A 141,778-nucleotide genomic window follows, 5' to 3' on the forward strand; every position below is an offset into this window, starting at 1 on the left:
AATATCCTGCCACAGGCATGGGACTTCATCTCAAACCAACCTCACTTAAGCAGTGGGAGGAAAAAGACAGGAGAACTTACAGAAAACATGAAAACTTAAACTTAGAGAAAAAAGAACTCAGACTGCAAGTGTATGGCAGATTTGAGTTAAGCAATTTTAACAGCTTTGCTTGTTAAAGAAATAATGAGGAAAAAAGATCTGTTTTAGTTCAAGCAGCTCCTGAGAAAAACATTGTTAAATGCCAGTTTCTGTAACACAAGCACTCTCAGTCCTGTCACTAGTACTCTCTTTTACAGCTGTTTGATGTGATGTGGCTTTGAGCATGAATCTGTAATTTACATGTTCTCATTTCTAGCAAGATTCTTTACTGATCTGCCACCCAGTCCTACAGATATAAAAAAAAAAGCTATACAAAACATTCCTATTAAAAAAATCCAGCTCCTTAAAGATCAAATGTTTGAAAACATAGTATTTTATTTGAAGTAAAATACAAGACACATATGAACAAGGACAGAGGAACAAGTAGAATGCACTATTAGGCAACTGACAAACAAATGCAAGGCAGAGAATTACTAGTAGAAGACTCAAGAGAAGTAAGCTGTTTTCTGGTGAGGTTACATTAAGAAAGGTGATGAAAACATCTAAAATAGCTTTTCTACCAAAAATGTTCCTCCACTAACTTTCCTATGCATATTTAGATTATCATCTCAATATTAAGAATACTGGCAGAATCAGAATCTGTCTTCTGATGTTCAAATTTGCTTTAAATCAATTACAGTGAAAAAGCACAACTTTATTTGAAAGGGTCCAGAACTCTGGCTATAAAGCATATTTATCTCATTATGTAATGAACACCTTCTAGAAAAATGCTACTGACCACACTTTGCTGAGCTATGACATGTCCAGTGTGAAGTAACATTACAGAATCAGCGTTTCTTTTTTGTTCCTCCTACTCTTTCACTGATGGAATTTTTACATATAATGCTACTTCATAACTACATTAACTATACAAAAGTAACAACTGGAGTTTCCCCCTTGAAGACATCAAAAACTCTAATGCATATATTTTTGGTCTTTTTCCCCCCTTTTTTAACAAAAATAAACTCATTTTCTTGTAGGGAATGTTCTCAGTTCTTCAACAAGGTCCTGTTTGCTATTTCTCAAGGAATGTCAATGGTTAACCATTAAAAACATGACTGCAGAAACTAATACCCATAAATTGTAGGTTTACAAGGAAGTAAGGTAAGAGTTTAAGTGTGAAATTAATATTAATAAAGAGTTATTTTAAACACTAGAAGCAAAGAATACCCCATTCAAAACAAAAATTATTGAAAAATAATACAAGCCTACATTTTCTTTCCATGACAACTTCTGATAGATCAGATGCTTTTTGGTATTTATTTCAGTCCTCTGACTCATATCTGAGGATTAAAAAAGAATAAATAGAAAAATAATTAAAACATACTAGAAAATTCTCCAAAGACATTTTGTCTCTAAAGAGACCAAAGCAATAAATTACACCCAAGAGTGACACATTTCTGTCAACGTTTACTGTATGACTTAAGCCACAGACAAATGCACAGACTATTTTCTCCTTTTAAAACTGGCCAGTTTACCAAATAGTAAAATGAAGGAATGACCTACCCACAAACCCAAACAATTACCACCTGGAGCAACTCCCATCTGCATCTCTCTGTGTGTAGCACCTGAGGCCTTATCTACCATAGCCATGAACATCCTGTATGCTCTCCGCACTAAATTCTCTCATTACTTGCTATATGGCAGCTGCTGTTGCACACACCAGCCCTAACCACACCAAACATCCATTCAAAGGACTGGTTTGTCAAAAATCAAAGCATAGCCTATTAGAAGTTCTTTTTAAGGGAAAATGTATAGACTGTTTTAGAGACAAAATGGAGCAGAACATGGATCCAGAACAAGGACCCTGTTGAGACAGACAAGGCAGCACCACTTACTTGGAAAGTCTTCTACGGAGATCCTTTATCTGCTCATTCTTCTTGGTGAGAATTTCTTTCATGTTGCGATAGGCAGCTGTTTGCTGAAATTTCTTCTCCAGTTCCTACATAATAACATCAACAAATTTTTTACATATTATGAAGACTAGACAAAAATATTTTAAAAAACCAAACAATTTGCTTTTCCTCCTCAAGTTTGACAATACTAGTTTTCTGTTACTTACTCAAATTTAGATAAAGTCAGCTGGTAGATTCAAAGGAGATTACTGGGGCAGCCATAGATACCCCAACTTCATTTTCTAACCAAATCAAGCTAGAAGTCTTCAGAAGACTGGGAATATGCTTTTCATTTAAAAATTTCTATTGAGACCAATAGTCAATTTTTAAATATTCTTCTATTATAACCATGCAGTTTGTTGTGGGTTTGCTATTTTATGCTTAATGTGTTTTGCCACTGAAATAACAAAAATACAAGGGCAAAAGTGTAGGCTGGTAAACTCTGCATCCTGTAGCTTATGCTTGTTAAATCACTAATCAGTTAAAATGTGAGTAAGGAATGCATTTTCACATTACAATAAAATGGTAACCTTTTCAGCTGTGGATAGCTGATCCTGAACCTTCAGTAAGTCATGTTTTGTTGTCACCAAGTCTTCTTCCAAGAATTTTTGGTTTGCAGTAGTGTCATTCAAAGTCTTCTCAAACTGGGATTTCAAAGCTGCCACTTTATTCTCCAGTTCAGTGATATCCTGGTTTGCATTATTCTTCAACAGAAGAAATATTGAAAATATTCAAATTCAAGAGAAGAAATAATTAAAATTTTAAGTGCAAAATTCCACACAAAGTAGGTATGTCTTCACTTTTAATAATGATGTATAAGTTACTCCTGTAAAGCCTAAATGAGAAGTCCTGCAACTAAAAGAGGAGCTAGAGTAGGGACTGATTTATAAATTAGGAACTTATTAATAAATGCTTTTTAAAGATGGCTGGCATGTCTTCTCAGCCAAGATGAGATTTTAAGTTTCTGTACTTCTTTAGGAATTGGTTAGAGCCAGAGGATGAATCATATTACAAGAAGTTGTTTACCATACAGAAACAGTAAATTACCATTTAAGATCTGAATGTGTACGCTACAATGTGTTTTTGAAACATTTCCAAAGCTGTTAGTGCGGGACAGGTAGGAGAGGCTGAAAGTGTTAAGGCTCACGCTCTCAGCCAGGTACCAACATTGCGCTGTTCTCAGGAGTCTTACACAAAGAGGCTACAAGTTGTAAAGCAACTTTCTTGTTTCCTTATGAGAAGAATCAACTGAAACTTTTCTGAACATAAGTTCTGAGTCATAAAACAAAATAATTGTGTAACTGTTCCATGAATTTTCATTTAAATAAAAGCAAAAAAAAACCCACAAAACATTCTCAGGTTTTAAAGCTTGATTTCAAACTCAAAAGTGTCATGACTCAGGATGAGGCTGAACTAGAAGCACCTTAAAACAACAAAATCTAAAACCTAAGAAAGCCTTGTTCCTTTTTCTATCTGGAACATAAGACTTGAGAATAGGATAGTAGTACCTGTACAGATGAAAAGCTTATTTTGAATTTTGAGACAGAGTCCAAGGCTGCAGTGTTGAAAAGCACTACATCCATTTTGTACATTTGAACTGTTATTTTCTAACCATGACATAAGTCAATTATGCAAAAATTCTAAATCTTCAAATTAAACTGAACCAACAGAGCAGTTACTCCCAGTTACTGCTGGGAGTTATTCCCAGTTACTGTAACTCACACTATCTATGTGAAGCCATCTATTAACTATTAATTTAAAAAAAAAAATCAATCTGATGAGTTGATCCTTAAGAACCAGTTGTGGTTTGACAGTCATTTATTTGTTCAAAGAGTTTGAAATCTACTGCTTTATGAACAACTGAGAGAAAGTGACAGATTACAGAGGGCAAATTAGGACATGAAAGCTGAAGATACTCAGCAGCCCTGACACTGAGGCCAATTCATATTTAACCAGAAAAGCAGGATGAAATTTGATTCCAATCTTTTAACACTACAAACAGTATTATCCAGGATTTAATACACCCCTTTAATATTTTAAACCTTTAATAATTTAAAGTTTAACAAAACAGAGAAAGAAAATATTTGCCATGACTGATTAATCAAGTTCCCTATTAAAAATATTATTGGATACAATTTTGTAAACTAAAAGGTAAACTTTTGACATATTAAGAAAACCAATACATACCATAAACCAGGTAGAAAGCAAAATAAAAAGAAATCAGGATTAAAATATGAAAATTAAAATAGAAATGTTCTATTATCTTGAACCTTACTTCCTAATCCGTAAATATTGCAGGAATTTTAAAGTCAATTACTCAAAATAATGGGATTAAAGTCTTCTAATTTTGTTGAAAGCCTGAACTGAGATGTTTTAAATTTAAGACACAATTACATATGAACAAACTTTGTAAAATTCTAATTATTGACAAATAAAGGCAGAAACTTAGAAAAATACTCAGGTGACCTGAAGAGATTTATTTGTGTCAACATGACTTGAGGCTTCTTACATTTTTTTGCCATCAGCAACTCACCATGCTGGAGTCCCCATTTACAAAACAGATTAGGAACCTCAAGTAATAAAAATAAAAAATGAAACATTTTTAACAGTATGCTGATATAGGGAGAACTACAAAAACATCAAAGAAGCATTAAGTCTGGCTTGTTCGTGTCAACAACAAGCGACAAATGTGAAAGAATTAGTGTTTTATTGTTGCTCGAAAAACCAGGTTAGGTATCTGTGGAAGGGGATAACAGCGGGCTTGTAAGCTAAAGGAGCAAGAAGAAGCTGAGAAGCAAGAAGAAGCTGATAAGGAGTTTTCTCCAAGGCTGTAACTAAGGAGACCAAGAGAAGTGAGGAATTGAAAAAAGATAAGAGAACTTTGTAGCTGGACAAAGTATTTTTAGAAAGTTAGCTGAAGTCACTGTAACTTTTTACTAATAGTGTTATGTTGATTTATTGTAGCCGATAGTTAGGATAGAAGAAGTATAAACAATTAGAAAGTATCTAAAAGGTCAGCCATGTTCAATAACAAAGAGTTGCCATCTGTGACTGCTTGTGGTCTCTGCTTTGTGTCGTGACCACCTCGACAACGACAGGTATCACTCTTAAACATGAAGAAACAGACAAACACAGATATGCGTCTGTTAATACAAATATCAGCCCTGGGAATATGACTTCTGGAATACTACTTCCTGATAGTTCCTGAATACATGTCATAACATCAACTAATGTTATGGATTACCTGCTGACTGACAGACCAGCAAGAACAGACAATGTCAGCCGGAACAACACTAACTTAAACTCCTGCATTTGCCAGAAAAGGAACACACCATACAGACCAACGTTTTGGATGTGCTGGCAACAGTTGTGTTAAATGGGAGCAGAGGGATATAATTATGTATACCTTCTGATCTCCTTGGATCATCTGTAAATCCCTCAGTGACTTCTCCAGCTTGGACTTCTCATCTAGGGCAGCAGTAGCCTGCAATACATTGAAAATTTAAAACCTCAGAAATGCAATTTAACTGAAAACATAATAACCATGCCATTCTTATTTAAAATATGTAACCAACATTAAGCATCCAAGATTACAGGGAGTTTACCTGTGTTTCTATGGTCCTGAGTCTGGTCTTCAATTTTTCATTTTCTTCTTGGAGATGAGCAACTGTCTTTGGGTTAAAGAACAAGAAAATGTTTGTGAACACCCTGGCACCATTTCAGATTTTGCAAATATTTCAGGGAAGAAAATGCACTTCATAACTTAGGAAAGCAAAATAGATTCTAAATGCTTATATAAATGGCCTTCATAAGAAATCAATAATTCATTAATTTATTGTGTTTTTTTGCCTCAGTGAGAAAGTAATTTAAGTCTCCAATTCTACTGTAACATATAGGGCTGTTCACTTAAACACACGCTTTACTGCATTTACTGCAAAAGAGGTAAGTATCTTGTTAGTAACAAGATTCATTATTAAAAATTGCACGTTCAGGGATGCAAACCTCATTGTTGTTTATAATTCATATTTTCAATCAACAGGCAAGGAAGAATTAATCTGCAGTTCCTTTTCAAAAGAGACAAATACCAGGTTACTGCATCTCCTGCTCTGTGTCACAGGAAATACCCATGTTTTATCAGTCAGAGTAAATTCAGCACATGAACTTTGAATGATTTGGGGGGAAAAAAAAAGACAACAGATCTACATAGTCAAGAAAAACTGTTATGATTTTGAAATTATTTTTGAAAGAGAACTATATTAACCTATAAGCAAAACACAAGTCTGAATTCTTTGAATGCTTTAATTATTGCAGTGAATAACAACAATTTGAGACAAACATTGTACTCAACACATCATTTGGAAATACAGGACAGAAAATATAACTCCTTTCTAATTATCTTGATTATCAAAAACTTAAAAGGGTACTGTAAGAAGTGTGACATTTTAGAAAAGTGCAGGTGAATGAAATGAGTATAATACCCAATAAAAACTATTGATATTATTAAGTACTAGAAAGTGTTTTGTAATTCTGAAAATGTTTAGCAAGTGAGAAATCAAATGTTTTCAAAATCAGTAAATTCCAAATTCTTTAAGTGCCTGTTTCTTCAGGAGGGATTTAACCAATTTACAAAACAAAAAAGAATGGATGTAATAAGATTGACTTCAAGTAATACAGAAAATGTTCAATAACCTGGTTATTTCAGCCAGCTGCATATTTTAATTTACTTCTTTGTTGAAGCACCAGCTAGCTGTATGGAACTAATTTACTATTTTACTCCATTAAATGGAAAAATAAATTACTACAAAGACCAAAATGTTTTTGCAAAAGAAGGGTTGATACTGCGATACATGTGGAGATAACAAGTGCACAATAAATTTCTGATGCTTTATAATTTTTATTAATTTACTAGTATTTTACTTAACATTTTGGGATATATTACCATGATGTCTGTATAATGACAGACACATTACACAAATATTAGAGTACAGTTATTCAGTTCATTTGCATAAGCAGAATGATCATTGACCACAACTGCCTGAACAGTCAAGTTCTTACCTTGTTTAGCAGCTCTGATCCACCTTCATTTAATGGAGCAAGTTTTGGTTTAATGGGATCTGCAGTGGACTAAAGAAATAATAATGGTGAAAAAATTAAATTATACATCTTTCTAGGGGGAAGAAAAGCCCCTAGCCTGTAAATCAACTACTGATAGTCAATTCAGCTTTCTTTTAAAAAGCAAATGAACAACCTTTGATTTAAAGTTCATTTTTTACTGCTTCCTTGGCTCCTAAGTTATGGACTTCACTTTGAGCTTAAGTTAAACAAAGATACTGCACAGAGACATAAAAGTATTGCAAACACAGTTCTGCAGAAGACTGACAATCCTGCAGCAACTAAAATAAAAAAGGAGTAAGGAGAACATAATATTTGAATGATTGTAAGAGTAAAAAGTATTTACAAAGCTCCAAATAATTTTCTCATTTAAGGTATTAAAAATAACATATTTTATATATACATTAAAACAATACAATATATATAAATACATCTTTATGCTATGAACCAAATAAGGTTCAACCATATTCATGCAAGACAAGGTAGAGTGACAACTGTACTGTGCAATCTTCTCAGCTCTTGGGTCCATGCTGGGACAAGCAAATGTCTCAGTCTCAGCCCAGGTACCAGGAGCAGACACTGCCACATATCCCTGGTCTGGCTGACCTTGGGATGAGGTGTGTGAGGCACACCCCAGAAGTGCAGAACAGGCACTCTGGAAACAGCCAAGGTACATCAGAGGGAGCCTTGGTGCCAAAATGCAAAATGTGACTGTTTTTTTGTTTTTTTTTTTTTGAGAGTTTCAAAGACTTTTGAAAAAAAAAAAAAAAAAGGGTGGGTTTTGGTTCTGGTTTTCTCCTAAGCACAGAGAGTCAATACTAAGCATTTTAAACATCTGTCATGACTCCACATGACATTTGATTATGATTTGATTAAAATAAAATTCTACCTTTTTGTTTGAAGATGTATATTCTGACTTTTCAAACTCAGCAACCTGGTCCAATAATTCTCTTGGAAAAAAAATAAAGAGACATTTATTTATGAAAGAAAAATATAAGGAGGTACTAAGAGCAACACTATGAAACACATTTTACCAGGCTGCTGCTATGCTTTTTCTTCCATGCAAAATTCTTGTTAGAAGTACAGAATGAAGTCCTACACAAATAACACAAATGCAACGGATCATGTCACGTAACGGCATGATACATGCATTACAATAGATTTAGCATCCTTAATTAAAATATAATCTAACCAGACAAGAAAAGTTTTTAATTGAGTCCAGTCACCCACTCCTCAAAGATTAATTAAAGTAAGAACATTAATAATAAAACATCTTGCTCACAATTTGGAAATTATTTTGTATCTTGCTGTTTCGCAGATGGAAACATTGAAGCTAACCTATCACTGATACAATAGTAAAAGAATAGATTTCTATGGTTAGGAAAAGAATGCAAATAGTCAACACTTTGATGTTTTCTTATTGTTGCAAGTATAATCCAACAGCTGTTACCGATTCTCCAAGTCAGAGACATCTGTCTGTAACTTCAGGTACCATTTCTCAGCCTGTGAGAAGAGCTGCCTCAGAAGTAAAACGTTGGTGTAAGTTGTGTTTATGAGCTCTGACTCCACTTCACTGTGTACAACACTCTGCAGTCCATCCAGCATGTCTATCACTTCGTCAACTGTGAAAGTCTCTTCAACAAGTCTAAACAGAGAGGTCAAGATGAGTCAGATGTGATAAAGGTAACAATTCTGCCTTGTTATGAGATCTCACTATGCAGGCACCACTCATATAATGCAATGTTTCCTAAAAACATCCACTGTCAGTCATTATTAGATGACCACAGCATTACTAATTGGTTATTTTATTTGAATTTTCTCTTTAAATCATTAAAATCACAAATATTAATTCAGCTACAGCCTTGCATTGAATTTGCATATCAGAAGCAAGATATGAAGCAATGTCATGCTGTCAATATCTCTATTAATTCCTAAGAATTTGACAAGCTTGGGTTTAAAAGCATTTGACTTGTAACTTCTGGAAAATACAAGAACATAAAAACCTAAATGGAGAAAAGTCACCTCATAAAGTATTCAAACCTGCCACTGCTGCTTGGATATTTTGCTTTATTCTTGCTTAGCACCACCCCACACAGCACCTGCTGTCCTTGAGGTCCTGGAAACAAGAATCCACTGTTTTGAGACACATGCCACGCTTGAAACGAGCGAAGCGCATGTAGCTGACCACTTCATTCTGGTGGTGCTCATTAACACCCAGCTCTGCCTGCAGGGGAAGATACAAGCACAAACATAAGGAAAATTGAGCATAACTACTGTAAATACTTGCCTTCTGACTAGTTTTTGTAACTGGTTTCACAGGGTTAGCATGCAAACTAGCATGGTAAAAACAACCACATTTTAGTATATTGAGTCCCTATGCAGCTCTCTAAGTGGGTGAGAAAGCTCCAGTACTTGGAAGCAAGGGCTCAAGTAACCTCCAAAAAGTCATACAAAATCAGAGAGACAAAGGCAATCAGAGAATCAGAACCAGAAGGACTGTACAGGAGATGAAGGTCTTGGATAAATATATCTTGGTATTACACTACACATGCATAATGCAGCTGAATGATGTATCTTTCATAGATGTACTAACAAAAGCCCAGAGGAAAGTATATTATCTTTGTTACTTTTTATGTAAACTCTTGAGACTTCTCACAGAATCATAGAATGCTTGTGTTGGAAGGGACCTTAAAGACTATCTAGTTCCAACTCCCTGCCACAGGCAGGGACACCTCCCACTAGACCAGGTTACTCAGAGCTCCATCCAACACCTGGCTTTGAACACTGCTAGGGATGGGGCATTCATAATTTCTCTGGGCAACCTGTTGCAGCACCTCACCACCCTCACAATACAGATTTTTTTCGGTATATCTAATCTAAACCTACTCTCTTTCAATTAGTGCCCATTACTCCCTGTCCTATCGCTGCAGTTCCTACAAAGAGTCCCTCTCTGGCTTCCCTTTAGGCCTCCTCCAGTTACTGGAAGGTTGCTATGAGGTCTCTCCACAACCTTCTCTTCTCCAGGCTAAAAACCTCCAACTTGTCTATTTTCACAGGGGAAATGCTCCAGTGCTCTTGTCAGCTTCTTCTGGACTTGCTCCAACACCTCCATGTCCTTCCTAAGCTGGAAACACCAGACCTGTATGCAGATGGGGTCTCATGAGAGCAGAGGGGGAATCACTTCCCTCCACCTGCTGGCCATGCTGGTTTTGATGAAGAAGGAGATCTTAAGTGATAATCTGAATTTGTTTCTCAACAGCCCTAAACCAGGACACCCAGAACAAATATTGCCAGGGCAAATTAAGAAGGAAGTAATTTTAGACATGGCTAGGTAGCCCTTTTATGCGTGCCTCTATTTCAAAGAATTATTGGCATGGGCAATCACATCACAGCTCATGTAGGTAGCATGAGTGACAAGGAGGCACAACAGGGCACAAGTGGGAGTTTGTTACCACAGCCCCTGGAGAGCTGATGCAAAGGCAGGTCCATTTCATTTACTCCAATGAACTTTGTTAGCCTGGCTGATGTTGGGGAGAGGCAGCAATGTAGTAACTCAGACAAAACAGTTCATCTGATCACCTTGTCCTTAGGGAAGCTCCAGTGACAATGCTATCCTGGGATACCTGGATGAACAATCATTACTCTGGAAACTAAATGCAGCCGAGGAAGCAGCACCAGCACTAAATAAAACCAGCTCTTATAGTGTGGCTGCAAGACCGATTTTGCCCACAAAGTCCCACATATTGCAGATGAGAGATCATAAGGAAAGCTAAATTAATGTCGTCTTTGCTGTTGCTGGAGGGTTTTTTTAGTTGAGAGCTTCTATTCATTACAGAGACAGAAACGAAATTATACTAGTAAATAAACACATAAGCACAGGACACTCGAGATCACCGAGTCAGCCACGCTGATACGCAGATAAGCCACCTGGCCACCGGATCCCGCAAAAACCCCAAGCCCTGGGAGTCTCCTCACGGATGGCAGGGATGCCCAGGAGGGAAGGTGGCGGCCGCAGCTGCCCCGATCGACTCCCGCATGACAACAAGCCGCACCCTTTGCCCCTCCTGCGGGCCGGCCGCCCGGGGCGGAGCGCCTCCGCGCCGGGATGAAGCGGGAATGCCGGACGGGCCCCCTCCCGCTACTCACCATGGCGGCCGCTCCGCCGGCGCTCGGACGGCTGCGGGCCCCGCGTTGCCATGGAGACCGAAGCCTCGCGAGCGGCTGCGGCGCGCTCCGATTGGCGGCGGCGCGCCCACGTGACCTGCGCGCCGCGGAACCACCTAAAGCTGATGTTTTATTTTATTTTTTAACTTTACCTTCGTATTTCCTACCTTCTCAGGTGCAGTTTTGAAAACTGTACTGTGTAGCAGTGAGCTGCTGAAGCGGTAGGGGCAGTTAGGCACGATGGGAATATCCCACGTTTATTTACACCACCTAAGATTTTTTTCCTAAAGGCTTTTTCACTAAACTCGGATTTTTGCAAAGCATTAGCATGTCAGCAGGACAGCTCAGAACCATAGAATGGTTTGGGTTGACAGGGACCTTAAAGATCATCTACTTCCACCCCCGTGGCATGGGCAGGGACACCTTTCACTAGACCAGGTTACTCAAAGCCCAGCTTTGAACACTCCCTGGATTTGGGAGTCTATTCTCTCTTCCACAACTTCTCTCTTCCACAGCTTCGTGGGGCAACCCGTTCCAGTGCCTCACCACCCTCACAGTGAAGAATTATCTCTCTAATAACTAATCTAAACATACTCTATCTTACTTTGAACTTGTGTTCTTCGAAAAAAACAGGGCAAGAAATATTCTCCCTTTTTAATGCCTTTATTAAAAGTGATCAGCTCAAACGTGGCAGTAGGCAGGTCCACAGGTTCCTGCTGCCGCTCCCAGCAGCGACTCTGAAAACAAGGATTTACAGCTCTGTCCGCTAAGGGCAGAGCCAGGATTGATTCCCAACCTTGCAAGGTCAGTGGGGATATATCCGAAGTACAGCGCAGCTTGTTGGTCCAGGGGGTCCTGGGTCCAAATGACTTTCTTTGTAGTCGGGGCGAGGAGTGACCGATGTTTTCAGCGTCTCTGCCAGCTTTAGACCTCGCTCCTGCTGTCCAAACACCACCCTGACCCCTCAATTCTGCTTTGGCTCGTCTCTTTTGGGGTGTTTTCCAGGATTTGGTGGGGTTCTTGTCCCAGTGCAGTCTGGGTTTTGAGATAAATTTGCACGTCTCCTGAGATGCAAATTCTCCCTCTCTTCCCCACCGTCGGGGGCAAGGGGTGGTGGTGGGGGGGGGGGTGTCATCTTCTTGGCAGCAGGCAAGGGTGGTACTGAAAAAGAAGAATTCTCCACAATAGAGAGTTAAACGACGATACTCAACAGGTGGTTACAACATTTAACTAACAAAAGAACTCTTGGCCAGCGATCAGTTCCCAGCTTAACTTTAAACTCTGCAGGTCCTTCTCTTAAAAAAATGGGTAACTTTTTTTACTCATAACAGTCCCCCCTCTTTTTCTTTGATCGAGCTTAAACCTAAGCTTGCATCAACTTTAATTTTTTGTATTGATTATAAATTTATTGAGCACTCTGGTAATCATAGTTACTTAACTTTGTTACTTTCCTTGGTTTCTCCAGGTTAAATGTTTTTGAGATCTTTAGGTTGGTCTGCACGGCATGTACCACTATTCTAATGAAGCAGGGACATAAGCACAGTAAAAAAAGCAATCCCTCAAGTATACACACAGTGGGGAAAGTCACTTTTTCCCATAAATCCTTTTTGAAAGTCCATAGGTTATCCCACCAACTGGAATCAAGTGTAGGAGTCTGTTCTTGGTCGTTTACATGTGCTAGTTTTTTTATCTCGTTTGAGATGTTTCTAATGATTGCATTCTTTATCTCTAATATTGCCTGGAGCCTGATGATTCTATTTAGCATAGATATCGGGGTCTGAACTTGGCCCTTACAATCTTGGCTTCTCTTAATTTCTATTGTACTTCGCTTCTTCTGTTTGATTTCTCTTAAATCTTTGTATATAGGAACTCCTAAACTTGATTCAGATTCTTTGGACAATAAAGAGAAATCTGGTCTTATTATTCCAGTAGTGCAACTACCAGACCAGTCTCCTGACAATTTAGTGTATGCTGTAGTACCAGAGATCAAAACCAGGGGTTTAGGGCTCTCCCAACATTTACACAGTTCATTCATTTTCCAAAAGGGGTTTACGTCTTTTTCAGTACACTCATAAAGTTCATATGCTTCATGGTAGATACACTTGTCCCTTTCTTTTTTCTTAACAGACTTAACTGCTAAATACCTTTTACAAACCATTTTTCGTACCACTTTTACCATGTCTTGTCTTTTTCCAGATTTACCAAGCTTGCTTCAGTAACATCACGTTCAAAGCCCAAAACGGCTTCTCCTACAGGGCACTCTCCCGGGAGTTGCTGCATAAAAGTGGCAGTATTATGGGCCATTCCATCCTTTCTCATCCTTTTCACAAAAGACCAATTCGGAGAGGTTAACACAATTAGGGTTAAAACCTGTATGGACTCTCGACAAGGAGCTTATTTCTCACTCCTCGAGGGGTTGGTAGCACTCACAGCACGGCTCTCCTGGGCTCCCCAGAGCACCAGCAATGAAAGCCATCATTACTACCCTTCCCAAGAGTCCGGTATGGGTCATCTTACACAGCCTGCCCACCCGGTCTTGCCTCTTGGTGATTTCAGTTAGACGAAGTTTTTAAGCCCTTTTAGAGTCCTTTTATTTTTACCCGCTTCTCTGGTTACCTCTCTTGGTCTGTCCTTATTAATTTTTGTTTCTCCTAGGGAGGGTACTCTGTAGAAGATTAACTAGGAGTATTTGATTTTAAGTTGGGGGAGCTTACCCAGAATTTTTACCAGAATTACTTATTAACAGTTTTTTTAACGTTTTACAAACCTCATTTAAACACAGAACTGTCTTACAACACTTTTGGATATGTTGTGATTCTGATACCAAACTCTTTCTATACAGTTCAGTCTTTTTAACTCTTCCTTCTGAGAGTCAATTTTAAGTCATTTGGTCCTTTTGTAACAGTATACTCAGGTGAATCAACTCATGATGTAGTTGAATCGCGTGCAGTGCCCGGAGGTGGGAGTGGTGTGTAATCTGATCCCGTGCCCAGGGGTGAGACTGGCCCTTTTATTCTCGTAATGTGAGTCCAACCTTTTTCTCTGGTCCGCACAGCTGAATTAGTGATGAGGAGTACCTGGAAGGGGCCTTCAAATTTAGGCATTAATGGTCCAGCATTCCATGATTTTATCAGAACCCAATCTCCTGGATTAATGTTATGAACCTTTGCATCAAAAGGGGAAATTTGGGTTCGGTATCCTCTTTTTCTAAGACCTTCAAGTGTCCTTCCAATGATTTCTAAATACTTTCTAGTAGCCTCTTCTCCTTCCAGATAGTCTCCTGTGCTATAGGGTGTTAACAAGAATGGCAGTCCAAACATCATTTCATAGGGTGAAATCCCTATGTCAGACCACAGTCTTGTTCTGATGCGCAAAAGCACTAGTGGCAAACACTTCAGCCAGTTAATTTTTGTCTCTTCTATCAATTTAGTTAGTATATTTTTGAGTGTTTTGTTCATCCGCTCCACCCTCCCAGAACTCTGGGGGTGCCATGGAGTATATAATCTCCATTCTATTCCTAAGGCTCTGATTATATTTTGCAATGTTTGGGCTACAAAGTGTGAACCTCGGTCTGAGTCTATGGTGTTCACTATTCCATATCTGGGGATAAAGTTTTCCAAAATTAAACTTGCCACAACTTGGGCTGTTTCCCTTCTAGCCGGGAAAGCTTCCACCCAATGGGTGAGATGATCTAATATAACCAGTAAATATTTGTACCCCTGCACTGGGGGCATCTCAGTGAAATCTATCTGTATGCTTTGGAAAGGTCTAAGAGCTAATTCCCTCCCTACAGGGACTACCTGTCGCAAGACTTTCTGGTTCACTTTTTGACAAATGAAACAGCCTTTTGTAATTGCTTTTGCTAGGCTATATACACCTATGCACAGGTTGTTTCTTAAGAAATGATCACATAGCCCCGGAACTCCCCAGTGGGTTAGTTTATGTAGTTCTGTTAGCACTGTCCGAGCCAGTGCTTTGTTCAAAAACACCCGTCCATCTGAAGTTAACCACTCCCCTAGTTGCCCCTGGTGTAACTTTAAATCCTTTATAACCTCTAATTCTTTTTCACTAAATATTGGTTCTTCTCTTCTTTCTCTCTCTTCAGGTGTGGTTTCTGCTTTAAGAACTTTCACTGGATCCCCTGGTTCTAAAGCTGCTTCCTTTGCTATCCAATCAGCCAATTGGTTTCCCCTAACTTCCGGACTGTCTCTTCTTTGGTGCCCCTTTTATATGGACCACCTCTATTTCTATTGGTTTCTGTAGAGATTCTAATACAGACCTGACCAGGTTCTCATGGGCTAAGCTTTTTCCTTTTGAGCTTAGATATCCACGCTCCTCCCATATTTTCCCTTCAAGTTTTCTTAACTGCCAGTATAGGGGTATTGTGTGGTGACATACAGGGTTCTAAAATTCCCTCTTGCAACAGTTGTTCAATAACTATGGCAAGCCCCTTCTTTGCTTCTGGATTGGATACTGTTTAACCCGTATGGGTGAAGTATCATCTTGCATTTTTATTGTTATCGGTAGAAGGTCCAATAGGCCCCGCTTTCCCCCTTCAGCCCATACCTCGGGGTTTATCTCTGCAACATCCCCTTGGGATAACTTCATTATTTGTACCACCATCCTCCCTTCTCTTGAGACAATCCCAGCCCCCAAATGAACTTGCAGATATCTTCCTAACAAACTTTTTTCTAACTTAGGCAGATAAATAAAATTAGCTTCATACTGTTTTGAGTTTCCCATTATTTTTACATCTTCAATCACTGATCCTCTAAATGGTTTCCCTTCAGCCCCAACACTTCACAAAATTTTTTCCCAATTGCCATACCTTCTGGTACTTTGTTGAGACAGAACTTATCTGCTCCTGTATCAACCAAAAATTCAAATTCCTCATTTAGGGGTCCCACTTCAAAGTTTACCAAGGGCTCATCTAGATGTTGCATCGGGTCCCCTAAAGTATAGAGCCCTTGACACACCTAATCGTCACCCCTAAGAATCCTCCCTAAATTGTCTTGTTCTCTGGCTATTGCCTCATCAATACTGAGCTTCCTACATAACTTCCTAATGTGTCCAGTTTCCCCACAGTAATAGCAACGCCTTTCACTCAAAGGGACTTGAGGTCTCTCCATTCCTCTAGTCCCTGACTGAACTGGCCTATCCTTGCCTTCTCCTGGTGGTGGACCCGGCCACTCTTTTGTTACCTTGTATCGTGGGATAGAATTGTTTGCCCCTACACTTTCTCTAACTACTGCAACCATGATCCTAGCCTTGGCCTTTGCTCTTTCTTCCTCCCTCCTTAAATACACCTTTAATGCTTCTCTCAGTAACTCGTTAATGTCCTTCTCTTGCCAATCTTCAATCTTTTCCAGTTTTCTCCGTATATCAGGCCAAGATTTGGTAACAAATTGGACCTTTAGTAACACTTGGCCTTCCGTGGTGTCTGGGTCTATTTTGGAATACAGCTGGAAATTCCGCTTTAGGCGATTAAGCCAAGTAGCAGGAGTTTCATCTTTCTCTTGTGCACCCTCAAATGCCATTTTGGTATTAGTTCCTTTGGGAACTGACTCTTTGATTCCCCGAATTATCAAAGACCTATATTCCATCATGGCCTTCCTCCCCTCCTCCTGATTAGGGTTCCAGTTGGGATCTGTTAGTGGCAATTTCTGTTCACCTGCTAGCACTTGGGGTCCCAGATGGTTATCTTTCTCCCAAATTCTTATGCCAGCCGGCCTAATCATCTGGACCTCTTCTGGGGAGGATAATATATTCAGAATGGAATTCATCTTCCCCCAAGTGTAGATATTTGGACCTAAGAATTGATCCACTTGGTTAGCTATGCCCACTGGGTCCTCAACTAAATGCCCTAACTCCTTGAATCCTCTCACCTCAGAAGCGGTTAGAGGAGCAGTCACAAAACCAACACCTCCTGCTACTCCTCCCATAGGAACTTCTCTGAGGGGAAAAAGTCTCTCTACTTTGGAGGTCTCAGATCGGGTATTGCAGTATGGCCCATCTTCAGACATCAAACTACCAGTATGAGAGATATCAGGATTCCCCTGAACTCTCTGCAGGTCACCAGGTGTATTCGGTGATAATGATTTATCAGGCAAGGAGGCATTTGTGTCCCAGCTAGGAGGAGGTAAAGGGACAGCAATAGGAGGGGGAGAAGAGCCTGTGTGCATATTAAGTGGAGCTGGAGAAGGGGTGGAGAATGCAGCCTGTGGAGTAGACGCTTGTGGTGGTGCAGAAGGAACTGGAGGAGCTGAAGGGGGTGGTGAGGGAGTGGTTACTAGGGGAGATACTGGGTCTGCCGTAGGGGAAGCCAAAGGGGTAGAAGAAGGAATTACAGGAGGTGATAATGAGATAGCAGCCGGGGGAATGGCCGGATCTGCCCTTTGAGGTGCCCGAGGAAGAGGATTGTAAGGTAAAGGGGCACCCGGAGGCAAATAATCCAGGGGATCCCATCTTTTACTAGTTCCAGCATCCCCTCCTTCATTCCCCTCCTTCTTCCTCTGCACCCTACAAATTCTCACACCTTCATCCTCGATAGCACTCTTTAACCAGCAAGCTGCATACAATAATTGCTCGGGATCGGTATCCTCCCAAGCTGACAGATATTGACTCAGTTGCTGACACATCCACTTGTCCTTTGTCCCACACCAAGGCCATCCTCCTTGCACTTCTAATTCTGGCCAGACTTCTACACAGTAATGGATCATCTTAACCTTATCTAATCCCTCAGTAGCCTCTATAGAATCCCATCTCTCTAACAATTCTCCTAAGGGACTATGGGGAGGTATATTCCTCAGCTTCTTGCCAGTCTTCTTGCTGTTACATCCTCCCATTTTTCAGGTCTCAACAGAAAAAACTCCCAAAGGTGCCTCTACTGACAGGTAATGTCAATAAAAATTGCCTGAAGCTCAGGACTTTATATTTATACAACTGCCTGATCTCTTGACTGCCAAACCTTACCAATGTCAGGTCTTATGTCTATCAGGACTTTAAACACGAAACCCCGGCGTAAGAGCCCAATTCGTGCCTGACCTCCTTCGTCAGGAAAAAACTGCCTGATCTCTTGACTGCCCAACTTTCCTAGTGTCAGGTCTTATGTCTATCAGGACTTGAACCCACATAACCCCGGCGTAAGAGAAGGAGCCATGCCTGCCTCCTTCGCCGAGATCTGTGCCTGACTCCCTTTGTCAGGACTTTATTTGCCTGCAGGGCTTTGAGCTTGCTCGAATCCTTCTCAAGACTTACAATTTGCCTGACTTCCAGGACTTTTGGATTGCGTGCCACTCACACCCAAAATTCCTCCGCACACCCGGAGTCGGGGGGCCCTCTCTCCCCCTTCGGAGGCACTCACTCACACTAATTCCACACGCTTCCTCCCGTTCCCGGCCGGCCCCCTCGCAGGAGTCCGGAAACTCGGTACAAGGGAGTCCCACTCGCTTCGAGAATCTGAGCTGCCAGTCCTCGTCTCATTCACACTACACTCACTCGCCCCCACTCCCGCCGCTGGATATTTCTCACCAATCCAACGCTCCTCGGTGTCACTGGTCCCGAGCTGATCTCCTCAGGTCCTGATAGCCAGCTGTCCCAGAGATCCTAAGGTGGGCAGCCGTCCCAGTCCTGGTGTCCTCTTCAGGCGTGGCTCTCCTGGACGATTCCCCCAGCTGAAATAAACAGGGCAGGAGATAGTTCTCCTTTTTAATGCCTTTATTAAAAGTGATCAGCTCAAAACGGGGCAGTAGGCAGGTCCACGGGTTCCGGCCGCCGCTCCCAACAGTGACTCTGAAAACAAGGATTTGCAGCTCTGTCCGCTAAGGGCAGAGCCAGGATTCCCGTCCTCGCAAGGGCAGTAGGGATATGCCCCAGATTCAGTTCAGCTTGTTCGGTCCAGGGGGTCCTGGGTCCAAATGACTTTCTTTGTAGTCGGGGCGAGGAGTGACCGATGTTTTCAGCGTCTCTGTCAGCTTTAGACCTCGCTCCTGCTGTCCAAACACCACCCTGACCTCTCAATTCTGCTTTGGCTCGTCTCTTTTGGGGTGTTTTCCAGGATTTGGTGGGGTTCTTGTCCCAGTGCAGTCTGGGTTTTGAGATAAATTTGCACGTCTCCTGAGATGCAAATTCTCCCTCTCTTTCCCACCGTCGGGGGCAAGGAGTGGTGGTGGTGGGGGGGGGGTGTCATCTTCTTGGCAGCAGGCAAGGGTGGTACTGAAAAAGAAGAATTCTCCACAACAGAGAGTTAAACGACGATACTCAACAGGTGGTTACAACATTTAACTAATAAAAGAACTCTTGGCCAGCGATCAGTTCCCAGCTTAACTTTAAACTCTGCAGGTCCTTCTCTTAAAAAAACGGGTAACTCTTTTTTTACTCATAACATTCTTCCTTGTTCTGTCACTACAAGAACTTGAAGGCTCCCTTCATGTACTGGAAGGTCATAATTAGGGCAGCCCAAAGCCTTCTCCAGGCTGAGTAACCCAAATTCTCTCTGTCTTTCCTCATAGGAGAGGTGCCCCCATCCCTCTGATCATCTTGGTGGTCCTCCTCTGAAATCACTCCAACAGGTCCATGTCCTTCCTGTGCTGGAGTCGGCAGAGCTGGATCCAGTACTCCAGGAGAGGTAACTGTCAGCAGAGTCTTTCACCTGGGTCACCCAAAAAGAAAAATAACCTGGCATCCATCAGCCGAGTGTATGGAAAAAGTCTAACCCATTGAGGTGGCCCAGCTGTATTGAACCCTGATTGCACCTAAGGAGATGACAAAAGTATAGTTGACAGAGCTTGGGATTTTCCAGTGTAAGTAAAAGGAGTAAAAGTAAGTAAACATTCAAATTATGGATTTTGTCCATTAATTGTCCTCAAGGCGTGCAGAAGGAACTGTCACAGCAGAGATGCAGTATTAGTGAGCCAGAGACAGAGGAAATGTTGATCATTGAATCTGTCCCATTACAAACAGGAAGAAGGGATGTAATGGCCTTCTCCCATGACACCAGTGGACACTTCAAAAGCCAGTATCACCTTCCATATCTGGACAAGTGGTGAAAGCAGAGCACTGGAATGACACAGCTAAATGAAGAACAGACCAGGAAGCAGCAAGCTGGGAAAAGGCTGTTTGGAACACACACAAGCAGGAGGGCTGCTCCATCCAGACACTTTCTGAAACAGAGTAGCCCCAAGGGAAAACTGCCCTTCTTCCATAGTTTGAGAGGGAAAAATGGGATCCATGGCAATTTCCATTCCTCAACATTGTCTTTGTCTTACTGACTACAGCCTGCATATTAACTAATGGCCCTAAAAGCAGCAGTGACTAATTTAGGATTAATGGGCCATTTTGAGTAGGCAGCTGAATTGGTGGCAAATATTACCTGATTTTTATTTACTTCACACACAATCAGGAATAAGTGACAAAATTCCATCAAAATTGTTTGGATCAACTCTTGAGACAGATAAGGCCTGACTCCTTCCAAATCTCTTTCAGTAAACACAAGGCAAAGGTGGAATCTACATTCAAGACAGGAGACTCAGGACATGTTTACAGGAGGCCCTGGAGCATGCCCTCAGGGAAGGGCATCCAGGTCAGTCCTCATAACTGAAAACAACATCCATGTGGCAATCAAGGGAGTACAGAAAGACAGACCATATGCACAGAGGCTGTTCCTGAGCATAAGCAGCTCTACAGTAGTTGAAACTGGCCTAAAAGACCTGGCAGGAGCTGTGCTATGCCTTGTGAGCTTGCACCTCTCTGTCCTCTGCTCCACCACTCAGTCCACACTGGCAGCATCACTTCTTCAGGTTCCTCAGCAAGCTGTGCAGAAAAAGGTGTTACCAACACATTGCCACCAGTCATGTTGACTGGCAACTTTTATGGGGATTTTATATAGCCCATCTAAGAGACGGTGTTGGCATTTGGTTGGGCCAAATGGTTTGGGTTTCTCTCATTCCTCTTCTTCAGCAGTTCCTTGCTACAGAGCTTAGAATGACTGTGCATGAATGAAAGGATTGAATTTTCAAGAAGGCTTGAGCTGCAGTAACAGCCTCAGCTTCTGCTGATCTGGATTCATCTGCCAGCTCTGTACTGCAAAGATCCCTGCACCTGGAAGTGCTTACCTTGGCTGCTTCTGCACACTTATTAGCAAAGAGACCCCAGTGAAATGAAGCACAAAAGAACAGAAATGCATGTTTTCAAGAACCAGCCACAAAGAGAGCAACCCCTGAATGGCCAAGGTGTAACAAGAGAACAGCACAAAACACTGAACAGAGGAACCTCCCTTTCACTGATACCTTTGCCCCTACGCTTCTGCCAATGCAGGGACCAAGGGCAAATGAGATGCTGGGAAAAGATGAAACTAATAACAGGTGCCAAAAAGCTGTCACACAGGATCAGGCTAAAAAGCATTTTGTTTCCTTTTCTGGCTGTGGCAATAACCAGAAGTAAGAAAAGGAACAGAACAAGATACATGTGTATCCTGGGCAGTTTGAGCCTTCACTACCATTTACTCTCCCCACTGAATGGACCAGCAACTTTCTGAGCTGCCAGCCAAATCCAAACTGTAGTGGTTGATCATCATTCTGGAATCTGTCTGCTTTCAATTTCTCTAGCCCACCTTCACAGATATTTGTTGTCTGTCTTGACAACCACTGTGGGAATGTACCATATGCTCATTATTTCTTTTTGTTTAAACCTTCAATCCATTCCTGTCAGTGTTGTCTGGCTTTAGCTGTCTCCTGCACTCAGTGCTATGTCAGTCTTCAAAAGGAGAAAAGGAGATAACAGACCATCCATGTCACACCTGCAGTGTGCATTAGGTTGTGATAAGGGTTTTTGTGCTTGCTGTTGCTAACCTCCGGAGCTTCCACAAAGGACTCCAGGGTAGAAATGAGGTTCTGAGGAAAACAGCACAGAATTGCAAACAAAATGATCACTTTTCATGGCTAATATTTGGAGGGGGATCATTTGGATCAGGGGCCCCAAAAAGCAGTGTCTACTTCACAAATAATTAACAGCTGCACCTGGGGTCTCAAGCTTCCCTCTGCTCCCCTCACAACCCACTGGAACAGATCTCTGCTTTACTACTCACAACCAGTATTTTCTAAGGAAACAATTCTGACCAAACAAATTGTTTCTAAGGAAACAAATCTTCTTCAAACATGTCTCATCCAACCTGAAGAAGCAGGAGCTAGAGCAAGCCCCTCCAGCCGAAGTGAGCGGGGACTCTGGGGCAGTGAAAATGTCAACAGCGGTAAGGACAAGATACTATTTTGTCCTGTGTGGGGAGAGCAGTCAGGGTTTGAGAGAAATGTTTCTGCCATCCAAATCTAAGCCTCTTTAAAAGTGCAGGAGAAGACACATTGCATTTCTGTCTGCAAACCTCCCTAACAATCCTAGCTCCCCTCTTTTGCTTGCATGCTTGAGAGTCCTTTCAGTCTCATGAGAATAACACCATCATTCCCACAGGATCAAATACAGTATTTTCCATGAGGAAGCCTGTTTGGAAGCCTCCTACATCATGCTGCCCTTATGCAACTAAATGTACAATTGAAATTACATTTGGTCTTGTTGATGGCACAAAAAAAAAAAAGGAGATTATTTTAACTTTCTAGGGGAATTACTGCATTCTTTTTGGATAAGAGCTTCAAAGAAAACATACTGCCAACATGAAGTGAGCTTGCCATCCAGAAGAAATTAGGTACAAACCTCAGATCCATGCCAGGATTTCATCTATGCTTTTCTTCAACAGAAACCAAAGGACATTTATTTTTTATTCACGTGCTTGTCTCCACAAATTCAGAGCTTTGTTCTTTAGGAAGCTGGGCTATACCTAACAAATAGAGGGGAGCCATCAGTTGCCATGGGCACTGCTTAGCTCTGGTGTTACTTGCAGACACAAGCTATTGTACTGCCCAGGGAAAGGTTATCCATCTCTAGAAGTCTCACTGCACATAAGCTGAGAACTCTGCCTTATTGCTATGACTGGAAGAATGACTAAAAAGTTACTATTACTATGGTAATGATATTATAGCTGGTGATTCTTTAGCAAAGTCTCTGACTAATAGAAGAACTGTAGGCTTGAGTTTTCATTGCTACTTGTTAGCTGTGCATGGAGAAAGAAAATTCCCTCAGGAAAATTCTGAGACTTTTCTGAGAGCTGTTTCATAGCAGCTCTCACTTGCGTTTCTTTCTCATAAATGCACACAGTGTGAACTGTGAAAATAACATATATTATGTCAACTAGTTTGTTTTCCTAGCCTAGACTGACACTGAAAGTTCAACATTTTTATTGCTTTATCAGGAAAGAGAATTTCAAGCAGAAAAAAATAAATCAAATAATCTATTCAGAGAAGCCATAAGCTACCATTATCCAGTAGTATCACTGAGATGCCTCTATAATGCATAATCCATAACACTAAGAGTGATGCCAGACTGCACTCTCCTAAATGAAATAAGAATGAACCATAAACACTCACATGAATCTTTGGGGGGATATCTCATTACTGCAGGAGATAATGGCCAATATTGCATGCAATTTTCTAGTTTTAAATGATAGTAAACTGTCAGTTAGAGACTAATACTAATAAGAAACCATTCCTTTGCCAGAAGGATTGCTTCTTGTAGTTTTTCCTGTGTTCCCTGCAGTATATGTTTTCTATAACACTTCTGTTGAAGCTGAAAAACAGTATGTGATTACATGCTGTATTGTTATAATTTGAGCCCCTGGGTACTATGTTAGTGATGAGATTTTCTTTAAGCACTACTCTTTTATAGTTCTTTTAAAAAGATTATCTTCCTCCAATTTCCCCAGAGAATTTTAATTATTAAGAGTACAGCCTCTACCAAATGTTGTTGATTCAAGCAGTCAGAATTGAATCACAACAAAGGTGTTAAAGAGGTGGCATGGTGTATCTTACTGCACTGTGCAGTAAGATACAGTTTTAATTTTTTTTTTTTTTTCTCTCACACTAAATTTGCCCGTGGTCTTGGACAAGTCTTTGAACTGCCTTCTTTCTCGGGTATGCTAAGACATGTTTATAGAATCTCAAAATGATCACCAAGGTTGAAAGAAACATTCAGGATCATCCAGTCCATGTGTCCATCCAGCACTGCCACTGGAACACCTAACCCACATCACCCAGAGCCAGAGGCCTCACAAACACCCCAGGGATGGTGACCCCACCATCTCCCTCGGCAGCCTGTTTCAATGCCTGACCACACTAACACTGATTTTTTTTTTTTTTTCTAATATGTAATCTGAATCTCCCCTGTCTGATCTTAAGGCCATTCTGTCTCGCCCTCTCACTGCAGGCCCGGTAGAAGAGATCGGCCCCCACCTGGCCACAGCCTCCTTTCAAGTGCTCCTAGAGAGCGATGAGGTGCCCCCAGAGCCTTCTCTTCCTGGAGATTTAGCCCCTTGAGGGAAGAAGCCTTACCTTGATTTTTTCCTCAGTTTTAACCTTCAGCAACCTGACTAAACTGTACTGAGACAACCCCCAGCCTTCTCTCTGGGCTGCCACTAATCTGTAGGACCTGCACCAGCCGATCGAAGAAATCTTTCCCACTCCAACTAAGCCGTAGCTCCGCGATCCGCGCCAGGAGGGGCGGGCGGAGGGCGGCGCTGAGGGCCGTGCCCGCCCTCCCGGGCCGGGCGGTGCGGAAGCGCAGGCGGCCGGGGCTGCGTCCCCGCCAGACCCCGGGAGGCGGAGCGAGAGCCCGGGAACGGCGGCATCCTCCGGCGCGGCCATCGCCGGGCTGCTCCATGGAGAAGCGCGGCCCGGTGCTGCACATCGTGGTGGTGGGCTTCCACCACAAGAAGGGCTGCCAGGTGAGGGGGTGCGGGTGTCCCTCGCCTCTCCGCTCCGCTCTTGCTTCCTCCCGGCCCTCCCTCTGTCCCCTCCCCCGCGCCGAGCGGCGCCTGCCCGGCTGGCCGGAGGGGCGCGTCCCGCGGGGCCGGGGCGCTTCGCGCTGCTCAGGGGGCGGTGAAGGACGGACTGGGAGCGGGCGAGGCCTCGCTTGGCCGCGGCCTCCCCTGGCTGGGGGATGCCTGGCTGGGCTGTGACTCGGCTCGCCCCGGGCAGTTCGTGGTCACGGAGCTGCCTCCATTCCCGCCCCGCCTCGGTGCTCCGCCGGGAGCGAGGCGGAGCGAGGGCCGGCGGGGTGAGCTCCCGGGAGTGAGGGGCCACGGCGCACACCGTGGCACCGTATCTGTTTCGAATCGTGCGTGCTTGATGCGTTCAGACAGAGAATCCGGAGGAGAAAACTCCAAATGGTGTTTTAATCTACCTTCCTCTATTCCTGCCGGCCCATCACTGGGCGCTCAGGTATATCTTCTACCAAACAGCCCCAGGGTAATAAGCTATCCTAGATTTAAGTTTTCTTTGCCTGTTTCTTCCCCGCTTTCATAAATGCTTGACTGCTTCATGTGGTCTGTAAGGTAGAAGGATTTTATGTCATGTATTTCATAGCCGGCTTATGTTGTGATTGTTTTAATTTTTTTTTAACTGTTGAAGCAGGAGATGCGGTTGCCCAGCTGGGCTGCCCACACAGTTGTTTTGCTATGATAAGAGCAGATAGACATAATGTTGGATTTCCAGTGTGTCTTCTTCCATAGCGAGTTCGTGGCATTTATAAAAATTGCCAAGACATAATCAACGTGATGGCTATTGTTGTACAAGGGTTGATCTGACGTAAACACATTCCATACAAGGTAGCTGAGAATTAAATTATCGCTTTAGCAAAAAATCCGAGCACAGTTCCTCAGAGACTAAGGTGCAATAACTCAATTTCTGAAAGATGCGCATGGTTTTCAAGTGCATCCTTTCTCCTCGGGGTGTCTGGGTGCTGTTCACATATGGATGTTCACAGGATCAGTTCCTGTGAAGTAATTAGATCATCTGGATTGTGAGGTTTGTGATATTTATCAGGCACTTTCTTGTCAAACACTGTTACAAGATGAGCCTTAGTTGGATAGCTGTAGGAGGAAGAGCATATTTTTGCCCTCTCCTTGTTGTTGGTCTCTTGGAAAAGACCTAGGCTTTTGTTTCTTCTGTTCTTCTGGAGTGCGTATTAATTTTCTTGCACATTAAGTGGTGTTGATGCAACGGAAAAAAAAGAACAAAAAACCCAAACCTCCAAAGTATAAATTAGTAGCATTGAATTTTATTTTGTTGCCTTTAAAATGTTTATAGAAGTACATTTTGAGGTGTTGTCAAAAATTAGGTCAGAATACCTCTGAACTGAAGTTTTTTTATCTCAAGAAATGACCTGGAGAAGCTGGAGAGGAAGGCAGTTTGGGAAGGGGACAAGGTAGCTGAGTCACAGGGAGGAGAACTGCAGGAATAAAGTGACAGTCAGTAGAACCACAACCAGGCTTCCTAAGGGAAAGCTAAACAGAAATCTAATTTTAAATGTATCCTACTTCTGACTTGGCAGATTTTTTCCTGAACTATGGGGAACGTTTCCTAAAAGAGCTGGAGGTGAGGAGTGGCACAGCTATAGCCTAATGAGTTTGACATCAGTAGTGTGCAAGACTCTAGAGAATTTGTGAAGGAAAGAATTAATTAACAATGTGAAACTAAGTAGATTCTGTCCTATGTGCATTTGCTAAAGATAGATTATGCCTGACTGACCTGCATCTTTTTTAAGAATAAGTGATTGAATTCCTTTCTCTGTGAAAGAAATGGAGTACCTCTAATCTGCTGGGAACTTGATAAGAGATCATGCTTATTCTTAAGGCAGGGATACAGGAGAATTAGTCCAAGGGCTGGTACTTGGGTAAAGAGTAGCATGAAAGAGAGGAAGCAGAAACAGATTTCAGTCAGAAGAGGAACTATTGGTTTGAAAGGTACTTGCAAGAAGTGTTTCTCAAGATTGAAAGTGGTGCTGGTATTGTTTACACCATAAAATTGAACTATGATAAGCAAACTTGAGGAATCGGTATTTCAAAGGAAAACTGGAAAGTTGTGCAAGAGCTGGACAATAAGGAATACTGGATTGATAAAAATGGGGTGCCTTATGATGTTGTGCAATGGGAATAAATAATAACAGTATAAGCTTGGGAATTGACACAAGGAAATGTCTGGAAGAGAAATGAGACCACGTGTGATCAAGGCTAAGTCACCAAAGTAGTGTGATTTGAGGGCAAGAATGGCAATATACATAATCCTATTGTGTGATAATATGTTTATCGATACTTGTAAATTCTGATCCACTTTTCAGAGAAAGGATTTGAATTCTCTCTTCCAGAACTGGATGAGATAGTCCCTGGGCAGTCTGTGTTAAAGGAGAATGTAGAAGAGCTTCCCTAGCTAGGCTAACAGAGTAGATTTGGAGGTTGTTCCCATACCTACAGAGGTGAATGCATTCTTCCCTTTTCCTCTCCTGCCCTTCACAACTGGTAAGCAGAGGCAGTTGTGGTAAGCTGAAATGGGGAACTGAGGTGACCAAAATAGCAAGCCTTGTTTTGGTGGGTTGCTTTTGAGGTAGTTGTTTCACAGGTTCTGTTTGCCAGGTGGACAGCTGCAGAGGACAGACACACAGGCACAAGAGGACCAGTGAGGGTGAATCACGTCTTTTGAAGTGCTGGCCACATTCCCTAGGATGCAGCCCAGGATGTGGTTGGCTTTCTGGGCTACAATATGTAAAGTGCTCATTGTCGGCTCACGTTGAGTTTTTGGTCAACCGTCATCCCCAAATCCTTTTCCACAGGGCTGCTCTTAATGACCTTTAAAGTATTGATAATAGCCTTTGAAGTATTCATTGAAACCCTGCATTACATGTAGTTGCATTACAAGAAACTGTTGGAAAGTTAACAATGAGGAGGAAAAACCACATGTTTAATCTAAATGATTGTTGGCGCAAGAACCAGTGGATAGGAAGCGTCTGAGCATGTGCTGCAGACTGTGTATCTGAAACTGTGACATGCAGAAAAGCAAAGGTCTACAGCAGTGCTCAAATGGACACCACTCAGAGTGAGTTTGGAAAGCTTAAGATTGCAAGTTCATAGAGCTAGGTTGCCTAACAGGAATCCACCTGGTTTGCCTGAGAGGGCTTCTTTCAGTTTATGTTCCCACCTCTTTTCTTTATAGTCTTACTAGTAAATGCATGTGGATCTAGGATTTTCTATGGATTTCTTAATGCTAGGTTCTTTCATTAGCTGTCTTTGCTTCTGAAGCTTCATCACTTGAAATGTACAGCTCTTCCTCTTGGTTAACTTATAGGATAAGAAATGTGTAACATGCAAAGGCTTTGATGTGCAGTTTGGAAATGTATAGGATTTTCTTTTTCTTTCACAGACTCGAAAAACAGTCCATATGCATTTGTTTTTGGAATAGAAGGAGAGTCAGAGAATCTCTGTGTGCCTTTGGATTGGGAGTATGAGTGCCACAATTGTTCCTCATGCTCTCTTCAAAGGGTAACTGGTTAACTGTGGGTTATTTTGCTGGAATATAAGAGACAAAGTGAGTTTTTCCATACGTACATTGTTAAGTCTGGGGATCCAGTTACCAGACAGTTATTAAAAGCTTGGGAGTTGCCACTCACTGTCCGAAGGCTTTTTGTTATCTGAAACCTAAAGCAGTAAAAATTGTGAACACACTGGGAGGAGTTTTCTCTAGCAAGTATGGAGTAAATATTTGGAGAACCTGCAGGTTTTTGTTTGTCTGCATAAGCAGATTGCCATGCTGTTTCTTTGGACCCCTCAGTTACTGAGTTGAACTGTGAATGCAAGGAGATATGCAAACAGTGCTGGTTGCTGTCTCTTTTTGCTAAGGATGAGAGGTAGTCATGGCAGTGTCCTGAGAATGGGAGGAGAATCTTGGCTGCAAACTTCTAGGTCCACCTAGTATTTGACACACTTTCAACAGGCCCATTAAGGAAGGGAATGGCAATTGGCAGGATGCAGGAATGGTGACAGGTTTCTTGGCTTTGTACGTGCTGGCTGACTTATGGGAACCTTCCTTAGTGAGTCATTAAATAGTAAATGTCCCACAGTGGGCAGAACTCATGGGCAGTATGCATTCAATCATGGGTTTTATGCATCTGAAATTAAATGACAAACATTAAAAATTCCTTTTGTGATCCCTCTTTGCTATGGATAAGAGGAATGGCCTCAGGAAAATGTAACAGCAAAAGCAGTGCTTCATTGTATGTAGTTGCTCAAACTCTTCCACATAAATGTAAAACACACAGTTTTGGTGCAGTAGGAGTTCTACACACTTCTCAGGCTCTGAAGGACTCAAGGCACAAAAGCATTGGGGCACAAAGTGACAATAAGGGAAGTCTGCCACAGAAATGGTCTGATGTGTTCTGGAGTGTCTGTAGCTGCCCTGCTCATTACCTACTGCAGCAGGTTCTATTCATCTGCTTCAGTGTAGGGTGGTAAGACTTGGACTTCAGGACTATTTGTACCTTTCTACTGGAGTGGCTGAAAACAAATTCCTCAGTAGTTTTGAGGAACTGTAGTAGTGAGTGACTAGTGATTTCAGAGCAAAAAAGGGGAAAGATTTTTTTTTTGGAATCATGAAAGACTTTCTCTCATTACAAGCGAGTGATAAAGCACCTAATTTGCCTTACAACACTTCAGTTTTTGAAAGCATTATCTAGTGTGGAAGGTCCTTACCTACCTTGTAATAAAAGTCTTTAGCAAAAATGCAACCTGAACAGACCTTAACTAGAAGATGCAAGCTGTGTTGAAAATACAACAATGGAAAGACCTTTGATTTATAGTCATAGTAGAAGACTGAAAGTCCTGTGGTGCAGTTGTGATCATGTGTGCTGTGACCGTCACTTGAGCTCTGTCTCCAAGCTTTATTTACATGGAGAAGCAGAGAGATAATAGTGTCTGAGGGTGTAGGAAGGCCTAAAATATCACAAGTACCCTAGAAATAATTCATTTTGAAGGCAGAGTTAAAATGAGAACTGATGTCTTAGTAAAGAAGAGGATGGAAACATTTCAGCAAAGCTGGAAAAACTTGTGGGTAGGAGAGCTAGGCACAAGTCCCTGTAAATGCCCTGGCTTGTTGCTGAGGAAGTGCATGGTCCTTTTGCTGCTGAAGTGCCTGACCTACCACAACAATCCCTGCCTTCTCCTGATGCTGCAAGGCTTCTGAGCTAATCACATCTGAGTGAACTCGGGCACTGTGTCACCAGCAGTGAGGCCACACAGAATCTCACTTTATTTGGGGCAAGACCCAGCTTTTCTGGGTTGCACTTGCTCAACTGAGCAGTCGAACACATCACTGCTGACCTTGTGCATCAGGTGAGCATTGTCTTATGTACCCTCTTAAAAGCTTAAAATTATTCCACTTTACTCTTGGCTCACTTTAATATATGCATTTCTTACTGTGTTGTGGGAAAAAAATTGAATTGTGAGTGGTAGGGTAGGTGAGGAAGTGCCCTGTGTGTCCTGGAATGCTCGTGCTCCCGGTTGGTTTTGTTTGCCTGAGATCTTTGATCTGTGAAATAACGGCAGTGTATCTTGACCCACTTCTCTGTACTTCTGTGGAGGATGACATTTCAAACTCCCACAGACATGGGAATGGATTACTGTAAATACCAAAAGGCAAATTTCCATGGAATCCTAAAGTTTGCTGTAAGGATCTTCAAGGTATTGAACTTTATCATGTAAATGTGATGCCCGCTTTCTCCAAAGTAGTGTCTGAGTGCTCGTCTGTGTGAGACTGTTTTTGTGTGGACTGTGCTTGAAGACCAATCCCCCCTTTTGCCTGACCAGAGGTTTTCTTCCTGTCATGCAAAGGAAACCTAAGATCAGGAATGAAATAGCTGATTCCCAGTTTAAGAGAAGAACCTGAATATAATACTTGAGAGGGAAGAATGTGCTTTAATTCTTCCTGAATTGTGTATGTGATCTTCATCATTTGAGAGCTTCAAATACTTGAGCTCTGGAAGATGGTGCTTGTTGTGATCTGCAGAAATGGGCACCTGACATGGCCTTTTTCCCTGGTGCCTAGGAAGCAGGTATTTTTAAGCAGAAATGTTGGCAACTTAGGCTTGACTTTGGAGGATTAGGAGATGTCTAAATAATGAGCAAGGTCAGTCTGCACTTCTTATCAACTCTTGCAACTGCTTACGTTTCCAGGTCTGCTGCACTCTTGATTTTGGCACTTTTTTTTTTTTTTAAGAGGGAAATATTGAAGTTGTTCTCTTCTATAGATTCCATGGGTGGGAAGTTTCAGGGGAAAACTTTTCCAGCCTGTCTTAGTCCCTGTTTTGTTTGCTGCCTTTCTTCTAAAACTCTGCTTTACTGGAGAATTATTTTTTTCCCTTCTTGATCTTTGTCACTCCAGTAGTTGCTGTGATTCTCTTAGATGTGCTTGATGCTCTTAAACATGCAAGTGAAGTGTGTGCTTTGTTGTCTTTAAATTCCCTGTGTCTTTGTTTCAGGGGAGCACAGTGTGCAGGTATTATGCAATAGGTAATCTTGTCTAGTGATTAAACAAGATCTTGTTAATGGAACAACAGAAAAAAAATAAGTTGAAAAGGAACTAGGCTAGAATCAAGCTGAAGTGCTTTGTTCCTATTTCTATTGATGATAACCTATAAACATTAGCACAATTCCTTTGGTTTTGTTCCCTGCTTTAATGATATTAAAGCACTTTAAAGGACCATTATGAGCATGAAATCTTCTAATAAAGTTAATCGTAGCATACATCAAGTATCAAAGATTAGTCTTTTGTCTAAAATATGTGGATTTTATACTCAACAGTTTGTAACTTTTAAAGAGGCTTTTAGCTTTTATTTGTAAGGCTACTGTAATTGGCATGGGGTGCTAATAATTTTAAGTACACAATGAATTGCTAGTACACATGTACTTCTGTAAACAATACTGCAGATTCTGATCTCTTGTGTAGAGTTAATGATGAGTTCCATTTTTTGCATAGCTGTTGAATCCACTTATATAATACTTAGTGTTCAGTGTTCAAGAAAAACTTGGTGGTATGGTTGATTAGTTTGTGTTTTTCTTTTGTTTCTTTGTCTAGTTTTTCAAAGAACCTTTTACTTTGATAATACTGCAGTCACTTCTGGAAAGTGCTGCCCAGGAAGTGAAGTATTCTATACTGAAGGAAGGATTCCATACTGGATGTTTTTTCCTTATTTCCCCTGATATGCAAGTTGAGAGAAGGTTCCTTAATACTCATTTGCAGTTATGTAATGGTTCCCATAGTCATCATACTTAACTTTCATCTTGTGATTTGTCTGTTCTTTGTATGTGTCATAACATCTGACTAGTTATTTAAATATCCTGTGCCAGGAATCTCGGCCTTTCTCTTGAATAAGTGAATGAATGCCAAGTCAATAAAGCATGTATTTCTGTACTTCTGCTGCACCTTTCATTTCCCTATTCAGAATGTTTTCAAACAGTGGCTTGGGCTCTTAGCCACTAGAGGTGGCAATGTAATTTACATGCATGTAGAATAGAGGGAAGTTCAAAGCTGTAAAATCACTGAACAGAGGTCACTCCAGCAGGAGTGAATTGCAACTTGCAGGTCTCACCTTTGTGTTCCCTGTCCTAATATCACCTGAATTGATGATCTGTGCCTAATGTTGGTAATCCATCCTATAGCTTGTATGAGGTGCTGATTTAATACACCTAGGCAGCCTGCTGTTTCTAAAAGCAAAGAAAGTTGTGGGTACAAGATGTGAAAGCAAGTTCCTTGCTGCCCCAGCATGCTGAGGGGCAGGATACGGGGCTGGCTGCCTGCTTCCTTGGGGTCACTGAGAGGAGAGTGTGTTCTGTGCTTCACTATGTTACTGTGTTTGTGCACCTTCTCAGCCTCATGCTGGGTAGTGAACCAGATTTGCTGCCTCTCAGGAGTAATTCTGATGTTGAAATTTGTGAGGAAGGAGCAAATTCACTAAAAGTAATTCTGGGCCTATCAAATGTCCTGTGGCAAAGAGCCTGAATGCTTGTTGGCTCCTAAGTCCAAGTGATGTCTCGTTTGGACTGCATTGGTTCATTGAGTGTCACTGACCCAGCACCCAGTAGGTGCTGGGTCAGTGACACTCAATGGCTATTTGTAAATCCACGAGTCCAAGTGCTTAGAAGTGTGCCTGCTGTCCTGGTCCACACGTTTTCCCAGGGGATGGTGGATTCAGTGTAGCATTTGTCAGCTTGTTGCCAGCTCCTTGCTATTTGGAGCCACGGCAGAGCAGAGCTCAGGAAAGGCTGCCCGCCTAAGTCTCATGTGAGGTGGGAGTGCTGTCCCTGGAGAGGGGAAATGCCACAGTCCTTGTGGCTGGGTGTGCTCATCAAGAGCCAGTGGGCACCAAGATGGGCATTAAGAAGCTGATCTGTGGGTGAACAATTGGCTGCTGCTGATTCCAATCTGCACTGGCTGCTGTGTTGGACAGACATCTTTGTTAGGGGTAGAGATTGGGGTGCCCTCACTTGTTCAATCAGGGAAGCTGGTCTCTCTTGCCGGAGTTCATCCTGTATGAATTCTTGCTTTCTGTAGTGGTATAAATCTTGCCTTGATGGCATGGAATTCCCTAGCAAGTCCCCTTGGCTGGAATGGTTTCAGTAGTATTAAGTTCCTTTTCTGGGAAGTGTGTGTGTGTTTTGGTTTTTGGTTTTTTTTTTTAGTTTCTTTCTTCTCTCTTTGAAGAGACTAACAAGAGCCAAACTTCCAAAGCACAGTATTGGTATAGGGCTTGAACTCTATGACTCTATGTAGAAATAAAGTGTTAAATAATTGGAAAGAGTGTTTAGAATGCATGCTAGCATGGCCTTTAAAACAAAGGTTTTGGTGCTTCAGTTTATATTATCTTTTAAGGGCCTTAGTAAGAGTCAGAGCTTTGCTAACCTAGTCAGAGTTTTTGAAGCAAACTTGAATGGTGATATTGTGCCTACAAATGGTGCCTTAGAACTTGTCTAAGTGGCCATTCTATAGCTTTAACAATATAGAAATATATGGAAGTACCAGTTTCAGGAGCTGAAAGGATAGAAACAACTGTGCCCTGCCTCCTTGTAATACGGGGATTTCTTCTGCTGTTGCTACTTTTGTATATAATGTATTTTAAAATATATTTATATATGTATGTATTATATGTATTCTTCATATATATTTTTCATATGCATATATGCATGTATTATACATAGATGTTAGAAATATTCATATTTATATAAATGTATAACATATTTAATATACTCTGGTCATTATATTACTGCATAGGCATTATTGTTATGTGCATGGACTCTTCAGCTTGCAGATCCTGGTCTGTTGGTTCTGCCGTGCAAAAGTGGGGAAAGTTTGTAGTTTAAATTCAGTTGTTATTTAAGTAATAAATTGTTCTTAGTGCTGAAAGACAGACAATGCTCTTAGATTTTAATTTGGCTGCATGCTGCAGTTGTTATTGTGATTTAGATAAGGTCATTGCTGTGCTGGTCTTCTCTGGGCCTGGCTATGCTAGGACTAATAAATTGCAAAAACTGATTTTAGAAATCCCTACTTTGAGTGAATAACAAATACTGACTTATTTATAAAGAGGTATCAAATTTTAGATGTAATTTTTTTACTGTTGGGGTTTTTTGATTACTGCTGCGTCGTTATACTCTATTTAGCATACTTCTGCCTTTCTTTTTTAGAAAGGAAGGACTGGTATCCTTGAAATTAAATGTGTTGTAAGGATTTATGAAAGAAAAAAAAAAATTAAATAGAAATGTTGTTAGTGGGTTTTGCTGATCTCCTTTGCTTCATTTCAAGCAATTATCCTACCTGTTTGTTGCAGTTGAAGCAACGGAAGAAATCAAAGCATTTGTTTAGAGGATGGAATGGGTTTGCTTCCTGTAAATGAGATTCTGTAACTTACTGAAAGCATCCTGGGTCTGTAATATAACACTGTCATTCTAAAGATTTTAGATTTTTTTGAGATTAAATAATCTCTCCATTGTACCAATGCAAAAACTTACTTGGGTATAGATGTTTTTTCATAACTTATCTGAAGAGAAATCTACCAAAATACCTGTTATACTAAAGAGGAGAACTTACATTGTGATTGTAATTCAAATGTGATAGCAGAGAAGTGGGCAGGATGGGAAGGTTATACTGACTTGCTAGAACATTTAAATTTTCAGTGTTTAGTGCTCGCTGATGATTCTACTTTGATTAACAATTAAGCACTTTTCACAGATAAGGAGAACAACCTTACCTAAATGTAAAATTAATGCCAACTGCCTGTCAAATATTTGAGTGCAATAGTTTAGCTGGACATGCCCATATATTTGGAAATTCCTCTTTTATCAGTGTCCTTTTTAAACCTCTCTTCTGATTGTGTACTTGCAATTTAGTAGAAGACACTATCAATGCGTCTTTCTTAAAGAACTATCATGTTAATTCCTAGATGTAGAAACTTAAATGCATTTTTCCTTGTCCACTGTCATGTTTTCTTATTGTGACTTAATGAATGTGTAGTAAATTTATTCTGGCTAGGAAGTACCTTTAAAGACAAGGAACAAAACCAAATTGCTTTAATTCCCCCCCCCCCCCCCCCCCACTAGAATTTTGTGTTCATTGGTGCTTTGCATCCAAACTGTTAGATTCAATACAAACTGCATTTTAAAGGTTAGTTAATACTGCAGCATTCCAGAAAAATAAAAAATGTTAGTTCCAGAAATTCAGTTGTACTTCCGTTTAAGGAGTTTTTATAAATTAGATTTTATTTAAATAATAAATCTTGATAATTTACAAGAGTTGAAGTGTTCTGTGTAGTGAAGAGCACAGTTATTTATTTCTTCCTTAAACCTCAAGACAATATTCTGTATTGTTTTTAGTTCTGAAATCCATCAGGACCCATCTGCTTAGAGAACATGACAGTTTGAACAGGCAAAAAGCATTGCCATCATAACCCCTTGACAGGCGTGACCAATATTTCCAGCTGGAACGAAGATCCCTGACACTTGGAAGAGTAAAAAATGCATGGATGTACTAGTTCATGTTTTATGTAGTTTATTTTGAAGTCTCTCAGGAGTTCAGCTTTGAATTTGAATTTCATCTTGTTGAGGAGTCTTCTTTAATTCACTTGAGGAGACAAAAACCTGTAAAATTTTCTCTGGCAGTCAGCTCTAAAAGCTTTTGTGTATATCTTTGCTCACTATTGGGCTTTATGAAAACATTTTATTTCTCATATTTGCAGGCATCTTTGTAGGGATACATACATTAATGATGTACAGGGACATTTAAGTGCATGGTAATGCATGCACATGCATACGTGGATGGATTTACATAACAAGACGTTATATTTAAATAAAAAATGAGCTCCTCTTTCTTCATTCCGTGAAGAGGGTGAAAAAGAGGTATGAGGCAGGTCTCTTCAGTAGTCCCATCTCTTCCCCCTGTCATGGTTTGTCTTGGGTTTAAGGTGGAAAATGATAAGAAAATAACTTTTTAAGTTGTCTTCTATAGGAGAACTGCTCTATAATTTGCACACACAGGCTGGGAAAGGTTTTTACTGAGACTCTAGTTGTTTGATAACTCAGAACTGGTATAACTGAAATTCTGTTTACCCAATTATTACCACCTCTATACATGTGCACTGCTCAGTTTCATAATTTTCAAGACCTGTGAGATTTTAGCAATTTTTTAAGGCTGCTCAATATTCTTATAACACTTTGGTTTTGAAATAATGATTTCTTTCTGTGCAAAGGATTCCTAACTGCAAGTGATGCAAGTCTGCAAAATGAACTGTAGAAATCAAGCAGAACATCTAGAGGATGGGTGAATTTCATCTGCATTAAGTCAGTCATCTGCAAGTAAGACTTAGAGCTAGCTCTCTTCAGAGATGGTCAAAAGAAACAGATCAGATAAATCACTCACTGCAGGTGTCTTATTTTCTCTGACTTTGCAAAATGCTTAGGAAAACTGCCTTGGAGATCTTGCTTTTTGACATATACTCAGCTGACATAGTCCCACCTGCAGTGACTGCTTATTTAATATCAAAAAGTCAAACTTTCTCATCGCCAGGAACTGTTAAGTTGGAGGAAGGCTGGAAAGAAGTCCTCCAGGGCATTGCATGTTCTTCTTGCTGTTGGATTGTCCCTTTTCCTGTTTCTTTGTTACTTCCATGCTTTTGTACTTTGGCCAGCAGCAATTCTATTAAACTACATGAATGTGATTCCTCCTTAGAAACCAGGATATGTCCTATATGGATCCCCTTGGGGAAGAGGAGAAATAATAGTATGTCATAATGTAAATCAGGACTATCATAAAGTGTATCTGTAAAATAGAATATTTAAGGCCACTTAAGCAGTTTTAGTTTTGATTTGCCTGAGTTTTGTGATCTTCTCTCTTATACACACACATGCATACAGAAAATTAAAATAAAACTAGTTTTTGAAAGAAGGCAACTAATAGAAAACAAGATTGTCATCAGTGTCATTAATGCCTGTACAGTTTATTGAATTTGGAACTGACTGAACCTGGAGAAATCCCTGTTACTGGGATTATCTGATAGCAACTGAGGGTTTGATAGCATATTGTGAGCTAGAACAAAGTAGTTCTTCATCAAATTTCACACTGTAAAAAGAACACAGGAGCCAGATTTCTCAGCTTTATTCTGGACTTTGAAAAGGAGTGTTCCTAGGTGAATATGTGTTTTTCATGGAGCTTGACTCACCTTACCCATCTTTCCTTTAAATTTGTCTCCTAATTCATTATTTGGCTGCGGTGAAAAATACAGTGGTAATTCTGAAGGTGCTTGGAAGCAATGATGTCTTAAATCCTTACTTAAAGTATTTCCCTTTCAGAAATGATGAATTGAAGGTATTTGCTGGAATCTAAGGAACTCAGGGTTTTTTCTGTATTTATTAGAAAGAAACTCCTCCAGAGGTGAATTTGAATCCCTCTCTGTTGGCCATGCAGTGAAATAAAATACCTGAGTCAGGACCTAAGTGTAGATTCTTCTTGACTATCTATGTTTTAAACTTAGTAACTGCTATATTTATTGCTAAAGTTACTCTTGCAAGATTCTAATAATAATTTTGTAAACAGTGTTTTCAGCCAGCCAGTTTGATTCTGAACATCAGCAAAAGTTAGGATACTGCAGACATTTATATGAAGTTTCTACCATTTTAATTTTCTTACCTACCATTTTAGTTTTCTTATTTGTGACTTGAAAAGTATAGCAGGGAATTCTCAGGGTGTATGTGCATACTAAATGGCAGACAGTTTCTCTGCTCCTTATATGGTTGCTAATTCCAGTGTTTGTCTCTCATTTAGAAGTCAGATGCTTTTTTTTTTATTTCTTAGAGACATATTTTGTTTAAAAGACTCTATGGATTCCTCATAGTTAGAGGGGGTTACAGGGATGGCTTCTCTGAGAGGCTGCCAGAAGCTTCCTCCATGTCTGACAGAGCCAAGGAGAGACTCAGGGCAGGTCAGTGCCCATCAGGGGTGGTGGTAGCACCTCTGGCTTCCTGTGTTTGAGAAAGAAAGTTACTGCAGAGAAGCAAATTGCAGCCAGAGAAGAGAGGAGTGAGTATGTGAGAGAAACAGCCCTGCAGACTCGAAGGCTAGCGAAGCAGGAAGGGCTGGAGATGCTCCAAGCCCTGGAGCAGAGATTCCACTGTGGCCTGTCATGAAGACCACAGTAGGCCAAGGCTGTCCTCCTGCAGCCCAGGGAAGTCCATGGAGGAGCAGGGACCCACTTGTAGACACCCCCATGGCAGAGCAGGCAGAAGCCTGAGGGAGGCTGTGGCCCGGTGGGAAGCCTGTGCTGGAACAGGCTCCTGGCAGGACTTGTGACCCCACAGGGCACCTGCACTGGAATCTGTTCCTGAAGGACTGCACTCTGAGGAAGGGACCCACACTGGTGAGCAGTTCATGAAGAACTGCAGCCTGTAGCAAGAACTCACTTGGGAGAAGTTCATGGAGCAGTCTGCTGGGGGAGGGCCCCCATGCTGGAGCAGGGGAAGGATTCCTCCCTCTGAGGAGGAGACAGCAGCAGAGACAACGTGTGATGAGCTGACCCTGAACCGTTCCCATCCCCCTGCACTGCTGGAAGAGGAGGTAGAGAATCAGGAATAAAGTTAAGTCCAGGAAGGAATTAACCCACCTCAGGGTGGGGAGAAAGTATTTTCAAGATTTGGTTTTACTTTCTACTATGTTACTTTGTTTTATTGGTATACAGTTAATTTCCCCAAGCCAAGTCTGTTTTGCCCTTGACAGTGACTGGTGAGTGAGCCCTCCCTGCCCTTAGCTCAACTCATGAGCCTTTCATTATATTTTCTCTCCCTTACCTAGGTGAGGAGGGAAGTGATAGAGCAGCCTTGGTTGGCTCCTGGTGTCCAGCCAGGGTCTACCCACCATAACATGGAATAAGAAAACTTGACATTGATACAGCAAATAGCAAGGCTGATTTCTCCTGGTGTTTTCCTGTCCTTTGTACCTTTTTCTCAAGTTGGCAACAGTTGTAGACAGTGACCTCGTGTGTTAAGGTGAAGAATGTCACTTTTCCTTGGTACTCTCATCTTTCACAGGTTTTTTCTTTTGATGTTATTTTTATTATTATTATTATTATTTTATTATCCATCAAATGCTAAGATTATTTATATGCTTGCTGTGTCGTGATTTTTCTTTTCTATGTGTACATACATTTTACAGCTCACTAGTTATGTTCACTAACTAAATATCTTTGGAGAGAAGTTGCAGTATCAATAAACAGTTTATTTTACTGAGAAATCTTTGTTTAGATTTTGTTCACTGAATTAAGAAATGCCATCTAGAAAAGAGTTGGTGGAAGTGGCTGGAAACCCAGAGGGGCCTCCATAGGAAAAGAAGATTGCACTGTAAAGATGCTGATTGTGGGGATCTGTGGTGGATGTGTTGTGTAGTGCAAGAAACGGAAAGGTTGTCCCTATTTCTAGGAAAAAGAGGAAAATGGCAATTAAATGAAAGGCAAAATTGAAAAGGAGGATTTCTTAGTGAAAGCGAAAGGAGATACTTTTGGGCGTTGTGTAGAGCACGTTGCAGTCAGAGACATAAAAATATATAAAGCAGTGTTTTGCTGTTAGTATGGTTTCTGGGATGATTGAATGTGTTGCAGGGTAAAAGAGAGGCCTGCATGTGTTAGCATTACCCAGTCATGAGCACCTGAAGGGCTCAGAAATCAAATCTGCTTTCAGGATATGTGTGCCCCAGCAATGACCCCTGCTGATGCTGCAGGTGTGGCAATGTGCTGCTGGCTCTGTGCACACAGGAAAGAAGACATTCAGCTCTTGGGTGCTGTTTTCTGCTTGAAGATCTTTTTTCATTTCTCTTGAGGGAAAGGAATTAGGCCCTAAAAGCCAAATCTGCCCAAGGCCTGTTAGTTAAACCACACAAGTCAGTCTGTGGGTTCATTAAAGGAAGAGACAAGCAATGCTAATTGGAGAAAAACCATTTATTTCCCATAATATTGGTAGGAAAAAAGTGCTAGGCTGAATCATAGAGACCTGCTTGTATGGTAACTGTAATGTATTCTCTCTTTTTCTCCCCTTTGTTTTCATTTGTTTGTTTAGGTTGAATTTTCCTATCCTCCCCTAAAACCTGGAGAAGGACATGACAGCCACAGTTTACCAGAGGAATGGAAGTACTTGCCATTTCTTGCCTTACCAGATGGCGCCCACAACTATCAGGAAGGTGAGAAATGAGAGAGAAAAGCTGTGTGTACTTCTACTGCAGCCGAGGGAGAAAACCTAATGTCTGAACAGCTGACCAGTGATTCTTTTTACTATTATACTTCCTGCACTTTTTGTTGAAGTTGCAAAACACATTGGCTATGATATGTTCCTTTAGGTGAAAGTAAAGGTGTGCCTCCTGCATCCAGATGTAAAACTTCAGGGTTACATATCAATTTTGCATAGTTCTAGCACAAAGCAAGGGTGCTGGCTTTCTCAGGAGTTCTTCGAAGGGTGAATAAACTCACCTCCACTAATTTAGAGATGCTTAAAAATGAACTACAAGTCGTGGAAATCCATGTCAGTATAATGGTGTGAGCTTTAAAAGGGTTTTTGTTGGCAGAATAAAAATAGAAATATCCATTTGCCATATAGTCACTGCCAAGTTTGTGACACTTTTAATTTTTTTAGTATTGCATTTATTCCTTTATTGGCAGTTCTATTAACCCCTGACATTTATATTTGTGTCCAGTTGTTTCATCTTTCTTTTTGTGCAGAGCAGATAAGGAAGTCACTTTAAACAGCAAAATCATAGAAACCCTTTAATTTGTTTAGTTTTTTAACTTGATATACGTAGCTTCCTTACTGTCCAGCTTTTTTGAGATCTTTTGGAGATTTGGAAACAAAGGAAGTTTATCAAAATAGTCGCTTTCCTAGCAGCAATAAGAGTGTCTCTGACTGCTCTGGGCCACGATTTTTGCTGAATTTCTGCATTGTTAAATACAAGAAGTAGACTACATTCAAATCTAGGAAAATCACATGCAGCTGCATTTACCTGCTCTCTTTTGTCTCAGTACCATTCCAGTTAATACTCAACTTTGAGCATATTTATTGCTCTGCTAGAAGAATATAAATGTCTATTTTTTGGTAAGGAAAAAAAAGAGTTGGCAGCAAAGGGGAAATATATATCCTTGTGTTTTGTAGGCAAGAATACACATGAACTTGAACCAGGCAAATAGATTTTCTGATAATAATTGTATTTCATTTACTGTAACTTTATTAGATATCTGTTTTTTGAGTTTTGAACTAATTCCTATGGATAGTTGCATTTGTGCAAAGAGGATGACTTGGTACAGGAAATCACCATACAGGCTTTCTAAAACCCTAGGTGATCTCCAGAATATAACCTTGATCAAGGTAGTAAGCTTTGTTATAAGAAGTCCCCCTCTCTGTTGGTCATAATGCATGTGGGATTGTCTCTCTTGATTTTCTTACTATGAAGTGAACAAAAAATTAATAGTTGGTTTCAAAAAAGATTTCACTTATGTTTTGAAAGGAGAGGACAACTGTCTTTGCTTAGGATTTAACAACTTTTTTGCAGTAGCAGCAGCTGTGTGTGTATATGTGTGTGTGTGTATATCTCAAGCCATAAATGTCTTTCTCTTGTCATATTTTATAGATACTTGTCTTTTTCGTTTTGCACTTGCACAGAGACACTAATTATTTTCTGTAAGACCAGGTTTCATAAATTCTTTTTGGTAGTATAGTGCTGATGGTGGTGCAGATATCTACCTTGGCAGAGGTAGGAGCTGCTCTGACGTTTCAACTGTGTGTATCCTCCTTGCTGTTTGAGATTTTTTTTCCTATCTTGACTCTGTTTGCCTTCTTAATGGCATCACACTCTGAACTGTACACTCTGACTCACAGTGCCTTGCCTTTGCTCCTTTGTTCTGAACTGGGTAAACAGCATGCCTGTAGCTTTCAGTGGTGCTTCTCTGCTGTCAGTAGCTGCTTCTGAAAAGCAGTGTTGGCTTGGTCTAGCTAAACATGAAGCTGTCCTGCACACCTGGAGATTCTTCCAGAAATTGAAATTATCTTGCAATGTGAAAACTAATATGGGTCCAGACACAACTTTATAGGTAACTTGGTAACTTGTTCCTTTTTTTTTTTTTTTTTTTTTTTTTTTTTAGAAATAAGTGTCTGTCAGTACTTTCTGGAGTAAACCTTTAAGGGATGCTGAAAATAAATATACTGAACTCTTGTTAGTGAATGACTAAATAGTTGTGTCTTTTTTTCTAGATACTGTATTTTTCCACCTGCCTCCGAGGTGCGGGGATCGAACCACGGTGTATGGTGTCTCTTGCTATCGGCAGATTGAAGCAAAGGTAACCTTCCAAGTTGGGAATTAATTATATTAATGAATAATAGGCTTGATGCATTAACAAACCTACAGTTTGGTGGCTTGCATTACACCAACAGGCAAAAACTGCATGATTGTGTTACATTAAGGGTCTGTGAAAAGTGCTCACAGTTTGTAGCTCCAGAACTTGAGAAGTATTCTTTCCCATACATCAGCAGATGTATTGTGATCTTCTGAAATATTTGATGCAATTGAAAAATACATTTGATTTCTTGAGAGCCAGTCTAGCCATCAGCACCAAGACTTGACAGTCTGTCAAGTGGCAAAGTTAAGTTTTCAGGCAGTAGGCCTTTTGGGTGGAAAAACTTTAAATTTCTCCCCATAGATAATTCAAGTACTTCCTGGGATCTGGCCATGCAAGTGTAGGGATGTTTCTCTTCACCTGCTCCCATTGCCAAATGTACACTTGCAGAGTAGACTGGAATATTCCCATTCATGGTAGCTGCTTAGTGATACCAATCTTTAGCAGTAAAACTGAAAAATTGAGGAGAGCGTGAGCACATGATCACACTGAGGAAATTAGGTATTTGATCCACTCAAATCGTTCCATATTTTCAAAAATAGTAATGGCAGTATGATCTCTGCACTTAGAATTGAGATTTATCACAATTCTTATCACAAATTTCTTTTCAAATTACTTATTTTTTTCAGTGAATTGCCAATAATCTGGAATGTCACGTGGATTTGATTCACACTCTGAATATATGACTTGTTTATGTACTCTATTTCTGTGTTATTTACATCTTGATTATATTTCAGGTTCCTGTTCTTGCTCTAGGAGAAATTTTACTCACGCAGTTTTTAATTTCATTTCTTTTGAACTAAATTCTATGTTGATTTTTGTTCATTATTTTTGCACCAGCCTTTGCTGTATTCTGTGATTTAGAGTCTTGCTGTATTTAACTATGCAATAACTTGGCTTCATTGTGCTCTTGATTCCAGTTTATGCTTTTTAGTAACCAATTAGGAAGATAAATAGATGTTTAAAATGAACTCTTTGGAGCAACTAGAATAAAACCCAATGTGTTTCATATGACAGCTCTAGCACTCTCTCCATATGTCCTTTTTGATGTGTGGGCTGCAGTCCATACATTTTCTGTTTTGTACAGTTAGGTGAATCATTTGTGTGTGTTTTGCCCTCACCATTTCTAGATTTGCTGTTAAGTGCTGGGACCATTTGTTCTGGCTGAGAATGTAGTTTATTTTGTGGATAAGCTTTTATTTTATGAGTGGCTCAAAAAAGATGCTTGAATATGAAACAAGAAATTTCTAAGCAGAGACTTTGTAATCTGGTCCATTTTCACAGATGATGTTAGAGAAGAGCAAGTGATGTGTTGTGGTTTGTCTCCCATACATTCGCCTAAGTTAAAATGCCCTTTCCTTTTCCTATTGCCTTTTTCTCACACTAGTGTCTTTTAAATAGTGCTTTGCCCATCATCACAGCTGGACATAATGAGATGAGAATACAGCTCTGACATGTCAGTGTTATGACCGTTTTTACTAGGTAGAATCATAGAATCAACATACAATAGTTTGGGCTGGAAGGAGCCTTAAAGATCGTCTGGTTCCAGCTCCTTGTCATGGGCAGAGATGATGCCTGCTGGACCAGGTTTCTCAAAGCCCCATCCAGCTTAGCCTTGAAAGCTGCCAGGGATGGGGCATCCGCAGACTCATTGCTTTACTAGCCAAAATCCAAGTGGTTGAATTCCCCCATTAGGATGAGAGCTTGTGAGCACAATACTTCCCATTCTTGAAGCAAGGCCTTGTTGACAGGCTCCCCCTGATCAGGCAGCTTTTGGTAGACCCCAGCCAGGTGTCCTTTGTAGGTGCTGTCCTTGATTTCTACCCACAAATTCTTGACCTGTTTGTGGCTGTTTCTTAGAGGCAGCTCTTCACAGTCTAGCCATTCCTTAACATAGGGGATGACACCTGTGCCCCTCCTTCCCAGCCTATTTCTTGTGAAAACATAAGAGCATACTGTTGCATGGTTTGGATGTTCCACCAGTGAAGATAGCTAGTTTTAGGACTTTGTTTAAATAGGGGAGTAGTATGTGGCAACTAGACTTGGGAAATAATTATTTTTGAAATTATGTTTGAGTAAAAACACTGTAATACTTCTATTTCTTAGGCATTAAAAGTACGGCAAGCAGACATCACCCGAGAAACTGTACAGAAAAGTGTCTGTGTTCTCAGTCAGCTGGTAAGAATGTTTGTTGAACTCCCAAAACACTTTCAGGTAACCTTAACAATTGTTCTTCCATATTCTTATTTGGAACATTTGGCTTCAAACATCTGTCTTAACCATTTCACAGTAACAAAATGCTGGAGTAAAATTGAATTGGAAGGCTGTGGCATTTGAGTGAGCTGCCTTGATTTGTGGTATCTGCTTGTAACTGGAAAAGTGTCTGCCTGTTGTTATGGATGAGGATACTCTGATCCTTCTTAAATGCTGCTAACTCAGTTTCATGTGGTAGAATTGAGGAGTTTGGCTAGTGTAATTGTGGAATGGGTAGGGTTGAAAAGGGCCTCAAAGATCATCTAGCTGGAGAGAGTGGCTACCACCTTCAACTGTGAGGGAGGTTTTCTGATAGCCACACATACAGCATATTCTTGTTTTGAAGAAATATCTTTCTACCTATTCATCAAAAGCTGCTGGTCACCAGGCAGGGAACAGAAATTCTTTTTGTGCTTAAAGCTGAAGAAAGAACTATTAATAAAGCTATTACTGTTATGAAAAGCGTTAAAGCAGGAAACTACTTTTCCAGAAAGATGTTCAGTGAGGGTATGGTACATGCAAATGGAAAGAAAATGTAATTATCATAATTTAAAATGAGCGCAGGAGAAGGATGGTGGAAGTTAGCTACTGAGGACTGCTCATCCATGAACTCTGTGTATAATAAAGTGTCACTATTGCAACAAAAGCATAGAAGAAGATTAAAGTTCAAAATGAGTGACTAAATAGTCTCATTCACTTGCTTTTGTTGTTTGTTTTTCTTCCAAGCCTTTGTATGGGTTACTTCAGGCAAAGCTGCAACTCATCACACATGCATATTTTGAAGAAAAAGACTTCTCACAAATTTCAATTCTAAAGGTAATTTTCCAGTAAAATCCACACAGAACAGTTTTCAGTGTATGGCCACAATCTTTAGTATTTTAATTTAATACTCAGATATTCCTTTTGCATAAGTCACTCAGTTATTCAGCTCCTGTAATACTTTAACTTGAACTAAATGTACTACCCTAATCTGACAGAGAGTCAACTTTCTGATTGTTACAAGATACAAGTGCGGTTGTCAGCCTGTATCTCTGTTGATTCCATTAGTAAAACTTTGCTTGCCTTCTGGAGTAAGCCATTAAAATCCCTAAATAAGTTAATTTTATTTGTTCTGGATTTTATGTGACCATATGCCCTTAACACCTTTTTTTTTTGCCTGTGTTCTAACTTTTGCAGGAACTTTATGATCATATGAATAGTTCCTTGGGCAATACTTCCTTAGAAGGGTCACAAGTTTATCTTGGTAAGTGACTTGTTTTGTACAAAGCAGCAGAGATGATGTTACACTAAACAACACATGCCTCTCCTGAGCTAATTTGTCGATGTGCATGAACAGGTTAAGCACCAGAGGTCTGCATTTCTTTATTAATGGATTTAAATAAATGTAAAATGTAGTGTTGCTTTCATAATAAGAGTCAGTTGCAAGTTAAGAGCCATATTACTCCTTGACCTAACAGTCTGACTCACAGCTGTTTATCTGCTTTTGGTAAACAATACCTTCTTAAGTTTTAGATTCAGCACCCCACACCATCAAATTGTTCAATCTTGCATCTTATTACCTGTTATTTAGGATACCTCACCACCCAGTTCTGACTCTTCCCTGTGCTTTCTGAATGCAGAGTATAGTATTTACCTCAGTGGTTCCTTAATGCTTTGTGGCAGCCATCAGGTGTTAACTCAGAGCACAGCTACTCATGTTATTCTTGTCTCTTTTGTCAATGAATTCTTGCTCCCACAAAAAAAAAAAAAAGGAATTTTGTATTAATTCTGCTATTGAAATAACCAGGTTCACACAGAATCCATGATGGGTATTTCCCACATGCTGAAAAATGGTGGCAAGAAGTAAATTAGTATCCCTTTCAGCTGTTGAATTGTAATAATTGCTCTCTTTTTGGTGTCTCAGGTCTGTCTCCTCGGGATCTTGTTCTCCATTTTAGACACAAGGTAGGTATTCTCTACTAGATATTTAAAGGACCGCACTATTTAGAAATAGAAATATAATAGAAAAATAAACATATCTAGACATACCTGAGCTAGGAGTAAAAAAACTGTTTCCTAAGTACTGATTTTTCCCTCCAATTCCACCTGCATAACTTCAGTGAAAGCACATTCCAGACGAAGGAGTTTTGTTAGTCTGAGGGATTCCTGGAAATTTCTAGATTTGTCGGACATTTTTTAGTCCTGTCCCAAAGTGCAAATCCTATCTCATTTGTGATCTTGTTTCTGTTTCCTGATTCTCCTTTGATGAATGTGATAAAAAGACTATTGCTAAAGTCTGTGCAGACCCAACTTCAAGCATTTTTTCTGTCTTTTGTAAATTTTGTAGCTTCTGCCATCACAGAACCTGAGGGGACTTTTGACCTGTCCTTCTTTTTCCTAATTTCAGTTGAAACGGAGTATATGTGCTATAGCTAAAGTACAAATAGCATTTAGAATCTTTTATTAACTGAGATGCATCAAGGAAACAACTTTGAGACTCTGAATTTCATGGTGTATTTGCACCTGCTCAGTAGATTTTTGGAGTAGAACTCTTTTTGTTTAAGTTCAGATGTCTGCCAATCATATCCCAGAAGCATATGTGTTTTTCCTTGAGTGTATAGAGTCTGGACAGCCACTTCTGATCTAGATGCCTAAAATTAGGTGAGGTGAATATTCTTCTTGGTATTTTGCTGGACTTTTTTTCAGTAATTCTGTGGAGGAAGTCTTTTATGTTTATGTAGCTTACTGTTTTTTAAAATGCTGGAATTGTGCAACATGTTCTTTCTGCTAAGCTGCGTATGCTTCAGATTACACAGTTCTTTTTTGTGAAGGTTTTGGTTGTTTTTTTTTTTTTTTTTTTTTTCATCTCATGTTTTTTTTAAATGTGTGCTCAGGTGGAGACGGGGTATTGGAACGCTGGTTTTCACTGGTCAAATGCATTTGGTCATTTGATTGTTATGCAGTGATTAACACAAAACCTTGAACAAGAGGTTATGCTTGCACATTATTTTTGAGAAATGGCACTGGTTCACTCACCATTTTTTTTCTTTTTATGTTTTTTTTCAGGTCTTGATCCTTTTTAAATTGATTCTTCTAGAGAAAAAGGTAACATTTTGTAAGCTGAGGCGGGTAGTTTAAATGGAAACATAGCTGTTAAATATTTTTCATCTGTAAAATAGAAGCATCTGAAGTCATATCAACAACTTTGCATCAATATGTAAATTGGGTTATTAGACTTAAAGAAACTGTGTTGACCTGTACATTTGCCTCCACTTCTGTTCTGTCCACACTTTGTTTCTTTAATTGCTATCACAGCCGAAGTAAAATGTGATGAAATGTGACCAGAGAAACATAGCCTACTGTAAAATATAGGATGGGATACAAATGAGATGCAGATAGGTACCTGTGTGGAGAAACTGATAGGAAATGTGGGTGCCTAAAAAGGCACAGCTTTATAGAGATTCACAAAGTAGAACTTCTGGTTCAGGCTTTAAATAGATCAAAAGAAATGAGTGCTAGAGGTGTCCTTCAGACCTGAATTCCATGGACACGTGCAGGAGACAGTGAAGAGAGCTGTATCTGTTAGGTCAGGCTGACCTCAGATTATAAATTGGTAATTGCTGAATTCTAGGATCAGTGCTTGCTTTGGGCTATCTCACTGCCTCAGAAGCAATGCTGTTTTAGCAATTTAAGTGTAATATGCAAAATGTGAAAGCAGATGTGAAATCAAGACATTAATTTTCTTCGGTGTTCATATTAATGCCCTAGAGCAAGAACTTAAAGTGGAATGACTGTATGAGCTGCCAGACATATTTATACAGGGATTTTGTTTTGCTTTAAAAATGTTATTTAAAGCTTTGTTTCAGTTTCCCAAATGCTACTTTTTCTTCGGTGAACCTGATGTATTAAAACCCAACTTCTTCAGAGCACTAGGAAGGCATGTTAGAATTTCCTGTTAGCTGCAGCTGAAAAGTCTGTAGGATTTAACCTATAAGTTGTAAACCGTTGTGGAGGTGTTTATTTAAGTCTATATCCATATCTTAAGTCTATATCTATATCTTTCATGAGGCAGTAAATATGCTATTCTCTTTTAAAATAGATGTAGCAGCTTCTTCAAAGCTTTTGCACTTGTCACTTAATTCTGTAAGTCAGATATACCTTGATGGTTCTCAGTATTTATTGATGAGAATAAATGCAGTTTCTGCATTAAGAAGGCATATGCTGAAGATGACTATATTAAAGGCTATGCAAAAAGTACACTTGAGAAAATACAATTATGACACAGTAGGGGTCACCAGATCAGTTCAGCATTTGGACGTGTACAAAGAAATACTTTACTGAGCTACAGTTCTTTTGTGAAACTGCTCAAACCACAAGATGCAAATGCACAGGAAGAGGGGAAAGAGAGGGTTTCCCCAGTGTGTTCACATTACTCAAACATACAAAATTGTTTTGAAAGTTACTGAATGCTTATGGAACAAACCTGCATGTTGCTTTGTGTCTGGTTTTTCTAAGCTCTGACAGGAAGACAACACTTGCGATTTCAAAAGAAAGTTTTGGTTTTCAGGCACTGCCTGTTTTCTGGCAAATGTTACGGTTTCAGAATAACTGTGGGAATCTGTATGTTCAAAGACTTTAAATATAATATGCAAGAAGCCACTCATAATGCCAATTTTCCTTGATCTGGAAAATGCCACAGACTAATTTCCTTTAATCTGTAGCAATTTGGTTGATGTTTTTCCATAGGCTGAAAGAATTCTTTTCACCTCTCAGTGGTTATTAGGCTGGAAGACTACTTCCAGATGGTGATAATTTCAATTTCTGCTGCCAGGACCACCCAGTTTGCTGATGTAAATGCAGTAGGCCATGTAGTGGGGTTGGGAGGGGTAGTTAATCCTTATAGACAGAAAGATGGCAGAGGGACCTGATGAAACAAATACAGAAAAGTATTTGCTTTAAGTAAGGGGTATGTCCAAACAAAAACCTAGACTGGAATAGATTTCTTTAAAACAAGGTACTTCTTTATAGGCTTAATTATTTCTGTAGGCTTAAAAATAAGCTTGGCTAAGAATGCATGGTGTCTGAGAATCTAAACCTGTGGGAGTATCACAGGCTTTGTTGCAGTTCATTGCTGTTATATCATGCATTTTTCATGCATACATTATGAAGCAACATCTTCAAAGTTAGACATTCTTATTCCCATTGGAGTCAACCAAAACTCTTTCCACAGATGAGCTGCTTGTTCATCTCATTATACTTTTTCAGTGGTTGTTGCTATTTGAATTCACTTGTCTTGCACAATGTTTTTGGTAGTATGCTTAGGATAATATACAGTCTGTTTTCAACTGTGGTACCATTAAATATCATCTGGCCTGTGTTAAGCCTGTGTAGGTCTTTCTTTGTCCCTTCAGTTCACTAGCTTGTAGACTGGCAAACACTAGTGGGACATGAGCTATTATTCATCACTCTCTTCTGAAGTGTCTTTCTTTCTCTCAGTAGAAGTCTCTTGTGAAGACTAAGTCCACAAACTTGCACTTTTAATTACATCATCTGCTTATTAAACTGGACTGCACAGTCATAAAGTTGGATAATTCTGTATTCCTTTGCACTCTTGATTCCTTGTAATGCTCATGTATGGTTTTTTACTCATATTGTGCTGATTAAGGATGTAAAAATGGCATTTTTAGACATGTTTACTTTTGTGGGGAGTTTTTGGGTTGGATTGTTTTGGTTTGTTTTTGTTGTTTTATTTTTTTTTCCCTTTTCCCTCTCTTTTTCCCTGAAGGCTTATTTTGAAGAAATTCTAGTAATAATATTCAGTCTGGCTTCTATTTCTTCTTTCATTGCAAGCGTTTGACACCCCCTTTTGAATTCCTAACTAATTTACTAATTCCAGTCTCTCTGATTTAATTAAGGAGATTCTGTTTTCCCATGTTATGCCTTAAGTGCTTTACCAAAGTTAGTATCACTCATATATTCTGTTTCTAAAAAATCTTTTTTGTTACATATGAATATTATTGTAATAAATGCATGCAGCATTTATCCTGTTTTTAGTTTATCTACATATCCTTAATATAACTCTTTAAAAGAAATGTTTTTGCATAGGTTTGTATCTGTGTTCTGGAATGGAGATTATTTGGCCTCTTTGATTTATAACAGAGAATTTAATGTGCTACAAATGAGCAAGAGTTTATGCAGCATGCCAGGAACAACTTTTTTCTGTCAGTTCTTCAGTAACTGGATCAATTTGGAAAAAGTCTTAAAAACCAGTAGAAAAGCCTGAATAAATGAGAAGTGTGTTACAAACACATGTGTATATATATATATATATATATATATTACAAATATTATATAAGGATTCTGTAGACATATCTAAATGTTTACTTTGAACTGTTGTAGGAAGTTTTGTTAGTGAGCAGACTTTCTAATATAACGTCAAAAGCAGTGCCTTGAATAGTTTGCATGTGTCATTTGTCATGCATAAGTATAATGTTGTTTTTCTCATTCTCCCCTCCCTAATTCCCTTTCCTCTCTTGCATTCTCTCTTCTTTCCATTGTCCTCTCTCCTGCCACCAGGTGCTGTTTTATATTTCTCCTGTAAATAGATTGGTGGGAGCTCTGATGACTGTCTTGTCACTCTTTCCTGGTAAGAAAAGAAGTTTGAACTTCTTTTTGTATGTTTTCTGGTGATAACTGAGACAGGTTGTGCCTGTCACTTGGAAATCAACTCAAGTTATAATGAAATTAGGTTGCTATGTTGCCTGAAAAGTGGGTGACTTGTGTGCATGTCCATGTACTATGCACACACCTCCTAACACTTACTACTTTATGGGTTATTTCTTCTGCTTAATTGGAGCCACTGGATTTTCTGTATTTCCTGTGGGTTACATAGATGGGGCCCCTGAATAAGTAACAGATTCCTTTTGAGTTCCTTAAAGCCTCAAAATATAAACTTTTCCTTCCACATGTGCTCTTAAAAACAAACAAACAAACATAACCCCTAACCTTGCTAATCCTAAGCTTCTAACCAGTCTTCTTAAAGCAGAATGTTAAGGCAGATTCTTTAAGAGAGAAAGTGTAGGGTTTGGGTTATTTAACACACCCTCCCTCCCCAAAAGTAGTGTTTTAAATTACATTATTTCCTCTATGTACACAAAAACCATTTTTTTTCCCCCACAAAAGTCACTTAAATTTTGATTGAGATGCTGATATTTGTGTTTGCTGTTCTTCCCAGGTATGATTGAACATGGTCTTAGTGACTGCTCACAGTACAGACCAAGAAAGAGCATATCAGAGGATGCTGGCTTGCAGGAAAACCCACCACGGTTAGATGACTATGTTTCTGTGTCTGCTGCTGATGCTTCGAGTGCAAACTTGGGAATGGGAAATGGAGACAGGAAGATGGCAGGAGATAATTCACTGGAAGGTCAAAAAGCAAATGTGCCTTTCTCCCAGGCCGAGAAGACTTGCAATGGAGCTCAGTCCTCCAACGGAGCTGTGCAGCGCTTGAAAGTTCCTTCCCGTGCTTCTCCAGCATCCTCAGAAAGTGACTGGGAGACCCTGGATCCCAGCATTTTGGAGGAGGCTAATGTGAAAGAAGGAGAACGTGAGAATCCAGCGTCAGAACAGGTGGGAAATCTTCGGAGCAAAGGCATGAGCTCCGAAGGCCTTCCCATCACTGTGCAGCCCCAGGCAAACACAGGGCACACGGTGCTTGTTCAAGGACTGGTGTCTGGGTTGGAAGAGGACCAGTACGGGATGCCACTGGCTATTTTTACAAAGGTAAGCATGTTCTTTGTGGTACCTGGGAACTCAGAAAGACTTTTTTTTTTTCCAGAAGTGGCTAATAATTTTGCTTACTGAGCTCCAGGTGGACAGTAGGGTTCTCCAAAACATGTTAGTATGGTCTCTCCTAGGTGGGTGGAAAGGCCTGAGAGGACCTTGTAAGCATATTTGCATTCCACTTTCACATCTTTAATACTATTTGCAATTTTTTTTTCAATTTTACATGGTGGTAACCTGCATCTCCACTGTGGTTAATAATTTGTATGTAGCAGAAACTACAGTTTTCTTTTACTCTGAGGAAGTGGTGATCTAGCCTATATAGGGCAAGATCAGAGTACTTCAGAAGCCTTTAGATATCTTAATCTAAACAAAGGTTCTGAAAGCTCTACCTTTGCTGACACCTAAGTCTGTTTTCCTCTTTTCACTTATACCTATATATGTATTTTTAAATGCTTATGTGTATGTATGCACAAAATGTGTATATAAATACATATATACACACATAAAAAATATACAAGATGAAATTTCACCCTCCTGTCTGTGATAACTCTGTTTATCTGTGTCTCTTTCTCTGTACATGATGCTGAGCTGCTGAATTTTAAGCACTGATTCGTAACTGAACTCCAGGTATTCCAGAGTCTCTAAGGGCTCTGATAGGCATAGTCAGATAACAAGCAATAGGTCTGGTAAGTAGGGCTGCTTAGTAGGGCTAGTTTCTCATAAAAACCAGATAAAATGCATCCCTTTTAAAGATACTGCTATCAATAAAAGAAGCTATATAGTACATTTCATTGTTAAGTTTTAATGTAATAACCTTTTAAATGAACATTTGCCCATAGAAGATAGAAGATTCAGATTTATTTCCTCAAGCTGCTGATGTTCAAAGTGTTTTTTCTTCCTTTGCAGGGGTTTATTTGCATTTTCTTACAGAATACTGTATTTTATGATTGTGTTTCAGTTTCTCACTGTAGCTTTCATTGGAAATAGTACACTGTGTGGGCCCAAGTGAGCAGCTCAAATGTCATTGCCCTGTGTTGCCTCATGTCACCATTAGAAATGCTGTTTCAACAAAGATCTGCATTTGATGTTTGTCCTTATGATCTGTCTAATGTGAACTATAGCCTGTAAATTGTACTTAGTCTAGTTCTTTGAAAATACTAAATGGAAAGCAAGAATAAAATAATTGATAAGGGGACCTCCAAGTGCAAACTTTTGGTTGTCTGCTGTGCTCATCAAATGGAAAAGAATTTTAAGGAAGCTGACAGTTTCTACATGTTTGCCTTCTGTTCCACAAAGGCACTTTTCACTTGAGTTCAGCCAGTGTAATTAAAAGCAGAAAGGGCTTTGCATGTCTGAGTTAGCAGAAAAATCTGATTCAAAGTTACAATTTTAACCACTTACTGGAAAGTTTACATCTCATTTAGAGCTCTTAACACAGGGTTGTTTTATGCCATGCCATGGAAAGACTAATAAATCTGACAAATTTGAATGGGAGGAGGTTTTGCCAGGTGGCATAATACATTATCCAGGTACACCTGAGCATAAGGGCAAATAGCTTGTGGTACTTGTTTCTTTAGTACCAGTTCTATCAGATCTAATAGTCATTTCATCTGCACTCTTTTAAAAAAGAATGGAACATGTTCATGAAAATAAAGTTGTTGTACTTACAAATGTGCCTTTGTAAACTGACATTTGATACTTTAAATAGTCAAATATTTCCCAGACTTTGCTACTCTAGTATACAGTAGTTAAACCTTCCTTTTCCTGTTTCTTAAGCTATATTTTTTGAAAACTTTCCATCTTAGGTTTGTGATTCCTTTCAAAGCACTGTTGTTCCTTTGACGCAGGCTGTTTGTTTTCAACTGATAAGGGCTTGTCATCTCTAAGGCCATCCCTGTGTCTAATACAACAAAAGGGAGTAGTTATGCTTCTTTCTTCCATATGTTTCCAATTACCACGTACTCGGTGATAAAGTGTGTGTGCTCTTTGTTTCTGTCCAATGTGCCATTAGCTGTAGTGAATAAATTTGCTTTGGGCTGTATGCAGTTGAACAGCTGGAATTAGATGTCAGGAGTATGTTGATCCTATGTTTAAAGAGGAATTTACCTACATCTGCCTCTCAGTAATCCCTCAATGACTAACTCAAAGCCTTTGTTCAAAATTTTTTGGTTTTATTTTTAAATTGGAGCATAGGATACTAGATTAATTTACAACCCTGAAGTGGCTAAAAAGCGCAGTGTGTTGCTTTCTGTCCTCTCCTTCTTAAAGCAAGCTTGCATATGCTTATCAAAAATTGATTGCTATACCTGGTGTCTGGAAATCCCCACCCACAAAATGTGGATAGCTGTCTGTAGCTTTCCTGCATTATGTGCCTCACAACTACTAGAAGACACCGTGTGCACAACTGGAGAGATGAATCCTCATCTCCATTGGCTGCTTGTCTCTGAACTGACCTGAGGCCTCATTCTTGTTGCTTGTTATTGCTCTTATACTGCTTATTCTGTTGCCTTACAATCACATGAAACTCTCGTCCTTTGGTTTGGATTTCAGTTTCAATCCTGAGACTGAAAGGCAGCACAATCTCTTAAAAAATTTAATTCACTTTGCAAATGTCATGTAACAGAGCAACAGATGATTGTGGCTGAAACTGTAATAACCAAGGTTCATTCTGGGTGAAATATGCTGGCTTTTATTAGGAAAACTTTTGAATCCAGGCACTTTTTTAAAATGTTATTTCCCTGAATGTCTCTGTTGCTCCAGGGGTACCTGTGTTTGCCGTACATGGCGCTGCAGCAGCATCATCTCCTGTCGGATGTGACAGTCCGCGGCTTTGTTGCGGGAGCTACCAATATCCTGTTCCGTCAGCAGAAGCACCTGAGTGATGCAATTGTGGAAGTATGGATCTTTGCATTTGAGCTGGGGGGAGCTGAGATTCTGCTTGAAATGGAGCTTTACAGTTTCTTTCTCATGCATGCCTGAATTTTGAATTCCTTCCATATGAAATAAATTCTCAGCTGCAGAAGTTTGTTAAATTTCTATGACTTGAGAGGACAGGATTAGATAGGCTGTGTGAAACTATTGTCCATGTTTTTATATGTATCTGATATTTGAATTTGCAAGGCACTTGTTAATTTTTTTTTTTTTTGTGTTGCTGATGTAATTTCATTTTTCATATCTTGGGCTTTTTCATGGCTTTTTAGTGAGGTCTTCAAAAATAAGTGCTTGCAGATGAGAATCACATGCAGGTACTGATTTGACTTCCATCTGATTTAATCAAGAGGGTAAAACCACAGCATCTAAAACACCCTCTGTGTCACTTCTAGCAAATAGACACGACTATATAATCAGCATCTGGTAACCAAAGATGCTTCCATATAGGTAATAAATAACCTTAATAAATAGAAGTGGTAATCAAAGAGCACCATGCTTCCCTTGCCAAACTTTCTGCCAAATCCTGTCAAATAAGCAGCTTTTACTGTGTGCCAGGGAAATGATCAAATTCTGGATAAATCAGACCAGTATCTGACTTTCTGAGAACAGTTAGCTCATTGTTTCTTTGGCCATTTGTTTCTTATTGGTATTTTGGGGGAATGATAGTTTAGATTTAGGTAGTAGTGTAAGTTTGTATAAGCAGTTTTATTTAGATAAATGTTTACCTTTGGAATTATTTCAAACAGATAGAAGATGCTCATGTGCAAATCCATGATCCAGAACTCCGTAAGATCCTGAACCCAACAACTGCTGACCTGAGATTTTCAGATTACTTGGTGAAGCACGTAACTGAGAACAGAGATGATGTGTTCCTTGATGGCACTGGATGGGAAGGAGGAGATGAGTGGATCAGGGCTCAGTTCAGTGCTTATCTTCATGCACTGCTTGCTGCTGTGCTGCAACCAGGTAGAACAGATACCTTGTGGTGGAGATAAGGGTGGACATGTCAAGCATTTGCTTTGTTCTTACTGATGTGTGGTCTGTCAGTGGATCTCCCTCTGCCTAAAGCTTCATTTTAGGCTGCTTTTTCAGTTGTCTTTGGCTATCCTTGTTATTTCTTGACAAGCTTGTTATTAATCCTTAATTCACAGTCTTACAGACACTTTCTTATTAGAATGTCTTCTTCTCCTTGATTTAATTAAGTTTTCCTCATAAGTAGAAGTACCTGCAACCCGTATGTGATGAGACTTAGAAATCTGAGTGTCTTCTAGACTGTGTTGCAACCTGAAGTTAATTTTGGGAAACGACTAGATTCAAGAAGACATGAAGTTAAGCATCTGTCTTCAGGAAGTTTTGCTAGACTGTTCCAGCTCTTTTCCCTTCTTGCTATGGTCCTAAGTAGGATTCACATACTATGAAAAGTGTCATCTACAGGCTTTATAAGGTTTTGTTTCCTGGAGCTCAAAATTTTTTGCCTTACCTCAGAAGGATTTCTCTATGTTCCAACCTTTTTTGTGAATATAAATAAAAGAATCAGTGTTTTTTATTTGTGGAAAATGTTTAGTTTGCCCTGCACTCACCGTGTTAACTTCATTCTCATAATGATTTTTCTCTATTCACACCAATTAAGTTCAGATTTTTTGTGGTATCTGTGACAAAACATGGGATTGAGGACCTGATTTTAAAGTCTGGAAGATGCCAAATTCTTGGTCTGACAAAATTAATATTTTAAGAAGATTACCAGATTGATATGAAATATCAGGGTTTTCTGGGAACTCATACTACTTCACTGGCTGGCTGTTAAATTATTTCCTATACTCTTCAGTGTTTTAAAGGGGTTGTTGTTACGATAAGTTCATTCCACAGTATTTCCTACTGCAGTTTTGGAATGGATTTGGGAGTTAATAAATTTGAATGAGTAATAACAATACAGCAAAACCCAATGTATCTGACCAAGACCAGTGCAAATTGTTTTTGTTCTTGGTTGCTATGTGGTCATTCTTTTCTCTTTCCTGTCATCCCCCAGAGAAAAAGTCAATTTGGATTTTTTTTCCCCAGTTGAGCTCTTGGAGCTTTATAAATGAATTAAAAATAAGAAAAGTAATTTTTAGCTTTTTTTTCCCCCTCTTGTCCTGGTACTGTATATTTTTGACACTTTATAATAAAAATAAACCATTTTTGAAGTACCCAGGTTTTAGTACTGGAGTTTTAGTTGTTATGGACTTGATAAGAGCCTGGAAAATGAATTTTTTTTCTTACAAGAAAAAAAGTAATTTGTCTTGTAATTATTAAATCTCTAATGAATTTCTTCAAATTCTCTTTATTTTAATTTACCAGACAATGAAAAGATTTTGTCAGACTTTGGAACAGGATTTGTAACAGCCTGGAAAAATACCCACAACTACAGAGTATGGAATAGCAACAAGCATCCAGCTCTTGCAGAGGTAAATTCTAGGTAAGGAAACTTTGTAGTATTTACTCTAATTCTGGGCAGTAGTTTTATGAAGAAAAACATATCCATAGTCAGGAGAAGTGAAGCTTGTTCAAACTGATTGTCAGCTGTCCCCAGCTACAGAAAGTTTGTCATTCCTCAGGAATTGTCCTCAGATGGTTCTGCTTTGTGTTAATTGCTTGCAGGTGTGCAGGGAATAGCTGTGTCCAAGGTTGTCACTGGTGGGATAGAGGGGAGCTGTCTGTTCTGTGTGTATTTTTACTGAGAGATTTGACAATGCCAGGCTTGGTACAACTGCTGGCTGTGCATGTGTTCTGCTTAGTGTGGGTTTTGTTTGCTTTTACTTTGTCAATTGCTGTAGTGTGAAAAAGGTTTTTCCTTAGACCTACAAAGCTCTTTTGGTCTACTTAAGGGATGTTTTCTATTTGCTGTGTGCTGCTGGAAGGAAGTGCTTTTGACTTAGTGTGGAAAGGTTGTTAATATCTCATCTGTAAATAGAAGGAACCTTTCAGGTAGTTCATAAGAAATCTGTAATTGAACAGTCATTGCAGCCCAGACTTCTGTGAAGTGATAGAGCACTATATCTGCAAAATATTTTTCAAACTTTCTTTTTTTTTTTAGTAAGTCACAGAGGGGAATACAGCTAATAATTGTGTGATACAGACTCATCATGAAAAATAAATTAATTTTTTCTTGGCTTTTTCCTCTCTTCTAGCCATCCATTCCAGGGCCAGTACTCAGTATCAGATGTTAAATTAAGGTTGTCACAGTAAGTACATAGTACTTCTATTTGTATTTTTTAGAAGTTTGGTCAAATGTCAATAGCTGCATAACTGTTGCTATAATGAACTCAACAAGATAAGATTCAAATTTGCCATCTTCATGAAACTATACTGAAAAGTTCTGCTGCAAAATAGCACCACATCTAAAGATGAAACATTTGCCTGAAATAAATAATAATTTTTTTAAAAAGGCAAATATGCTATTTTGTGTCGGACATCATATAATACAGCCTTGATTTTTTGCATTGCAATTATAAGGTTTTTGTACATCTACTTGTAATTTGTCAGCTAAAGCTGTTAAAACTTCCATCAGTGATTTGACTTTGGATCTCATTATTAGGAGAAAACAGCTTTTTTTTTTCCTTTCTGATTAGCTGGTTTTTAATTCAGCATTGTTCTAAAACTCAGTTCACTGTATGCATAGTGAGATGTGGTTCAGTTCCTTCAATATACAAGTTTCAAATGAGTTTTGCATAGTCTTCTTGTACTATGTCATTGTACTATGTCAGCTGAATATTAAGTTGATCCCAACTGCTGCCTTTAAAATTCAAGTCTTCAACTCAGTGGTGCTTGTTTTTTCCATAGCTGTTCAGCTCTAACTGAAGTCAGAATTCAGCCTAGGGTTTATGCACCAGGCAAAATGGATTTTTTTCTCACTTAGCTCTGCTGACCATAAAATAACAGTCTCTCTATCTTTTATTAATGGATGATCTTTCTGCAAAGTCCTAATTTGAAAGCTCTGGAGGTGTCTATAATGTTGGGCTGGTTTTGTCCCCTTGTTTGAAAGGGGAGTTGCTAACTCTTCTGGGTAGTGTGACATCAGTGTAAAAGGACCAGTAGTTCTTAGTGTGATTCTAATAATAACTATTTTTACAACAGTGCCTTTATTCTGCAGATGGGACTTTGGTACCAGATCCTCATCAAAATTACTTGCCTTTGCAAACTGAGCCTAGACTTGGTTTTGGTGTATTCTGTTTTTTCTGCTTTTCCCATCTGCACTGAAGATTTTGAAAATGGGGAAAGAATAGGCATGATGTGTTGTTAAGTTTCACATTAATGGATTTGCAAAGCCTTGGACTTTGTGGACTTGAAAGTTACAATTTAAAATTAAGTGAAATTAATTATTTTCAAGTGATTGTATTTGTGCAGTAGAACTGATCGCTTTTGTGCTTTTCTTTCCAAATGATGATCATGTCTGTTATTTTCTTGCATTTCTTTAACAAAACCATGAGCGTAAGCTGTCCTTGATCAAAAATTTAATCTTGGACAAAGATACAAAGTAAGCTTTATCTAGAAAAAAGGACTGATCACTTACACTTGCTGTTCTATTTAAAGGTTATGTATTAGGGCTAAGAATTCCCAAAACTACTCAAAATATGACTTTGTAATTTTAAACATAAATACATTTTGGTAAACATTTTGGAAAGGTTGATTGAATATTGGAATGGGCTGCCTAGGGAGGTGGTGGAGTCACTGTCCCTGGGGGTGTTTAAGGAAGGAAGGACTGGACGTAGCACTCAGTGCCAAGGTCTGGTTGACAGGGTGGTGTTCAGTCCTGGGTAGGACTCCATGATCTCAAAGGTCTTTTTCAACCTGATGGAGTCTGTGAAAGGTTTAAAGTGTGCTGTGTAAGAATGAACCATTGGGTGTTTTGATTTCCTGTCCTGCTGGCAGCATCTTTTCCTCCTCTGAGGAGTTTGCCTAACTGATCTCTGTGGATAAGATAAATGCAGGAGTTAGGCTTGACCATATATATGAACTATATATATGTATGCTATGTAAATCTGTGTGTAATGATACATACTTTAACTAGTTTATTTACACCTGAAAGTAATAATAAGTCAGTCAACTAACAGTCTTCAGTTTCTCTCTTGTTCAGTTCAGTGCAAAACAGTGAACGTGGAAAGAAGATTGGGAATGTGATGGTTTCTACCAGCCGGAATGTGGTACAAACTGGAAAAGCTGTAGGTAAGAAATCTATTTAAAATTGGTTTCCTTCTTGCTGGATCTTTTTTGAAGAAGCATCCTTTGTTTCTCAGTTGTGTTTTGTTTTAGTCCAAGTGTACTTTATAACATGCACAAATCAGAGCAACATTTTGAAGGGTACAGCTGCTGATTGAGGCCCCATATATTGTGTACTAGCAGAAAGAGAAGTAGCTAGGTAAAGAAATTTGTGTATATCCCTTTTCCAGTGTGGCCTGGAGGTGAATATGGGAAGAGAGATGTTCAGGCAAGAGATTCCATGTAATCTGGTACATACTTTGACCACAATCTGCATTGAGATGCACCATCAACTTTGATATCACTTTGACTGAAACTATCTAGAGCTGGTTGAGATCAGAAAAAGTCCTTGTGGCAGTTTCTGCAGATTTCACAGTAGTCTGTAACTTTCTGGAAAAGCAATTTTTGCACTTGAACAGGGGCATCATCACATTGTCATCTTGCAGTGTGAGTTAATGGGAGTTCATCCATTAAGTGGTCTGATAGGTGTTTGGCAATAGCTGTGCCAAAAATGGTTTAACTTTCTCTTTAGTTCTGTTGGAGTCCAGAAATTTGCTGTGGTGCACTCTGGTCAGGAATGCCTTTCAGCCCAAAGTCTACCAAGCCTTCCCAGGCAAGGGACACCATGGGCCATTTCTGCTGAGCTGCTGTGTTCAAGTTCTTAGAATATTTTCAGGCACAGACTCTGTGTCAAATCCCAAATTGGACAACCAATTGAATAATTTTTTTTTTTGTATTTTTTTGTACCAACTCTGTAAAGATAACACTTTGCTATTGATCTTTGTTTTGTATTGCAGGTCAGTCTGTTGGAGGAGCCTTCACGAGTGCAAAATCAGCAATGTCATCATGGTTTTCCACTTTCACACACTCAACCCAAAGCCTTGGGGACTAAATGCTGGTTTGGCAGAATGCTGCTGACTATTTCAGGTGCAATCTTTCTCTGAGCTGTAAAAAGACCACTCCAAAATGTAGGAGTGGAGATTACCTACCCAGGACCAAAATAAGGTATATGTTGCTTGCAAGCAGATGTGGAATGTTATTATTCACTTTCCCTAGAAGTACAGAAGAACGGTGAGTGTCGCCATACAATGGGATGGTATTTGCAGTCTGTTGGTTATATTTAAAATGACTACTTCTCTTTAAAACTGAGCCTTTATAAAGACATTAGCAAACAGGGCTTGTTGCAAGCCAAATGTGTTTGACTTTAGATTTGTACATTTTCTTGGATGTTGAAGATATTTATGTAAAGTAGTTCTATTTTTCAATCCAGATAGCCAAATGTTTGTGAATTCTTGTTAGAAATAAGCAGAATATAAATAATAATTTGTCTTTTAGGTTGGATTTGAGAGAATCTCTGCAACCCTTAAAGGGTGGAACTTTCACACTTTTACCTTCAAATTAAAATCAACAAGGTGCAGAGTAAGACTGTGGCTGACAAGAGTTTTCTTTTCCTCTATCCCCCCTGTATCTATGTAGAGTTGTTTGAATGAATCTCTAGCTCTCTTTGTGTCTCCAAATTTGTGTGACAGTTGCAAAATCAGTAGTTTTTTTCATATTATGCAGTAGGCCTTCATACCTTTAGCTCTGTTTTGGCTGAGTTTTTCCCCTGGGATGTGAATGGGATTCCAGTTGGAGAGATCTCTTCAGGGAAAGAATTACAAAGCATTTCTCCCAAACTGGGATTGGATCATAGACAGTTTTGTAAATTAGTATGTAATTACAACATTAATGTAGCTGCATACATATGAATATGAACTACTAAACCCACCCAAAACTAGCACAGTAGCAAACTCTGTGTGTTTTTGGTTTTTTTCCCCCCAGTAAAGTTATGAGGACTCTTCCAAATGAAAATCAGCTATGTGGATTTTCTGTGTCGACTCAGGGAATGTGCTGTTTGGATAATTGCTTTTTTCATAAGGAAAATAACACTAGAATTGAGAGTAACTAGAACAGCTCAGTTAGTATCCTTTTGTGAAGAAATATAATAGTTTATTTGAAAAGATGTGGCATAATGCTGTATTTCCTATGTAACATGCATGTGGTGGTTTCTGTATGCAAGCGTATTGCACTTCCTGCATTTCTTGATTCCAAAGGAGATTATTTCCTTTTTTCTTGCAATGTGTGCCTCTAGATGCCTTCTGACATCCCCATGTGTTGCTCTTAACATTTTCTACATTACATTATCCAGTGTTCCAACTTTTCTGTACCAAAAGGCTTTTAGGTTATTGCCTCATCAGTATCTGTCAGCATTTTGCCATGTTCTTTTCTGGGGCCAGGATTTGTAGTCATGGTTCTATTTCCTATTCTTCAAATAAAATGCAGCCGCTGACAAGAGATAAACAAGAAAGCTCAAATGTTTTTAGGAAATTATGTTTTAATTCCTTCTGTGCATTTGCAAAGTTAATAGAAAAGCCACACTTGCATCACATTGTCACTGTGCAGCAGCTTGGTTGTCAGTTTTTTTGCTTCAGTGATTTGAAAAGACGGGATCTGATTTAAAGCCTTCTTTAATTTCTTTTCCAGGACAGACTAGATACAATGACTGTGGAAAACCTAAAGGCAAGCAGCCAGTTAAAGTAGTTTGATTTGAGAAGGGCAAAAAAGGCCCCTAAAACTCTACTAATTTATTGCTTCTGACACATAAATAAGCTGTATCTATCAAACTGCAGCTATTGCTCCTTGTCTGTGTGTCTTTGTATCTCTCCTCAAACTTTTGATGCTCTTTTCTGTTTTATTCCACAACTCTGTAATAGACATTTATATCTTTTTAAAGACTGGATACAGTCTTAGATACTTTATATACAGTGAATTAAGACTAGAGCTGTTTATTCATGGTGTGTCTAGAGCTTTCTGAATCAGCATGCAGATAAGAAAATAAACACTTGCTTTTGTGAAATGACTAACATATTATCTGCACTCTGGGATTTAAGTGGTCACAGTCCATGTTCTAATGAAGACTGAAGAAAGGTGAATAAAGGATTTAATCACCTATAAAACCAATTCCAGGAACTTAAGGCATGCCTAGGTAGATTTAGGCTTAAGGAGCTCACAGTGGTGAGTTCTAGAAGCCAGGCAAGTTGTTGGTATTTACATGTACATGCAGTAGAAGCAGGACCTTCAAGGATCCCTTTTCAATATCCTTGTCTTTGTTACCTCCTCACCTGAGTTTCTCTGTTGAGTTCTCAAATGCTCCAAATTTATGTGGCAAATTTATTAGCTTTCTGCATTCCCTTTATTCCCACAGGTTCCCTCGCTGGCCTAGGAGTATTAGAAAGCTGACCTTTGTTTGTTTTCTGGTGGATTAATCTGAGGAAAGACAGAAAGAGGTGCCCTCACTGGCTGCTTGTTGCTTTGTACAGTGATTCTGTTGTGTCACGTCACAATTTTTCTTATGGGCAAGGAGACCAGACAGATCTTTCTCTGCAGCCTTTTTCTCACTGTCCCAGCTGTCTCTGTTTTGGAACCAAACATACAACCTGATTAAGACTATTTTCCTTTCCTTACAAATGACAGAATAAAAAACTTTTCAGTCTTTTTAAGAACTGACACCCTGCTAGCAAGTTGGACTCAGATTTAAACTCAGATTTAAAGAGTGATTAAGACTTAATGAGTGGGTGGAGATGAAGAGATCTCCATAATTAGTTGTCTTCATTAACATCTACGTTTGCTCTCCAACATTTGCTTAAGCTTACTTTTGGGCTATAGGAAGGCATGCAGCCACTGAGGTTCATCTAAGCTCATATAGTTCTCTTCTTAACTTAATTCTTGTAACCTCTTTAGTTAAATCCAATGCAAATGCAAGTTATTTTCCTCTCTTCTGCTTTAATATTTCCAGTGCAGGCATTATTAATTATTCAGAATAATTTAGGCAGTCGACTTCCATTTCAAAGACTTCGACTTTCTATTTCTGCACTGTAAGAAACAAAGGGTCCTAAGTGAATTGGTGATAGTGCCTCTAATCAGTCAGCTGTGAAGGTATTGTTACAGCTCTGTCCTGATTTGATGTTGCAAAGGTATTTCTGGCTGTCAGCATGCAGCACATACCGACTTACAGGTAACACAATAGCACACCGCTCAACTTCCTCTCATCACAGGCGTCAACCTCAGCTTTTTGCATGTGCCAGCATTTGAGGAAGTGCCTGTTGAGCATAGAAATTAAATGTAAGTCCCCCAAACCCCACAAGACTTAAGTGTTGCTGACCTTATATTTCATTTGACTGAAGTGTTCAGCATCTTTAATCAGTGATTTTTCATGTCATAACCTTAATTCCTGTACACATCTCACACCAGTTTCCTCAAATGTCACAATGTAATTAGAATTTTTAGGTCAGTGTTCTGGTACATTGCACTTGTTTGACTTTGTACTTCTGTTTTAAGCACCTTTGTAATTAAATATAATATTTTGCCCAAACAAGCTTCTGATTTCCATACAAATTATTACTAAGCAGAGAAACTAATGTGGCAGTATTTAATTGTAAAAGTGAAGGTGTGAATGCAGTTTTTAAACATAGGAACTACTGCTTGATAATTGAACATACAAGTAATATATTTAATTTTTCCTGTGCTGCTTGAAAAATAAAATACATCCAGCCTGTTTAAAGTTCCGTCTGCTCAGAAAGCTGTATTATTTTAATAAATTAACTCCACCAGAAGACACTTGCAGGCATCTGGTTTTGGTATTGGTAGCTGCTTGTAATTCACTGGCAGTATTTTTGAAATTTGTCTTCCATTGAAACTGATTATGGATGCTGCTTTTTGAAAATTTAGGACAAAAGGGTCCTCTAGAGTGACTTTTTATTCCCTGTGGAGTGCTGCTTCTTGTGGATTGATTGAAGTCCTCAGGAGGTTACAGACCTCTCTAAAATCAGTAAGAATTTCAAGTACAACTAAAATTTTGGTGTAGATTTAGCTTCAAAGTAACTTGTAGTTTCTGTGGATTGTGGCATCTGGTCAAAATCAAGATGCTGTGTAAATTACTTGCGGCACATCCAGTTCTCTGCCATAGGGAGCTGTTTTAAAACTTCAGAACTTCTACTGCAGCTGTCACTGTACCTGTCTGAGAATGATTTGCTAAATGGGTTTTCCAGAAGGAAGAAACTGACTGCCTTGGGTAACCTTTAGATGTGAGTTACACAAAGGTTATGTCTAGACAATGGTTGCAATTCCCTAAAATTTGTTATGGTTTTTCTGACCGTGTGCAAGTAGTTGGGCAGAGACACTGAAAGATAAATTAACATCATGCTTTTTATGCACTGCAATTTCACTTTCTTGCAGGTATTTGGTTTTCATTAAAAAGGGCAACATGGAGATTATTCATTAAAGGGAGAAACACTACATTATTGTATTATGATTAAAGATGTATGAAAAATTGCTTCCTGGTCTTTTGAGTCTTTCATGCTATATTAGAGAAGGCACTGACTTAAAAAAGCAGGCACAGAGCTTTACTTCTGTGATGTTTCTGGTCTTGATTCTTTAACAAACATCAGAAGCAGTGTTTGGATTCATAAAAAATAGGGAAATGGATTACTTGTGTCAGTTAAATAGTGACCCTTACTCAGATTACCTTATTCCCTGCAAATTGACATCATGTGTTCATAACATCTGTACACAGGTGGCTCAGTCTCAGTTGGGATGGAATTTTGAACTCTAGCTGTCTTGAGTCAAGATTGTTGCTTCATACATTGCTCCTTCTTGTAATAATACTTTAAAATCAACTGATCAAGTAACGTGGGTTTTTTTGGTTTTTTTTTGCTTCCACCCCTGAATTTATTGACTACTATTGATAAAAGCACAATTACTGTTTGCCTTAATAGTAGCAGAGAATGCCTACAAAATGTTCTCTTTTTTTTTTTCTCTGAATCCAAACCACCAATACTGTGGCACTGCTTTCTGGATCAGGTGAGCATAATCAAACATGAATGTTCAGACTGGAGGAACAACAGTTATTTGAAGGGAAGGCAGATGTACAGCTGTCATCTTGTCTTAAAACAGTATGGGAAATAACATCACTTGCATATTATATTAAATAGATGGAAAATACTGGAGAAGGGAACTGAGTTGCTCTTTCACATCTGAAGAAGTGCCCACAGAAACACAGTGGAGAATTTAAAAGCCAGGCATACCAAAAAGTGGCAGAAAATGACACTGAGCTTAACATACTGCCTAATATGACCTGTGGTTACTGACTCTGCTGCTGTGAAAAATGTGTGTGTTTATGGATTTTGCCATGTGCTAAAGAGCTGGCTGAAACATATATCAGCTCCTAAATTTTGGAAATTGTTTCATGTTTTTTTTCTCTTCAGATTTCTCCTCTGGGTTTTTAGGCTCTGTAAGAACTCTGCCTTGCTGAACTGTACTCATGAGAAATGTTGTAGGATTGGAGTATTTTAAATACATCTGAAAGTGGAACTAAACAGAACTTTATGTGGCTAATGTTAAGCATGAAGTGGAAAGAAACTGGTTTTACGTGTGAGCCTGTTTCAGAGTCTGCCTAAATTATAGTTCCTTTCATGTAGGAATTCAGAGGAAAAAACAGAAAACAATTGGAAGGTAGCTGGAAAAGGGAAAAAAAGGAGGAAGAACTCTCCTGGCTAATAACTCCAGTGGTCTGCAGTTCTGTCCACAGGTGCCCCTTAGCTGTAGTGCAATGTGGCAAGTACTTGTGCATCTTTGAGAATCATTGAGAAGTGAAATGAGAAATACTGTGTGTATGTGTGTAGTGCTTTCAATGTTATCAAATTATTTCCCCCCCAAATTTAACTATCTGTCTGAGCCTGGTCTCTGCAAAGCTTAGCACGATTCATTGTCCCAGATCTGACTGATCCTTTACAACAAAAATTAAACTTGCAATTATGTATGTGTTTAAACAACTGCAAAAAATTATTAAATGCATTAAAAGTTAGCAGAGGCCAGATCACTTCTTTTATTACTTTAGGTAAGGGAAACTGAAACTATGTAGGACTGACTCAAATTAGCTTTACCAGAAAAGACATAAACTTTGCAAATGTAGCAGAGCTTGAGGACATGAGTTGATTCACTGAAACTTGTATGTAAATGTACTTCAAAGCCAAGTACATGATGAATAGGCTAAGACTAGGCTGAAGCTTTGTAGTAAGACACTAGTTAGATCTCTGTCGAGGCTTTCATCATATTTGCTGCATTTATGACATGAGAACTGCATTTTTTTTCAGCTGTTGTCTTTGTTCCTGCAAAAGTCTTTCTCTAATTCTACCACTAGTGACCACTTCCAGGCACACGACAATGCTTTGGCTGCACAGTTTCCTTCTTCAATTATGCAAGGCAAGAATTTAGACTGGAAAATAGCATTTGCCAGCTGTTTTTCTTTGGGGATGAATACAGGCTCAGAAACTAGTTGTGTAAGTGAACTACTAGTATGTCTATAGCAGTCACTAGAGAACTGTTCACCATTTGACTAGACTTGTCTTTAGGTGCCATATTATTAATAGCAAATACATTTTACATAAGGTTCTATATAATCTTAGTCCACATAAAAACCAAAACATATAGGTAATGTACAGGAAAAAAAAAATTATAAAAGCTGCAGATGAGCAGGAAGTCATGCAGACTGTCTGCATTTCAAAAGATGTTCCTAAATGGATAAGACCAAGTTCTTCCAGGTTCTTTGAGGCAGTTGTGACTTAGAGGCACCCCAATTTAGTATTACCTATTCAGAATTTCTTATGTTTTTATTCAAATGCACCCTCTTTTTTTGTTTTTTTTTTTTCCTCCAGTAAGAAACTACACATAAGATTAAACTCAAGATAATTGTTCTCAGTAACAGAATGAGCCCACTTTGCCCCTTCACTAGCTATAGATCATCTGCAGCTAAAACAACACAGCCTTGTCCTAAAGCCTAAGGCAGCCTGATAACAGTAGGGTGAAGTGAGAGGAGCCACAGAACTGAGCAGGCCATGCAGGCTGGAGTTACTTGGATACAGCTCATGTTTTTGCCTGAGGTATGTGATTCTCCAAATTGCATTATAAAGGAGTATCTATTCCTTCTTTTTATGTATGCTCCCTTGCACAGGCTTGCAACATGAAAGCAATATAAACAGACCTATCAGCAGGAGCTTCTGAGTCACCTCACACCTCTTATCTAAAATATGTAGGTGTTAAAAAAAAAGCTTATGTAATGGTAAATGCAAACATGTTATGTCACCTTCATAAAAAAAAATAAAAAGTTGATAGCTTGCCATTGTTACTCTGAGTCTCATGAATCTTCCACATGGCACAAAATGCCAAAGCATCTGGAAGAGTTTTCTGTAAGGCAGCTTTGTTTTTTAAAGCCCCTTTTCTAGTCAAACCTTCAATAATTGTACAAGACAAAACTTTGTAAGGCCCCTTGAGACCTAGCCCAAGCAATACATAGGTGTTGTCATTATTGAAGGCTGCATTTGTAGCTACTGCAATAAGAAAGAATTAAGGAAAAGCCAGTGACAGTCTGGACAATGGAGTAAATACATTTGCTCTTGATTACTTAAGACTGAAAATAGGTCTGCCATCTTCTGAACTTACAGAAAATGTTCCTCTTTAATGCCTGCTGTTCCTTGCTTTCAAAAGGGCAGAATTTGTAGCATGGCCAGAGAAATGCCGATTTACAAAAATGATAGCAGGGGATTCTAGTCCTATATAATCCTCAGTTTGACTTCAATACCTAATTTCCAGCTTTTGCTGAGTAGTAGTGAGCAGAATCAACTTAACATACTCAGCTCCAGGCTTTTTGCAGCTTAACTATTTCTAGCTGCCTTCAATAAGCTATTTGCTACAAGTGTGCATGTGGTGGGAGGGTGACACAGCTCTATTTATTTCAGCCAAAAAGCACATTCAGGCAATTGGATTCAGTCTTTTTTAATAAATTAATGTCATTCAAAATACAGTGCCAGAACATGATGCAGCTGAACATGCTAGTAAGGTTTGTCATGAAGCACCTGTGTTCATTTTAGGTTGGCGGCACCCCGCTACTGCTAGTGGTTCCTGGGATTAATGCCAGAGCAGCACTAGGCATCTGCTCTCCTGCACACACAGCACAGGATATTCCTGAAGTTTGCTTCCCCCCCCAAAGTAAAAAACCTGACAGCTAAGGGATATCTATACACAATCACACTACAGTAATGCTTGTTATTAAATTAACAGAAAATAAAGACCTGGTTAATCCACACTAAAACTTAGTTTTACAATGGAAAAATACATCAGCAGCAGGAAGTAATATACATGAGCCAATGTTACTGTAATACAGAATGTGGAGGCATTTACTGATTAAAGCCCCACATAGACCCGCACTATGAGGGCTGGCAATTCCAATCGCAAGCCCAGCAACTTAAGTCCACACCTGGTAATCTACCAGCTGCTTGGAAGACCTGTATTCTAAATAGACAGGTATAAGTTAGTGAAAATAGAATACATGCACCTCATCATACAGCTTGACTGAACCTGCAGTCATTTTGCCCAGCATGTTACCATACAATGGAAGATCTACCCTTCCTACCACAGGTGTAGATCCATGGGATTTGTTTCTTTTTCTTTTAATGGCATTACTATACCAACATAGATATTAGTATTTAGTAAGTGCAGCACAGTCCTTTAATTAGGCCACACTGACAATTATATAACTAGCACTTAAGTAGAATATCCAGAAGTAGTTAAAATGTAACTGGAAGATACTTTCAAAAGAGTTGTGACATCATCCTAGAAACAATAACTACTTTTTTTCTTCAGCTAATTTTCCTGAACCAAGACTTTATAGAACTAGAATTCTTTAGACAAGTCAGATGCTCAAGCTCATGATATACATATATTTTTCTCAATTATCGGATAATAGTATTTGAGATTATGGAAGCATATCTGCTCATTTCACTAATTCATACTGAATGGCGGCAAGTGTTAGGTAGGGCATAAAAATACAACTCATGAAAGACAGCTCTGAGATTTTCATCCCCAGACCTGCTCTTTCACAGCCATTTATTTCTTTTATTATTTTATAACTGAGCACAGACTCAGTTGTGCAGTCTAATTTGGGAGCTATACAGGTGGTAAAGTAACCATCTCCCCATCCAGCTCAAATTCATCAGCTCCATCTGGTGAGAAGAGATACGTTGGAGGTTTCCACGGGGACTCTTCAAGGCAAGATGGATACAGCTTTCCTACAGTGCACCGGAAGTCTTTGCCCAAGTCCCACAGCACGCGCTCCGATATGTGCTGCCTCAGGAACCAGCGGTCGAGTTCCAGATCGTACTGGTAGGTGGCATACTTGGCTCTCTCATTCATGTGGGTCTCCCGTATAAAGACACATAAGGAATTGGAGATGACAACGGCCCTGACGCACGGGTCGGAATAGCGCTTGGCAGGGATGTTGGCTGCCATCCTCCACTCGTTTTTATTCACGTCATAGATCTCCACTGTTACAGAAGACCCATCCACAGTACTGCTGGGGAGCCTTATCCCAGAATTGCTGGCAATATGCAGTCCTCCGATATAGAATATCTTATCACCAAAAGCAGCAGCTGAGGCGAAACATCTGCTCGTCTGTCGCATGGCCATCTCCACCCAGGCATCCGAGCGGGGGAAGTAGCAGTACATCAAGTTGTGTGCCATGACGTAGATGCAATTATGCACCGCCACGGCCGTGCTCCACTGCCACGCGCAGGGCAGGGGGCTGACCATGGTCCACTCGTCCTTCTCGGTGTCGTACCTCTCCACAGTCCTCCTGTTGAGCTCCCCACCGACGCTGTCCCCCCCGATTGCATAGATGTATCCTTCACAGCACACCAGGGACGGCTTGATGCGCACAAAGAGCATTGGCGTCTTGGGGAACCAAGTGTTCTGCTGCGCATCAAACCAGTAAAAGCAATTCACAGTCCTGAAGGCAGCCTGGAGTTTGCTGCTTTTACTGTGATTGGTTTTTGTGTTCTTCAGAGGAACTTGCCCACCTGCTATATAGATGTCATTATCGGGAGTTACCAGCGTCCCAACCTTATGCAAGTCAGCGGGAGGGTTGCAGAGTTTGTAAACTTTCTCTGCCTGTGGGCTGTAACAGACAGAAGAGTAAAGACTACCAGGGTTTTCAGCAGCAGCTTCAATGAATATCATCATCTCCTCTTTTGTCATGCCAAGTCTGGGCTTGAAAAATTTGGGCATCGATTTGTACAGTCCTTGCACCACCACTGATTTATCATTAGGTGGCAAGCCTTGAAACCAGGCTCTCTGTGTTACTTCTGAAAGTGCATCGATCCGGATTTGGCTAAGAACAGAGGACAAATACTGCGAGCGTGATTCCGTGTTGTACTCCAGCCATAACATAGCAGCCTCACGCACTGTCTCCTCCTTTTCCACATTTAAATTGTCACTGCTTAAAATATCTATCAGTAGATCATGTGACAGTTGCATGAAAGCCTCCTGGTGGTACACAGCTGTGAACTTGTGCTCCACCATTCTTTTAGCACTCTGTTTTAACTCTTCACAGCTGAAGAGATCAGCAAAACTTAATAGACGCACACAATTTTCTGCATTAATTTTTTTGATTAAGTATTCTCTACATCGTTGTAACACATCATCTACCTGTAATGCAAAGAAACACACAAAGTATTACACAGACAGTCTATGCTTTCATGTAGCATCAGCACATAAAGTACCTGCATCAGGTGTTCAACAACACAGATCAGGCACAGAATACTATACATACACAAAAACACAGCAGTGACTCACTCAGCTGCTTCATACAGACCAAGTACACAACATGATTATGTCTGCTGGCAAAACTAATTTTCTAAATGCTAGAAGTACACTGGTTTGCTTCCAGCCTTCCAAAAGGACTGTCACGCAAGGAGGGATGGCTACATGAAGCAAATTTGGCAAGCAAGTGCTGTCTATACAGAGCGAACGGAGCAAAAGCATTTTGAAATGACTAAAGATGAAAGATCTTTTAACAAGATAAAGAATGAAGTGGTTCAGAGATTAGGAGCTGTTATTTCCTCCTCTAAACATTCCTACCTGTAAGAAGCAGGCAGTTTCATAGAGCTGCTCTACTGTGCTGTCGCTTATTGCCAGGTTACCCGTGTATGCGTAAGTGATGATGATCTGCAGAGTGGCTGCATCCACATTCCTCAGGTGTACGTGTGTCTGTTTGCTCTCGCTCAGCCCGCTCATGAACATTGCTCTGAGGAGAAACACACATATTAAGACAAGGATCAGCAGTGAGTAATCTCAAACAGTCACCTGTAAGCCTTTGGTGATTACACTCCTAAAGGTGAACAGTCCTTTTGCAGGCCTGTTCACAGGTGTTTAGAATTTACCTTAGGCTGACATCTACTATTTACAATATAACATTTGGACAGAACATCAAAAGAGTAACATCAGTGTCTTCTGCAGAAACACTTTATATTCATGCAAATCCTTCTGTGTTAATCAGCAGATAGCACTAATCATTTTGGAGTTTTAATGACACAATTTAAATATTTTCTATGATAGGTGATAAGAGGGAAGAAACATCCACCAGAAAACACTGTTGAAACATACACAGCTAGATTTTAGATTCTAAACCAAAAGAAGCAGATTTTTGTAATGGACTGAGCTAAGTCATATCAAAAAGGATGCTCCTCTGGGAGGAGAAGAAATGGAGCAAGGACTAGCACTCTATGAATTATTTCTTATATACCATTCATCAGAACATGCAGTAAACGTCAAATTTGCAGGCAAAAATCAATAACAGAAAAACCTATCAGATCTAGGGAAAAAAAGAGCAAGTATTTCCATTACATCTTCCTGAAGAAGACTAGAAAGGCAATTTAAAACATTATTATTGTTTCCTTAATGCTTCACACACCTCTTGCCCATCCTGGTACTTTAATTGTAACATAGTTAAGAACTAACTCCAATCTGGTACTATAAGCCATGTACTTGTCAATTTTCTTAAAACAGGGAACATTGGTTTCAAGAGCTTTTTATTGATTCAGGTTTGGTATTTATGGTTGTGCTAAAAATTCAGTTCAAGGCTCTTTATATTTACTTGGGCTTTTTTTTTTTAGGAAACCAGGCATAAGAGAAGTTAGAAGGGACAGTGAGTGCACCTTTTAGTCCTGCTTCTGGCTGCAGAGGTGAAAGGGACATGGAGATAGATACACTCCCTAAGCAAAGCCATTCCAGAAAGCATCTGATACAAAGACAGTATCCCATCCTCATTTCTCTGTCTTCTTCTAAGCTCCTTAACTCAGGGCAACTTGCATTTTAGGAGAGATCACTGACTGAGTATCAACTTGCTGTGCAGCTATTTAAAGCTAAACAAGAAAGTACAAGAGGGTACAGAGACTCCTCAGAAAGGAAGGGGGAGCTCTTGGAGGCTCTTGCTCACACACTGCTGAGCAGCCTGTGCTGGAGCAGGGCTGCACATCATTCAGACACAAAGATGGAAGGTAAGCTGGCTGCAATCACACACAATGGCTGGATCACACAGAAAGATGCTTTGCTTTTCTTCCCCCTCCTTCAGGGCTATCAATTTTTCATAATAAAGCTAAATTTAGGAAGCTGAACATCTTTTTGTAAACCAAAGTAGAGAAGAAAAACAGAACATGACAAAACCACAAGTTTGATACTTCTTTTAACCAGTGCCAAAACCTCATTCCATAAATAATAAACAAACATATGAATAAGAGATTTGACTGCACATTCTGATGCAGCACACTGGGTGGACTCGTGACAGCTTTCCAACCTTATGATTAACCACCCACATTAAATCTGGCTACATTTTCAGTGGCTGTTATTTTACAAATTGTTGGAACTATGTCATCTGCACAGGGCCAATGGTAATAATTATTATCTAGTGATCACACAATACTTGTTGCTAAAAGTTGGACCCGATTCATCTGAAATGAAAAAATAAACAGAAAAGCCAGCAGGGACAAAAATTTTCTGTAAAAGTAATAAATTAATCCTTCCACCATTTTCTACAAGAAAGGAGACGAAGTACAGAATACATCTCTGATGTGTTCTGTATAGTGAGCTGGTTTCAGGAAAAGCAAATTTGTAAACTTTCCAGCGATTGAACAGGAAAGAAAAGTTATAATCCCTCCACAATGCATCAGGAAGGTAGAACATGCGTGGATGTCACTCAGACTAGTTTCAAGCTTCAAAATTCCTTCCAGACAGGCAGATTAATTATATTATGTTGCCAACAAAAATGATTAATCACTGCAGAAAACTCATGGTGCCTCATCATCCAGGTCTTACTATGAAGGCATTTGCAAGAAGTGGTAGGACTTAACATATCTTATTAATAAAAATGTTTTAAAAGATCAAAACCAGGACATATGGAAAACAAGAGCTACTGAACTAAAAATTTCAACAGTATCTTGGGGGGACCCTGAAACAAAAAAAAAAGAAACCCAAACCACACACAGAAAAACTTCACTTGCATTGCCACAACACTCAAGCACCAAGGAAGAGTTTCCAGCTTTGCTGAGCAGGGAAAACCAGATGATTCAGAAAAATAAAGCCATGAACTTGCACAGCAATCCCTAATTTTAGCAGATGCTTCTACTAAGAAACTGCAGTTAAACATGACAATGGAATTCCTGCAGCCAAGTCTCAGTAATTCCTTATTATCCTACCTTGGGAAATAAAAACAGATTAAGTATTTTAAAGATTCAGTGTGAAGAATAAGAAATTTACTAATTATTCAGAATCATTTAACTCCCTAAAGAAAATGAGCCATCACAAGTTTGATTTTTTTTTTGCCCCCCAAACTCATTGTAGGAACTACAATCAATTTATAGAATAAGTCCCAGGAAGCCAGAAATTTTATTTTACTCTGTGTTGGAAAGTAAGGATATTTATGTTTTGTACTTAAGTTACTGATCTTTAAGTCTCTCTAAGACATTGTCAATCAATTACCATTACACTCAAAACCAGGTACCACAGATTTTATAGCATTTGAATACTTACCTGAAATATGAGCTGCACGTTGCAAGAACCATCTTATGGCAGGGAAATTCAGTGCCCTCCACAATCAACACTATGTCAGTTAGCAACTGCTGTTCATAAAAGAATTTCAACTGCTCCAGCAAGGATACAGCATACTCTGTATTTATCTGCCTCTCGTCCTGGGTAGACATGACTGTATTCCATTAATATTTCCAGGACCAGAGAGAAAAGTCAAGATCTCTTCACCAAAGAAAGGTCAGCTGAGTATTTCTGAAGTAGCCAGGAAAGAAATTGCAGGAGGTCTGTAGCCTTCAGACGCGATACTGATAAAAGGGCAGTGTTATCTTGAACTGCTGAATCAATGTTTCAGACTTTGACCTCCTATTAGGTCATCATGCTTTGACTTGATGTCCCAATCTATTCAGAGATTTTCAAGAGTGTCTGCAGAGCTCCTGTAGAGATCTATGACGCAGCAACTGAATGAACAAAAGTGAAGTCTGAGGTAGATTTTGTGGTAACATCTCGTGATCAGTGGCTGCACTTGACTGACTGAAAGCAGGAAAATAAAATTAATTTACACATTAGCACATTTTGGAAAACCTTTCATAGTTAACTCTTAGAAGTAATTGTCTAATAAACATTTCTAAATTAGTACTTCATTACTTGCAATAAAACCCTTCTAAGAAAAAAATTTAAACAACAAAGGTATCTAAAAAAATGAAGAGTTTGTACATTAATTCTCATATGACCTAGACTCACAAATTAAAATTATTTATTTTGTCAACACAGCTCCTAAAGCTGGAGAGTTAAAACAAGTTTCAGTAAGACTTCATTCCTCCTCAAAGAATTACCCAGATTTCCCACTGAGTACACCTGTGAATTTCATTCAACCATTGATAAGATAGCCACTTTTTTCCCCCATTTCTACATTAAACAGCAAGTTTTTCTGCTTCTTTGTTTTTGTCTACTGAAAGCTTATCAATACAGGCCACTAAAAATATCAATACCATAATTTTAACATTTCATCACTTTCCAGCTAAAATCTCAACATCATTATCAGCCTATTTATTTCACCTTTGGCATTCTAGTAGAGATGAAGCAGAACTAGTGCTAAGGATTAAAAAGATCCCAAAACAAAAAACCCTAAAAGTCAATATTTCCAATGCATATTAAATTCATCTGCTCCATGCAGAAGGGCTTCACCTATTAATATTTCACATTCCCTTGTTTTTCCTTCTGAGTAATTTCCATACAGCCAGGTAAGCGTCACTGCTGCAGACAGGAGAAAAGAAAAAAACAAGGAAATAATAGGAGCAAAGGGATGCTGGAATAGCAAGGCTCAAAACACCTAAAGTGGCTGCCAAGGTCTATTTTCTTGTTTGGACATTTCTTCTCTTAAAAATGGGGTCAGGTTTTATTTCATCTTCCACTTGAACACAAAAACCTAATTAAGAATGGGATAGTTGTGACAGTAAAATTACCATCATAATGGGCACCAGAGTACCACAGCTATCAAATGCTTTGAGATTTATTTAATCTTGCAACGTTCTTCTGCATTCCAAAACTGAGGAATTACCAGGACATGTTTGTCTTGTGTCTAAGATGTCACTATCGTTACAGTTCATGATGAACAGAGAATGCAGAAACAACTTGTGTGAAATGACATTCCTTAAATTCCATACAAAAACATAAGTTTTAGTGTAAGACCAAGACAGTAGAAATACCTTCAAGCCACACTGAAGATCTACTATTTCAACACAGCCCTGCCTGTAATACAATTCAGATACAGCTGTCTTTCAACATTCACTCACTTGAAACAGATATGCTTAATTAATGCCACTTTAATTACTACTAATTTAGTGTCCCTGATCTTTTTCTTTTTCAGTGATAAATAATACAGAAACAGGAATCTCAAACTCTTGGTGTTCCCTGGTTGTTTAACTGCAAAACAGCCCAACTAGTCAAACCCAATGCTCACTGTTGAGGTGAAGGCTGTTAATTAAGGAAAACAGAAAAGGCTTTGATACTTGGGGGAAGGAGTAGATACTACTGTGAGCTACAATAACAGATACTAGCACAAGTCTTGACTGAAGACCTTCACGTTTCAGGTAACCTCTGAAGTCACTAAACCATAAATACATTGAGGATATGGAGATACTGCTCCATCTAAAGCATGACCTTCTGCTTCAGGTCACAGCTCCTTTCCACCAAGACACTGTACATCTCATCTCTGCACTGCTGCCCACCCTCCTGGTACTCTGGGAACAGCTCATCATGCAACCCAATCCATTGACAGATTTTGCACAGAACTTTAAACAGCTACAGAGTCACACAGACTCCCTACGTGTGTTAGGCCCACAGCAATAAATAGCTTGTGGCTCTGCTGGTATCCCGAGTCTCTCTACAGCATTGTTTGTCCTGGCTTAGGAGTAAAGTTTCAAGAACAATACAAGCTGGTGGATTAAGCTCTGTTTGGGCAGAGCATCAGTAACACAAAGCTTTAGCAAAAGAACTCATTGATACCATAACTTCCTTTTCTGATGTAACTGTAAAGAATAGAAATATTTTTTCAGAAACAGGAAAAAAAGAAAACTAATATGCACTGGTTCAGTCACTAGGTACCAGAACAAGTCAAGGATGCCATGGAGAAATTGATATACACCTGCTAGTAAGATTAAAGACATTTTTGGCAGAAAGCTGCTGACAGTCAATAACTGAAAAAGCAGACCTGTTCAGCAGAAGACAAGTTGAAACTGTGAAATTAATTACTATAAATAACTGGAACATTTGAGTACGACCCTCAGTAGCAGAAAAGACTGAGATTACAGGAATCCTGTTGCAGAACATTTATGCGATGTAGATCACCTTTGAACCACACATTTACAAAGCTGGAGCCTTTGGTTTACAGAAAACCATCTGTCGTGTACTCCAGGGAAGTGCACATGGTAGGAACATGCTACGTACACAATTCCTGTTTTCCACATCCACACTGTGTTTTGCTGCCAACAATAACCATTTGCTAAAGAACAAAGTTTTGTATTTGTCACAAAGTCAGGACTCACATCCCATTCCCCTGTAATGGAAATAAAGGCATCAAGGATCTCTGAATTACTCATCCAAAATTGCCATAATGTATATTGTCATTTGCCCACGAGAATTGAATCTGTTCAAAACATTAGGGTAAGTTGTAGTAACATCATTTAGTGCCTGGAAAATCATCCAAGATTACCTATCTCTCTCACACCTCTTTGGAGAGTTCAAGACTATTTTAAAGGAGATACTCTCCTCACTTTGAGGCTGAAAAACTGAGACATTGAAATAAAAAGCAGCTTGTCCAAAGCCATGTACTTCCGAAGGAGGAAAGCAAGAGGCTTAGCTAGTACCAACCCAACATCTCTCTCATTGTGCTGTGCCTGGTTGGCATACAGTCATTGGATCTCAGGTAAATGAAAAACTGTGGACTTGAGGAAATGTCTACAGATGCACTACTGTCTGCTGGAGTTCCAATAACTATGCAGCAGTGGACATTTCTCGTTTATGGATTAAAAGATCTATGGCTAAAGTTAGCTTTATATCCTGAACTGAAATTCCGATAGAATAAAAATAATCCCTGAATACAAGTTCTAGGAATGAGTCTTTCCCCTCCAACGATGTCACTGGAGTGACCATTTTGTTCAGGGTTGTTTCTTGGAAGCCAGCTATCCAAAACAGGACTGGCAGGTAGCGGCTGGAAGGCCACAGGGTGCTACATTGCAAATGAAACCATGTAATCACCGGGTGATATAAAGTACCTCCCTATCAAGCTGGAGAGCAACATTAAGTAACACGTTGATAAGAGGGCTTGTTTTTAAGTAATTATTCCTTTTTGCTTAAGTAATTTTAATGAGGTGGCTTGTTAACACTTGTTCATGTACTTCAAATCTGAATGAGACCATTCAGAAAATTAGTCATCAAATGTTAATGAGTTATGGGATAGGCTATTAATTGCCTTCCTTGAATCTGTTTATTTTCTGAGGTCAGGCAAAGATTGATAGAGATACATACTGCACTACATACATGGCAGTGGCACTATACTTCAGTGTGTAACATGGAACGGGTATATTGACTATTTCCAGTTTGGTAGGGAAACATATAAGATACACAGACATAATATTCTTCAACTGGACTTATAAAAAAATTAATTTATTTTTCACCCAAATTATAAGCAAGGAAAAAGATATATAGGCATATTTTGTTTGGGTTTTTTTAAAGAGATTCTGATTCATTCTGAAAATCTCATTAATTAGTCTGTCAGATTAGATGCCTAACTTTCCATAAAATGGTGGGAAACATGTAAAAGATCAATGAAAGTGTCACATGTTCCCATCTGCCTCTTCAGCCATCAAATACCTCTTGAATTCCAACTTCACTAACTCCAATTCACACTTTAAAAAACACACTTCATTTTCCATATGTCTGGAAGAAAATTTAAAAAAAAACCCAACAACCCAAACTTATCTCCCTGGACATTAAATTTATTTAATCTAGTTTTAACTAATTTAAAAAACCAAATAAAGAAATCCAAACAAACAAAAAACAAACTTTAAATACTACTTTTGTGCACTTTTAATCAAAATCCTATTTCCATCCAAGGGCCGCTTCATACAAATCACAAGTAAAAACACATCTAAAGAAGTGAGTCATTCACTATTTTTAACATAATAAAAGGTCAGAATTTAGACCTGAACAACCCTAAGCCAAACTACACAAGCCTTAGTGTGTGGAGACAGCAATCCTCCCAGCTAGCAACACAGTACCCAGCTCAGGCACATCAACACTTGGTTACTATGAGGAATATTCTGAATTACAAACCAACCCGTTTCAAACTTAACGTACCAGCTAATAGCAAGGGGGAATGTGAGTACTAAAACTGATTGGAATCAATTATGTAAATCGACACATCTAGCCAATAGATCTCAAAGATAGGAAAGAAAGAAGAAAAAAAAGGAGTTGGAAGCTCTAGATTCTTGAGTAATGTATCAAATTTGCATCCTTGGCATTGAGAAAGAAATAGGTAATTGATGAAGCAGTTCCAGACTTGGAAGTTTTCCTCTCTTCTAAAGCCATCAAAGGTGTCTTTGATAGCACAGGAGTCCAGAAAACTGAGGACATCAAGGAGACTAATAAGGCAACAATGTGAAATTTCACTAAAAACAAGGAAAGGTTTAATCCTACAATGTTGTCTTGAAAATGACTATTCACTTGGAAACTACTACTATTTTCCATACATATTATGCTTGGGAGGTGAGTTACAACTTTGAGGTAGGTGAGTTTTCTGAAGCTACACAGAAACTTGAGACTAGAAGTGTCAGACTCCATGTTAACAACATGCTTGGTCACAATGCACTCCTGTTTTTCTGCTCCTAAAGGAAGTTATACACTAAAGGAAATACCTGCTCAGAAAGAAAATTAGCATTTATGACATGATAAACCAACAGCCTAAATTGGCAACTGGACTTCTATGCTGAGCACAGGTAGTTTCCATCCCCAAGGGTGTTCCTGTTTTGTGGAAGACTTGACCTGTTTTGGAAAATTAACCTTTGAAGAAAAGTGGGCCATGGATGTCTCCAGTAAGATCCAGCCATGTATCCTATATATACAAATTTTTTTTTCCTCTGAATTAGTACATTAATGGAGCTAGTCTGTTTTATGTAACAACTCAAATTCCAGTTTAAAAGTACATATAATTTTCTTAAATAGTCACTATATGACACTTAACTATAAATTCAAGCATTTCTACATTAAGAAATTAATTAGTCATTAATGTAGCTTAATTAACTGTAAGTTAGTTCCTGAAAGGTTAAGTCTTACAATGGATATCATACTCATGCATATAAAATTTATTCTCAAAGCACAACAGTCAGTAAACTAAGAAAGAGAAATTTTAGGGTTTGCACCAATTCTGGTCTGTTTCATAATCACATGACCAAAACAAAAAAGCCTGCTTCAGCAAAGAAAAAAACAACAACCATCTGTCTAAAATATAGTCAAAAATATTAAATAAGCAGCAACATCTTTTCTTCCTCTTTGGACTGTTCCTGAAAGACGCTGTTTATACATCTTTGAGTATAAAGGGCCCCCTCTACTCGGCACACAAAAACAATCTGGAAAAAGGTGTGACACCTATACCCAAATCATGATACTACTTGATGTATACATTTACTATTTAATGTAATTAAATTAAATACTAAATACTAAAAATTACCTATTCCTCCAGATAGATTTCTAAGCAAAAGAACTATACTCAGTGTGCATTTTAATAATCTCTGAAATACATCATCTGAACAAAATTCATGTAGCTACAGCCCTAGGTGAGCTCACAACAGCACACAGCCTTTCAGGCCCACTATGATCACAAAGTACATGATGTAGAAAAGCCAAGCTGGGGCTTTGCAATAAAACCTCTAAAAATGCACATGCTAAGTACAGTACAAATCCATTTCTAAATAATAATTAAAGTTATTTCAAAAGCAGCAGGTATGTATCCCGTTTCATAGCAGAAATAATGGTAAACGCCGGGAAAATTTGACTAACGTCAAAGCGATACTACGTGTTTATTTAGTCTGGAAAAGCTTACTAAGAATTACGTGACTCTTTATTAAGAATTATGTGACTCTTTAAAGCTACATACGACCACGGCAGCCATCCCTGGTCACTGCAGGTACCCATGGCGTACGTATGCACAACTAGATGGATCAGTAGGGAACGCAGGGGCAGCTACAAGGAACGGCAATGCCACTACCCTGCTGTTCTCCTCCAAGACTTCACAGCGCGTGTCCCTCCGAGCGCACTGCCAGCACAAACACCCAGGTTTCAGACATCCCCACCTGCTCAGCGCAGGGGGAGCCCCGCTAAGCCCCGAACCCCATCACAGCCCCCTCCCGCCTGCAGGACGCGGCGATGCTGGACTAGGGGCGAGGAAACACATTTCTTCCCTCTCCCCGATGCTCAGGTGCGCCGTCCCGTCCCTCCACAGCCCTCATCCCTTTCCTGCTTCCCCCAGAAGGAAGGGGCCACCTTCCCGCTCCTCCAGCACCGCCGCACTCCGGGCTTAGGAACGATCCCGATGGCCTCTCCTCCTCTCGGGTCTCCCGGGAGCCGGCCCTGCCCGAGGGCGCGGAGACGGCCCCCGCTGCCACCTCCGGCGGTGCCCGGCGGGCCCGGGGCCGCTGCCGCCGGGCGGGAGCGGCCGCGGTGGGAGGGGGCGGGAGGGAGCCGCGCCCGCCCGGGTAGGGGGAGCGGCTGCCGCAAAGCCCCCGCGGGCGCCCCCGGGACCGAGGCCTCCTCGGGGCGACCGCTCCCCCCGCGGGGACGGGAAAGGGCCCGGCGGCCGCGGCGCGGCGAGACGCGAACGCGGGAGCGCCGCCACCAGCGCTATCCTTCCCCCCCCAACCCCTCCGCTCCGCTCCGGACAAACCTCCGACCGCCGCTTCCTCTCGTGCCTGGCCGTCCCGACCGCGGGCGGCCGCGGGGAAGCGGTGGGGGAAGAAGAGGATGCGGCGGCGGATCCGGTCTCTCTCCCAGGCTGCGGAGGCGGCGGCGGCGGCGGCCCCTGGGCGCGCAGGCGCTACTGCTGTTGCCGCCGCCCCCCCCCCACCTCTTCCTCCCCCTCCTCCTCCTCACCCGCCCGCCGTTACGGAGCGCCGCGCCCGCCCCGTCTGCGCATGCGGGGCGCTAGGCGCGGCGGCGCGGGGGGGCGGCCGGGCCCGCCCCCGGTTTCCTGTCCCTGCGAGCGCCCGCGAGCGCCCCCTGCCCGCGCGCCCCGGCAGCGGCGCCTCCCGCGGGATGGAGCGGGGCCCTCCGCGCCCTCTGCCGGGGGGAGCGGCCCCACAGTCACCGAATCCAGCGGCTTGGGAAAGGCCTCCGGGATCACCGGCTGCGACCTGCGACCGGACACCGCACTTCCAACCGAGCCTGGCACTGAGCGACACATCCAGTCTTCCCTTAAACACCTCCCGGGACGGTGACTCCACCACCTCCCTGGGCAGCCCATTCCAATGTCTAATCACTCCTGTGAAGAAATTCCCCCTAATATCCAACCTAAACCTCCCTGGCAAAACTTGGTGCCGTTTCCTCTCATCCTGTCGCTGGTAGCCTGGGAGAAGAGCACAACTCCCGCCTGGCTACACTCTGCGTTCAGGGACCTGTAGAGAGCCGTAAAGTCCGCCCTGAGCCTCCTTTTGTCCTTTTCTAGCAACACCAGCTCCTCACAGGACTTGCGCTCCAGACTTCCTGCAACCTGGAGGCCTGTGGGCTTCAGGGTTAACACCCAGCTGGGTTCTCTCCCCCTGGGACCTGCCTTTGGTCCTTCAGCCGGCCTGGAATCCTGCAATGTCCTTTGCCCAAGTGTGGGTTTGCTGCCGTAAAAGCAAGTTCACCTGAGGTTTGTGGGGACTGGAGCTTACTCTGGGATGGAAGGAATTGACAGGGGCACAGGTAGCTGAAGGGAGGTATGAGAGAAAGGAAAATCTTGAGAACAAATGCCTTTTTAAAAGCCATCCAGTACTGCTTATTTTCTTTATTTCTCTTTGGGTCCATCCACCAACAGAAAGACTGGGAAGTGCACTTCAAAGAGGTGAAAGTATGATGGATGCAGAGCAGAGCTGGGGATATAAAACATACCAGACAAGTGATAGAGCCATGGAATGTTAAAGGTTAGAAGGGACCTTAAAGAACATCGAGTTCCAACCCCCCTGCCACAGGCATGGACAACTCCCGCTAGGTCAGGCTGCTCAAAGCCTCATCTGACCTGGCCTTGAACACTTGCAGGTATAGAGCATTCAACAATCTCCTTGGGCAGCCTGCTCCAGTGCCTCACCACCCTCACAATCGAGAATTCCTTACTAACATCTAGTCTAAATTCCCCATCTCACTTTGTACCCATTGCTCATTGTCCTGTCACTACAAGTCATACAAAGTGCAAGAGCTGCTGTCTGTGGAAAGGACAAGCCAAAGCTGGGAAGGTCTGCAAGGAATGGATCACTAACCCTTCTCAAACATTTTACAGTTTGTGCTTTGGTACAAAGGACTTGGTTAATCTCAATGTTATAGAAAGAAAAAACCATCAATTTTGAGAACTTCCCAACACAGGAATACAAAGAATCTCTAAGTATCCATACCCGCTTGTTTTCCCCTAACCACTCCCCAGCCTGCATAGCACATGCACTGCGCTTTCCTCTCCTTCCACCTGCCCCTGTACCAGTAGTCTCTCACCTGGAGATGTGCAATTCCAGAGTAGCAACTCTGAGTCCCACCTCCTGTAAAAAGGCAAGGTAGAGTCAAATTTCAGCTTCACATTTCATAAATTCCCATGACACATGATGGAGTACACTGTATGGCAAGAAGTGCTTCTTCTGTTCATATGGAAACAACATTACATTTGTCAGCCCCCTCAGCCATGTTAGGATGGAAAAGCATTGCTCCCTTTACTCAGTACTGAACAACTTGTAAACCCTGAAAATAAATGTAAACTTGGCCTTGTGTCTTCTGATTTTTTCTCTCTGAATGAAGTGTTTTTAACTGCAGTTTGAATCAAAAGATTGGTAATGTTTCCCTTTTGTTTTTCCCCTAAAAAATAAAAAAGCTATTTCCAACATTATAACAGTAATAACAGATTTACTTAGAGATGCAGCTTAAACATCTGCAAGACAAAACTGCCAGCTTTCTGTACAACAGCTGAAGGCTTTTACAACTATTCCTATCCTTGTGTTTTGATTTTCCTCCCACACAATGATGGAAAAACGTTCCCTGCATCACTGTTAAATGAGCCTCAGGTGGGAGGAGGAGTGGACAAGTAGCGGCTGCCTGCCATAAAGAGGACCTGGTAAGTTTTTTACTGGGTTATGAGCAGCAGCAGCAGCAGCAGCAGCAGCAGCAGCAGCAGCAGCAGCAGCAGCAGCAGCAGCAGCAGCAGCAGCATTGGACTTTAGGTTTTGGGGCTCTAAGGGGGGGGAGGAATAGCTTAGTTCTTGTAAGGAGTTTGGTTTAGTGGTTTCTTTTGTTTTGGTGGGGTTTTTTTCCCTTCTCTGCACCAGTCTCCTTCTCCAAGGTCAAAGTAATTCTTTGGCCTGAGGGAGTCTGTAGGCTTTTTGGTGCTTTCAAGAGCTGCACAGGCCACGCTAGATGGAAGCTGAAGAGGACTCCAGCGTTCCTAAGGCATTCTGAAACTCTAGGCTGAACCGTGTGCTAGTTTGTAACAGGTCTCAAAGTAATTTTGGTTCTTTTGTAACTTTGAAGTGCTTGAATCCTGTAAAGAGTTAAGTTTCTGTGTTCTCTGATTTCTTACAGTCTTGCTAATAAGCTTTGTGTGATAGTCTTGTATTGCTTGCAAGTATTAGTTAACTGAGGAGGCATCTAAGTGTGGGAGGAAGCTCTGTCTTGTGAATTTTATATGGCTCTGAATGCAAACTTACACATAAGGATTTTGGTGGGGTTGTTTTTGCTACCTATCATTTGGTTTAAGCGTAGGAAGCAGGGTGTCACTGAAATACTTGGTTTACTATGTTAGTTAGCTGTCCTTCTTAAGTATAGTATAAAGTACAAATCCTGAATTAATGGAGTCCTTATTGTAATGTGTAACAACACATGCATTAGCATTAAGAAGTGTTTTCTTTATGAAGCATTAAATGTCTGATTGTGTGAAGCTTTTTTTTCCCCCCCTTTGTGTGTGTGTGGCCTCTTACTCAAGGCTAATTCACTGAAGGCTTTTTTATTTAATTGGCTGGGATACTACTTATAGAGATGTATGCATCTAAGACCACTGAAGCTCTGTAGCTTTAGAGCATGCTACAAGGTTGCCTTGAAGGACTAATATCAAGAGCTGTGTACAAAAGCTTGCTTAGCAAAGCCTAACTGAAATATTTGACCTTGATAGCATGTCAGTTTGTTACCTTCCGTTTGGAAGATAGCAGTGTCCTTATGGAAGGATGCTTTCTTTGGGCAGGGAGAGGAATGTCTGCTAAATTCTGACAGAGCATAAAAATAAGTAAGTCACACAGTTTTTAAAATGGTTGATAATGATTACTTCTTTCTTTCAATGCTTAAAGAAAAATGAATACTGCCTCAACTTCAGAAAGTGGATCATATTCCACAAACCACCCAGGACCCTTTATTTATGCACAGTCATCAGCTCAACAGCCTTATCCAAATCCATGGTACCTCAGTTATGCATACAGTCCATACTGCGTACCTGCTCCAGGTAAGGTAAACAGCAGCTCTCTGTGGATCTTTGCTTGCTTAGTTACATACTTCTTTCCTCCACTCTTGCAGTATCTGTGTTAATGAGCCTCTTGGGAGTTTAGCTAATACTTAATAAATCAGATTTTTCCCAACTGTAGCACTACATTAATTCTGCCTTAAATATGTACCTTGTGTGGTGGAAAGGATCTCCTTCTGGAGAATAGAAGCTAAACAAAATATTAAGTAATGGTCATCTTGCAGACACAGAGCTCCAGAATATACTTAGCAATTAATATGTGTGGTATATATGAATTCCACATGTGCATGCATGATAGGTATGGATAAAAGTAAGCTTAAGACAGTAAGAAAAATATTGTTTAATATACCTTGTAAGTGCTATAGTAATGTTAACTTCTATCTGGAGCTATCTTTTTCAAAATCAATACTCGATCAATAGTCTGTGAAATACCCAAAGAAAGCACAGAAAACAACTTGGTGAATGTTCCAAGGGGTGACATCAAGCTCTGGTTAAAGTGTAGATGTTGAGATAAGCTATTCCCTAATGAAGAACTCTCTCTGTTTTTGCACCAGGCTTCCGAAGTGGAAATCCATATTTTCCATTTTATTCTGTTGCGCTCCATGAGTACCCTAGATTTTTTGTCCCACAGCAGCCAGTGCATGCAAGAATTAACAGAAGGCCTTATTTTAATGCTGCCCCACCTTCCCCTATGTTTTATCATGCAACAAGATTTAGACATTATAATAGCCCTGGGAAGAAAATGGAGACAAAAGAAACACAGACTGATCCTAGACAGCCTGAAAGCAAGCAAAAAAGGCATCAAGATATCCGTGCAGAAACGAAAGGTTGTGATGCAGGAAATACAGCCTGTGTTTCTCCTGGTATAGGTACAGAGACTGAAAGCAGTTCAGAGAAACAAAATTCCTTTGGCTCTTCTATTGTGGTAGACAGAGAGTTTCATAATAAGAACCCTGCCAGCTCTACACAGTATAGAAGTCTTCCTTCTGGGAGCTATGCCTTTGAGAAGGAAGAAGTGAGGATAGAATATGGAAATGGCTCTCCAGCTATTCAGCTGTGGAAGTCCTTTAAAGAAACAATCCCATTGTATGATGTGGCAAGTGGTAAACCAGTTCCAGAGAACATAGTGCCACATGACTTATTTTCTGTTAGCTCATGTGAAGGCATGATATATGGCCCCCATGAAGGGAAGAATATGCTGCCAGGGGCTTCCTTAGATGAGAGAAAAGCTGTTGTCACCTCCAAACAGGGTGCTGAAGCTGTGCAAGAGAAAGATGTCCAAAATAATGAAGTGAAGGTGGGTGCAGAAAAGATGGCAAAATCCCCCCCAGGTGAAACCATGGCAGTGCAAATCACAGAGTTGGCAAGATCTGTTGGTGTAGATCAACCAGTGGTAATAGCTAAGAAATCTGGCACTAAAAGGTCTGCAGGATCAAAAACTTCTCAAGAAGAGCTTGGCTTTAGTCAACAAGCAGGACTATTTCCATCTAATATGGAGGTAATGAGTGACTTTCAGCAGAAAAAGCTGAATTTAAGCCACAGTGCAACCAGTGAAAGTCAGACGGAAAAAAGTATTTGGTGTGACAAATCAATTGAGAAGTTTGCTCCCTCTAGCAGCTGGCTGGCTTGTTTGGACAGTATGGACACAAACTACAATGCCTGTTTGCCACAAAGGAAGCGTCGAAGTGTAATCAGTCTGTCTTCTGATGACATGTCCTCTGGAGAGGAAGGCTCATCAACTGATAATGCCCCAGTGTCTTATTTTGTGCCTGACTATGTGCTTCAGAAAAGCATGTATACTCTTCAGAAAAGTACAGAGGGCTTAGAGCAAATTAAAAGTGGTGGATCCCCTAATGTAGATGAAGTGGTAGAAAAGGAGCAGGTGAACAGCCTGAATGACCAAGACGTCAACTCTTCAAACACAAAGATCAAAGAGACTTCAGGTAAAGGTAGAAAGCTGGGAGCCCTTTCTAGGTCCTCTAGTAGGAAAGAAGTCAATTCTCCCAACAAAAAAGCAACTAAGAGTTTGTCAGAAGTTGAGGACTCTGAAGAATATTCTGTGAAGGGAGAAGAGGAAGATGAAGATGGAGAGGATGAGTATGAGGAGGATGAGGATGATGACGACATGGATGAAATTGAGTGTTTCTTTCAAGAAGCCCCTCCATATGGCATCTTGAGGCCAAGTAAAGGAAATTTCTACCAAGTCGGCCAGAGAGTGCTTTGGAAACCATCTACAAATGTTGTACCAGCACAATTAATTAGCTGGCCTGCTCAAGAGAAAATAAAAACTAGGAGTGGGCTTGTTGAAAACATTGGTGTAGTTTACAAGCCAAAGAAGAGAGAACAAGATGAAGTTGTATACAGTGACTATGGGTATTATGGAAGAAAGAGGCCTATGACAAGAAGAGAAGGACTTGAACACCAGCGAATGCTACGGAAATTCTTGAGAGGTGAGCTAATTGCTAAGGACAAAGTGCCGATTAGTAGCATACACAAAGAACACCTAATTGCAGTTTCATATTGTAGCTTAAACTAGTGGGAAGATTAGAGCATGTTGTAGCTTCAAATTTGGCCAAGAGCCAGAAGTCCTGCAGAATACTTTTTCTGAAGCAGAGGGAAGTTTGCTGCAACTTTTTAGCTATTGCATAAGGACTCTGCATTTTTACAGTCAGCAGAGAATAATGCAGAAACTCTCATTTGTTTTAGATTAGATATATTGAACTCTCTGACATTAGTGGCAATTTATTACTTTGTAAAGCTTAAGGTAATTTGGATTATGTATTTACTGTTGCTTAATATCTTAGAAGCTCTGCATTTAAGTTTACACAGTGTGACTCTCCTATCACAGACAAATGCTGGGTGCATTAAAGAGAATTAAGTTCATTATAATCTGGTGGACATACCTTGTGTAACTTTCCTGCAGTTGAGGAGTCAAACAATATTTTTTTTAATTGTAGCTGCTGCTCTCTTAGTAAAAACAGTTTTGTACTTTCAGTAAATTGGTGTGAAACAGTATTACATTTGACCTGGGAAAAGACATCTTATTTATTCCAAGGTAGATCCTCTTAGAAATTGGATTAATGTAAACTGAGAATAAGAAGAGTTATCAGTTTGCAACTGGTTATATGGTCACTTCAGCAGGTGGCTGCTGTTTAGTAGAGTCTTGCATTGTAAAAAAGAATCAAAATAGGCTGTTTTACTGCTAATAGAAGGCTTAGTGTTCTTAAACTTTCTTTGTTTAAAATCTGTACACCTAATGTGTCCTGTAATTTTTATGTGTAATCTCCAGAAAACTGGTTCTATTTCAACAGATTCCTACAATCAGAACCAGTAGCTGGCTTTGCATTCTGGCTTGTGGATCAAACAGTACACTAGCATTACCAAGACTAAATACTGGCCTGAATTTTTTTTTTTTTTTTAAATTTTAATTAGGAAGGCTGTTAAGAGAGAACATGGGGATACCACCTGAAGAGTACTGGATAAGAAGTGGTGCTAAACCCAGATTTATCAGCCAAATACGTGGTAGTTTCTCACCTTCAGCAAGGAGCAAAGAACAAGGTACAGCTTTCTCTGTGTGTTTTTGTTTCTAAGGAACATCCAGAATGATATGATACAAAATAGCAGGCATGTGATAGTTGCATAAGATTTGAAAACTACAAAACTAATCCTTGTTGCTTTGCTATTGATAAAATACACTGACTGACAGGTATCTTGGTTATATTTATAGCCTTCTCAAACTGAATAAGGGCGCATCAGAGATACTTCTGGGGATTTTTTAAAGGTAATTTTATAGAAAATCAAAGAATTAAAAGCTTTGATGTGGCCAAAGTGAAGCCTTTATTTGTGTGTAGTTGTTATTGCCATAAACTGTAATATTAATTCTTCATACAGATAATGCTACTCTTGATACCATGTGCAGTGGTAGCTCCTAATTTTGATGAGTAAAACATGTAGGGAGTTCTATGTGGTAGCTTCATATGTCAATGCTCAGAAAAATTAGCATGGACCAACAGTTGTTGCGACACTGCTAAAGAATGAGTGCAAATCATTGTGATCTAGTTAAGGAAAAAATGAAGAAATCAGTTATTTTAACAAAGTAATAGCTTAGATAGCTTCTTAGCTCATGAAGCAGAATGATTTGGTTTTTCTTCTTTATAGTTAATTGTCTTACTTGGAGTTCAGATCTGGTTTTGATGCTTTTCAAAGGTGTTTGAGTGTAGGTGCTGTTGGAACAGCTATGGAATTTGCTGTAGTGTCGATACTGCCACTCTCCTGGGTCGTGTGTTTCAAGAATCTCAGGATCAGCCTATCAAATAATTGGGTGTGAGGCTATCTTCAGTACAGATGATTTGCTTCTCTTTAGTTCACTGATAATATACATCAGCTTTCCTATATCAACAACCAAGCAGATAGTGTTTTCCTTAGTGCTTTCTTTCCATTGCTTTCCTGCTTGAGCATATTGGGGTTTGGGATTATTTGCCTCTTGCATTCCAGGCTTTCTATATGCAGACTTCAGTGTTGTAGGGTTTTGTTTTTTAATCCTAGCATGCTCTGTAAGAGTTGAAAACCTTTTACTTTAGCAGCATTGTTCTTGGTTCCACTACAATAATGTATGATTTTATGGTAATAGTTCTAAAATAACTGTAAATTACCTTTAACTCTTCTGCATCTTTGAATTCATAGATGGTGCAGCAAACTGAGGATGTTTGGTCTATTCCTTGCTTACTCTTCCTCTTTTTCTAGCCCAGGTAGTTGGAAGAAGTCATCACATTCAGTGTTAGGAAGCAGGAACTGGTGTTTTTTGAACACTGTTTGTGCCAGTGGATGCCTCAGAAGTGCTAATAAAATGACGTTCTCTTTAAAAATGTTGCCTGTATTAGTATTTGCTTTTTCAAATTAAAGTGTCCTACAATTAAGGAGATTTGTCTAAACAAGATATATGGCTTTAGCAGTAATATCATGCACTAAATTTGACCACTTGAGCAGTTTACTTGTAGCGCATAACTTCACAGGTCTGAAGTTTTTTAAAGCCAGTGGGTAAATTGGGTCACTTGAGAGCACCAGCTTGTCTTGAACACTTGAAAAGTGAACTAAGGCAGAATTATCCAATGTCCTAGGTTCCTTTTTTACTACATTAACACCTATCCAAATTAGGACCCAAAATACAATGCGTCCAGAATTATGGCTAGACAGTGATTAAATGCTGTAGACGTGCAAGACTTGCTTGGTATATGTAGTGTCAGTTTTATCTGCTACCTAAAACAGGTACAAAAAAGGGAGGGAGGAACACCACGGACCAGCTGATGAAAGTCATTGTTAAATTTGCCTTGAGACTATACATTGGAGAAATAACACCATTTATATCTTGTTATTTAGTGTGCCCACCTTTGGTTAAAGCAAAGAAGAAAAGAATGGGCAAGCCACCTTCAAAACGCAGAGACACAAGACATGAGGTGGAAGAAGTAGAAATGTGGGAGCTGCCTAAACACAGCGTGCACAAAGGTTAGTATACAGTGACAAGCTACAAAAATGACTGTTACAAGCATTTTTTCTATCTTGGGGACTGATCCTTCTTGGTTTGAACTGCAGGGATGTTGGATAGTTTGTGAAATATGCAAAATATGTATGCAGAATAGGTGGGGAGGAAGCTAAACTTTGAGCACTTAATCACCTTGCTGTGAATGCACTGTAGCTTTGACCAGGTTAGGTTCCTTCTTTGTTTAATGTAAGGATGGGGGAGGAAACCCACACCAAAACCTGCTGTTTCAGTCTAGTTTCTCTTCAGACTGCTGTACTGTCTCTTTAAAGTGCTGTGTCCTGTGTCACTTTGCAGCACATGCTTTTAGTTAAGTTGCTCATCTGCCTCAGCCCAAATGATTTGCAATTTGATACAACACAAATGCATACAGATAATTCTTAAGATCTCCAACTTTATGGATTAGGAACTTCTGGCTATTTTGGAGGAAGACAGGGAAAAATCAAAATGAACTTGAGTCAGCAATAAATACGCTTTTGTGCATTTGTGAGAGTCTGAAAAGGTTATAAATTGAAAAGGGTCAGTAGATACAAGAAGCTATCTGAAAGATCAGTTTTCTTTCTTGAAAAGAATAAGTTAGCATAGAAAAATGAACCCAAATATTCCATTAGGAAATACATGAGTAAAAGATAGTCTCTCTCTTTCATATAATAAACAAAGGATTAGACTTTCATCTTGGAAACATAAGGAAGCTTGGAAACAAGCTTAGGCAGAAGTATCTTACTAGTGAAAATCTGCATCAGCCCTGAAGTCAGATTGTTTGAGCATTGGTTTTAAACCTTTAATTGCTGACCAGCTTTTAGTAAAAACATCCAGGGAACTTGCGTAATCCCAAAACACTCCTTGTATTTTCCCCAGAAATAGCTGATGTTTCTTGGATACATTCAACAATGTAGTTATAAGAGCACACTGAGAATGTGATGAGCTTCATATGGAACTCTTATCTGTTATGCTGGGATGTAATGAAGTCCAAAACCACTCATGCACATTTTATACTAGCTGGGAAGTAGAGTACATAATTCTAATATCAACCATCAGTACCTGTAACAGGAAAAGACAATCACTAATATTTAGTCTTTTTTTAGAAGCAAACTGACATAATTTTGAGGTGGAATATATACATACCTTAACTTTTTTCTTTTTTTTTTTTTTCTTTTTTACCTTTAGGGCATGGAACAAGGAAGTCCCTCTCTAAGAAAAGATAATTGCAAATATTGGGGCAGAAGTGGGGGAGGGGAGGAATACCAAAGTTTTTTTGTATAAATCCAAGATTTGATTGTTATTCTCTTGTATATTTTGTAAGTTGCTGTTCACTCTAAAAGGGCAAGAAGTGACACTGTGAAGACTGAGTACACACTTAAAATGAAATGAAGTATTTAACACCAAAGTCACCTTTTTATAACTAGCACATCCACTATTTAAATAATAAATTTCATAGAATTGCACTTTGAGACTTCTTGTGTTCTATCTTTACACAGTAGCAAAAAAACTTGAGATGGCCATGTATGTGCACAACTGCTATTACAGCATGACAGTAATTGCTGCCCTGTCCTTAAACTCTGCAGGTCTGTGAAGCCTGTCCATGTTTTCTCATAGTCATAGGATCTGGACATAAGTACAAGATCCTTTTCTATCAGCTGGATTTGTTTTTGTCAAAATGTAAAGGAATTTAGTTACACCTGTATGAAGTCAAGTGCTGTTTTAAACTTTCAAGGCAGTTCCTCAGATCTTACTCTCATGACTGAGGACTAAAACTTAAAGCATGGAGTTGATGTGATGCTTCCCTCTCCTTCCTGTTTCCTCTTGAGATTTTTGAGTCCTTTATGGAGATCCTGAGCTGGAGATATGGATCTGAAAGGTAAAACAGAAGCTTTTAGTGGTGCGCCCTGTTTTCTGACTTCTTACTGATGACTTCTATAACTTACAGCTGATACTGTCCCTGAAAGTCTCTTTACAGAATTTAGATGATAAAATTAGGTCTGTGCTGAGCTGTCTTAGGAATAATGGCAACAGACTGATCTAGATGAGGTGTATAGCTCAAAAATATGTAATTTTTTTCCCATGTCTATGAAGACTATTATTACTGTGTGAGAAGAAGAAATATGATATTGCCAGTCTTGAATGATTTGCAAATAAAGTGATAGTGTCAGTGAAGAAAATGGGGAAAACAACAACAACAAAAACCCAACAAAACAAACATCTGGTTTTCCTTAAAAAAGGGTGGGGTGAATGGACAGACAGAACTTGTCTTTTGCCTCCTCTCCCATGTTTTTATTCTGTCTGTGCCCTAGAGTAAGCTACATGGATAAAAGTAGCATTTCCTGTGACTGTTCCATGTTCCTGTGACTGTAGTAGGTTTTGTGCCTACTATTACTACTTTGACCTGTAACTGAAGTTATGCTGTTTTCCCTCTTAGTGAGGAGTACTGATGTTTCCCTACCCAACTGATCCTATCTCTATTATTTTTAATACCACCTGATTAATTGTTAAAGCTCTGCTCTAACTACAGCCTTTACCACAAGTTGTTAGAGGAACAAAGTCATTGTGCTGACAAGTTTTTAATTCTTTTTTACTTTAAGCAATGAAAGAAAATAAATGCATGAAAAATTCTTATTTGGCTTCTGCACTGCACAAAATCTCTGCACCAGAACATCAAAGAATAAAATGAGGAATTCAAGCATGGAGCTTTTTAACATCCATTTCTGCTGATAGCCCTAGCTGTATCTTTTGCTGCTTTTCTTATAAAGGAATATTCATGAGCTCACAATCAGATGGCATTCTTACTTTTGGGTATGGGGAATACTTGACAGGTACTCAAAATGATTGTCTTGGTCATCCTTTTAGAGGTCTTGCACTACTTAGTGTGATTTCTACTCAGATGCAAGAAGTAATTTAGGGCCTGGTGATACTCCTGAGAGGACTTGAGGGAGCAGCAGTAGCAGAGTTTACACAGCTCTTTGTCTGAAAAGCTATTTTATTTTTGTCTGAAATGCTATTTTAAACTGGTTATAGCTTGTGCTATACCTGTGCTATGTCCAATACTTAAAGCAGTATGCATGAATGCTCCAGTATTCAAGAAGTAATTCTTTGATAAGATTATATGCAGTGTAGTCTACTCTAACAGTACTAGTCCTGTGAACTTAAAACTAAATCTTCTCCTTGGCTTTTTTTCCATTTAGCAGCATGGACAATTTGTGGATTGCATCTTAACTGGCTCACAGCTGAAACTAATGTTCCAGTGAGTCAAAAGGCCATGCTTCATGAAGGCAGTGAAGTACAAACTGTGTGCAAAAGGCTGGGAGCTCGAGCCTAGGCTCTTGTTTATTCAGCCAGGTAACTAGGGCTCAGTGCTATTTAGTTTTGCAGATGCACATACGTGTCAGCTTTGTTCCTACTGCAGCCAGACTGACTGCCCAGTGACTCACTGCAGAGCTGGCACTGCTGTGAATCTGTAACTGTCGCAGTACTGCATTGCCTTGGAAGTTTTAACATGCTTCCTGCAGCATCTCCTGAAAGGCAGCTGAAGAATCTATTTGCTGCTTGGCATGCCAGCAACAAACCGTGGAGGCCCCTGGGATTGCCATACTGAGAGCATTGTTTGGACAGACTTACTGTCTGTGGCTCAGGATTTCTAAATCATTATTTGTAGCTAACTGAAACCTCTGTTGCAAAGTGGGTGTGGTGTAATTACTGATGTGGAGCTCTGGGTTCTGTTGGCTTGCCAGGTATTAATTCTGTATTTTAATTTTCAGTTTGGTAGCACCTGGATGGCATAAAATTTTTTCCCCTTTTACAATGTCTAGTGTTCTGCCTTATACTGGAAAATATTAATGACAGGTCTTTCTATTAAAATCAAACAAAAGCAGAACTGAGCCAATGGCAAAAAAAAAACCCAAAACCCAAACCCCAAAAGCCTATAACACTCATGGCATGCTAACTGAAGGCACACCAAGGAAAAACAAATTCATTCTTTTTTTGGAGTACTTTGCTTCCCCTGACTTGCTGCCACTGGCTGTCTCACTTGAAAAGACTATAAACCCCGCCTCATTGAATGGCCAAAGAAATAAGGAAAATATCAGTATTTTACCTGAAATACCTTTCTTACAAAAATGATGCAGAGTATTAAAATAAAAGACCTGGGAAGCTGTATTGCTTTTGAGGGTTGTTTTAGCTGCATTTAACACTTATTTGGTTTCATGGGACTATATGTTATTATCACCTGAGCTTCAACAGAGCATTCAAAGGGAAATACATGTCTATAAAAAAGGCCAGAAGAAAATGTTTTTTGAACAAAAACATTAAATGGTTATGATTCAAAAAATAAGGCTAGTCTGTTTTTCAAGACTATAACTTTCTATCCTGCTTTCTGGGTTTACTTCAACATCGAACTGCTTTTCATTAATCTAAAGGGGTGCTGGTATTTATCTCTAGTCTACATATTTTTAAAAGACTTATCTTAAATGACAGCTTTGGCACTGCTTAAAATGCCAAATGATGACGTGAATCATGCTTCTCAGCACTCTAGCCCTGGCTGTTAAAAGAGCTCCTGTAAATCTTAGACTATTGGAACTGTTAAATTTTGAAATGCTACTTTTATGAGTTGCAGTAAAGACCTACATGCGATATGACAGAGGCTTATAAAACTGGAAATGATACAGGGAGAACAAACACAAATCAGTTACTCACATACCCTCCAGTGTAAGATTAAAGGTGCGTGAAATTAAACTAGTACAAAGCAGTGCAAAAGCCAATTGCTACAGATTAACAAATAATGATGATGAATTCACTGCTAAGGAAAATGGCAAAGTTTATAAGCAGTGAGTGGATATAAAAGAAAATATCCAAGGCACTAAACACTAACATCTAACCCATGATTCTAAGTACCTGCACCATAGGTACTCTCAGAAGAGGTAGAGGGTGAGAGAGTATTTCAGTGAAGTAACAGAAATAATAGCAGAGTTTGCACTGCTCTGCTGTGGAGGTGTGTTCTATAAACCCTGACTGCAAAGATACTGATATAACAGACCTTTAGTCAGGCATAGAAAAGTTATTTGGCATCTCAAACATTTAAATTAGATTTGATACAAGTTAGAAATGGTCTCCTAATGTATTTTTCTTAATTGTTGAAATAATAAACCCTGACTGATACAAAGAGAGAGTTCCATTAACAAGGAAGAGGATTGCAAAGGAAAAACTGAATTTGTTTTTATTAAACTAAGCTTCAGAACACTCTTAAATTACAAAAGCTGAAATAACTGAAGAGATCTTAAATTAGCCCTGCTCTAGACAAGCCTGAGTAAGAGTTTTCTATGAATGCATCATGTCAATATGAGGCTTCCAGCATTTGCTCAATAATCTACAAATGCATTAATCTCAGCCCCAAGTGTGGCATTACAAGAATCCTAGAATGGTTCGGGTTGGAAGGAGCTGTTAAGATCATCTAGTTTCAACCCCCTGCCATGCACAGGGCCACCTCCCACTAGACCAGGTTGCCCAGAGCCCTGTCCAACCTGGCCAAGAGAATCACTCCATTATAGATATCCCTATGCTATTTCAGCTATTTAATCTTTTTCTGGGGAAAGAACAAGGCCCTAGAATTTGATAATGCTGCTGATAGAGGGAACTACCAGGAGTCACCAGTAAATCCCATCACAGGGAGATTTGCTAAATACAAGACAAAATACAACTCTGCCTTCAAGGTCTGGGAATATGATAGAGAAACTTCTTGTCTGTAAGCCTTGCTTATCTTGTTTTTCCTCAGAACATACTGTGAATGACTGGCAAGGAATGGGGGGTTATTTTTACTAAACCACTCTAAGACATGTAGGAGGGAGAAAAAAACATTTTAATTTATACTTTCCCTTGTCCTCTCTTCCAAAGCTTTGAAGAAAATAAAACAACATCTTAGCTGCACTGTAGTCTATGACTCCTTGATTTCACTGTTAATGTTCACTCTACCGTATTAGAGCTGTGTCATGTGGGGTTTTTTTTTCAATCTTAGCATACCCACAGAGACTAAATTCTATAGAAGTTCTTTCAAAGCAAATCCAGTTTTCTCTTTCCTTTTGCACAGTATCAATATCCATCATCTACTTCCTCAATTCACAGCTCTGTACTAATGTACCTTGAGGCTTCAAATAGAGTTGGTTGCTGTAAACTGCTGTTTATAGCTATCTCCATCTTCCTGGTTGAGTCTGCAAGATTATTTAAAAGTGTGGTCAGTATGTAAGGTCTCCTAAGTACACAAAATGTTCTCTTCTTCCTGCTTACAAATTCTTTACCATTATTGCGGATTCATGCATATAGTTGAAAACCATTTTGACAGCCTTACACATTTATATTCTTGTGGGATGATTTGATGATTTGATGTTTGCTCATCAAATCTAGTAAACAAAGAAAGTGGGAATTTATTACCCCCAAGCCTTTTAAAAAGGAAACCTCCCTCAACTTGTATCAAAACAACTGATACTGCAGAATATATATAAATTAATCTTTTTAATTTCTTATGTGGAACCCCCCTTTTAGAATAACTAAACCTACTACCTCTTTACAGTTAAGTTGAATATTTAACATCATTACACTTGGCTCCCACTTCTGTGGTTTAGACACTGTAGATGTTTCACTTCAGGTGTTTCAGAACTGTGTATTAATGATGGTGATGTTGAGATTTTGTTACACACACACCAAAAAAAAAATCAAGTCTTGCTGACGCTGCAATTTTGTCTTAAAATAAATCCCCTTGATTACCTTTTTTCCCCTGCAGCAGAACTCTTTATTTCCCTAGCTGCCAATATTAGGATAAGTACACAGAACTTCAGCATGTATGCGCAGAAGAAAATACAGTACAATTGCTCATTACAAGCACTGTAAGGGAACCCTCGGTGCTCTGCATGGTGCAAACTGCAGTCCCGGTACAATGAGGCTTTGTATATAATAAAATAACTTCATGGAGGAAAGACACTTCAACAGACAGTCTGCTAATGCTACAGGTTTGTCAGTGATCCCATGGTGGTCTCCTTTTTCTGCTGCTGGTCACAGGTAGCAATGCAGAGGCCCCATCTGACCAAGCTGGATGAGTCTCAGCATGGGTTTTACAGCACAAAGATATGGTTCAATGCAGCTTTCTTCTTTCTGGCTGCAGAGGGGCAGAAGAGGATGCCAGTGTAGGATGCTGTATGCATACACATGTATGTTTCAAGTTTAGTAAAGCTCTTTCTGGTGTTTTCCGCCTCATTCTTTGGATCTTTCCTTGCAGTTCACAAGTAGAGAGGTCAATAACCATGCAGCAGGTGACTGCTGTCAGTCAGATTCTGACTTGTCATTAGATTTGGATGATTTATGCTTCCTCTTTTTCTTCTTCTTCTTTTCTTTCTTTTTCTTTTCCTTTTTTCTCTTTTTCTTCTTGTGTTTATGTTCTGAGGAAGTGGAGCTGCTGCCATCTTCATCATCGTCATCACTGTCATCACTGCTATCAGATTCTGAGGTAGAGTCCTCCAGGAGCTGCTTCAGTTGCTGTATCCTGAGTTTAAAATATGTGAATGAGAATCCTTTCTAGCTTGTCTTTCCCCCCTAACTTTCATCTTTCCTTCCTGGCTTGAGGAATGGTTAAGCTGCATGCAAAGGGCAGGGGAATACTTCCTCTTTCTCTTAATTACACTCTCATTACAGATAATATCATGGACTGATAAAAGCAACTCTTTTGAGACAAGCAGATGTTCTGCTTTCAGGAACTTTCCATCCCATTGGATGGGAAAGGCAGACTAGCTTATTAGCTCATTTATGTGTGCAAAATAATAAAGCAACAGCTAACACCAGCCCACCTGGTGATAAATAGTTCTATGCTTATCCCTACAGAGGCATATTGGGATTAGGATATTATGACATTCATTGTCCTGCTGATACAGAGAGGATGTCAGTGAAGCTGACAGAGGAGGCTCTACTCTGGATGCAGAAATATTTTTGAAAGGCACTCTTCTTTTGAACTTTCAAGGATTACTGGTGAATAGGAACAAAGTATTTGCTTATTTTATTGTTGTCTTCTGTATCCTCTTCAAGGATTCCTCTCTAAGAGTGCTGCCCTATGGGCTACCTATAGTTTGTTCAGTTATCCCACTGAAGCGGTTCAAGCAAGAAAGCAGCAAAAGCTGCCACTTTATATACTAAGTAATGACCTCACAAAAGTAGCACTATAAGGTGCCTAGAACTAGCTTTCTAAGCCCCTGCTTCATTTCTACTGAAAACATTCTGACAAACCACATTTTAGAAAACATCTCAGTGAAGTCAGGGGAAAAAAAAAAATCAAACTGTTTTTTCAGGCCTAAACCAAAACCACACCTAAGTACCTGAACATTATAGCATAAATGCATACAACTGCTCTTTAAACTTTGTTTTGGGGAGAATACAAAAGCAAAAGAATTGAAGTGATTGGTAGTACTAAAGAGTGATTATTTAGAAAGTAGAAATGCATTAGTCTATCAACATAAAGAAACTGCCATTAAAAAAATGTTCTGAACTAAAAATAAACTTCTATAAAAAGGTCACCTATACATCAGTGACACATTACCAAAATAAAAATGAAATTGAAAATGCTGTTTACTACAGACATACTCACCTCTTTTCTTTTTCATGACGCTTATTTTCCCTTATTATATCATACATTGGATCTTCATGTGCCTTTAAAATAGAAAACAGGAAATGCAATGTTATCACCAATGGTTTTACTTCCTAAAAAAATAAACCAAAGCAACCAAATGCTAGAGGCTTTTATCAAAAGACGGAATATGCTTAGCAAGCTCTTAATTCACTGTCAGACTTAGCACTGTTCACCTGAACTGGTCTATTTGTTTTAAGGAAAACAAATACAAAACCTTTAAGGAAAGGTTTTCCAGCTATATCTCCAAAGAAGGGGATCCTCCTTAGGTATGCATCTCCCTACCTCTCCAGTCACAGCCAATTATGAGAATCCCATACATAATCTGTGAGAACAGCTTGACTTAGAATACTCAAGTTCAAAATATTGATCTGTACCCTTACAGCACATTTTAAAAACCTGGATATAACCAAACAGGAATACAGGAGTAAGGAATACAAGATATGGATAATGAAATTGGAGTTGTTCTATCATGCTATGCACTACCATTACTGGTTCTAAAATCAAATTAAATGGGCATTGCAGCAAAAGATAGCTGTGAAGGAAGACAGCAAATAAACTTTGCAGACATTTAAGGGGGGTTCAAGCCATGCAAGAATGCAGAAAAAAGGTGGGGTGGTCATTTCTGTTGGAAGATTAAGCAAACAAGTCCAACGGAGAGGAGAGATGGCTGATGCTGACCAGAGGTGGGAACTGAAATTTCAGGGGCAAATGAAAGATGTTGGGAATGCACCATGAAGGTCCTTGGACATACAACAAGAGTTTGATGCCACAAAGAAGCCTGAGGGAAAATGAAGACTAGAGGCAGTCTGGTCATGGGAAAGGGCTCTGCAGTTGCATACAAACAGTACAAATCCAGAACTTGGACAGACAAGCCAAGATTACATTTTTCAAGGACAGAAATGAGGACATAAGACGTGAAGTGATGACAGCTTGAAATATAGGTCAATGATGCAAAGGAACAGAAATAGGTAAAGAGATCACACAGGAAGAATCTGCAGAACTGAGATGTAGCTTCATGCAGCAAGAGATCAGACTTGTAGACAATGACTGGATAACAGACCTAGACAACAGCATCCATGATGTGGTTGTTCACAGTGAGAGCAGAAGGCTTGAAGCAGCTGTAATGTGGGCAGCTCAAGCTTGACTAAACATTTTTTGTTATGTAGACATTTTAATCACAAAAAAAAATAATGGTTGAAACTGGTTCTTGAAGATTTCCAATTTATATGTAAAAATTATTAATTTTCCTCTTGAAGAGTAGATTTTCTGCAAAGTAGTCAAACATCCAACCACACCTGTAGCTTTTTCTTTATTAGGAGATTTTCGGCATCTATATTATACTAGAGACAAAGTCCTTAATGAAGTATCATCTAACAGGCTTATTTCAGTTGCAAGATTATGCATTATCAGGACTAAAAAATACAAGCAGCTATACTACAATATTGGTACTCACTACTCTAAATTGTTCCAACTTCTGATTGCCTTTAATAAAGAATGGGCACTCCTTATCTCCTGTTCTGTGTCCATAACGTTTACATCTCCAACCTTTAAAACAAAAAGAAGCAGTGAATTGCACCTCTGAGACAGATCAGAAGAAGCGTAAAAAAGCCAAAACCACATTTCTGCAAAATGTTTTCAATCTGTTAGAAGAAACACAGAAATACAACCACTATGTTGATAAATGTAATGTCCATAAAATACTAGGCTATTACAGCCTTCAAGATACTGTTTGCTTTTCTATCAATATGATATGAATCTACCTGGACTTCATCATCTGTCCACCAGACATTCTGCCTGCCCCCAGCATAAATTGATGATATATGATGGTCTAATGACATCTGGAGTATTTTCAGCCTTACACTGCATAACTTTGACTTCTTTTCCCAAAGGCATCCAAAGCCCTTTTGTTGGGGCATGTGCCAGGAATTCTCGTGCGCTTTCATTGCCTGGTACATCAGGTATGCAGTCTTCTGGTTTTGTTTCATTCTCCTACAAAAAAAAGGCAGAAAGATAAGGACAATAAAATAATGTCCTTTTTTTAAACTTTGCTAGAATTAATATTTCAAGTGTATAGACCTTCACTTTATAGGAAACATATTTCCCCCATTATCTTTTTTCCTTGTAACACACAAAAGATTTAAAATACTTGACCATTTCTTTTTTTCTCACCCTTGAATTTTGCAGCCAGAACTTTGCTGCACAGGAATTTCAATCCTTCCCATCCATTTATTTTAATAAATAACAGAAATGAAAACTTGACACAAAGTAGAGACTTTGTTATCCTCTTCCTGCTAGAAAGACATAACAATTACGAGGAAGCCTTTACAACACGGAGAAGTTATTTCTTAGGTTAAAAACATTACTTTATGGCTTAGGTATATAAATTTGGTAAAAGAAATGATCATGATGAAAGAATTATATTGGCCTAAGAAATAGAGAAAAATCCTGAAAAGATGTCATTCAAACCAAAAATCTGCTTTCCATAAATGGCTCCCCTCAATCCACACTATTAAATACTGCATGAAGTATGCTAAGAGATTATGAAAGGATCTATCTGATCCTGGGCATTTCACTCTGGATCACCAAGACCAAGTGGTCAGCTTGTCATGATTCTCTGAGTTCTTCCGGGGAAGCCCTTACTTCTCTCTGTAATTTGTATAGGCATCACAGACATTTAAACACCTACAGAACACGTTTTTTGACAATCCCTCATACCAGAAAACGACTGCTTTTTACCAACCTTAATTAGCCCAGGGGGAGGTTTCTCATAGCTGAAATGCAACAGACATATTGTTACTCTGCAGCTTAGCACAGACAAATAAATTGAAAAAAACCCATTTTTTCAGTGGTATTGAGTTAAAGCCTTCAGCTCATATTTTTCCTAAAATTTTACCCTATAACTGATATAACTAAGAACTACAGCAGAGCATGGACACAGCAAGCTGAGAGACAGCATTTATCATATTAGTACACATGTCTCTTGCAACATCCTTCAGATTCATATTCTTGTGGGAGCACAACTACTTCTTGGGGATATGTGGTACATTTGATCTAGCTTCAGTTACCATACTTGCATAATTCTCTTTTTCTGTTGCATCCCTCCCCAAGGTCTCCAAACTTCTTTACTCCAGCACTGCTGAATCACAGACATAGCCAGCTGAAATTGTCAAGTCAGACAGCTCCTTACATCTGGCTTTGCCAGCCAAACCTAATACATAATAATTTCATCATCTTCTGTGCATTAAACCTAAAGACAGAGCCCTACTGACCAAAGTACCATATTTTCTGCAGCATTTCTTTGGGGTTAACAGTAGATAAAACATTTGCTAAAATTCAAGTAGCAAACAGGTACGACATAGAGCACACAGCAACTGAGATAATGCATGTGCTAAGGAGTTAAATGCCAAGGCAATACAAAATGGTCCTGGAGGTAAAGAATACACATTACTTAGAAACATGCACATCTATATAACTAAATTTGTATTGGGTATTTTCCCTTCTCAAATCCCATCTGTATTTAAAAAGTACACTATTTTCTGTAATCTGCTGCCTTAGTTAAACTGTAGAGTGATCTTAGAACTGAGATTTTTTGGGGGTTATTTTTCAATGAAACAAGAAGAACAGCACTGTGCAAGCCCAGAATACCGAAATCTTCTTTATGGAAGACTCTTTTCAAAAGGACTCTCCAGACATTATCCACATATTAACTGAGCTGGACACAAAACGTTTGTACTGGCTGTACATCATTTAAGGCCATAAGTTTGATGGAATAGGCAATATTTCATTGGCTTAGCTGTGCACACACAGACACCCCTACATATCTATAGGATTGCTAGGCACAGTCATACCAATACAATCAGAACAGCAGGGTGGTTAAAGTATGTTCATCCCTTCTTTATAAGAATAACTTTGGAGTGCTTTTTGGTGCATTTAATAACAAACTGACTTTCACTTGCACGTGGAAAAGAAAAAAAACCAAAATCATGTTCTTGTATATCTTCTGACCTTTTTATTCTATTAAAACAATAATTCCTTTTCAGTGAAATAACATAAACCTCTTACAGCACCTTTTTATCCCAATTTTTTTTTTTTTTTTTTTTTTCAGTCCATTCAAGTGGAACAGCGTCTGCTCTCCTATGCTGCATCTGTCAGACTTGGAGCAACCCGGGAGAGCCCCTTCTGTGCCCCAAAATCCCTTCATAAATCACCAAGCAAGTGGACCCGAACCCCTTCTGCCGGCTCCCCCCAAAGGGGACGGGGAAGAAAAATCACCACCGCCCAAAAAAACCCCCAAACCCTGCACTGGAAACGAGCCCCAAATGCCGGCGGGGTGTGCTCAGGGCAGAGCCGGGGCGGGAGCCGCAGGCAGCCTCCCCTCCTCCGCTCCTTACAAAGACTCCAAGTGCTGGATCTTCTGGAGCTGCTGCGCCTCCTGCCTCTTCCGCTTCCTCTCATGCCGGTCCTGGGTCCTGCCGCCGCTCGCCGCGGGCTCGGCATGGCTCCTGGCCCGCGCCTGGCTGCCCCTCGCCGCCGCCTCCTCCTCCGCTCCCTCCTCCTCGTCCTGCCCCTGCCCTCGGGGCGCCCGCTGGGCCATGGGCGCGGCGGCCAGAGCCGCGGCGGACGGCGGGGCCCCGGCGACGCCCCCTCCCCGCCCTCCGCATCCCGGTTTCCGGCCGAGCGCCGACTTCCTCCGGCGCCGGCAGCCCCCGGCACCCCGCCCCTCACGGAGCCGGCCCCGCCCCCGGCACCCCGGCCCGCCCGGAGCCGGCCCGGCGCTGCGTTCTCCCCGCCGCAGCCTCAGCCACTCCCGGCTGCTTGCCGAGGGTTAGGAATAACGTGCGGAGTGTTCCAAACACCGGTATTAAAAAAAAAAAACAAAACCAAAACCAAAAAACAAAACAAAACAAAAAAAAAAAACCCCAAAAAACCCAACAAAAAACCAAAACGCAATACCAAAACCACCCACCCCCCCCCAAAAAAAAAAAAAACAAAAAAAAAACAAAAAAAAAAACCACAACCAAACCAAACCAAAACCAAAAAAACTCTCAAACAAACCTCAACGTCCCAGTCATTCTGCTGGTGCGGGAGAGCCGTCGCTCTGGTCGGGTGGGACGCCACCTGCAGTGCTGTATCCAGCTCTGGGGTCCCCAGCCCAGGAAGGATATAAAACTGCTGGAACAAGTTCAAAGGAGGCCACCAAGTTTATGAGAGGGATGGAGCACCTTTCCTGTGAGGAAAGGCTTGGAGAATTGGGATTGTTCAGCCTGGAGAAGGCTCTGGGATGACCTAACTGTGGCCTTCAGAACCTGAAGGGGGCTGCAGGAAAGCTGGAGAGGAACTTTACAAAAGGGTGTGTGGTGTCAGGACAAAGGTGAGTGGACTGAAACTGAAACGGAGTAAGTTTAGATTAGCTAATGGGAAGAAATTCACCACTGTGAGGGTGGTGAGGCATTTGCACAGGTTTCCCAGAGAAATTGTGTCTGCCCCATCCCTGACAGTCTTCAAGGCCAGGTTTGATGGGGCTTGGAGCAGTCTAGCCAAGTGGAAGGTGTTCCTGCCCATGTAAGGAGGCAGGAGCTAGGTGATCTTTAAGGTCCCTTCCAACTCAAAGCCTTCTGTGATTCACGCACCAGGACTGGGAGGTGTATGGATACACATGGAGGAGCAGTAGGCTGGCTATGAGGTGTCAGGGAGCAGGTGTCTCCAAGGTGGAGGGAAGGCTGACAGGGTTACTTCCCTCTCCAAGTTGAAGATGCGGCTGAGGGGCCTCTGAGGTTGGGGAAGGGGACTGGGTATGCAAGAGGGCCCTATCATGGTGCTCACAGGGCATTCTTTACTGTGAGGGTGGCGAGGTACTGGAACAGGTTGCCCAGGGAAATTGTGGATGCCCCATTCCTAGAAGTGCCCAAAGCCAGGCTGGATGGAGCACTGAGCAACCTGGTGTAGTGAAAGGTGTCACTGCCCGTGGCAAGGGAGTTGGAACTAGATGATCTTAAAGGTCCTGTCCAACCCAAACCATTCTATGGTTCTGTGATTCTGTGCGTACCAGTGACAAAAATACGCATGACTGGAGGGTGCAGAAGGTCAGCATGCAAGCTGAAACCCACAGCTGGGTTTGGTTTTTTGTTTTTTTTTTTTTTAGGGAGTGGGTTGCTGTTTTGGAAGGTACATGTTTGTTATGGGGCAAGGTTCCAAATGCCAAAAAGTCTCAAAACAGAGACTTTATTTTGGAATCAAACACAGCCAGGTCTGGCTAGGGCCATGCTGCTGTGGTGGGACCTAGCTGACAAGCAAAGGGCAACCTGCTCTTCAGTATATGAGCACCACTGGAGAGGCCAATCTACCCCCAGCCTTTGCAGTTTCCTGCCTCAGCTGAGATCTCTCTATTGGAGGATGAGCAGCAGAGGTAGATCGGTATTGGGAGGGCAAAGTTGAAATTTCTACTTTTGTTTCATGCTGAAATTCAAGGGCACATGAGATTTTGGGAATTGCTAAGACCGGAGTGAAAGGCAAAAAATATATCTTAGAAGTCCAGGAATTGAAGGTGTTTTTAACTGTGATCATTGTGGTGCTGCAAAAGTGCACATCAAAGGCAAATGATGGTAATTGCTGTTGCAGCACCCTGTGATTCTGAAGTGCAGTAAGACAAACATGGTCCTGAGAATGCCTATCTTTTAAAAGGTAAAAAGCAATCTTACACGTGATTTAACAATGTAATATTGTTAATCCAGCACTACTTTAATATTATTTTAGCTTTTGCTTGGTAAAACCTGATCTGGGATGAACATTCACATGTCATGTTTCTCACTTGCATTCAGCTAAGTGGCTGCCATTGTAACTTCAGATCCCAGGAAACTATGAATTTTTGTCCAATTAATTGTCACAGTCCTTTTCAGGGCAAAAGTTGTTTATTTTAATGGTTAAACAAAATAATCTAGCTTTTGCAAGACATGACACTAATACACTATTGATGAAGATTTTTATTTCATGCACCAAATTTTGTAGGTTTACTGGCCCTGGAAAAAATGCAGCAGCCATTCTTCCCCAGAACAACACTCAGCAGCAAAGCAACATAACCTTATAGCAGATACACTTATCAAAAAAACCCCAACTCCTGCTCTACATAAACTAACTCCAAACCATCCATCTGGCTGAGATGTCACAAATGGTGCATAAGTTTTGAATAAACCATTTTCATTCATCCCATGGGTTTGGAGACAGCTTGTATATTTTCCTTAGCAGTGTGCTTTTGGGAGTAGCCTTTCCTTGAGCCTAAACTCAGAACAGGCTGAATTGCTGGCATGTCTTGAAAGGCAGTTCACAGCAGCTGACTTGAGGTGCAAAACTCCATTAAGACCTCTTGTCTAAAGGCTTAGAGGCAAAATCAGTTTATTTGCTAATCTGAGTTAAATATCTGTGTATGAGGCAAATGCAAGGTGATGTCGTTTAATATAATCCACTGTGAAGCAGGTTAAGTAGATGATTTGATGCTTGCTGGAGGCTAAGAGATTTGCTGCTATGACACTCCTAGCATGTGGAAACATGTCAAATTGCAATTACTCCCTTACATGGCCATGTATCTTCAAGCAACAAGTGAGGTAGGAGAAATATTTTTAGGTGTTGCAATTATATTTAAAATGTCTGAAAGAACTTAGGTGAGACACGTTATCAAAATTTCACTCTGTTTAGAGAAATGGCAATAGTTACTAACGATTACCAATAGTTAGGAACGAGCTGGACTGATGCCTACTAAACAGAGACTTTATGTTGGAAGCAAACTGAAGTGATATAATGGTGGTTTTTTGGCCTCCCTTTCAGGCCAGCGTTGTTATTTTCAAGTGCCTTTTCACTTCACTTTTTCAAACCAACAGAGTAGTCAGATTCTGCAACAGCTTTTCAGTGTGATAGGACAGTGACAGAAAACCTAATATGATTCCAAGACGCAGTGTTTCCAGTTCACGAATGGTATTGTTTGAGAGGTGTGTGCAACAGCAGACAGGAGTTCTCCAGAAACCTTGCCAGTCCCGCTTTCATACACTCTTGACTGTCCTCACTTGGCTGAAGTAAGAAGACTTCTGCCAGTTTGGAGAAGGTAAGGGTCTGGCTTACATGACCTCAGATTCAATGACTTCAGCCTTGACAGAATAATTGGCACAAATTCAGGAATGAAGTGCATGGTCTCAGCAGAAGTGTGGGGTTCCAATGGAGGCAGACGGACAGATCATAGTATATAGAACTATCCCCTTCTTACTGTTAAGTCAATGGGATTTTGGCCATGTTCTTTGTGTCCCAGTGGCTTGGACAGCCAGGCTGTGATTTCTGATCAGATCAGGACTTTTGGATGTCATCTTTACTGGAGTAACATAATGGGGAGCACAGGAGGTAAAATTTGATAGATACATAAACCTGCCCAGACACAGTGGTTTAAATGTGTTCTTCAGTTTGATACAAATAATTTTCAATGCATTTTCTCATCTGTCTTGGAAATGAACTTTATCACTTTATTACCTATCTTAGAAGTACCAAGGTCAGGCTTTTTTAGTGAGAGGATATTATTTAAAACTGTAGGTAGCTCCAAAGTTTCTTTTTTTCCTCCTTTGCTGAGAAGAAACCCTGGATTCCTGTGTTGCACAATTACCCAAGAAGGCAATTGCTTTTGTATCAGTCCTTAGGAAAGATCCAAACAAAATCAATTGTGAAAAGGAGGGAATAGAAAAAAAAAAGTTACTTTCATTTCGATTTATTCTGAAGCAAAGGTGCTCAGTATCTGTAAATTGCTTAAATCCATTCTATTTAAAGGGTTTATATTAACTGAGGATCGAGTTTGTGGTACTTAGAAGGGTATTTATTTGAAGTTGTGGAGTGGGGTTTTTTTTCCTTTATATGAATGCAGTACTTCAGACATTTCAAGAAGTTAATTTTTTGGGGAAATTTTGTCTTACAGCTGGTGTCATGGCACTGTAATTCCAGCTTCCTGCAAACATCTCAGCAGAACCATTAACTGCTGTTGCAATGTGAAGTATCCGAAAAGCCAATACAACTTTATGATGTTTCAGCTACAAGCGATAATTCTGGGATCAAATTAATTTACATCTATGTCATCCCTTGGGAATCAGTATTCCTGAGAGAGTGTAACCCTGGCAGAATGTCAGCCAGTCTGCTTTTCTCCATTTTTGGCTGGCTAGAGCTTTGGGCCAGGATCTGTTTCTGATTATGTGTCAGATATTACGCATAAGAGAGGAATCCAGAACCCATGTTAGGCTTCATGGGAAGTTAAGCACCTCCTAATGGGATCCAGAAGAAGCAGATCTGAGCAGGCTGAGCAGAGCACAGTCCAAATCCAGCATGGCCAACCCATGGCTGCCTGAAGCGAGATGGAGACATTCAGAACAGAGTGAGTCTAAGCTCTGGACCACTTCTGACCACAGGGAAGGCTGCCTCAGAACGGCAGTGGCCCTTTAACCACCTGGGAACCTCAGCTATTAGGAGAGGTGCTGACATTCTTTCTTACAGAGAAAAGTTTTGTCTGAAGTGGAAATGCTGGCAGTTGCTTTTGATACTAGTTTAGCAATTAGAAAATTTGGTTCCCTCCTTGGTCTGGGATGATGGAGGGTCTGTGTCAGGCTAACAGCTGCATCAGTGGGGACCATCCACCTTTTATATTGCACTCTTTAGAAGCAGTAGAGATAAGCATTTGAGATTCATGCGGCCAGAAAGACAAATGTGTTTGAATTTGGCTGTGAGTACACTAAGAGGAGTGCCCATCCAACAATGGACACTACACTTCTTTCTGTGAGATACAAAATCAATACTCTAGGCAGAGACCAGAGTTCTGTTCTTCCCTGTTTAGCACCATTGCACCAGGTGACAATGTTGTGCTCCTAGTTCCTGCTTCTCAGATTAATCTCATATTTACAACGATACTGCCCAGCAGTGAATTGTTCCTACACACCTGAACCTTCACCGTGGTGTTTACTGCCATATGTCATCAGATAACAGGAATGAGTGAGTGATATGACCCAGTTATTGAGAGATGCCTCACCAGAATGTACTAACCAGTCTTACCTCCACTAGGCTTGAAATTAGCACCTTTCTGCGGCAAATTCTTCTCTTCTCTGCATATTTCTAGTTCCTGATGTGGTGGTTTATCTTGTAGCAAGTTCCTTCTGAGGCCTTGACAGTGTTTGAGACAGGCAGTTGTGATCTTTATGCCTTTTACAGGCAGCAGATGTCTGAAAGAACATGATGGCCGCAGCTGCATTTTGTACAATGCTGATACTGTTGGTACTTGGTATTATCTGTACATGTCCACAGGGATAAGCCTTTTAGGAAAATTGGGCAGAAGAACATCAAAACTCCATCAAAGCTGGATTCAAACCAAGCACAGGTGTGAACTAAGCATTGAATTGTTTATTTCTATAAAGACTATGTTACTATGTGCAATTGCAGGGAAGTTTTATAGATAAGGAAGCATCTCTGGAAATTAGTTGAGCAAAGTGATTTGAACTGCAGTTTTAGTTTGAAGTCCCTTGAACAGCTACATCCCATTTTAAGCATTCAAATATTTTTATTGGATCTATCCCAAAGTCTGATAAGCTGGAACTTAAAAGAGGAATATTTGTCTTTCTTTTTGTAAATTCTGTCCTCTGAAGCTTTGGTAGGTGATTGCATCAATGAACTCCATCCTTCTGTGGAGATACCATCTTATTTATCACTTGGAGTTTGTAAAGTCACCTGCTCCATCAGAAGTGTAATGCATACCATCTCTTCAAGCCACCACTCAGTGAAAATAATCTTTCTTTAATCTTTCTTCATTATTTTAATTCACTTGAATTTTTAAAGGCATGGAATCATTGAATAACTCACATTTTTCATTGGTTTTTGCCTTTTCCCCCCCGTCTTTATAAATAAACACAAATAATTGTATGTAGTCCAGACATTTTGCTTGGTGCCATTTGCATTTTTTTTCAGGAAGATAAGAATTGTTGTATTTGATGAGTGTATATTTGTGTGGTACACTCTTGATATAGCGTTGTACCTCTGTGTATACACTGACATTGAATCATGGAATCATTAAGGTTGGGAAGATCTCCAAGATTATTGAGTCCAGCCTTAGACTGATCATGGCCTTGTCAGCCAGACCAGAGGACTAAGTGTCATATCCAGTCATTTCTTGTACATCTCCTGGGATGGTGACTCCACCACCTGCCTGAGCAGCCTGTTCCAATGCTTGACCTCCCTTCCAGTGAGGAAATTCCTCCTGATGTCCAAGTGGAAACTCCCCTGTCACAACTTGAGGCTGTGTCCTCTCATACTATCACTTATTTGCCTTGGAGAAGAGACTAATCCCCACCTTGCTACAACCTTCTTTCTGGTACTTGTAGAAAGCAACATGTTGTCTCTTCTCCTAATGGAGAGCCCCAAGTACATCATTAGAGAGGCAAAGTTTTATCTACCTTCAAGGCACTTTACCTGAGTAAGGACTGATCCCAGCTGGGAGCTGTGTGAGCAATAGGAGCACTCAGACATTAATGACACTTTATATAACAGTTGGGAAGGGAGATTTTGGCTGACAATCCTTGGACAGTCTCCCAATGTCTTACAAAACATACCATCCTTTGTGGGATCATTTGTGCCCAAGCTTAGTGGCCAGGACTTTGGTTTCACAAGAAACAGCCAAATGCAATGAAATTCATAATTCTTTATTTATCTGGTTTTTTACAGATGAGAGTTTGAATCAGGATCACTGTAATTTGAACCCCATATTAGAGGGATGATAATTATTCCAGATTGAGTGTTTCTCTTGTATTGAATATACATACATACATATATATATATATATATATACTGCTTCTTAACCTCTAATGGTTACAGTCTTACTGTCATCAAAGTTGGCAGAAGTTTTGCTACTGAATAAGTAAGAATCAAGGCCAGCTTCTTTGCCCGGTAGCCAATTGGTTTTTTGGTTTTTTTCACAGCTGCAGGAAATTCCTCCTTCTGAGCTTTGGCTATATTCTCAAATCAGTGATTGGTTTACAAGAGCTTTTTCCTTGCAAAAGCAGATTCCTTTCCTGAATTTTGTCTCTGTAATATGGTGACTGATAAAACAGTTCACGTTTAAACGATGCCCAGTGTATCAAGTGAAATAGGCATCTTCAGTGCCAGCATCTGTCCTTGGTATGTTCCGTCTGAGCTGCCAACTTTCCAGTGGAACCTAAAAAGGCTCCAGTGTTTACTAATGGGTCAAAGAAACTGCAGAAATAAAGTGATGAAAATAAAATCTAAAAAGCTGAAGGCAAAGATTCTTGGTTCTGCTTGCCACCTCTATTAAATGGGAAGATGACTTTCTCTTGTTAAAGCAGCTGATCTGTTGGTTCCATGCAAAACAGCTATTTGCACTTAACAGTAGTTTTTTTCAAAACTATCCAAAATTCACTCTTATGTTAAGCTCTTTAGCTTAACATACTTCCCATATTTCTGCTCACCAACAGCTTTCTAGTTAACTGAAATGAAAGGAATGGAAACTCACAGTTCTAGAACTTCTTTCCCTGCACATCTCGAGGGTAATATTGAAAGAGTAGTGTAGCGCTGGTACAGCAATGAAGCAAAGATTAGTTTAGCAAATTGACCTAGTAGTGTCTCTGACAGAAATGATAAAAGAATTCTCCCATGGGACAGTTGAAACTCATGCCAAACACACATAAATAATGTTTTCCAATGGTGGGCTGGAAATCTCAATGTTTCTATTCCCTTATGCTAGTTTTGCTATGAATAACATCCAGGAACACTCCCTCATAGTTACTTTTGCTTGAAAGTTACTGTCATGTGTAGTTGTATAGATATAGAAATGGATAGAGAAATATATCATTATAGATAGAGAAAAACACATTATTTCCTAGTCCACTCTGTATCTAGGCAAATTTGTGCATGGCCTATGCTTCTATTTGTCATTTGTGGAGTGTGCAAAAAAAAAAAAAAAATCAATTTAGCATCCTCTAACAGGGCTTGCTTCTGCCAGCCTTGCATGATGCATTTTGGTCATGCTTGAATAAACTAAGAAATGAGAGGTGTTCTGCCCAGTTATAAAGTAATTTTAATAAAGTACCAGTGTTCTTGCCAAGACATGTAGATGTTGGCTACAGGTGGTTAGGCTGTGTTCATAAAACATTAGTTAAGCTGTCTGGAAACAAGAGCTTGAAGGCTGTAGATTAAAAAACCAGGGTGTTTTGGGCCTCCCAAAATGCAAGTACAAGATAAGAAAATTCAAGCACAGGGTGGTAACAGAGGCCTCAGGACCACGACACAAACCACAGACTGTCAACCACAGAAGACTAAAGAAATGAAGCCTTAGAAATTGAGTCAATAGATTTTGGGTTAATCTGCAATATAGGTAAAACCTATAACCTGCAGTAAAGTGGGATGTAACACTGAACGGTGAACCAACAAGGAAGGAGCAAGTTGATAAACTTGTGAACCAATGACAGCTGACATGAGTTGACAGTTGACAGCAAGTTGACAGACAGTGAACATGAAAAATGACCCAAAGCAGATCTTGAGTGAGGAGGGAAAAAATGCACAACATAATTTTCCTGGCCAAGAGGAAGAAGAAATCATTAATATTAGCACTGTAATCAAGGCAAAGAACTTAGGATGCTGACAATTTACTGCAACCAGCCCTTGCTTTTCCTAAAGCCTGATTTTATTGACTTTTGAACCCAGTGGAAAGGGGAGCATGAGACCAGAGAAAGGCAAAGGTAATATTAACTTTGTGCATAGTAGTTCTGATTATATCATTATTGAATTAGCCTCAATTATTAGCTGATTTGGGCAATGATTCTTAGCATGATTGTAGCCAGACTAATAATAGCATCTCTTTCATTTGCTAAGACTTTAATTCTCAGCTTTATGATTATGGAGTGTTTCATTAGTCCACTTAGATTCCATGGGATGTTTGGTCTGAACCTTAAGGACACACAGATAAAACTTGGCTGGAACAATTAGTTGAGAAGGCAGGCAACAAAGCCCGTGACCTGTGCTGCAACAGCCCGGCAAACCAGGAATGGGTTCAGAACGTGCCCATCACTCAGAATGATCTTACCAGCTCCATGCAATCACCTAAGGATCGTTGTGTAATGTAAAAGTTCCCAATTTTGTGAGCCTGTGTCTAAAACTCTTTAGTACAGAGATCAGATGGCTGGAAAAGTTATTGGAATGCCACTCTGAAGTTGCTCTACAGATGGACTCTTCTGTTGAAAACAAGCTCATAGATGCAGTAAATATCCAATAAATCTGTGTGAATCTGCTTTCAAAAGAATGTTGGCATTTCTAGTAAAAGTAAAGTGTTAGGAGTTGATGTCTGAATACATGATTCTTTTTCTCTTGAGATGCAAAATCTTAATAAAAATTCACACAAGAGTCACTAAATGCTTACTAATTAGGAGAGAGGATTGCTGCAATCTTCTTGCACTGGACTCCTTGTAAGGACCTGCTTTAATACTTTGCACACACACACTAATAAGAACCAGTGAGCACTATTTTGTAACACCTACGAACTTCGGGCAGTTCCCCGGGGATTCACACGTGAATACTAATGAAGGAGGGGAAAAACAACGTGTCCTGTTTCCAGTTTGTTTAAGCACTGGCCTCTGGCAGCTACAGCCCTGGTATGCAGAGAAGTGACTAACCTTACTTACCTCTTTTCCAATCACTTCTGCAAATAAGCTCTTTACCCAAAATATGCAAAGTGAGCTTTGTGGCATGATCATTTCAAAATGCAAGCAGGCTGTACCCCTGGTGGAACAGACATCTTTACATTTCAGGAAAGTTTTCATAGTTTGTTTTGTGCCAAGTTGTTTGCAGATGAACCATTTTTTCTTCTCCTTCCAACACACGCAGCTTTCAGAAGGCATTTTATATGGAAAATGCTATAGGCAGGAGATGGGTGGATGTGGGGGTGGGGGTTAGACTGGAGCTTGGATAAAAGGGTTCTGTTTTTCTGAGCAGGAGTCATAGTCCACACCTAATTTGCAAGCCAACTTTATTAAGGCAGCTTTGTTTAAAAGAATGTTTGAACAAAACATTTTTTTTTTTTTTAATTATAGAGCCATAACAGTTCTAGCAAACAGAGTACAGATCAGGCAAGAAAACTTTGCATGATATCTTAGTTATCCAATTGTGACCATTTGCTTTTCAGACCTTAGTGTCTATTGTGCTTCTTGAAAAGCTTTTTAGTCTTCAAATAAGTACCAAAAGGCTTTTGCCTTCCCTTTTGACTGAGTGAAGACACATTATAATAGGCAAACTACCAGTAGTTGTTTGATTGTTTTTAATGCATTTAAGGAAACCAGCATGACCCTTGTTGCAGGAACCACCTCTTTCTATACAGTTTGAGCAACACAATTCTGAGGTTGTTCATGCTGCGTGTGAAGGTTCAGTGAGACTCACTGTTTTGCATAAGGCTGCAGTTTAGCTTTTTTTTATTTTCATCTTTTTTTTCCCTTTTTTTTTTTTTTGGTGTACAGTCTCTATTTCCGTTGCAGATGCAAATCTCCATTAATTGGGAATTTAGGCCAGTGGACAGCAGGCTTCCTTGCCACTTCTGCATGACACTGTAGCAATGCAGAGACCAAGACCTTTTGTTTAACTACGTGTATCCTTTAGGAATAGGAATCTGTTGTATCCATTAGGAATATCCAAGTCTTTCTGCAGTTTAGTATAGCAGTCCATTGTTTCAAAACGATTCTCTGACTTTGTGGGTACCTGCAATATATTTAGAATATACTTTAGTTTAGGTGAGTTTTAATAATTTGTTATCCAACACATTTCTCATTTCGTCTTCAGCTACTTATGTCACGTTTGGTATGTCCCTTATAACCAGATTTTTAAAATTTTAGCTCCTCCATAGATTAAGTTTTCTGAAAATCTTGTAACTGATCTTCATACTTTGAAATAGTGAGTTTTAACATCTGTGGTCTCTACTTTCAGGGAATTTAGTTCTGAAAACCCCCTTTCTTTTTTGTGAGATGAGGGTGAAGGCATTTTGTTGGAAATACACATATATTTATCTTGCCTGATAAATGCATGAACAATGAATGGAAGTGGATAATGTTTAAATATATATAGTTGTGAGAAATGGTGGGACAAGCCAGATGCACAGGGTAGTTTTTCTGCTGTTTCACTGGCACGTCTGCACTGAGGCCAACACTAGCGCTCTGGGGTAATTAGAAAATAGTTGTGCCCGAACTTGGCTTGCTACAGTTATTGTTTGTTTCTAGAAGAGTGCAAACTACAGCAGTTGCAGTGCAAACACAAAAGAAGGCGTGACTGATGCCTCGGAAGTGTTCTATCCGGGCCTATGCTTTTGAGAGCCGTTTGCCTTACAAACAATAGCAGTGTTGGTGGAAGACAACAGTCAACTGTAATTTATCCTGGTGTTTGGCTGTTGGGAGCCACTGCCTCATCTCTGGTGGCAGCAGCCTTTTGTAAGTGCTGTCCAACTGGTTTCCGCCAAAGTGAGCCAGACTTGCTAAATCACTCGGATACTAATTTAGCGTGGCACATTTGGAATGATGGGCGATTCATAAGCACTAATTAGGACAGCTCTGTTGGTGTTTCTCATTATGCTGTGACATCCAGCAAAGGAATTGCTGAGTACCTATGGCAAGTGAGACCCTTCTAGCAGGGCACGGTCTGGAAGAGAGTGCTGGTTCACAGAGTTACCTTCTGTTTGTTTCACTTTCCTTAAAACATCCATAGTATGTGGAGTAGAGATAAACTGAAGATGGATTGGAGCAAGTGAAATGTATCTTGGTATCAGAAATTTAAAGTATGTCCATTTCTCTGATGCTCTGTTCTTTATGTTCACTGCTAAATCACTATCAGTAATAAATCAGGATAAAAGCTGGGAGTTAAATAGCCTGTGGAGGTGGCTGAATTGTCCAGCATGACTGTCTGTGAACAGTGAAGAGCTCCATGTCACAGTATTTCTCATGAATCACCAAGAAAGAAGGAAGCCCAAGTCACCTGGATCAGTTGGTCACCAAAGGCATTTAGGGTCATGTCAGTTCCTTGTGACTCACACCATTGGCTATAAATTACATGAAATTAAATCACGTGTGACTGAATTTATATTACAGTATTTTGGGTGCAAAGAGGTATTTCAGGTTCCAGATGCTCTGGAATAATCATGCAGCTGTATAAAATTGAAATAGTATTTCTTCAAAATCCTGTTTACTAAAACCAGTTCTTATTGAGAATGTTTTGTGGTTATAGTTTAGCCATATTTCATAGTTAAAACCAGTGTTTCCATTGTTGTTTCAAAATATGTGAAGAGTTCTGCAACCTTAGATCTTTAGAAGCAGATGCTTTAAAATTACAGTTAGCTTTTTTTTCCCTTTCTTTAAATACAGTTCAGCAGTGAGAGCACAATGTTTTTTTCACATTAGTTGTAACCCAAAACTATTCTCTAAGAAGCTCCTTAGGATTTTGAAAGGGAGCACATACTGAGGTGAACAGCTGTGGAAAACTGCAGAAGATAAAAATAATTCAGAGTCCCTAGCCACAATCCGCCAGTAGATTATACAGCTAAAACCAGCAGTATATTTTGATCTTTATGAATATTACCTACCTGTTAAAAGCAGGTAGATGCTTGTTAAAACTAGATTTCATATCAGTTCAAGCTATAATTTCAATTCTTCTCATTTTTTTACTTCTAGTATCTAAATTATCTCTAAATTTGCCTGCCATAATTTCAATGTATCTGCAAGCTGCAGCATTTGACATATTCTTTCTAGGAAAAAAAGGATTACCTCTGTTTTTCTTGATCTATAATTGATAGGGTATTTAGAAAACATTGCAAATCCTCTCAGTGTTTTTCTGTCTCAGTATGTTATCTTTTTAGAAAACCTCTGGATCAAAGCACAGTGCAGAAATACTTGAGGGCATCCAGAGACTGAATCTTCAGGCCTGTAATCTTACCTGTGAGAGGGGTAATTGACAACAGTCAGTGGTTAAGTAGTAAGTCCAACAGCTACTCAGCAGAATGTTTCACTAGTCACCACTCCTCCTGTGTTTCTGTGACAAAATGTGTTGCAAACATCTTCATTTACATTGGGACCACCATCTCATGACTGCCTGGTGCTTGGCTTCAAGCACATTCCGAGGAGTAGGGCAGCATCTCAAGTTACAAACCAGTGGTATCTTGCCTACCTCAGACTTAAGCTGAGGCTTTCTTTTCCCAAGTTACCATAAATTAATTGAAGTGACTCATCAGCCTGCTCTTCAGCTTTCTTCAGTCCTTCTGAGACATGATTTGTATCAAATACTGTATGAAGGAATTTCCTTATCTACCTTCTTGGAGTTTGAACTTTTGGATTTCTCCTCTGTGTGATGCACCTAATGGTAATGCTGGTGTGATACAAGGGGTAACAATGAGAGCCGACATTTTACTTCCTTGCCCTTCCAAAAGATTTGGGAACAGCATCAAATCTCTTTTAGATTGATAAAACATAGCTCAAAGCTACAAGAGCTGTAACCCCTTGGACACTACATGAGGCACATGGTGTACTCCAAAGAGAGATGCAAAGGCATGAATCCCAGCTCTTTAATCCTCATTTAATGCCTGACCTATGGCTTTCCTGAAAGCTAACTTTTCAGAGGGAAGCTGAACCTCAGCTGTACTGTGTTGTAAAGTTTGGAAAGAATGATCCTCCTTCCAGGACCAGCTTTTCTAGGAGGTTCAGGCATGTCTGTGCTTTTCTCTCACCCTTCTCACACTGTAGCCATTGTTGTGTGTCAGGCTGACTGAAGGTCTGATAGAGATCAGCATCCCCAAAATGCTTCCAGGGAAGTTGGGTTATTGTTCAAACAAATTGACATATAAATAAGAATTTGTGTGTGCTTGCCTGCGTATGTGCTTTGAAAAGACAGCAGAATGTTTAAATTGACATTTCTAGGGAAATGGAACATTTCTAAGGAAATGGACATTTCTAAGGAAACATTTGCACATTTGCTACCTCTGTGAACAAAACTTGGGGGGCAAAAGGGAGCGCACCTTCCTGGCTGACAGCTGTCTTGAGCTCTGTATGAGCTTATGGAGAGGCACATGAGCCATGGGGCAAATGGAACTGAGGCATCAAACGAGCAGGTTTGGTAGCACAGAACAGACATTTGGCTCTTTTAGGAGCTAATAAAACTGGAAACACTTAGAGCAGTGTTGAGGCAATGGTAATTACGTCAGAAGTGGAGAACTGTTATTGACACAGGTGAAGAATATTGGATTGAAGAATATTTATGCAAATTTGCATAAATATTAAGGGTCCAAGGAATTATTTTGAAAACACAGAACTTCTTAAATAAACATGCAAAAATAAAGATTGTGTCACTGCCTGGCAATAAGAAGTACCAAATTCAGGGTAAGCTTTATCTTTATGTTGGTTGTATCAACATACTCCAATGGTGAACTATGAGTTCTCCTTGAAAAAATAAATTGTGTCCACATAAAACAACATCAAAAATAAGCTATTTAATTCCAGGCAACTGCCAGACAATTTACATTGCTTGTTTAAAAGACCGATTTGGAATGTGCAGTGTGACTGGTTTTGGAAGGAGGATGTGATTTGTCACTGCAAATCTTGTTATCTTTAAATAACTGCCCAACTTTTGAGCAGCACCCATTTCCTAGCAATACATCAATATTATACAAGAGAATTTCTGAATGCACTTAAAAAACCTTTTGATTTGACTGAATTTGATTTGAAACCTTTGATTTGACTGAAACCCTTCTGTTGCTGGGTTGGTACAGCTGGGTGGTAGATGCACAAAAAGTGGGGAACTGGGCCTGTGAGCTGTTGGCTCCCCAGCTACAATGCTCAGGCACACCCTCTTCCCTGGTTTTCATGGGTTTGCAACCACCCAAGAGTACACTGTGCTTGTCTAATAATTTGTCAGTAACAAAATCTTCTCATTGGTGGTTTTTACATGATATTCCTAGGATGCCTGCATTTCCAACTGGTTGTCCCAGTCCTTCTATCATAAATTTCTCTGCTTTTCAAAAATATTGTGTCATTTTACTTAATCTTACTTGAGGTTGGTGCTTCACATGCAGATGCTTAGCTTTCCCATCCTTGTTCACTGAAACCAGTTACAGTAACAGAGAAAAAACACAAGTTCCTCGTCAACAGTGTGTTCAAGATGAGATGAGAGGGGACGGGGATTGCTGGAACACTGGGATGGTGATTCCTTTCAGATGCTGTGTCTTACTGGGTGCTTGTCAGGTCAGGTCCATGACCACATGAAGAATCTGAATGTACATCAGTCTATGGGGCCTGATGAGATGCATCCCAGAATACTGAGGGAATTGCCTGATATAGTTGCCAAGCCACTCTCCATGATATTTGAAAAGTCATGGCAGCCCACAAAGTCCCAAGTGACCTCTTTAAAAAGAGTAGAAAGGAGGACCCTGAGAAGTATGGACCTGTCAGCCTCCCCTCTGTGCCTGGGAAGAACATGGAACAGATCCTGCTAGAAGGTGCAGTGGGCATGTGGAAGACAGGGAGATGATTCAGGACAGCCAGCACTGCTTCACCAGGGGCAGGTCTCGCCTGACCAACCCCATGGCCTCCTGTGATGGAGTGACTACAGCAGTGGACAAGGTGAGGGCTATGGGTGTTGTTTATCTGGACTGCTGTAAAGCCTTTGACATGGTCCCTCAGAACATCATTCTCTCTAGAGTGGAGAGAGATGATAGATTAGTAAGTAGTTGGATGGTCCCATCTGGTCAATGGCTCGGAGTCCCAATGGACATCAGTGACAAGTGGTATCCCTCTGAGGTCTGTACTGGGACCAAGTGCTATTTAATATCTTCATTAAGGACATTAGTGGAGTGATAAGTGCTCCCTCAGCAAATTTGAAGATGACACCAAGCTGAGGGGTGTGGTTGACACACTCAGAGGATGGGATGCCATCCAGAGGAACCTACACAGGCTGGAGAAGTGGGCCCATGAGAATCTCATGAGTTTTAACCAGACCAAGTGCAAGGTGCTGCACCAGGGTTAGGGCAACCCCTGGTTTCAGCACAGGCTGGGGGATGAACTGATGGAGAACAGCCCTGGGGAGAAGGACTTTGGAGAGCTGGACACGCCTCAGCAATGTGCATCTGCAGCCAGAAAGCCAAATGTGTCCTGGGCTGCATCCAGAGCAGTGTGACCAGCAAGGCAAGGAAGGGATTCTGTCCCTCGGCTCTGCTCTGATGAGACCCCCCCCTGCAGGGCTGCATCCAGTTCTGCGATCCCAGCACAGGAAGGACATGGAACTGTTGGAGCGAGTCCAGAGGAGGCCACCAAGACAATTAGAGGGATGGAGCAGCTCTTCGATGAGGAAAGGCTGAGGGAATCGGGATTGTTCATCCTGGAAAAGAGAAGGCTTCAGGGTGACCTAATTGCAGGCTTCCAGCATCTGAAGGGAACCCACAAGAAAGATGGAGAAGAACTATTTACAAGGGGGAATGGATTCAAACTGGAAGACAGTAGGTTTAGATTAGATATTAGGAAGAAATTCTTTACTGTGAAAGTGATGAGGCACTGGCACAGGCTGCCCAGAGAAGTTGTGGATGCCTCAGCCCTGAAAGTGTTCAAGACCAAGTTTGTTGGGGCTCAAAGCAGCCTGGTCTAGTGAAATATATCCCTGCCCATGTTAGGGGATTTTAACTAGATGATCTTTGAAGTCCCTTCCAACCCAAATCGTTCTGTGAGTCTGTCTTTTCTCTGTGTCATTTGGAAAGGTCGCCCGCCAGGGAGTTGCAAATCCCTGTGACAGCACTGGTGTGCATCAATACGCATTTTCCAACACAGCCCCGTATCTTTGAGAGCTTGATCTAAAACTGAATATTTGCGATCGGACTTCAAGCTTGCAAATACTCGAAGTCGTGCACGAGTACGTAAGCAAGCAGAGTGACAAAACCCCTTTAGCAGGGGGTCAGTTGCTGTGTTTTCCGTACCTCCCAGGGTCCAGCAGACTCGCTCCCAAGAGCTGAGAGAAATCTGCGGGAAATGGCGGGGTTGTGTCTGCGTGTTTACGACTGTCGGGGTCCGCCCGTCTCCCGTGCTACCTTCGGAAGGGAAGGAGCGCCGGGAGGGCGGCCGGGGGCAGCGCCACGTCGCACCTCCGGCCCGGGGAGGGAGCGGGGCGGGGGCGGCGGTGCCACCGCTGCGCTCTGGGCTGCGCAGCTCCGCGGCGGGCGGGGGGAGCCGGCGCCGGGGCTGCTCCTCCCCCGTCCCGTGTGGGAGCGCTTCATCCACGTTTGCAAGTTTGCAGCGGTGGGAGGAGGAGGAGGAGCGGGCGGGCCGGGGCGGGCGGCTTTTTCCCCTTCCCTCTTTTCCTTCCCTCCATTCCCTCCCTTCCCTCCATCCTTCCTTCCTCCCCTCCCCGCCGAGCGCGCCCTGCGGCTGCCCCGCTCGCTGCGCTCCATGGCGGGGTCGGCGGCCGTGCGGCGGCGAGGCCCGGGCTGCGGATCGCTGCTGCTGCTGCTGCCGGCGCTGCTGGAGAGCTGGGCGGCCTGCCAGGCGCCTCCGGTGCCCGCCGCCGAAATCCCTCCGGACGGTACCGAGCTCGGCGTCGAGCGGCGCTTCGTGCCCGAGAGCTGCCCGCGGGCCGTGCGCCCCGGAGACTTCGTGCGCTACCACTACCTCGGCGCCTTCCCCGACGGCACCCGCTTCGACTCCAGGTCTGGCACGAGCCCGCCTTTGGTTGGGTACTGTGGGAGGGAGAGGAGGGGAGCGGGAGGTGCTGTCCCCCACGAGGGTGGTTTTTTGTGGATGTGCAGAGATTGTGGCGCTGGGTGGAGGTTCGGTTCGGTTCCTCTGCTTTTCCCAGTAGTGCCCCGTGGGCGCTTTTGGGGTGACCAGTTGGAAGCAAGTCAGCGGCAGGATGGGCAGTGTCGTGCATGTGGGACCTACAGATCACCATGGGAAGATGCCTTTGAAATATGAAAGGCAGAGAGCTGGGATGTGACCGCTGGGGACGTGGGGCAAGACCTCTGTGGTGGCTGGGTCCAGTCCGCAGTAGTTTGCTTGCCCTCATGGATTCCTACCACGTTCTTTCAGCTGCTTCTCCAAGGCGCTGAGTGGAGCTTTTCTGCTCTAAGAGTGAAGACCGTAAGGTTATTCAGTTAGCCTTAGCCCGGTAAACAGGAGTGTATATGGTATCACCATCTCTCACAGTAGTGCTTTCCTGCCCGGTTCATTCTGTACATTTCCTATGTCTTCTCCAGGCTCGAACCTACTCGAATACGATTGGTTCTGAATCATTATCCTTGCCGGAAATATAGGAATTATTAGGCTGTACTTACATAGAATTTCTTGGATACTTTATCTTTGAATAAATGTGAACTATGTACAGTGAAATGCCTGGCTGCTTTCCTGCTGTTATTTTGGGATCAGGAAGCCTAAATAGTGGGATCAGGAGATTGTGAAGGATGCTGCTACTGCTGCCAGCTTATTTGTTTTTTCTTCATTCATTGCCACTGATCAAAGTATTATTTAGAAAGATAAAGCAAAATGTATTTTCAGTAATCCTGGTAATCTCCCTTGTGCTTCAAGGAAAATCTACAGCCCTAGGGAAATAACTGTCCTTCAAAGCTCAGTTCTCCCTCTGGAGCTGTCTGTAGTTACTATGCCAGTAGTGCCATGCAACCAGCACTTCTCTGACTAAAATGTGGGATGCGATATCTGGCACTTCAGCTGGTGTTGGTGCAGTTTCTGTGAAAAGGCTCAGTGCAGACAGTGGATCCATTGGCAGCTGACAGGTTTGGAACATAAGTCTTGGCTGTGGATGTGAAGACACACAAAGGCAGCATCCTCGTGGCTTATTTTATAAATATGTGACAATGGGAAAACTGGTCACATGTTCAAAAGTGTGTTTCTGATTGCTACTTGTGCATTGAGGGAGGGCACCTGGAGGGACTGCCCAGGTGCTGGCTCTCATTTTAGTTCCTTGTCATTTCGTTCTGAATTACTTGGGACAGGAACAGATTGGGCAGGCAGAACTGTACAGCATTTATCTCATTGGATCCTCTAAATATTAGTAGATAAGTAGTAATGGTGATAGTCTAGTCCAACTTGAATATTTTTGTGGCTGCCTTCATTTCAGATGGGTGCAAAATATCAGGTTTGTTCAGCTTGGGATATTTTTCTAGATGGCAGCTCATGCTGATGTACACTTTTGTTATTTACTATGATCTTTTTTAAGGCTGATGACAGTGTTTAATCATGTTCAGACATAGAAAAATAGGAGGATTTTGTCTGCTGTGGGTTAATGCAAGAAATATTCTGGAGTGTTTGTTCTAAAATCTTTGGTGTTCCCTACCTATAAGTGAAAGAGATTTAGTCAATTTATATAAAAACAAGCCCTTTTTCTTACCTGTTTTTGTTTGCTTGCTTGCTTTTTTTTTTTTTTTAAGGTTATGAGCATGCTTAGCAGCATCATTTTAATTGAACACTACTATGAAATCAGTCTAGAAAATACTCTAGATGTTGACCTAAGGGCAGTTTTGCTTTGTTCCTTCTTCAGCTCTTGAAAATATTCTTGAGTTTTAAAATTAATTTTCTGTATTTCCAAGGAGCAGGTAGCAATACTGCTCCTCAAGTTACCAGGCTGTTGACAAAGTCTTATTAATCATGACTATGTTACATAGTCACCATATTATTGCCATTAGTTGTTCTTTTTTTTTTTTTTTTTTGCCTCAGCATTGGCAGTTTTTATTTCAATGGCCATAAAATGATTTGCATTTAAAAGTCTGAATTTAGTTGCCTAGTCATCTACTATTAATTTGGTCAATTCCACTAATAGAAATAAATTTTGCTTGGTGCTAAGGAATCTGCAAAGTCAGTCCTGCAAAGCTGCATGGTCTGATCAGTGCTTTGTTCAGTTCTCTGCTTTGCATCAATGTTCTCTTAATTGTACATTTATTTTACTAAAAAGAAAGCTCTTCTGTTCTAAGTTCATCCCAGATGTATTGCCAAGCTTTGTCAATTGATACAAAATACCATTTTGGAGGGTTTCTTAGTACCTATTATATTACCAGTCTTAACATCTAAATTATGGTTTTGTGTGTATAATAGAATTTGTCAGGGCATAATTTAAATATTTTCCATCCTTTACTGTGAGTGGGAATATTACTGCAACTGAAAGTGAATGCTCAGTAATAGAGGGTTGTCTACTTTAAGAGAAATGTTTGTCAGAAAGGAAAAAAAAAAAAAGATGCAGCAAACAGAGAGTTCACTCAGTAAAATATTTGAGAGATTCAAGGCTGTGGGACTGTTGGGAGGCTCAGTATGTTGTGGAAGTGATGTGTACAGTCTTGGAAGGAAAGTTTGACATCATTTCCCTAGGGATGTCTTGCTACTGGCTGCTTTCCAAAATTTTAGCATGCAAAAGGCAAAAGGCGCTAGCCTTTTTTTTTTTCCCTCCCCCCGCCCCGGTCTGATTTATCTATATCTATATCTATATCTATATCTATATCTATATCTATATCTATATCTATATCTATATCTATATCTATATCTATATCTATATTAAAAAAAAAAGTCCTTGAAATTATAAAAGGTATTTGGGAAAATGGAAGTGGTAAAAGTTTAAAAATAGGCATGAGGCTTTTGAGATGCTTCTTGACATGTGTTTTTATATTGCTTCAAGAGGTTCAATAGCAGTAATTCAGGCACATCAAAGTGGGGTCATTGTGCAGATTTAAGGCGGCCGAATGAACCATGTAATACAGTGTTCTGCTGAGGTAACACTGCTGTTCTCCATCCTCTCTGGAAAACGGAGTCATTTAAGCATAATTTCTTTTACCTTTTGAATATTCATGTGTTATCACAGAGGAAAATAATTTGTTTCTTGATTCTTGGTTTGGCAAACCTGCCGTTTAAAACATGTCTCTGTGCTTTAAATGAGCGCTGTGAAAGTCTAGGAGAAAATAAACAACCTGTTGGCAAACCTCACAGCTACTACCTAAAACGCATCTTTTCTCTCTCCCTTTCTCCTACAGAGATTGGAAGTGTGATGTTTCACATTGTAAAGCTTTTAGGTCTTATATAATATTTTTGTGATGTTACTGACTGAAATCAATATGCCAAGATCCTACCGTGGGAGCAGTTATCCTTTCATATCTCATAACAGTGTTTAATTTTTCCTTTTCTTCCTTAATTTTCAAGTTCTGCTTTTAATGTTAGTGTGTCAGTTAGCTGTATGTAGTTCTGGCCTTCATGTGCCTGTAGTACACATTGCACTCTGCTAGAATGTGTTTCAGATAGGTGATGAGCAGTGAACAGAAGGAGAACTGTGTTGAAGTCTCAGGAACACCTTGGATTTGCCCTTTAGGAGCTCCATTAGGAGCTGATCCTTTAGGAGTGATAAAGCTATGCTAACGGGGCAAGAGGGAGACAAGGTGCAGTTAACTCCATCTCTTTCAAAAACAAAAACCCAAACAGTGGAAGGGGGTACAAATGAGCCACTAACATTTTTGCCTCATTTCCCCCCTTTAGTTATGACAGGGGATCCACGTTCAACGTGTTTGTGGGCAAAGGTCAGCTTATTGCTGGGATGGACCAAGCTCTGGTGGGCATGTGTGTGAACGAGCGCCGGTTTGTGAAGATTCCCCCTAAGCTTGCCTACGGAAGTGAAGGTGTCCGTAAGTACAGCACCGGGCCAGCTGCTTGGGTAGGGGATTCAACAGAGCAGAGAGGAAACGGAGCCACAGAAGAGAAGGATAGGAACTGCAAGTAGTGAATTTCTGGGAGGTTATCCCCTCTGTTCTTCAGAGGTGTTTGTTAAGCCTATAGCCTAAAGGAATCTCTCCAGACTCCCTCTGCATGCCGAAGGAGAGCAGTTTGCTGCAGAAGACTTTCAGGTCCTTCACTTCTGCTATGAAAGTTCACTATTTATTTATATCTACCTCCCTGTTAAATACTTAATTTAACCAAAATTATGGTTTGGCGTTGCAGTGCTGCACAAGTCTTGTCAGTTCCAAAAGTATCTTTGTTCTACAGCCTCAGAGTGGCAACAAATGCTAACTCAAGATAGTTTGCCTGATGGGCAGCTGTAGTAAGAGTTCATCTTGCCAGATTTCTTCCCCTGCCTAAATAGCTGCAGCAGTGGCAAGGGGTCAAGGAGTTGTAAGCACAACATGAGATAAGGTGTACATTATGCAGCTTTTTTAGGGTATCTATGGATTGGTTCCTTTTCGCTGATACCTTGTGTAAAAAGGGAAAGAAAACTGTGTGTATTGTTTTGCTTTTGCAGCTGGTGTGATACCCCCCAATGCTGTGCTCCATTTCGACGTGCTCCTGATAGATCTGTGGAACTCGGAGGACGAAGTGCAGGTTCAGACTTACTTCAAACCTGATAAGTGTCCTCGGACAGTGCAGGTGTCTGACTTTGTACGGTACCATTACAATGGAACATTCTTGGATGGGACCCTGTTTGATTCAAGGTATGCAGCTGGGTTGTGTGTCTTTGTGTTTTTAATAGGTATCTCAGCATCATTTGCTCCCCTTTTACCTGTGTAACAATTAATGCTAACTGCCGAGAAACACAGGAAATGACATCTGGCATTGGATGTGTTAGCAATTTTTTCAGGGATTATAGGATAGCAGTACTGACTCGAACCAATAAAACTGTCCATTATTTCTTCATGGGCATTGCCAATCCAGATGCTTTTTTAAATTTTAAATTTTGTTTCCTCTATGTATATTACTATTTATTGAAGTCAGTTAAAAGTCTCTATAACCAGTACAGCTGTTCAGATTAGACACAAGTTTTGTAAACTTAGCAGGGTTTATAATGAAAGTGAGCCACTAACACTTTCTTACTGAGATTTTATGTGTACAGCATCTGTGCTTCAGTAGAACCCAGTGGAAAATGATGCTTTAGTAACAGATGCCTGAGAACCACTTTCCAAAGCCTCTGTGAGGTTCCTGACATAGCTAAGCACTCTGGAAAACTTCCCAGCCAGCCCTTGGCAAATGAAGGACTGATGCTTTTGGACTACCAAGTTGTGAGCTACCCTGTGCAGAGTATGTGGATTTAAAGGTTAATATCATTTTTTCCTGTGCCAGTCTGACATTTGGTTGTGATTTTTTTCTTTCTCATGTTTAGCCATAATCGGATGCGAACTTATGATACCTATGTGGGGATTGGATGGCTGATCCCTGGTATGGACCAGGGTCTCTTGGGAATGTGCGTAGGGGAGAAGCGCATTATCACCATACCACCTTTCCTGGCGTATGGAGAGGATGGAGATGGTAAAAGTTTTTCTTTTAGTTGTTGCTCTTTTTTTTTCAATCCCAAGTCATGCATATTTTAAAACAAATTTTCTGTGTTTTAAATTTATGGGCATCATTATTACCCTGTTCAGAAAGACACTACTTAACAGACATATTGTTGATACAACTGTAGTATTTATATACTAAAATTATATTTCAGTCAGGGAATATAATCTGTGATTGTCTAGTGGCACCAAACACTTGAAGACAGGTGACTATATAATCCTTTCAGACTGCCACAGAAAGCAGAAAAATTGTGAGAAAAAATGTTAAATGTATTTTTAATTCCAGATTTTTTTTTAGCAAATGCTCTAGTGATAACTATAAAATAGATTGTCTTGTGAGACTGTGCAGCCTGCAGATCATACTTAGATGTCCCCATGTTAAATAATGGGGCATTTAGGTGTAGTTTGTGACTTTACTTTATATTCTTTCTCTGCTCTGGTGTTTAAGGATGTGTCTGTCCCCTTCTGTGGCTTCATTACCATTAACTGTGAGGCTGAAGAGGCCTTTGTTTTCAGTGAGGCAGTGCCATCACTCTGGGAATAGAAGGAAATTGTTCAGTTGGAGAATTCAGTGAAAAAAAAACCCGAACCAAAAAATGACTGACTAGAAGCAAATTTGCAGAAAGACCTGGATAAATTAGAGGACTGGGCAATCACCAGCCATATGAAATTAAACAAACTGGATTCTGCACCTGGGATGGGGCAACCCTGGTTGTGTACACAGACTGGGGAATGAGAGGCTGGAGAGCAGCACCATGGGAAGGCACCTGTGGCTCCCGGTCAATGGCAAGTTCAGCAAAAGTCAGCGGTGCCCTGCAGCCAGGAGGACCAACCTGGGGGGAGTCAGGCACAGCATGGCCAACCGGGCAAGGGAGGGGATTGTCCTGCTCTGCTCTGCTCTGCACTGGTGTGGCCTCACCTCAAGGACTGGGGGCAGTTTGGGGTGCTAGAATATAAGAAAGACATTAAGCTATTGGAGAGGGTCCAAAGGAGAGCAGTGATGATGATAAAGGGGCTTGAGGGGAAGCTGTGCAAAAAGCAGTTGAGGTCACTTGGTCTGTTCATCCTGGAGAAGACTGAGGGGAGACCTCACTGCAGTCTGCAGCTTCCCCATGAGGAGAAGAGGAGGGTAGGCACTGATCTCTGGTGACAAGTGATGGAACCTCTGAAGTTGTGTCAGAGGAGGTTTAGATTGGATATTAGGAAGAGGTTCCTCACTCAGAGAGTGGCTGGGCACTGGAACAGGCTCCCCAGGGAAGTGGTCACAGCACTGAGCCTGACAGAATTCAAGAAATGTTTGGGCAATGCTCTCAGGCCCATGGTGTGACTCCTGGGGTGTCCCGTGCAGGGCTAGGAGTTGGACTGATAATTTTAGTGAGTCCCTTCCAACTCAAATAATCTATGATTCTGATTTATTTTGGAAGTGGAGGTGCTTGATATTTGGCAGTACATTACGTTTCTTCAACAAACGTGTTTAATCTTCTGCTAGGACACCTGCTGTTTCTTACCAATTTTCTGCTCTAACACTTTTGTAGGTAAGGAAATCCCTGGCCAAGCTTCCCTTGTGTTTGATGTGGTTTTGCTGGATCTGCATAACCCCAAGGATGGTATTGCTATTGAGAACCAGCTCGTGCCTGAGTCTTGTGAGCGGAGAAGCCAGACAGGAGACTTTCTGCGATACCATTACAACGGCACACTTTTGGATGGCACATTATTTGATTCCAGGTAAGCAAAACATTTAACCCTACAGACTGCATTTCCAGTTTGACTGCTCTCTCATGTCCATAATATGCTTAAACACAGTTCTCTGCTTTTCCTTCCTTTTTGAAAATTTTAAGTGGACTTGGAGTCTTTTTAAAAGACTCATAGAAAACTTTTCCATGTGGGAAGGAAAAGAGCTCTTTTGTACCATGTCATTGTCACAGACGCCATCTAGGGGTAGTGGCCCACCCAGTGAAGCCAAGTGCTTTAGGCACACAAACCTGAAGACTCTGCCCCATAGGGTTTATCTGCCAAAAAGGTAATACCATGGAAGTGAGAGAAAATGATTATGATTCCATTTTATGTCCTGAGAATTGTGAGTCAGTGTGCTGTTGGCTAGTTTATCATATTAATACTTGGAATTGTGAGTCAGCTTGCTAGTGGCTAGTGTGAGGTTTATCATATTTATACTTGGAAATTGTTTGCATTTTGAAGGGTGATGTCTTTCAAGACTGAATTATGGGATTTCAGAATTCAATCAGAGGGGTTTTCTGTGATAAAGGAAGAGGGGTTACTGTGACAGTAAGTTCAAAATTCTATGGGAACATGAGCCTCATGTACAGAATCATATGAATAATACCCTTGTAGATTTCTGTGACTTTGGTTGCTTTTAGTGGAACAGTGCTTTAATATCCCACTCCAGCTTTCAGAACAGCTGGCTAAAAGGAAGTGAGAGTGTGCCAATGTAAAATGTTTTACAAAATAAGCTCAGAGAAAAATGTTTAGCACTACTGCAGTAGCCATCTCTGTAGACCTTGATTTACAATTTGTGAAAGCTTTTAAGTTAATAACTCAAAGCTTATCCACATTGTACCTATTTCTCTTTTTTGAGATATGAGTATCTTCCATAGTAACTAATCAATTTTTGAAAATAGCTGTAGTATTTATATGAGGGTTGCTGTCAAGAAATAGTAATAAATGCTTTGTAGACAGCAGCCTCTACATCATTCTGAAGTGCTGAGGGTTGTTAGCTTGTTCACTAAAACATGGTTTCCTGATCTCCTGCAGAATTCATAAATGAAGAAATAGAGCAGCTAACAATAGGTATTGAAAACCCTGGAGCTATCCAGGACAAAGTTTCTCACTGGTACAGGGAACATGCCAAAAGCTCTGCAAATGGCTGGGGTTGAGAGCTCTAATAATATTTTCCTTTGCCTTTTTACTCTGAAATATTCGGCTGCAGAACTGCCCTGGGCAGCTAAGCCAAGGCTGTCTGGACTTAGAGCAGTTGAATAAACCTCAGAATTACATCAGGGCCTGGTCTTGTACTGGTTTAGTTCTTTCCTAGAGCTGCCTTGTAAAGATGAATTAAAACCTTTCTGCCTTCTCCCTCTTGGGCTGTGCCTTTGTGTAACATGCCTTGAAGAAAGGCAGAATACAGTCATAGCCGTGTAAGAAACTTCATTTTTGTTGTAGCCTTGTTTTATTCTGTCGTGAGGTGTTGAAGCAGGTCCTTCAGCCTGTGTGTTAAGTGGCTGGCTTAAGTGTTGATATGGTTTTGTTGTCACGACTCATTTTAATGTTGAGCATCCTAGGAGAACCTATTTATCCCACTTGCTCCTTCTGGTAGTTGAACTACATAGCTGTGGTTGCAAAATGAGGTAGTCTGCAGGGTGTCTCATGAAAATAAAGCACTTATCAACCATAGCTAGTTGATAAGTGCTTATTAAAGTAGTGTCAGGGCAGAGGAAATTTTAAAGGAGTAAACCATTTTTTTTCAGTTTCTTGTCAAAACCTGATTTCTGTTTAATTTGAAAGACATAAATGAGTGTGATTTTTCTTTCTAGATACAGGAGAAATGAATTTGCAGATTTGCTGGCTGTTCACTAGCCAAAGTCTCACTGCTGGGTAATCAGTGACCCGTGTGTCACTGACTGATGAAACCTGGTGGCCTGGATTCATGGAACATAGTTCCTTTGTGCCTCCCTGGTGCTGGTTAATGACTGTGTGTTTGACCTTAACTGGTTTAAGAATTGTGTTGCAGAGCTATTGCAAGAGCCCATGTTCTCTTGAGTACACCTGACACTGCTGAAATGCAAATATTTCAAATATTTTCCTTAGTTATTTCCGAAACCGTACATATGACACCTACGTTGGGAAAGGTTATGTGATTGCTGGAATGGATGAAGGTTTGCTAGGTGTCTGCACTGGTGAAAAAAGAAGAATAATAATCCCCCCTCATCTTGGATATGGAGAAGAAGGGAGAGGTGAGCTTGGCTTTGCATTCAAGTCTTCTGTAGTTAAGCCTTTATTGCTTAGTCAAAATGTGTGTATTTTCATTTTTCTGACATTTGAAAGGCTTATGAATTAGTTCATTATTTTGTGGACATCAAACTGACAAGACCACATTGAGAATTTGCAGGATTATTTTGATTAGGTAAATAGGTAGGACAATAAAATACAGAGCAGTCTCACATGTAACTGGTAGCCTGAACTCATTTGGGTAATTGGTGTTTCAGGCACACTGGTACTTGGATGCCAAGAGTTCTGCAGTGTGAGATCTTCTTTCCTGCATGTCTTAAACTCTATCCTGAGGGAGTTCATCATGCAAAGTTTTCTTCCCCATTCCTTCCACAGCACAGATTTTGTGGACTTCTAAGTGACCTCTGTAAATGGTGGATGCATGTAACAACAGTGAAGTAACTGTGTATATGTAACATACAATTAACATTTCTTTGGGAAAACTCATTGCTATCTAAACAGATTCCTGGGAGAGGCTGAATGTGATAACCCTTCTAGGTGATCACAGCGTTGTGGCTGCTGTTTCAAGAAGTGCCTCCTGGGATGTTACTTGGATAAGTTGTTTAGAAAAAAAGCTTTTCTTCTGGGAATGCAAGCTCTGTGCTGCAGATTTAGACTCCTTTACTGACAAACCCCAATCCTAGGCCTGGATGTGTTTTGTTAATCCTGGTAATACACATAATCCTGGGAAGAGAGGAAAGAAGTTGCCTGCTTTTAGGATGTTTTAAGGAGCTGTGGCCTTTTACATATAATGACGTTTCTTGAAGCATGAGAAGTTCTTGAGAATTTTGATGATCAATATTGAATTGGTACATGAAGCACAAATGAGTTATTTAGGATAGTCAGAGGAAATACATGGTTATAGCTTCATTTGTGCATAATCTTAAAATTCAGGGTAACAAAAGTTTTCCCTTCCCCATTGAACTGAGTGCATGCTTAGTGCTTTCCCACTGGAGGCAGCTTGCATCTGTCACATCCTTTAATTCTGAATGGGAAGAGCAAAATGACTCAGTAGCAGGCACAGCAGGAATGCATATTCCTACAGGGTGCAGTACCTGGACATCATCTGCCATTTCTTTCTCTATTTGTCTAATGTGCTTCCTGTTTAGGAAAGATTCCAGGATCTGCAGTGCTGGTCTTTGACATCCACGTGGTGGACTTCCACAACCCCTCGGATTCGGTCAGCATCACTGTTCACTACAAACCTTCCAACTGCACTGTGCTGAGCAAGAAGGGGGATTACCTGAAATACCACTACAATGCTTCGCTCCTGGATGGAACCCTGCTGGACTCCACGTAGGTATCTGAGTGACCTGGTGAGGAGAATACTCCCAGCAGCAGTGAAGGCAGGAATGAATTCCCTGCAAAGCAAGCTAGCAGGGAATAAAGAATTAATTTTTTTTTTAAACTGAATATTTATGTCGAATGTATTTTTCTCTTTATGGCTGCCTGCCAAAGGTGCATAGGAGGAGGAGAATTTAAAGACAATCTGTCATAGCATAATGAGAGAACCAAGAACTAAAATGATGTAGGAGTGTATTGGAGAAGAGCGTAAACAGTATGTGTGGAGTGATGAAACTTGTTGCGTGGCATTCTGTTTAAATGGGCCAGTTCAGGTGTCTGGGTGAGTCATGCCAGGGCAACACAGGTCTCACATAAATGAATAAACCTGGACAGGTTTATTCAGTTTCTTGGGTAGGATTTGTGCTCTGTACTGTTTCAGTGCTCCTGAGAGAGGTCTGGTAGGGCTACTTGTGGTCTTGTTAAAGATACCTTCAGTGTGGTTTATAGTAAATGCTCACCTGTCATGTCTGTAGCACACATTGCTGCTCCTGTATTGTACTGTGGCTTTAAGTGTCAGCATGGAGAAACTATCAGGGGCCTTGATTGTAACTGTGAGAATATTATTCCTTTTCCTCCTCTCTCTTGGCAGTAGATTTATGAGGGAAGCAAAAGATTACTCCAGTCTGTCTCCTGTAGCACTGAAGTGAGCCTGGCAAACAGCTACAAGAGTATTTCTGTTAGCTTCCTTTTCTTTTTGCCTTAATCTTTTGAATAGTGCAAGTCATCCAAACAATATTTTATTTTTTGGAAGGGAAGTTGGGAAAAGCTATTTTTAACCAGGTTATAATTAACACAGGAAGTAGCTCATAAGTTTCACAGTGTACACAATAGCTCGCAGAGCTGAAAAGCTGCCTTAATTTGGAGCACGTGGTGCAGCGCTGTAGGCAAGGATGTATACAAGTGATGTGTTTGGATTCAAAACAGTTTATATGTCATGAATGCTCAATTTCCATTTTGTAGCAGGAACCAAGGGATGTCGAGACCATCTTACTCACAGCAGTTTTTAGAGAATGAAAGATCGTGAATCTTGTGCTCCTAATTTTAAGGCTGACCTCTTAGCCACTGAATTGTTTTCTTTCCAAATAATGCTCTGTTGTACAAGCATGTCCTGCAGAGACACAGCCAAGCCAAATAACCAAAGAAAGGCAACCAATAGAATAAAGAGCCTTAACGCTGCACACTCTGCCTTTGGAATCACAATATATGTTTGACTTTTGGGCTTTTAACTGGTGATAATTTCTAGCTTTAGAAATGAGCCACAGGCAGCAAGGTATAATTCAAAATTTAATATGGTTAAATTGCAGTAGTAGTAGTCGTCATTCGTGTTAATAGCTACTACATTATAGTGACTGATTACATTAAAGAGATGGCTGATCCATGAGAATGCACTCAGATCCCTCTATGGAGTTGGTGCTCCTGGGATGAATGTACATCTGGAATTCTTACATCTGCTGAAAAGTCCAATTACAGCAGTTAAAAACATGTGAAAGGCAAAAGCCCTTATTTCAAGATAAAATACCTTGGGGTTGTAATTGGCACGATTAATGATTTTAATTGGATTTTATCCAAGAAGCCTATAATTTTAGTGCCAGAGGACATGTCAGCAGCAGAGACTTGTCTGTTTGGTGCTGGCTGTTACTTGAGAACAATTTCAGGTAACTGTTTGGTAGAATAAAGCATTAAGTTAATTTTTGGCAATAACAGGACACTACTAGAAACTGCTACTTCTGTGGTAATTTTGAACAACAGAAATTTTTTATGTTGATGTTTTTCTTTTTTTTCATTTTTCCTTCCTTTCCAGACACAGCCTTGGCAAGACCTACAACATAGTTCTGGGATCTGGTCAGGTGGTGTTGGGGATGGACATGGGCCTTCAGGACATGTGTGTCGGGGAACGACGGACAGTCATTATCCCACCTCACCTCGGTTATGGAGAAGATGGAGTTGGTGAGTGCACATCCACTTAGCATCTCTAGAGTGACTGAAACACAGACATGCATGTTTTATTAGCTGCCTGAATGGGGTTTTTTTAGAGGTTTTTCATGTCCTTATTTTAGGCACTCCCCCTCCTCCCTGTTCCCCAGTGGACATGCTGTCTGTGTTGCATTTCAAGTCATGCTGTTGCTGTGGCCAACAGAAAGACCATCTGAGTACAAAAGGGAGCACGTGCCCCTAGTAATGTTGCTTTGTCAGAACAGAAAGCTCCAGGCAGTCTGGTGTTGCAGAGGGATGCAAACACTATTTTCCATGACAGGGAGTTGGGTGCTTGTGTTTGGACATGCGGGGTTATTCAGGAGACAGAGCCGTAGGGGACTGGTGAGCCCTAATATGTTAGGAAATTCAGAAGATAGATAAACTGAGTGTAAGATGTGAAACAGTGTATTGGTGCAATTAAAACTCCAACACAAATACATTTGGAGGTAGCTTTAGGGCGTTAAGGCTTATCAATTTTTAATGATGTAGACAGCAGTAATAAAAGGAATGATATAGAAGTGACAAGAACTTTTATGTCCAGGTACGTTGTTTCTGGTCTTGCTGGTTAAAAGGTTTGAGGGGAAGGAGTCTATCATGAGATCACCAAGATCACCAAATTCTGATATGTATGGAAACAGTTGCATAAGTTGCTGGGTTCTCTGAATAGCTCCAGAACAGTTTGTAGTTTATAAAGACTGTCAGGCATCACGTGCAGAGCTTAACGGAGAATTAATTTGTGTTAAGAGATAAGAATGCTTTTCCACTTGTACCCGTCTTCTGTGAAAAAATTAAGAGTTTAATATATATACAATGTTTTATACAAGATTTTATCTATTATGCATTATATATAATTGCATAGCTCTATGTAATAAATTGAAAATTTCCTCATAACATGAAAAGTCTGCTGTGTAAAATACCTGTCGTAAGTATTTGCCATTGTTCAGGGTACATTTGATACACGTTCTGAAACATTGTATGATTTGTTACTGTGTTGGTATATACCCAGCTATCTGAAGAAATTGCTTGTTTGCAGTCTCTTGCAAGCAGATTAGAGGTGAGCTTGAGTTTTCTTTTTCAACACTAAATTAAACTCCTTCCATGGTTTCCCTGAGCCCAAGCTTTTGAGTCTCACAGCAGTATGCTGGTACACAGTGTATTGGCAAGATACAGGAAAATGGATTATTCCCACAAGTTTAGTTTTTGAAAGTAAAAAAAAAAAAGGATCCATTTTGAATCATGGACTTATAGAATAGTTTGGATTGGAAGGGACCTTAAAGATCAGCTAGTTCCAACCCCCCTGCCATGGGCAGACACCTTCCACTAGAACAGGTTGCTCAGGGCCCCATCCCAACCTGGCCTTGAACATTCCTAGGAATGGGGCATCCATGCTTCTGTGGGCAATTTGTTCCAGTGCCTCAAGTTTTATTATTAAAGGTTCCTTTTATGATCACCCTTGGTGATCAGGAAGATTTGATGGGCTAGGGATCACACTAGAGAAGTGCCTTTTGGAGCAGGAAGATAAATTTAATTGTGGATTAAAAGGAACTATCCCCTTCAATGTAAGTGAGGATAAATACCCCTCTTTTCCATTTCTTGTGACAGAAGGAGAAGTGCCTGGTAGTGCTGTATTGGTTTTTGACATCGAACTGCTGGAATTGGTGTCCGGCTTGCCTGAAGGATACATGTTTGTATGGAATGGGGAAGTCTCTCCCAACCTTTTTGAAGAAATAGACCAAAATCATGATGGAGAGGTTCTTTTGGAGGAGGTAAGCTGAGATGATGTAATTACCTACAGTGGTTTTCTTCTACCACAATCAATGCCGATGTTGAAGGATGGAGTCTTTCCTCATTTTCTTCTCTTCTTCTGGAATAGTGTTTGTCATCAAGGGAACAGGAAGGCAAGGTATCAGCTAAAACATGGCTATTCAGCTTTTGAGTTAAAAGGACTGTAGGAATGGTCATACTGCATAAGATCATTTTTTGTTGTGGTTTCCTTGGTCAGCAACAAATCCTTAGGACATAAGTGTAAGAGGCAGAGCTGGTATCCAAAATTCCTTTGCTGTGTCAGCTTTCTTGGTGTCTGTCTCAGTGTTAATTGGCAGTTTGTGGTGAATTCTTGAGCCAAAGCTGAGCCTGCAGCATCCAGGAACTGTCTGATCTCTTCTGGAGCCTGGCAGTGCCAGTGGCCACTCCTGACACTTGTGAATTGTGTGCTGTGCAGTCAAAGTTCTTCCCCTTGTTTCCTTTAAAATATGCATTGTGAGGATGTCATTGCGTGCCCCAGTTGAAAGCCACTTTTGCCACAGCACCTCTGATAACATAAACCTCTGTGAGATGTTCCTCTGCTTTTTTTTTAAACTCAAATTCTATTTTTTTTATTCTCTTCTGAAGTCTTCTTTGTCATTTTTCTCTATCCTTCTGTTTTGTCTTTTCTTCTTTGTCCCTTCTTTTCTCCCTGGAGTGGTGCTGCCTGCAATGCTCACAGGGCATGCTGTGGTCCTGTGGAACAGCATGAAATGCCTTTGAAGATTTAAAAACTAATATGGTAAAATCAAATTCGTGTTTTCCCTTTTCCTACCACTTTCTTCCACCTCTTTGTTTTCCTTCAGTCTCCATCTTCTCTCTTATGTTTAGCTCCACATCTGTCCTTGCAGAGAAGAAAAAAGCTTTTACTGGTTTAGAGAAAGAGGTAGGGTGAGGCTATTGCTGTCCACATCAGCAATCATCCTTGTGTGTTGCTCCCTCTAAGATGCAGGTAGGTTTCTGCTTTACAGTGAGCTTCATGTATTGCCATGCAAAATTACTGCCCTCCATCTGTACAGAGCTGTTCCTATGTCCAGCTGTCCAACCCATCTTCCTCCTAAATTATGAAAAAGAAGTTTTCTTGTCATGGGTCCAAAACCCACTGGAATGAGTGAGGAAATCTCTGCTGAGCTCTGCAAAGGGTGATTTAACCTCATGTGTCTGTTCTAATTAGTCCAGTTTGGGTGGTAAACTTTATAGGGTAGTAACAGTGTCCTCTGTACACTTAATAAGTAGTAAAATGCTGGATACTCTTCATTTTCAAATATCCTTTTCACTGTGAGCTGTTTTCTTCTCCTTTTTCCCCCCTTTTAGTTTTCAGAGTACATCCAAACTCAAGTTGATACTGGCAAGGGAAAATTAGCTCCTGGCTTTGATTTTGAGAAGATTGTTAAAAATATGTTCACCAATCAAGACCGGGATGGAAATGGTAAAGTTACTGCTGCAGAATTCAAGTTGAAAGATCAGGAGGCCAAAGAGGAGCACGATGAACTGTAAAGATAAGAAAAAATCCAAGAATCCTGAGCTGACCTGCTGTTCAAACGTATACCAGAAGGAGTTTTGGCAAGCGTGGTTCTGGAAGGATAGCCCTCGGATAGCCTGTGTCTGCCTCTGCCTGGGTGTGGGTAGGCTGTTAAAATAGGAAGAGATTTTCAGTTGGAATTGTTAGGTATATCTGAAAAAAGTGTTAAGTGCCTCAAGGTGGGATGTATAGACAGGTAAGGAGTGTCCTGCTGTATGTGGTGCCGTGAACCACGTGTGTGTGTGGGGTCTGCTTTTATGCTAAAGATCCAGAGTTCTCATTGAACAATTCATGGTCAGTTGGGTAGATGGTAGAGAGAAAACCTACCAAGTGCTTTTAAAAGAGTTTTAAAAAAACCTTCTGTATCAGAAATATTTGTGTAGGAAAATGAACCAAAATATTCCCCGTAGCAATAACCTGTAAAAGTTGTCAGCTGTTGATCCCAGTTCCTTTCAGAAGACATGAGAACTCTTCCCAGTAAATGAACAAACTCACATGAATTTTTGCCAGCAGAAAATCTAATTTGCAAATTGCAGAAACGTGGCTGCGCCATTGCAAAATTTACATAAGCTGTGAGTTAAATGAAACAGACCTAGAATTGATACTGTGTATGTGTTGGGTTTTTACCTCATGGAATAAAAGCTTCCTACCATCTGTACTGTGCTGAATTAGTAACCTTGACTCTTGCTGGCCAGTGTTCCCATCAGTCATTCCAAAACCTTTCTAGTTGCAACCTTATTTATAGTTTTGTTAGACATTAAATATTAACATACAGGGTCCAAATGCTGTCATAAATACTGGACACAGTTGGTTTTGTGTTGGGATTCTGTCTCCTATTTTGGGAATTGATAGATTAAGAAGTAAGTACTTCGAGTTTAAGCAGCAGAGCAGTCTGCAGTGGCAAACAAACAGACAGACAGTGATAGAATCAAGAAACAAACCCATCTGTTTGTGTGTCCTAACGTTCTGGCCCAGCCCTCAACACAAAGTCAGCCCTGGGTATGCTACTCAGATTCTGTGCCTGAGGCAGTCACACCCGTTAGCTTGACAAATGCAGCAGAGCTGCTCTGTACTAAATACACCAAACAGACCCATTTTCTGGAAGGCCCTGGGATC

The 141,778-nt window shown here is 40.4% G+C and overlaps 7 protein-coding genes across 11 annotated transcripts in view; 3 read left to right on the plus strand and 4 right to left on the minus strand.

Annotated features, from left to right (window-relative positions):
* Nucleotides 1–454: 454 nt before the first annotated feature.
* Nucleotides 455–11,362, minus strand: LZTFL1 (leucine zipper transcription factor like 1). Its single transcript, XM_059848393.1, has 10 exons — nucleotides 11,292–11,362; nucleotides 9,245–9,369; nucleotides 8,596–8,790; nucleotides 8,035–8,095; nucleotides 7,089–7,157; nucleotides 5,639–5,704; nucleotides 5,440–5,517; nucleotides 2,564–2,737; nucleotides 1,977–2,080; nucleotides 455–1,421 (listed from the first exon to the last, which is right to left on the minus strand). The coding sequence occupies exons 1-10, from the start codon at nucleotides 11,292–11,294 to the stop codon at nucleotides 1,403–1,405; spliced, it is 894 nt and encodes a 297-aa protein (XP_059704376.1). The 5' UTR covers nucleotides 11,295–11,362; the 3' UTR covers nucleotides 455–1,402.
* Nucleotides 11,363–11,964: 602 nt separating this feature from the next.
* Nucleotides 11,965–24,924, minus strand: LOC132328523 (uncharacterized). Of its 4 annotated transcripts, none has more exons than XM_059848434.1 (2): nucleotides 24,740–24,921; nucleotides 11,965–19,523 (listed from the first exon to the last, which is right to left on the minus strand). In XM_059848434.1, the coding sequence occupies exon 2, from the start codon at nucleotides 18,152–18,154 to the stop codon at nucleotides 16,286–16,288; it is 1,869 nt and encodes a 622-aa protein (XP_059704417.1). In that variant the 5' UTR covers nucleotides 18,155–19,523; nucleotides 24,740–24,921; the 3' UTR covers nucleotides 11,965–16,285. The 4 variants fall into 4 exon arrangements, 1 of the variants encoding a protein (XP_059704417.1); XR_009486810.1 differs by lacking the exon at nucleotides 11,965–19,523 and adding an exon at nucleotides 19,531–23,133 and having other exon boundaries at nucleotides 24,740–24,924; XR_009486808.1 differs by lacking the exon at nucleotides 11,965–19,523 and adding an exon at nucleotides 19,531–20,062 and having other exon boundaries at nucleotides 24,740–24,917.
* Nucleotides 24,925–24,966: 42 nt separating this feature from the next.
* AVL9 (AVL9 cell migration associated) lies at nucleotides 24,967–66,693 on the plus strand. 2 transcript variants are annotated; one of them, XM_059848411.1, is made up of 16 exons: nucleotides 24,967–25,131; nucleotides 40,819–40,939; nucleotides 42,997–43,082; nucleotides 45,246–45,317; nucleotides 46,119–46,208; nucleotides 46,569–46,635; nucleotides 47,296–47,336; nucleotides 48,438–48,476; nucleotides 51,948–52,017; nucleotides 52,606–53,153; nucleotides 55,917–56,051; nucleotides 56,834–57,053; nucleotides 58,425–58,542; nucleotides 59,255–59,308; nucleotides 61,201–61,289; nucleotides 62,120–66,693. In XM_059848411.1, exons 1-16 carry the CDS (start codon nucleotides 25,066–25,068, stop codon nucleotides 62,212–62,214), a joined length of 1,911 nt encoding a protein of 636 aa, XP_059704394.1. In that variant the 5' UTR covers nucleotides 24,967–25,065; the 3' UTR covers nucleotides 62,215–66,693. The 2 variants fall into 2 exon arrangements, with proteins under 2 accessions (XP_059704394.1, XP_059704388.1); XM_059848405.1 differs by lacking the exon at nucleotides 24,967–25,131 and adding an exon at nucleotides 25,300–25,627.
* A 3,481-nt stretch (nucleotides 66,694–70,174) lies between these two features.
* KBTBD2 (kelch repeat and BTB domain containing 2) lies at nucleotides 70,175–83,872 on the minus strand. The gene is made up of 4 exons (XM_059848422.1): nucleotides 83,710–83,872; nucleotides 76,275–76,802; nucleotides 73,329–73,494; nucleotides 70,175–72,896 (listed from the first exon to the last, which is right to left on the minus strand). Exons 2-4 carry the CDS (start codon nucleotides 76,442–76,444, stop codon nucleotides 71,361–71,363), a joined length of 1,872 nt encoding a protein of 623 aa, XP_059704405.1. The 5' UTR covers nucleotides 76,445–76,802; nucleotides 83,710–83,872; the 3' UTR covers nucleotides 70,175–71,360.
* Nucleotides 83,873–87,341: 3,469 nt separating this feature from the next.
* Nucleotides 87,342–93,014, plus strand: LOC132323793 (uncharacterized). Its single transcript, XM_059839495.1, has 4 exons — nucleotides 87,342–87,489; nucleotides 88,062–89,957; nucleotides 90,940–91,065; nucleotides 92,773–93,014. The coding sequence occupies exons 1-4, from the start codon at nucleotides 87,342–87,344 to the stop codon at nucleotides 93,012–93,014; spliced, it is 2,412 nt and encodes an 803-aa protein (XP_059695478.1).
* Nucleotides 93,015–98,223: 5,209 nt separating this feature from the next.
* Nucleotides 98,224–106,334, minus strand: RP9 (RP9 pre-mRNA splicing factor). Its single transcript, XM_059848561.1, has 6 exons — nucleotides 106,088–106,334; nucleotides 104,437–104,467; nucleotides 103,556–103,685; nucleotides 103,150–103,241; nucleotides 101,655–101,716; nucleotides 98,224–100,562 (listed from the first exon to the last, which is right to left on the minus strand). Exons 1-6 carry the CDS (start codon nucleotides 106,288–106,290, stop codon nucleotides 100,343–100,345), a joined length of 738 nt encoding a protein of 245 aa, XP_059704544.1. The 5' UTR covers nucleotides 106,291–106,334; the 3' UTR covers nucleotides 98,224–100,342.
* A 17,717-nt stretch (nucleotides 106,335–124,051) lies between these two features.
* FKBP9 (FKBP prolyl isomerase 9) overlaps nucleotides 124,052–141,778 on the plus strand; it is an 18,038-nt gene continuing 311 nt past the window's right edge. Inside the window, exons 1-10 of the mRNA XM_059848458.1 lie at nucleotides 124,052–124,416; nucleotides 128,234–128,379; nucleotides 128,991–129,180; nucleotides 129,846–129,991; nucleotides 131,553–131,742; nucleotides 133,840–133,985; nucleotides 135,129–135,315; nucleotides 137,165–137,310; nucleotides 138,940–139,103; nucleotides 140,455–141,778. The exon at nucleotides 140,455–141,778 is cut by the window's right edge and continues 311 nt beyond it. Coding sequence (XP_059704441.1) covers nucleotides 124,160–124,416; nucleotides 128,234–128,379; nucleotides 128,991–129,180; nucleotides 129,846–129,991; nucleotides 131,553–131,742; nucleotides 133,840–133,985; nucleotides 135,129–135,315; nucleotides 137,165–137,310; nucleotides 138,940–139,103; nucleotides 140,455–140,637 — 1,755 coding nt within the window. The 5' untranslated portion in view covers nucleotides 124,052–124,159 and the 3' untranslated portion in view covers nucleotides 140,638–141,778. The remainder of the gene's footprint in view (nucleotides 124,417–128,233; nucleotides 128,380–128,990; nucleotides 129,181–129,845; nucleotides 129,992–131,552; nucleotides 131,743–133,839; nucleotides 133,986–135,128; nucleotides 135,316–137,164; nucleotides 137,311–138,939; nucleotides 139,104–140,454) is intronic.

This window comes from Haemorhous mexicanus, chromosome 1 (assembly GCF_027477595.1).
Source record: "Haemorhous mexicanus isolate bHaeMex1 chromosome 1, bHaeMex1.pri, whole genome shotgun sequence".
NCBI lineage: Eukaryota > Metazoa > Chordata > Aves > Passeriformes > Fringillidae > Haemorhous > Haemorhous mexicanus.

Excerpts from the sequence above, each read along its gene's own strand:
- LZTFL1 (XM_059848393.1), bottom strand. Across the intron at positions 7,158-8,034 it reads ATACATCTTCAAACAAAAAG|TCCACTGCAGATCCCATTAA; the intron begins GTAGAATTTTAT and ends TTATTTCTTTAG. Across the intron at positions 2,081-2,563 it reads AGCTATCCACAGCTGAAAAG|GAACTGGAGAAGAAATTTCA; the intron begins GTTACCATTTTA and ends GTTATTATGTAG.
- LOC132328523 (XM_059848434.1), bottom strand. The coding sequence starts at position 18,154 with ATGGGAGGATGTAACAGCAAGAAGACTGGCAAGAAGCTGAGGAATATA.
- AVL9 (XM_059848405.1), top strand. The coding sequence starts at position 25,535 with ATGCGTTCAGACAGAGAATCCGGAGGAGAAAACTCCAAATGGTGTTTT. Across the intron at positions 25,628-40,818 it reads GCCCATCACTGGGCGCTCAG|GTTGAATTTTCCTATCCTCC; the intron begins GTATATCTTCTA and ends TTGTTTGTTTAG. Across the intron at positions 47,337-48,437 it reads TTCTCCATTTTAGACACAAG|GTCTTGATCCTTTTTAAATT; the intron begins GTAGGTATTCTC and ends GTTTTTTTTCAG.
- KBTBD2 (XM_059848422.1), bottom strand. The coding sequence starts at position 76,444 with ATGTCTACCCAGGACGAGAGGCAGATAAATACAGAGTATGCTGTATCC. Across the intron at positions 73,495-76,274 it reads ACGTGCAGCTCATATTTCAG|AGCAATGTTCATGAGCGGGC; the intron begins GTAAGTATTCAA and ends GTTTCTCCTCAG. Across the intron at positions 72,897-73,328 it reads AAACTGCCTGCTTCTTACAG|GTAGATGATGTGTTACAACG; the intron begins GTAGGAATGTTT and ends TTTGCATTACAG.
- LOC132323793 (XM_059839495.1), top strand. The coding sequence starts at position 87,342 with ATGAATACTGCCTCAACTTCAGAAAGTGGATCATATTCCACAAACCAC. Across the intron at positions 87,490-88,061 it reads ATACTGCGTACCTGCTCCAG|GCTTCCGAAGTGGAAATCCA; the intron begins GTAAGGTAAACA and ends TTTTTGCACCAG. Across the intron at positions 91,066-92,772 it reads AGCAAGGAGCAAAGAACAAG|GTACAAAAAAGGGAGGGAGG; the intron begins GTACAGCTTTCT and ends TACCTAAAACAG.
- RP9 (XM_059848561.1), bottom strand. The coding sequence starts at position 106,290 with ATGGCCCAGCGGGCGCCCCGAGGGCAGGGGCAGGACGAGGAGGAGGGA. Across the intron at positions 104,468-106,087 it reads ATCCAGCACTTGGAGTCTTT|CTATGAGAAACCTCCCCCTG; the intron begins GTAAGGAGCGGA and ends GTTGCATTTCAG. Across the intron at positions 100,563-101,654 it reads CGTCATGAAAAAGAAAAGAG|GATACAGCAACTGAAGCAGC; the intron begins GTGAGTATGTCT and ends TTTTAAACTCAG.